Source organism: Chiloscyllium punctatum, chromosome 49, assembly GCF_047496795.1.
Source record: "Chiloscyllium punctatum isolate Juve2018m chromosome 49, sChiPun1.3, whole genome shotgun sequence".
In the NCBI taxonomy this organism is placed as follows: Eukaryota; Metazoa; Chordata; class Chondrichthyes; order Orectolobiformes; family Hemiscylliidae; genus Chiloscyllium; species Chiloscyllium punctatum.
Window position 1 is genome coordinate 5,486,241 of NC_092787.1, and position 144,179 is coordinate 5,630,419.

The following is a 144,179-nucleotide window of genomic DNA, read 5'->3' on the forward strand; positions in this document are numbered from 1 at the left end:
TCTTGGGAAGTCTTTACATAGACTAAGAAAGGGTAGGGAGTTCATATTAATGTGGAATATCTGTGACTAGAGAGGGGATAAAGGCATTCTTGATGGTATAGTTTATAACTGATTATTTCATTTATTCACATCTATATGGTGTTATCTACTCCAAAAAGTGCCTCACTAGGACCTATATGAGAAACCAGAATTTATAACTAGAGCAACGTTTTCTGTGGCAGACCTGTCTTCTGTTGCTATGTTGAGACTTGCCTCTCTATCACAGCCAAGGGTTTTCCATGGCAATAATTGCAGATAAAATAAAGAAAACATTGTAATAATGATAATTAAAGCACCTGATATTTTCTGTAAGACTTTCACATACCCCTGATCAAGGCTGAGTAAACGGTCAGGCTGCCTCGCAAGATACTGTGGAGGTACATATTCTGCATGTTGCATTATGCAAAGTTAATTCTCATTTATTTATACTTGAAAAAAATCACTATCTTTAACGCCAGCCGCAAGATGGCTGGCCTTCTTGATGGAAACAAGACACTACCCATTTGACATAGGAGGTCAAATAAGTCAATGGAAAATCTAGGTACCTACAATATAGACACAATGTCAACCGTATACGCTGATTTAATTCTGTCACATTGCTTTTCAGGAAAGCCTGCAGTTCCGGTGATGTCATCAGCATTCACTATTGAAATAAAACTGCTTAAAAATCTTCAGGAGGAAGACAGTAATTAATAAAAAGTAAAGCTTTCTTCTTAAAATGTCACTCTGACTTTTTAAATTTCTGCCAGTGACCTTTTGTGTGTTTCTCTTTTAAAAATTGTTGACGAGCCCTTTTGCTTCTTTACGCCACATATCAAATAGCTTCTGGGTGGTAACAAAAAAACAGCCTGCTCTCTTTAATGATGGACGATTAGTAATGAATGGCATACCTAATGCATGCTTCCTCGATTACTAACAAAAAGGTTGCAAAATAAATAAATTATTCAACAGGTGCAGCCCTCACTCATGAATGCCTAACCTCATATCCACGCACTCCGTCTATTCTGTATATTAGTTCTCAGTCTTGTGGCAGTGAGGAATATCAGGACTGCTATTAAATAACCTGTAATTATAGGGAAAACCTTTTATATGTAAATAGCTGGAGGCTGAAAAATGCACAAATGGGTCTGAATCTACAGCAAAGTAAATGTTACAATATGGCAACATTCAGAGACTATAGACCAGAAAACAAATTCCTTCTGAAGATTTGAAAATTATTTAATTTTATGTATCTGGCATCAAGATTGTTGCTGTTATATTCCAAGGTATATCTGGCCTGATTTTTACTGGGATTCTAGGTTCATTTGGTCTATATCTAAATAGACATCAAGAGAGGTCCATAATGATCAATTGAAAAACAAATTTGCACATAAGCAGAAACTTCAAAGACATTTATGCTAAAAGTGACCTGTTAGTTTCATTGCATGGAAAGAGAGACAGGATTACATGGAGAAGTAGATTCCACAACGCAGTTAGGCCTTTCTAGTTAAACTTTAACACAATAAAAGATTTACTGCAACTTGCAGTTCAGTCATCATTTTGCCAAAGTGAGCAAAGCAAAAGAGGATTTCCACCTACAGATGGGTGTCATGGCAGTGAATGACCACCAGAATAAAGGACTACTATAGCTCATAGAAGTGACCAATGGCCAATAGATGGACAACTTGACAGACTCCAATACAAATTTCTGTGTAGATAATTCCTGTCTGTTTTAAGATCTTTACCTCCCCAAAACTTGCTCAGTGTAGTAAAGTCACCTGCAAAATGGAATAAATGTAAATTTTGTGTTGCTTTTGAAGAAATGTTACCACTGGAAGAGAAATACTGTTTGGATATTAATGGTTCATGTATCCCAATCCATTAAAGTGTTTTAATCATAAGTCTTAGCGTAATTAATTCTAGTCCTTAATTGGGCTTTTCAATACCAGAGGGATACTTCATCTTCTGGGTTTCCTGCCACATGGAACATTGAGTTCAATAATAGCCAATATTAGGAAGAATGTCAAAGCCTTGGAAAGATGGGAGAAGAGACATATTAGAATGACACCAGTTATGTGGAGAGATCAGAGAAACTGAGGTTGGTCCCCTTGGACCAGAGCAAGTGAAAGCATGATTTGATAGAGGTAATCAAAACCATAAATAGTCAAGTAAGTAAAGAGAAAAACAGAAGGATTTGTAATCAGAGGAAACAGATTTAAGGTGATAGGCTATGGAATTGAAAGCACAATGATGAAATGTCTTCATAGTGAGTTTCAATTTGAAATGAGCTGCATGAAAAGGTGGTGGGAACAGATTTAGTGATATTTTTTAAAAGAGAACTGGATTACCATTTGAAAAGATTTAACAGTGCTTTATGGAAAAAGCACTGAATGAATTTAATTGTCTCGTGAGGCCAAAGAGTTGACACAAGCACAATCCTTCTAGGTTCTGTTTTTGTATGATTCCATGTTCTGTAGTCCACACATGTAATGCTGAGATCAGCAAGTTCCTGATATGGATAGCTGTTTCTGGGTCCAATTGGTTCCATATGTTATCAGTGGAGGTATGGAAATCTGATTTATATACTTGCCTACTTTCAGCACTTTTATGGTCCATTGGAATCTCTTGCACAAGACAAGATTTTATGGCATAATTGTGTAGTAAAAAGTATTAACCACTTTCAAGATCTAAAAGGCAAGATATTGCCTGAGGGTTATGTACATAACTGAAGCAATGTTCCTATGCCAGAAACTGCAGTTCAGTGCTTATATAACCAGAACATTGTTGGCAATATTTGTTTAATTACTTTAGCTGCAACACCCAAATTACATGCATCTAATAAATGTCTCAGCAAGCAATGCTTCTCAAGCAACCTATTTACAGGATATTGCCAACCATCAACACCAGACCCACTGCAGCGTCTACCATTTTTATGTTAAAATAGCATTGAAATTTTCTGTATTTAAAAATAAACGCCCACTCATTTATCTATAGAGTGTACTTACATTAGCATGTGGTAACAATCGATCATACAAAATTAGTTATAAAAAGTTAGTGTAGTCTGGAATTACTTGTAAGAGGTGTACTCTACAAGTCATCATTAAGATAGACAACAGCACCCTCAGCAGGACAATCCGAAAGATAGTGATGTCCTATAAATCCACATAGACTCTCCCATTTGTCAAAGTAGCAGTGAAATATATCATTTAACTAACAAAGATCAACTTTCAGGGCCTAGACATTTGAAAATCTCTCTTTATAAATGGGAACATTAGCACATTTTCATAAAGAACAAAAATATCCAGTGTTACCATCTAGTCTCCTAAATGTGATATTATAGCCCAAAGTGTTGCAGGAGGAAATTGTATTCAACAGCACTTCAACAATCTGGTAACACTTTATATTTGTTTCATTACTGTTAACTATCTGTGCATTTTCAGTCATAGAGCAGTTGATTTCCAAAAGAACACACTAAATAAATTCTCCGATCACCAATATTCAGCCCAGTGTCCTGCTTTCTTTATTCCACCCACAACCAACCCTGACGATAATTTAAAAAAAACTTTCAATACCTTCCAAAGGGAAATACAACTAATTAAAGATAACTGATAAGAAGACAAATATATTTATAAGTTAAGAAGTGCGAAAAACACACTGACAAAAATCCACAAATGGACACCTCTCTGAAAGAGGAGCATGAGGTGCTGACAACTGTGTGTACAAAAGCATGTTTTTCACAGGAACCGAGCTGTGATCCTCCCAAGAACTCTGCTGTTTGCTTTGGATCATTACCAAATCTACAAAATTCAGCAACTGACACGAGTTAAAGCTATTTGCGCCCAGACGCACGGGTTTGTGCATGCTTTTTACAATCTGTTTTCACTGCCATTAGAAGGCTTGGCCTCTATTTCAGCATTCTGATACACCTGTTGTGCCTTTCTGTATACACATTTGGCAGCATGACCTGATCTGCTATCCATCAAAAGGGGCTGTTGTAACCAAAACTGTGGTCCATGTGTTGATTTGAACTCTTTATCTCGCTGAGTAATTCCTGTAACCGAAAGTGGTCCCCATTGGAGCATTACAGTGATGGAACAAAATTTTGAAATGAAGTTTTCAGAACATGCCCTTTGATTCTGTTTGTTAACGTTAAAGTAAATATGAAATAAGCAGAGTCCAGTTGACTGGCAAAAGCCTGAATTTCTGGCAGTCCACTCTCAACAAATTAACTTCTGCCTTCTCTAATGGTGATTGATAGCACCGGTAATATCTCATTTACAGCACCAAAATTCAATTAAATTCAATCAAAACAAACACTGAGGCATGACTTTTCCAGCTCTGTATACTTTAGAGAAATATTGGCTCAAGGGTGATTTGATAAAGGTTTATAAAATAAGGCAGGAACCAGATTATATTACAGCTGGCTTGGTGAGAGAGGATGCGGATTCACGCTGCCAGGTTGTGGAAGGACAGGCTGAGGTTGAATAAAAGTTAGTTCAGTTCACAGGGAATAGTGGAACTGGGGAATAGTTTGCAGGTCTGTATAGTGACTTCAGATTCTCTTCCTTCAAAAGGGTGTTACACCTGTTTCTGGCAACTGTATGCAAGAGTGATGTGCCCCTGATGTAAATTCAGGTCAGTGGGAGACTTTAAACATAAGAGGCACCCATAGAGCAACTTTTCCAAATATTTTCCTTTGACTGACCAGAGTGACCAGACCTCGGGTTGAACTGATTGAGGATGGTTATGGAGTGCCTGTAGCCACCATGATTGGATGGACTAACTGGTTCTTTCCTGCCAAATGCTTTGTTCACTCAACTGGGTGGATGGCCAGTTTGTAATGCACCAATGCTAACAGTGTGGGTTCAATTCCTGCATGGGTTGAGGTTACTGTGAAGGACTGTACCCTCAACTGAGGCATGGTGACCCTCAGGTTAAGCCATCACTAGTAGTGTCTCTCTAACAAGGCAGCAGTCTTATGGTCTGGTAGGACTATGGTTAATTTACCTTTTTATATGTTCATGTGTTATTTCAAAAAATTCTAAAATAAAAGCAAAATTCTAGAGATGTGTCATGGTCTGACTAAAATAGAAAAGAAATACAACATTTATATAGTTCCTTTCACCACCTCAGAACAGCCCAAAGCATTTTATAGTCAGTGAAGTGTTTCTGCTGTGAAGTCAGTGTCCTAATGTCAGAGGCGCAGCAGCTAAGTTTCACAAAGCAATGTAATTTTTTTTGACTATAAACTTTGACCAAGTCATCACAGATAACTCCCCTGCCCTTCTTTAAAAACTGGCCCAGAATTCTTTATATCACCTGAGCGGGTAAACAGGGCCCTGGTTTAATGTCTGAGCCAAAAGGCAGAATCACCAACTCTGCAGCTCTCCCTCGGTACTGCACTGGAGTGTCAACATGAATTTGTATGCTCCACTTTCTCAAATGAACTCACAACCTTCTGACTCCATCCCAACAGTGTTACAGCTGACATATGAAGACAGGTTAATCATTCAACTTCCACCAGTGACACTGGAAGCACTTAATCTAGGTTGATACTTCAATTCAGTGTTGAGAGATAATTGCACTATTAAAAGGTACTATCTTTCAGAGATAACATTGAGCAGTTGCCTCTCCTCCTGTTAAGTGGGTATAAAAGATTCAATGATAGATATTGGACAAAAAGTCCTCCCAGTGCCCTAGACAACATATGGAGAGGGATTTGTTCGGGATCTAGAACAAATAATGCTCTAGATATTGTACAAAAGGGTGAACATAGCTGGGGTCCTGACATGTTTCCGTAGTGTTGCCTTTCATTTGGAAAAAGTCAGTGGAGTTATAAGAAAATGTGTTCAAGGTGGACCAAATTCAATAAGACTGAACATGTGTGGTGTGAAACTATGATAGTGGAGGAAAACTGATGTGGTTGTTGCTCAAGGTTAAAATGCAGGGGTTTGAAAAGTATTCTTGTGAAGGTGACAGGATTGAACATTCTCAAGAAAAAGAAGAAAATACGATATTTGGTTGACAAGGATATTGGACATCATGGAATACTGGAGTGTGGACAAGAGGGGGAGAAAAATAAAATAAAGCACAAGAGGTCAACTATAGTATACCAATCTACTATAACCCTGTACTGATGATAGCCTGTGCCTAGTAAGTAGTTTGTATCATATAATGCAGAAGGCATTTATTGCCTTATTCACCTCACCTGGCAACCCTATAGCAGGCTGGCTGATTTCAAAGCAGAATCCTATAGAACATTGTGGTCACACATAAGGAATTTTATTTCCAGCCATTGTCCATTTCACATCTTTTCTGAAAGGCTTTGTTTCCATTTTGACTGCTCCCAAGTAGTCTGGCACTTCTCTAATTTATTTACCAACAAATGAATTCCAGATGCCAGCTATTAGTCCGAGTGAAGAACTGCCAACCACTTTTATTAGAAAATAGGACAGGCATTTGCTACTAGCAGGTAATTTGATTGATACCCTCACCTGGAACCATTCTATCAATCCAGTCAGCAATTAGGACAAGATGCTTTCTCCTACCTTTTTAAAGGAAAGATTGATTCAGGATGAGATATGGTTCTCACTGAGAATGTTAACAAATATTGTGTAAGAGTTGTACAGCTACTCATAGATAGGGAGGTTTGCCTTTGTATAAAGAAACTGTCTATCTCTGCAGGCTTTTGTTTGGTGGTGGGAAAACTCTAGAAGGCTAAAAGGTTATGTGCTTAAATTATTATGTACATTTTTTTCTTCATTAACCATTCTCTATGATACTAAGATAGATATATTTGGTGTTTTTTTTGGAAAATTGATCCAAACTGGGCATGATTGGGTCAGTAGGGCTGCCCAATCTATCTGTGGTATTTTCCCAGTTCAGGACCTGATTACACTGTTTGGATTTTCCTTTCTCAGGCTATTTTCTTTTGGTCATTTGTGTATTAACCATTTTGAAGCCAAGGAAATGAAAATTTGCCTGAGGTGTCTCTTTGACTGCTTACGCTAATTGGGCTTTTAGCACTACACATTAGCAACTCTGGAATGCCTCTGTATACATAATCCCATTGACTGTGTGGAAGCTTTCTTAGACCAATGGACCTTGTGCACTCCATCTCACATTTAGTTATATTTTACAACATCAAATTTTCACATCTGGCTTTTGTTGATATTCTCTGTTAGACTAGTCCCAATTATTTTTTTTTTTCTCCTGTGTTTACCCTTTAAGGGAGAACACTTGTTATGGGTCAGAAGATCTGGTCAACAAACTGTCTTATTTCGGCAACCCAGTTCTAAATGGAACCAGTCTATTGGAATAAGAGGGGGAAAATGCAAATAAATCAAAGGAAGTGTCAAATTACGATGCAGAAAGGTCACCCAAATGAAAAGTTTTTTTTGACAAATACTGAATGTGCATTTCAATTTCATTTTAAAGTTTAGTCTGTGGACATTATTAAAATTAAAAAAAAATTGTATGTCTGATATCATTGTTAACATTAGTACCTAGAATTCAGTGGAGCAGCAAGTGGCATTGGGTGGGGAAAAATTATAACGTTCCCTAAATTGATTTCTCTATGATAAGGGACACAGGATTAAATACCCAGACGTGGTCTTGTTTCTCAATTAGCTGTTGATTATGTAAAATAGAAACCGATGCTGGGTTTTCCTTTTAAAGGAGCAGTCATTATTGCAAAACAACATGTCAGCAGCACTGTTATAGGATTAGTGTGACACTCAGTTATATGTTTGTGCTTTCTGTTTAACATGATTTGTCAATGAAGGAATTCCTGATTGACAATAATTGTGACTGAAACAGACTAAGTACAAACCATAAGTCTTAAAAATGGAACCTTTCTGTTTATAACATGGCTGCCTCATATGGAGCTAATAAAATTTACAAAATGGCTGCCAGAAGAATGGGAAACAATCTGTAGAAGGGTACAGCAGCATTCAATTGTGGGCCAAGCTTAAAAGTATATGCCCTGAGCTACCTAATCCACCACAAGTTCAGCCTCGCATAACCAGCCAGATTTAAAAAAAACAAGCAATTAGTTAAAATAATTCACTGATTTTGAGATTGTTTACAAGTTCAAATTTACAAACTTTATGGTTCCCAATCTAATGTTGTGTCACTTTAAGTATTATTCAGTTGCCTCTCCCTTTTACAGGTTTCAACATTCTCAAGTGTTACATTTTAATTATGACAGTCTTTTTTGTGGTTTCTTAATGTGGTATGTGCTTTGACTTGTTTTCTGTTTCGGTGACATCAATTGTGTATCCGTAGTTATTTAGGTAATAACATTTGGGATAGATGTAGTGATATTACATAATTGTGTTAATGATGGAATTTGCTTACCTCATAGGCCCCTCCATGATGTCAACAGACACTGAGTGACTTCAGTTACCACATTGATAATACAGTAAGTGGGTTTCCACCAGGTGCTCCAGTCTCCTCCCACACTCCAATCATGTGCAAGTTAGGTGGATTGGTGGCACAAAATTACTCAATGTTCAGGGATGTGTAGGTTAACTGCGTTAGCTGTGGGAGTTGCAGGGAAAGGGAAGGGGGTTGGGTCTGGTTGGGATGCTTTTCGGAGGGTCAGTGTGGATGGATTGAGCCAAATGGCCTGTTTCCACAGTGTAGGGATTTTATAATGCCACACGATACAATGCCACAATTTGGAGTTGTCAGACATCAAGTCGATCTCAATTTAATTTCATTGTAGATTATCACAGAATGTTGGCTCCTTCTGTCATTTTCCATTTACCTAAACAAAAGAACACAATCCTTCACTCAATGATAAAATGAAGTATATAGTATTGTTAGTGAGTGTTTTACTGTCTACTCAATGATTTTAAATCAGGAAACCACAAAAATAACAGCAGTGGCAATCACGTCTTTCTGATAATGTTTACGTGGTGAAGCAGTAGTCTATAGTTATAGTGGTAAATCTTTGACACCTTTGGTATGAGGTTGGATGTTATAGGGTACAAAAGCCAATTCAAATCCTGAATTCCAAAAAAACATTTCATTTGTCTTAACTTAGGAACAAGGTGCTCAATTTGCCCAACAACAATTGAATGTATCATGATTCTCCAAAACCTGTCCTCCATCTACAGGGCATGAGGAGAAAGTGAGGATTGCAGATGCTAGAGATCAGAGTCAAAAAGTGTGCTGCTGGAAAAGCACAGCAGGTCAGGAAGCATCTGAGGAGCAGGAGAGTCGACATCCCACTTGTCTGGATGAGGGCATTTCCAACCACTGTCATAAAGCTGGACACCATTCAGAACCTGATTGGCACCACATCCACAAACATCCATTCCCTCCATGGATGCTCTGTAGCAGCAGTGTGTGCTGTCAACAAGATGCACTGCAGAATTTCACCAAACTTAAGTCCTGACCATTTACATCTAGAAGGATAAAGGAAGCAAATAAATGGAAAATCTACCAGCGGCAAGTTCCCTTTCAAACTACTCACTATTCCTTCACTGGGTCAAAATCCTGGAATTCCCTCCCTAAGGGCATTGTGGATCTATCTTCAGCAAATGGACTACAGCAGTTCAGGATGGCAGCCCACCACCATCTTCTCAAGAGCAACTCGAGACTGACAATAAATGCTGGCCATCCAACGATGCACACATCTGACAGGTAAATATAAAACGTACATCAATTTTATAATTAAGGTGTACAAAAGGAGGTAAGTACTGATAATTACTAATCTGAGTTGCTGAGAGGTAACAACAGAGTTGTAAAATCAAAGATTTACCACATCCTACATTTGTGTTCTTTAATCAACTCTGTGTAATATGTAATTTATTTTTCATGGGATGCAGGCATTGCTGGTAAAATCAACATTTATTACTTTTCCTAAATTTGCCTGATTGGAGTAGTTTGTGGGTCATTGCAAAGGGTGGTTAGGAGACTATTGTTGTCTGGAGTCATTTAGGTCATTTGGTTAAGGATGGCACATTTCCATTCCCTAAAGGAATTACTGGAATTGATTGTCATGGTCCCCTTACTCAGACTAGCTTCGTATAAGCTGGATTGTTCATTAAATTCAAATTCCAAAAGTCACTATGAGATTTGAACACGTTCCCAAAGTATTAGCTAAAACATAAGAGCCAGGAGGAGGCGTTGGCAATGCAGCCCTTCAAGCCTGCTTGGTCATTTAATATGATCATGAAGCTTGACACCATCCAGGACAAAGCAACCTGCTTGATTGGCAACACATCCACAAGCATCCACTCCTCCCACTATCAACTGATCTCATCTCTGCCTCAATTCCACTTACCTGCTCACTGTCAATAACTCCTCATCCTGTTATTAATTAACAAATCTGTCTCTCCTTAAATTTATTCAGTGTCCCTGCATCCACCATAATCTGACGTAGTGAATTCTATAGTTTCATGGCCCTTTGAGATAAGTAATTTCTTCTCATCTCTGTTTTATATCTGCCACCCCTTAGCCTCTCATTCTGGATTTCCTCACAAGAAGAAACAATTGCCATTGAGCTTCTGCATTACCAGGGCAGTGAGATTCCCATTGGACCCCTGTCTCTCCAGTTAGTATTAAGAAAACTGAACTGGTTTACATTTCTAAATTAACAACAGAAAATTAATGGAAGTGTACGGCAGGTCAATCAACTTCTTATTAGTGAAATTCATCTTCTGACAGCTTGTGTGTGCCTCCTTCCTAAGTTTCTGAATGATGATGTTTTTTTCAAGGAGAACTACGAATGATCTGCGTGAACATTCAAGTCACCACTAAATTTGTGAAGCTTTTCATTTAACTCGTGCTGGTGGCCATCTGAAATCAATGCAGATCACAGCTCAGGATTGAAATAAATCTCTGATCTCAGTTCTGCCCGTATTCACAAACTGAGTTAGTCACAAGGTCCCACAGATACTGAAGGTTTAACCTGCAATTCTTACAGGAACCACAGCAGACTTCTCTCAAAGGATTCTAAACTTTCAGTGTTGTTCTACAGAGTCACTAGGAGCAGTAACACTTGTCCTTGCTCGAAAACAACTGCATATCACTGCTGAATCACTCAAAACCACTTAAATCCTGTTGGTAGTAGGCTTGTTGGGTATTGCATTTTGGATGTGAACAAATTTAGTCCCGTGTCTCTAAAGGCTGCTAGCGGTCAGTCAAAGTTAAGAATCACACAATACCAGGCTATCATTCAACAGGTTTAATTAGAAGCACTAGCTTTCGGAGCGCTGCTCCTTCATCAGATGGTCATGGAGTATATGATTGTAAGACACATAATTTATAGCAAAAGTTTAGTGTGATTAAACTTAAATTCAAACTGTAAACGTTTGCTATAAATTCTGTGTCTTACAATCTTATACTCCACAACCACCTGATGAAGGAGCAGTGCTCTGAAAACTAGTGCTTCCGAATAAACCTGTTGAACTATAACCTGATATTGTGTGATTTTTAAGTTTGTACACCCCAGTCCAACACCGGCTCCTCTAAATCATAACAGTCAGTCAGTTATTCATATATCTCACTTTCAATGCAAATTTGAAAAGGCATCATTTGGGGATCTTCTGGATTCTGTAACAGCTCAGGATAGAGTTTAGGGAGAGGAAGATAAGAATGATTAAGAATTATGATCATTTGAAATAGCTGAAACTTTTGATATAAACCAGCAAATGGAAAGTATGGATAAGCAGTTAACCAGAGAAATACACAGAGCTGTTGATCAATGAAGAAAGGTGAGAGTTTTCAACAATTCAGACAATGTCATTTGTGAAAATCAGAAAATGCAAATCTGTGTTTCTTTTCAGACTATTTATTCCTGTAGAAAATAAGTGATGGGAAAGAAAACTCCACATTCAATGTCTTGTGTCTTGTTATAATTGGTAAAGAAAGAATCAGCTGGGGAGGGTAGATACGCATATTTGTCAAAGAAATTTTCTTCACAGAAATAGTCAAATGATTGCAAATGCAACTCTAATAAGCTCACAGCAATGTGATTTAGATTAGGAGCATTGCATTTTAAAAAGTAAGTGGGATGGAGAAAAGAAGTTTGTGAGAGGGGAAAAGAATAAAGGCAAAAATAAAAGTGACAGAGGAGGGGAAACAGAGAAATTCCAGTGGAAAAGAAACAGTTGCAGAAAGAGAAAAAGTTTCTTTATTTTTGTCAATGAATGGCTGTGTGGAAGACAAATTGGTGCTTATAAAGTATATAGTAAAAGTCGTGGTGACGGATTTTATTTTACTGATTTGATTTTGCTGTTAGACTGTTGGTGATGTACACAGTTGACCACTTCCCTCCATATGGTTAATAATATGTATCTGTGATGACATTCATCCTGAAGGAATGATTGTTTTTAATAAACTTCCAGTGATTTCTTGATCAACAGTTACCAGAAGACAATGAAGTTAGTATTACAACATATATGACTTATGTATGTTATAAACTAAAATCTCTTTTTAAAAAAAAGTCTTATGACCATGATATATTTTAACAAAATAAAAATCTTTGAACGCTATAGTTTGATCTGCAGATCATTTACACAGATGAGACTTCTGGCTTAGTGTTTGAAATTCTCTCTCTGTTGTAATCCACTGAGGAAGTTTTAATTTTTTTTGTATGGAAATATCATGCATTTTATCAAGAGAGTCCTGCCTGGTGAAATGAAGCACAACTGACAAACACATATTGATATATTTTATTTTAACAAAAGCATTGTGTTCTCCAAGGAAAAGTTGAAAAGGTTTATTACAGAACTGTTGGTAGATCTGTACAAATCTATATAGTTGTGCCAGCTCCCAGAATGTGACAAGAAGCTATTACATTTCAATTTGCAATGGAGCTAGGAAACCAATTAAATACCTGGCCACATTTTCACAGATGCTTATTAATTAATTGTCAAAATGAAAAGGTTTTCCACATATGCCTTTATTAGAATAGCTTTTTTTAAATTGATAAGATCTTGGTCATAATTTTTATGCAAATGCTATATAAAAATTCCAATAAATATTTAGCATATACAAAGCATATAAAACAAATATAAAATAACTACAAACAATAATAAACATTGATGGACTTTATACTGCGATGGGATTTTAGTTTACCATAAAACATGTTTCTTAATAGTGCTAAAGTGTTCTGCGTACTTTAAATAAACAACAGTGATTTTAGCATACAGGGACATGAAAGAATGCAGAGTTGTGGTACTTGGAGCACACATGTCAGCAATTTTACTGCCTTGTGTATTTTGGCTTTTATAAAAGCATTTCAAAGTAAACGAATGAAGGAAAATCTTATCCTCCTGGCAGCTGTGTTTCCAAGCAAATTGCTTTCAGCTGATCCACAGCATTTTCAAACTTGGTTGAAAAATGTCAACAGATGCATTTGAGTACTCTGCAAAAGCAGGACAAACCCTGGAGGTTTGGATGAAAAGTTGCTCCTTTTATTACTTCTTCCAGCTTTTTGGTTTGGTTGCAATAAATTTTAGTTTGATTTGATCTCGAAAACGTGTGAGCACAGGTTGGTGAAACCCACTGAATTATAGCTCCAGGGGAAGTGGCTGTAAGTTACCTTCACTCTTTGTTGAGTCCCATGTTTGAATTGTAACGTGCTTCTGTTACAGTGAAATCTTTATATAATAAGCTCACTTGTAATAAAACTCATTTAATTCCAGGGAGGTGACTTTAATTGTTAAAGGAAGTAAGTCAATTGAGCAAAACAGCATCCGGGGTTTAAACCAGCAGTAAATGTGAGCCACATGGGTATTTAATGTGCGACATGACAATCTGCCAGGTAGCGTGTGCCATGTGACTACCCATCATATAAAATAAACTACAAAATCCTGGAGAAACTCAGCAGGTCTGTCAGCAGCCGTGGAGAGAGAACCAGAGTTAATGTTTTGAGTCCAGTGTGACTTCTACAAAACTGACCATATTCATTGACCATGTACTTCGAACCCACCATACAGGTTATGTTACAACCTGCTGTCCTTTCATGTGGATCGATAACATCAATTGCCTGATTTCTACATGGGCATTAATTTTAAAATTGATGATGTTACATACACTGACAATAAACCAAATTAAGAACAGAAACTTGGAAAATCCCAAAAAATGAGTTACATTGTCCCAAGCACTTGAGGTGAAATTGTTAACTAGTTATTGTTCCTGGTCACCATGAAGACTTCTTGTTCTGAGATGATTCCCCCGTTCATCTCCTATATACCATGAAAATATTCAGGATTCATAAAGTTGAGTAAATCAATGTAGTGCTCCAACATTGAAACTGGCAGTGAAGTCCTGAATGTACCGAAAGACAGTCAAAGTAAGTAAACTATTTACCCTGATTGAAATTCTATATCATTCAAATCAAGTCCTTTACAATTCTGTATTTATTAGTACACATTTGATTTAAATTAACCGTGCTAATTCTTATAATGCTTTGTAAACTCACTAGCAGCTGCTCACCACTCACTGTGTGCTTCTTTTGCATAAAATATTGTAAAATGAATTGTACAATTTATAGAATTCAAGCACGGAAATGAAAGTGGATCAGAAATCATTAGTAATTTTTCATAAACAACGGTCACCTTTTTTTCAATAAATACATTGACAACCATTTCGATTGAATGGTTTTTCTACAGGTGTTAACGTATATGAATAAAAAAAGGCAGAATACAGCCTTTATGTTATTGGTTTTCATTTCACTGTAATGATGACATTCCAGGTAAACACTGGCATCATTGAATGCCTTGGAATTTGGTGTGAATTAGTCACTGAGGAGTATGATTCTGACTGTTCCTATTATTAGTTTTGACAGAATAATTTCTATAAAATTTTAACTAGGCTCAATTTTTCAATTTAACATTATTTCTGTCCAGTTGGCTGCACTACTTGGTATTACTACAATCATCCAGTCATATTTTATGTATCATAAATGAAATATATTAAAATAAATATATATATTTCTGGAGAGTAGAATAGTGGTTGCATTACTGGAATAGTAATCAGAAGACATGAGTTGAAATCCCACTATGGCAACTGCGTGGAGAATTTAAATTTGGTTAAATAAGCAAAATTTGGATTGAAACACATTTGTACTGGCTTTTCCCATTTTTTGCATGTGTTATTTTTGGGGTATTTTCTGGCGGGTGTCTCATTATGACTCAAAGTGACTCTTCTCACACTATCCCCCACTCCTCACCTCATTAATTGTAATATCAGCCTCTTTACCATCTCCTTCTTGTACAGTCATGTGACTGGGAAAGCAAAATACCCACCACTGCTGGCACTTTCTGGCATTTGAGCTGCTGATGTCATGTTTAAAGGGCAGCTGCATATCCCACTGCAGATGCTACAAGTCAGGAACTACCTCTTGCATTGTCCTCGTGAAACAAAATGTCTCAGAAAGAGAAGCTGGAAGCCCTCTTTCAGATAGGAATCTGGACGTCCTGGTACATGGGGTGGTCAAGGAGAAGGCCATTCTCTATTCAATGGACCATCAGAGAAGGTCAAAGCACCAAACACAGCTGCCCTGGACACCGATAGCAGCTAGGTCAGTTTAGAGTAAAACAGAATGCTCAGGCTGGAAAAAGGCCAATGATCATCTGAACTCCTCAGGTGGAGGTGAGTACTGCAGATGCTGGAGATTAGAGTCAAGATTAGAATGGTGCTGGAAAAGCACAGCAGGTCAGGCAGCATCCAAGGAGCAGGGAAATCAAATTTGGGCAAAAGCCCTTCATCAGGAATGAGAATGAAGTCCTGCTCTTCAGATGCTGCCTGACATGCTGTGCTTTTCCAGCACCACTCTAATCTGAACTCCTCAGGCCACTAACGTCCCTCTACTACCTCACTCACTCTAACGCTACCACTGCACACAAACCTCACCAATCCTCAGACTACATGCTTCATGGGTTACCATTCTTGCTGTGACACCAACACCAACCAAACTGGCAACAAGCAAGTTGACTCCTCCCATGAATTGTTGTTTAAAATTGGTGGTTTATATCATGATATCAGTTAACCCTTTCAGGTACTAACCTTAAGGTTCTGACACCCTTCACCATCTGGACTACACGCTACTCCAGATCCACAGCGACATGCTTGACTCTCAACTATCCCCTGAAGCAAGCAATTCAGTTGTATTCAAGAAAATGGATCGTCACAATGTTTGTAAGGGCAATTAAGGATGGACAATAAATGCTGACCCTGCCAGTGATCTGTAAGAGAATTGAAACTACTTCATATTTTGAACCTTGCTGATTCACTGATTCAACAGGAGAATAGTACAGCGATAAGATTAATAAAATTATTTTTGTTTTCTGCATGTCTTTTAATCACTTCCCATCTATCTCCACTTATATCACATAAGCAGCATCAGCCTACCCTGGAAAACTGAAAAATAAACATGAGCAATATTGGAGCCAAAAAAATGTTAAGTTCCTGAAGCCAATATGCCATAAAAAAAATTTGAAGTGCAATTTCATTTTTCTGCCAACTGTTTCTTAAATTCAAACTGGATAAGAAAGTAACATCTGAGCAAATTTAAAATGCTCTTCAAACTGCATGAGCCTGGTGCATAAATTTGGGTCTGAGATTATCTCTGGATTTATGTTTGAAATCTTGGATTTGAGCTCAATTATATTGACCAATCCCCCAAGATTTGCTGTGAAAAAGTTGTGAGAACTGCTGAACTATTTCTGAGGAGCAACATGTTTGGAGTTTAATTGAGGAACTGAGGGAGCACAGCAAATATAAAAAGTAACAATGTACTTATTTTAAATAATAAGGTCCTGGATGCAAAATATTTAAGAATTCATTTTATTTTGAATAATGGAAATCTTCATGAAATCACACTGAATCTGAAAGAGCCAAGAGCAGTCATAGGGACATAGCTCCTTGGGATATATCGTGAACTCATGGAAACTGGAGGAAGTTATGTGGACGAAAATGAAAGGAATGTAGTGATTGCACCAATGTACCAAATATGGTAGTAAGCTAATGGGAAGGAAATTCTTCCCAAATAGATTTGCAACAGGTTAAATAGAAGTTGTTAAAAGTTGTTCTTTTCTTTGGAGTTAGTGATGAGCACTTTAAAACTGAGCAGACAGCTCAGTTTGTGCTAAAAATAAATTCTCCAGTCCTGAAATGTAACAGCAACACTGCAGAAGTTATAGGCAGATATCAACAGCAGTTTGCAATTTTTACTGTTGTAGTTTTAAATGCCAAGTTTTCCATGTTTTCAGCAGGTGTTCAGTAAGGTTGCTTTATTTACATTATTCATTTTCCTTTTTTTAAATAATGGTCTCAAAATCCCTTCATTGCTTGTTTATTGCATATAAATAACATAATATCCACTTTTAGTCAGTGTTCTACAAATGCTTATCACAGTGTAAATTGGAAAAGTGTCACAGATTTTTCAATCTTGTTCTTCATGTATCTGTCATCTTGCATTTAATTATTCAAAGAAGCAAGTGTAAGGTGTGCATTTGAAATACTATCCAGATATTACTAGGTATGTATTTCTGACCAAACAGAATAGTTTTCCTTTGATATCACGGTACCAACTTGCAACCTCTACCACCTAGAAGGACAAAAGTGGCAGATGCAGGGGAACATGACAGCTTGAAAATTCCCCTTCACACCAGGCACCATCCTGTTTTGGAACTCTTGTTGTTCCTTCATTGTCATGAGTCAAAATCTTGGAACTCCCTTCATAGCAGTACTATGAATGGGCCTACACTTTAAGAACTGCAGTGATCCAATAAGAGATGCTCAACAGCATCTCTCCTAGGGCAATTTCAGATAGGCAATAAATGCTGGCCTAGCCAGTGATGCCCACTTCCCATGAACTTCACACTGAACAGCACTTAATCTGGACTAGACTTTTCCCTTAGAGGCAGTTTCAAGACCAAGTTAATAAATCTGGAAATAAGTTTTTCCGGTGTTTGGGTCTTAAAAACCTGGAGACCTGTAAGGTGCCAAAAGAGTGGTTGAGGCTCTGAGAATGGATGTGGGACTCCAGGGAAGCAGGCCACATTCTCGCTCAAAGAGGTAACTATTACTTTGGCTGAAAACGTTAATACATGAATGGCAAAGTTCAAATCCCCTACATCCCAGGCAGGATTCCTAGGATCTGGAACAGACTAGGCTGATGACTTATTTTATAAACTCAATGACTGCTTATTCTTTAATGGGGTCAGACCTCTTTGCCAAGCGCAATGCATCTCTTAACTGTATCTTCCCACAAAAATGTCCAGTTAACCATGTCTTCACCTCCACTGACTTGATGGCCTAGTTGAAAATTGGAAAACTGGCTTTAGCTGAACTCTTAAAAGGTCCTTTGCCTCATTTGAAGGAGCGGGTGACTAGAAATGACAGGTTTGTCAGAGGAAGTAAACAGAGGCCTTTTTCCCATTTTATCTCTCTTTTACCCCGATTTGGGATGGGAAAATCTGACTCACCACAGCTTGCCATGTGCTCTCCATATGTATTTGAATATTGGGGATGATACATCTGAAATCACCCTTTCATAATCAGCTCTTTATCTGTTCATCAGTCTCATGTGCTGTTTGGCCCAAGCTCCTGTAATGGCAAAAATGATCAGATGTTCATTGTCGTCAATGATTTTTTCAAAGGTTACCGAGAAAATTGGGAGGATTGGATATCTAGAAAGCCGCATTTCAGCAGAATGAAAATGGTTAGTTGTTCTGATTTTATCTTTCAGTTCAGAATCTGCTTCAGATTGCTCTCTGCCAAAAGGAAGTGGCATCATATGTTACAGATTGACCCTCTGGCTGGAATCTAAGATGATGCAATTGATGGCCAATCACACAACCTTAAAATGTTATGAAATCTGGTGTAATTTCTTTTCTGAACAATGAGAAATTAAATCATTGAGTCACTAAACAAATGTTACTGTTTCTGACTAGGTTATACTTACAGATTTAAACCTGCTCTCAGCTCATTGAAAGTCAAGTATATAGCAGTCAAGGTAAAACCTTTAGCCATTTAGAATGCTGAAGGCACAATCAAACTTGTGAACAGAATGGGATCTCTTAACAAGAATTTGTAACTCAAATCGTCACCAATGGTGAATTTAGTTGATCTGATAGTATTAAAACATTCACAACATAGAAGGGTTATTTTTCCAATGGCATTCAAACTAGCTCTTCATTAAAACAAACTAAAATGAATCCTGTGTGCCTGAACTGAAAACAAATGCTGACAATCACATTGGGTCAGAGAGCATCCATGGAGAGAGAACAAACTATAGTTTCAAGCTAGATGAATTTTGAACTTGCCTATTATCATTTTACATTCTTTCACTTTAAATGTTTGTCCAGATTTCCCTTAATAAAACGTTGTTGCCTCAACCACCTTCTGTAGCAAAATACTGGAGTTATCAGCATTTAATTGAGTGGTCTTAAAGCAGTTTACTTTTGGATGGCAAAGTATTTTCCTTTAAACCTTGCCTTTAGAGAACTCTAGACCATGGAGAGACCAGAAATAGCAGCCTAAACCAGACCATTCCCATTTGCCTTGCCCTCCCATTCTTGCAGGAATTCCAGCTGGACAATTGGTGCAGATTAGTTCTCTTGAAACCAGTGGGCAATGTCTCGCCTCCCAATTGTTCCTTGTTGCTCACTGGAAATAAGTTTATGAGGACTGAGGCCCAATTTCAATCAGGGTACAAGTCTCTGGCTAATAATGTGTGACCCCAACATTCAAACCATTCTGCATTAGCAACAGAGCAAGTTCTAACCCACTGCATGGCCAGTCAAACAACTCTATATACACTGCTTTTTGTACTATCGTCTGAATTTTTCAAACACTCTCCTTACCTGATGCCTCATCAAAAGCATTCTGATTATTTATATATGCTGGATTTCGTATTTCTATCATAGATTGTTTTCTTTTTAGAATGAAAACATGACTGACTTCATCAATTCCATGTCAAATACCCAGATTTGTGGTTGGGGATTTTTGATCACTTTTTGTTACAGGAATGACCTAGCAATGAATTATGCCTGAATGTTGTATTTTAAAATTATGGAATTTACATAGGTTTGAGATCAATTCAAGCTGCAGGCCTTGACATTGTGTAGGAATGAAAGCAAGAAAATTGACCTGGAAATGTTTAGTGAACTCACTCATGGAGGGAGCTTGGCATGTTTCTTCAAATTATTTTCCTTGTTACTAAGAAAGAATTTATATTAAATTGAAATAAAATGGCATTTGATTTCATCTGTTGATTCACGCATTTACTTGTTATCAATGAATTAAACACACTTATTGATTTATATTTGGCCTTATAAAGTGTTTCAGACCACCTTGAGAAATTTGAAGATGTGCACAAGTGTGTTCGTTAAAACGATAAGGGCAAATTTTCAATTGGACTAAAATTTCAAGTTTGCAGATCAACCACCCACCTAATTTTATTTTCAATTAATTCAAATGAACTTAGGTGGTTTCTGCAATGTTGGTTTAGCACAGCAGTGGCTTTACAGCTTTGGCAGTGAGCTGAAAGTTTATCTCATGATATATAGTTCCTATCACAAGGGAATCTTCTAGCTAGGTCCTTTGCTATGATACAGATAGACATTGCGCCCTTCATAAGGGCCATAATGGAAGTGACTAGCCAGTATAGCCAGGACAGTATCAAACATAGACCTAAACCTTTTAATGCACCTGCACTTTTATCTTGAAATAGCTTACTTTGTGTTTTAATCCTGAACAAGACTGAAGCATCAGAGTGTCAGAAGAGATTGATTAAAAGTCAAGATGGTAGCCACACTGTTTTGATGTTCAAAGGTAGATACCACAAATTAATTGACTTTCCAATTCTTAACTGGATTGCCAAAATAAAATCGTTAAGTGCCAGAAGTACACAGGAGATCTAAGAGAAAGCGAGAAATAAAAAAGATGATTTAAGGTTTCATAGAAAATGAAAGATTTCACAGACTTTTTATAATGAGCCATCCCAACATTTTGTTCTTTTTCTAAGACATCTTTCCTCTTGGCGTGAATTCGAAATTAAGGTTGTAGAAAAATATTGAATGGAGTTTGAACCAAGAGAGGATGGGTATTTATGCAAGGTTTGTGAAGGTTTGTAGCTCAGGTTGAGTTTTAGGGTGTAGCTTTGCTCGCTGAGCTGTGGGTTTGATATCCAGACGTTTCATTACCTGGCTAGGTAACATCAATAGTGGCGACCTCCAAGTGAAGCAAAGCTGCTTTCTATTTATATGTTTGTCCTGGATGGGGTTCCTGGGGTTTGTGGTGATGTCATTTCCTGTTCATTTTCTGAGGGGTTGATAGATGGTATCTAGATCTATGTGTTTGTTTATGGCGCTGTGGTTGGAGTGCCAGGCCTCTAGGAATTCTCTGGCATGTCTTTGCTTAGCCAGTCCCAGGGTAGATGTGTTGTCCCAATCAACTAAGCAAAGACATGCCAGAGAATTCCTAGAGGCCTGGCACTCTAACCACAGCACCATAAACAAACACACAGATCTAGATACCATCTATCAACCCCTCAGAAAATGAACAGGAAATGACATCACCACAAACCCCAGGAACTCCATCCAGGACAAACATATAAATAGAAAGCAGGAGACGACAGCTTTGCTTCACTTGGAGGTCGCCACTGATGATGTTACTTAGCCAGGGAATGAAACGTCTGGATATCAACCCAATGGCTCAGCAAGCAAAGCTACACCCTAACTGGGTATTTATGCATTTTGTTGGCATCTCATCATTCTCCAGCAGTGTTTAACCATTCATTTCACCAAGAATGATCTTTTTCTAAAGTATGTTAGCTTTAACCTGAAGGATGATAGTATTGGGTGGAAGCTACTGTGTACCACAGGTGGTTGTGGAAAATCGTATTAAGAACATAAATAGGAGCGTACAAATTCTCAAGCCCATTTTGTCATTTATTATGATTGTAACTTGTTTCACTTAATGCTTGATTGCATCGGGAGGCGCTTCTAAAATGTGTCTGACAATTCGCATTTCACTTACAATGTGATTGTTGATTATCCAGCGTGCGGATTTCACACATTAAGGCCCTGCTGCCCAGTCTTTTCAGAAATGAAAAAAATATTGCCTTGGCCGCTCTCAATTGTGCAATCACTATTTAAGACCATTAGTCCAGGCATTGTATGTTACACCTCAGAAGAAAGTGAAGTTGAGTGGAATATGCACTGCCCAGGATAACATTGATAGGTTTAGACTGTACAGGCTGAGCCAGTTGGACTTGGCTACTATCAAGCACATATTAAATTCTGACAAATAGCTGGCTTCTAACTAAAGCACAACAGTCAAAAGTCTGAATTAATTTAAATTATAATTTTGTTATTTTGCTTTCCTTTTCTCATTCCATTGAATGACATTATGAGTAGGATGGCCAATGTAAGAGGCTAAACTGTGTCAACCTGAGACATCAGAGTGCACTTAAACTACAAAGATCAGCAGGAGAGACATAAAATGGAAGCATGTTTATTTACCATCTTAAATATCTTCAATATTGTAAAATTGAATGAAGGATGTATTATTGTCAGAATCGTGAAGATCTAGCATCTGTAATTCGGCCCTAGGATTTACTAAAGTGGGTACTTATGATCACAGTATGTATACAGAAAGCCAATGAATGCCTTATAAGGGAGTTTAACTGTGCTGTTATCAGTGAATCTGTCAGTCTAGCTAGGTAGAAAATGTTTCACAGATGTATTTTATTCAGGAAAGTTTGCAGATTGTTTTACAATTTTTATTTTAAACCATGCCAAGGCACAAAATTTTAATTAAAAACACAAAAATTCTGAATTTAAAAAAATACATCTGTTCTACTGAATTTATAAATCTTTTTATCTAACAGAAATGGGCTGATAGAAAGAAAAACAGCATGAAACACCACAGAAACTGGAAGGTGTTTGTTAAATCTCAAGTTACATAATACATTTTCTGCCCTTCCAAGATCCTGATTCCAGGGAATGCTCAATGAATGTTGTTAGTTGCAGTGAATAAAAGAAGCTAAACCAGTCTTTTTTATAACACTATTTAGAACAGATAATGTTTAGGAATTCTTTTTCATTAAGACAAAGCATTAGGCCAATTTGAGCAACTATGCCATCATTGATACAGAAGCAATATTCCAAACCAGGGAAGCTAATCAGAAATTAAAGTCGCCATCAATATGCAAGATAAAGTAGAAAGACAAAGAGAAGACAATAAACATTATGTAAGATGGTGGTGTTGTTTTTCTATCTTGAAGTCCTTGTAGATCATTGATCTTAAGTAATTTTTGTGATATCTTAAGCTTTCTGATTGACCTTTTAAGAAAAAAAAATGTATTCCCTATCCTGTATCTTTTGTTTTCAACCCACAGTCTATCCTGACCATTAATTTTGGAAGAAGTTAGTAAGGGACCAAGTTTCAAAGGGACAAGAAGTGAAATATTCTTCGTTTTTCAAAAAAAATGGTTTTATGTGCTTAAGGGAAAAATCAATTGTTTTGGACTCATTTCAACAGACTGGGAACAATTAAACAATTTGTTTTGAATTTTTTGAAATCAATCCTTTAGTGATTAAACCCACTGGATGATTTCAAAGCTTAGCATTTTGTACTCAGTAAATGAAAAAGAGTAAAACGCATATCAATGTAATATGTACTTCCATGGGAAAATCTGATCTTAAACAATCCAACTTATTAATTAAGTTCTTTTTTTAAATCAGAAAAGCTTTACCTTCATAACAAGTAAAACATTGCAGTTAAATCAATGCAGAGGTTGTCATTAACTATGACCCCAATGTAAACGTTAGATTATTTGAAATGTAAATGGTCCAAATGTCAATTGGGCCTTATTTTTAAAATAAGTAAGTGATCCATTTTCAGCCAGTTTTCTCCAGCTCCTTTTTATCTGAAGCTATTGATTCATTGCTAGGAAATGTTTCCATGGATACCAGGCACCCTATGTTTGCCTTACCCTTTACACAAATGAACTTAAATCATGAATTTCAATATACGATTTGCTGACTTATTGGAAACCTGAATCTATCCTCATGATGTCCACACAGACACGGGGCTTGCTGGAAGTGAGCACCAGGCTGGTTTTTCTCTCTCTCTCTATGTGGAGTGCAAAAGGTTAATTGTGGGATTTGTACTGCAATTCTATGATTCAGTTTTTAAGTGGTGTCTACCAGTAAAAACTGTTTGATTCAATCAGTGTGCTACTCATCTTGCAGATTGACTCTGCTCTATACCAGTTTCCTCTTTAACATTTGCCAATTGCAACGTGCAGTGATTCTGCCACAGATAGGTACCAGTTCATGATGCTGTTCATTTTGAGTGTAACGAGTTGGGGTCTATCTTGCAGCGGTGGGAATGAGCACGGGTGTCATTCGCCCTGGCCCTATTTGTTGTCTATCTCTAATTGAGCAAGGAAAAATAAACCATTGCTGTTAGACAAGGGTCACAAATTGGCCAGAACGTATCTATGTTTATCAGAATACCATTCAGTCAGCAGGTTTCTAATGACCTAGAAGTTGAAGGGCCACTTTCTCAATGAGACAAGAAAAATAGTCTGCAGTTTATGACCGTCACTGTTCCTGTCCACGTTGGGTGCCTTTAAATTTTTAGATCTGTGGAACCATTCAAAGAAACACTGTAAAATCAGGGGGGGATAGAGGTCCTATTGCTCTCAACAGTTTCTTTTGGAATACACTGACACATGAGATGCTAACTGAAGAATCACGTTTCCTTCAGCTGGCAGTGAACAGTTTTGCAAGATGCTGAAATGCATGATTGGCAGAGGTGGAAGTATGTAATTTTGGCAAACTAGAACAGTACAGCAACATTCAAATGTGTTCTACCTTCAATCTAAGGCATCAGGTGAGAAGAGTGATTGAAAGTCACCAGAGGGCGGCATGGGGGCTCAGTGGTTAGCACTGCTGCCTCACAGTGCCAAGGACCCAAGTTTGATTCCAGCCTCGGGCGACTGTCCGTGTGGAGTTTGTACATTCTCCCTATGTCTGCATGGGTTTCCTCCCACAGTCCAAAGATGTGCAGGTTAGGTGAATTGGCCATGCTAAATTAACCATGGTGTTCAGGGATGTGTAGGTTAGATGCATTAGACAGGGGAAATGTAGAGTAATAGGTTAGGGGAATGGGTCTGGGTGGAATACACTTCAGAAGATCAGTGTGTGCTTGTTGGGTCTAATGACCTCTTTCCACACTGTAGTGATTCAGTGAAAGTCCCACCATACCATAGAACTGCTCTCACATTAGAGAGAGTTGACTTGTGCTGGTTTAACCGGAGGTTCACCACACCTGAAAGTAATAGAGTGCTTTTAGTGTGAAAGAGGGATTTTGGGGCCCTCCTGTGGAGCAATAGTAGTGCCCCTAACCTTAGATCAAGCGACCCAGGTTCACATCCCACCTGCTCCAGAGGTGTGTAACATCTCAGAACAGGATGATTAGAAGAATAGTTTTTTAAAAATTAAGAGATAGATTTGGAGCTCTCGTGATGCAGGAGTAGTGTCCCTACCTGTGAGCCAGGAGGCCTGGGTTCAAATCCCACTTGTTCCAGCGTTGTGTAATAACATGTCTGAACAGGTTGCTTTAAAAAGTAAAAGAGAGATTATAAGAGCTTGACCATGAGCCAAAAGCAGATTAACTGTTTCCACATGCTGGCCCAAGATTTCACCCTGATAGTGAAAATATCAGAATCCCAAATCCTGGTCCCAAACTTGGTATTCCTCATTTTTACAAGGACAGGAATGGCTGCAGTCCATGGATTGTGCGTGTGCAGTTTCCAGTGGCAGCAGTTACTTTACATGAAATGGGGTTTGGAGATTAGAGTAGATAGGAGGAGGTCTGCTTTCAGTGCATGTCTTTTGAATAGCTTCCCTGATTATCTATAGCACATTTATTTCCATTCCAACCTATCCAAATAGAGAGGCACAGTATTCATTGCTAAGCCATCTGAATGTAAAGACATTTCTCTCTGACTCAAGCTCAACTCATGATTTTCAAATTACAGGCTTTAATTAACAGGATGCATCTCTTCTTTCATCAACTGCCTTCACTTACTTGGTCACTATCACTCTAATGAGAGCTATCCATATTTCTGATTCTAAATCATTAATATTTCTCTTTTTCCATGGGTTCTGTGGAAGTGAAGGTGTCCAGAATAAGAAACAAACATTGTAGCAGAGCTTCTTGATATGTGTGTGACATTAGTTTTACGACGTTTACGTCCATTAATGTTTCAAAGTGAACACTTGCATCTTGTTTCTTGGTTTTCCAAACCAGTTATGTTGTTAACAAGAAAACAAATGTGAACAGTAGAGTTCAGCGGTCAAGGTTCCAGGTCTGACAGGAGTTCCAGCAGCACTTCTAATTCTGGCATTCATTTCCATTACGCTCCAAATGTCAGGAAATCCTGTCATTATTAACACTGCCCCTTCCAGCCACTACCCAGCACCTTAGCCTAAGTAGGGTCCAGTTTCATGCTGCAACCACTTAGGGAGCATAAACAAACAAACACTGCACCAGTAACAGATTCCTACCATTTCATCAATTCCGGCCACAGATTTGAAACAAAAACTACACATAAGTTCATTAGAAAAGAAAACAGGCGTTACAAAAACAGTTTCCAAATGTATAAATGCTACAAAATGGTATTAAAGATATGGTTAGTTAGGTTTGAATATTATATAAACAAAATACATCAGGACAAAAAAAAAGGTAACCCCCCTATGCTGAGAATAACATAACTCAGAAAGTATGCATTATACTATGAGGAGCTATATAAAGAGCACGTGTTGTCACAGCACTTAAGTAAATAATCATTGTTGGTATTTCAATGCACGACAGAGAAAGTGCTATGTTGTTGAAGGGGCTATTTTTGTTTAGGTGAGGCATTAGACATGTTCAGTTAGACAGGTACAATCCCACAGCACTATTTGAAGAGCAGAGAGCTTTCTAACATGCTGACTAACATTTGTCTCTTTTCCAACATCAAGACAAATCATCTGGTACTAAAGTAAAAAAACCTCAGATTCTGAAAATTTGAAATTAAAACAATAAGTGCAGAAATACGCAGCCAGTTAGGCAGCACCTGAGCAAAGAGAAACATAAACAGTGTCTCAGGTCAATGACCTTTCAACAGCATGGATGACTTTTACCAATGGAAGATCATTAACCTGAAATGTTAATGCAAATTATCAGGTATTCATTTCCCGATTTATGCTTGCGATCATAAATTGCAGAGTGTGCAAGTTGGTTGCTGTAATATTGCCCACCAACAATGATCAGACCTGGAAAGCAATGTAATCTCTGTCAGATACTTTGGAATGTCCTAATGATGTGAAATATAAATGCAGTGCTTTAGTCATTGTGAGATCAATGGAATCAACTGATCACAAAGACTTTGCAGTAACACTCTAGGATATGAGCAGGGTCGAAAATTCTTCTCTTGCTGATTATTTCAGTGTGGCTATTGAACTATTTGGAGTACCACAAAGGTAAATAAGACAAGGTTGGTTATTGTAGAATCATTTTTATTAAAATTAATTATCCTCAACAGAAATTATTTACAATATTGCAGTTTTAAGCAGATGCATTTGCCAGCTGAATTCTTTCAGTTCACACAGAAGGACTGTGCCTATTTTCCACTATTGTCGAGGTGAATCAGGTGGAAGGTTTCATTGATACACAGTAACATGACTTTAAAATTATTTATACACAGGAAGATCAAAGGAGCTGAACACTTACAATATCTGTCTCAGATTCCCTGCTTTTAAGTAAAAATAACAAAATAACATTTTATTCTATATCTATGTTTATCTACATGGGACTAGTCTGTAGCATGACAACTGTTTGGGAAAGTCTCTTAACCAACATATTTTGTGAAGTGATCTGAAATAATTGTGCCATGTGCTGACATTGGCTATGATTAATGACAAACCACTTCACCCTACTGCACATGCTAGAGGCCTCGATTCCTGTGAATGGTCAGTGCACTCAGAGTCCTTTGAGACCTCTCCTTGGCAGTCTGCAACAACAGAAACACGGAATCCTCTCCCATCGAACAAAATGTCAAGTACTTTGGCTTTACTGAAGATTAATTTTATTGATGATTACAACTTCTCTGTCCCAAGAGGCAAATATCCTGCAGTATTATTGATGGTCCCTCAGCATCTGCTGCACTTGGATTTACAGTAGATTCAAGTATTTGCAAGTGTTTATTTTGTTAAAAGTATAAAAATGTCAAAAGCTCAAATAAGTTCTTAGCTATGCCATTTGTATGGATCCACATACTTACATATGTGTTTTTCAATCATAAATAGTGAACGCATCTTGCCAAGAATATGCTAGTGACTATTTTACTTCCAAGAAGCCATATGTTGCAAATAGTGAAAGCTTTCCAGAGACACAAACCCATGCACATCAAGAATCCAGACTGCATAAGTGCCTGAGACAAACATATTTACCATAACTACCGAATCATTTCTTAAATTGAGGCTTATTTCAATGACATATACATCATCAGCTGAACATATATATAAAACCAATGTGAGGGTAGGGATTGAAATATCTGAGATATCCTTTTTCTACAAGCCTCTGCCTTTTTTTGCAAGGATTAATTCCTTGTTCCTGTCCTTCACCAAATCTTGGAAGAGCAACTGACCTCAGTCTTAACTCTTTATAAGGTGTTACTTCTTTGCACCATTTGTAACTTATGTGCTTTTGCTTGAGACCCTTAAAAAAATACAGACTGCTCCTTTCATGTCAGTGCCTTCACTCAAGGCCTTCCCAGTTGCAGAGATTTGGGCTTCAATGCTTTACTCTGTCCTTGTATTAAACAGAGAAAGGGGTATAATGTAGGGAGGGGATGGGGCAGGTGTGGATGGGGGAAGGTTACCAACTTCATCACAGCACTTCTCAATTCACATCTGAAATCTTGAAAATCCAGGTGACAGAGTTCACAGAGGCACATCCAGGACCTGTAGCTCCTTAGACAATATGCACAAAAGTCACTTTGTGGTTTGTTGGAAGAAAGATACAAAGCAAGGCAAGAAACCAAAATTTAATAGATATAATAATAAACCCACTTACAGAAGGAGTCCTCATAGAGTCATAGAGATGTACAGCATGGAAGCAGACCCTTCGGTCCAACCTGTCCATGCCGACCAGATATCCCAATCCCACCTAGTCCTACCTGCCAGCACCCGGCCCATATCCCTCCAAACCCTTCCCATTCACATACCCATCCAAATGCCTCTTAAATGTTGCAACTGTACCAGCCTCCACCACATCCTCTGGAAGCTCATTCCATACACGTACCACCCTCTATGTGAAAAAGTTGCCCTGTAGGTCTCTTTTATATCTTTCCCCTCTCACCCTAAACCTATGCCCTCTAGTTCTGGACTCCCCCAACCTAGGGAAAAGACTTTGCCTATTTACCCTATCCATGCCCCTTATCATTTTGTAAACGTCCATAAGGTCACCCCTCAGCCTCCGACACTCCAGAGAAAACAGCCCCAGCCTGTTCAGCCTCTCTTTATAGCTCAAAACCTCCAACCCTGGCAACATCCTTGTAAATCTTTTCTGAACCCTTTCAAGTTTCACAACATCTTTGCGATAGGAAGGAGACCAGAATTGCACGCAATATTCCAACAGTGGCCTAACCAATGTCCTGTACAGCTGCAACATAACCTCCCAACGCCTGTACTCAATACTCTGATCAATAAAGGAAAGCATACCAAATGCCTTCTTCACTATCCTATCTACCTGCGACTCCACTTTCAAAGAACCTGCACTCCAAGGTCTCTTTGTTCAGCAACACTCCCTAGGACCTTACCATTATGTATATAAGTCCTGCTAAGATTTGCTTTCCCAAAATGCACCACCTTGCATTTATCTGAATTAAACTCCATCTGCCACTTCTCAGCCCATTGGCCCATCTGGTCAAGATCCTGTTGTAATCTGAGGTAACCCTCTTTTTGTCCAATACACCTTCAATTTTGGTGTCATCTGCAAACTTACTAACTGTACCTCTTATGCTCACATCCAAGTCATTTATGTAAATGACAAAAGGTAGAGGACCCAGCACCGATCCTTGTGGCACTCCACTGGTCAGAGGTCTTCAGTCTGAAAAACAACCTTCCACCACCACCCTCTCTGTCTTCTACCTTTGAGCCAGTTCCATATCCAAATGGCTAGTTCTCCCTCTATTCCATGAGATCTAACTTTGCTAATCAGTCTCCCGTGAGGAAACTTGTTGTTCGCCTTACTGAAGTCATATAGATCACATCTACTGCTCTGCCCTCATGAATTCTCTTTGTTACTTCTTCAAAAAAATTCAATCAAGTTTGTGAGACATGATTTTCCACGTACAAAGCCATGTTGACTATCCCTAATCAGACCTTGCCTTTCCAAATACATGTACATCCTGTCCCTCAGGATTCCCTCCAACAACTTGTCAGCCTCACCGGTCTATAGTTCCTTGGCTTGTCCTTACCACCCTTCTTAAACAGTGGCACCACGTTTGCCAACCTCCAGTCTTCTGGTACCTCACCTGTGACTATCGATGATACAAATATCTCAGCAAGAGGCCCAGCAATCACTTCTCTAGCTTCCCACAGAGTTCTCAGGTACACCTGATCAGGTCCAGTGGAATAATCCACCTTTACCCGTTTCAAGACATCCAGCACTTCCTCTTCTGTAATCTGGACATTTTGCAAGATGTCACCATCTATTTCCCTACAGTCTATATCTTCCATATCCTTTTCCACAGTAAACACTGATGCAAAATACTCATTTAGTATCTCCCCCATTTTCTGTGGCTCGACACAAAGGCCGCCTTGCTGATCTTTGAGGGACCCTATTCTCTCCCTAGTTACCCTTTTGTCCTTAATGTATTTGTAAAAACCCCTTGGATTCTCCTTAATTCTATTTGCCAAAGCTATCTCATGTCCCCTTTTTGCCCTCCTGATTTCCCTCTTAATATATTCCTGCTTTCTTTATACTCTAAGGATTCACTCTATCTATCCTGTCTATACCTTACATATGCTTCCTTCTTTTTCTTAACCAAACCATTAATTTCTTTAGTCATCCAGCATTCCCTCTACCTACCGGTCTTTCCTTTCACCCTGACTGGAATATTCTTTCTCTGGATTCTTGTTATCTCAATTCTGAAGGATTCCCATTTTCCAGTCGTCCCTTTATCTGCGAACATCTGCCTCCAATCAGCTTTCGAAACTACTTGCCTAACACCATCAAAATTGGTCTTTCTCCAATTTAGAAATTCAACTTTTAGATCAGGTCTATCCTTTTCCATCACTATTTTAAAACAAATAGAATTATGGTCGCTGGCCCCAAAGTGCTCCCCTACTGACAACTCAGTCACCTGCCCTGCCTTATTTCCCAGGAGTAGGTCAAGTTTTATGTTCGGACACTTTAGTTAGGAGAAAACAATTCCACCCCTTTGTAGAGATTTAGTTTTCATTATTTAATGCCAGATTGGGACAGTCCAATCACTCTGTGTTGAATGGGATGTCCAATAGATACCTCAACCTAGTCTCAGTATGGAAAAGAGTGTTGTTTTCTTAAGTAAGTGAGACTCAATGGAGACCTCCAAGTGCTGCTCTCATGATTCAACTTTGCCCAGCTGCCAATCACCAGCAGGACTTTGGGAACTGTAATCAGCAGCATTTTCTCTTCTTCCAAGTGATATTGTCAAGATCCACTCTGGCTCTGAGTGCTTTCAAATACATAAAGTTGGCATCCTTTAAAATGCGGGATGCTGCTGATGAGTGTAGTACTTTTAGAAAAAGAATATTGAATAGAAAGATATTTTCCCATTTTACTCAACTAATTTTGCACGAACTTTAGAACACACAAAATGCCTCCTTATTCCTGTTTGTTTTCCACTCTACTTGAATAGATGCGATGTGAACTAGGAAACCTAAGAATATTTTCAAGTTATCAACTGAATACCTATTGCGTGACTTACACTTCCACAACTCTTCAGTCCACTGCTACCTCCCATTGTATGTTTGCTGTTATACCTGGCCCATGTGGTTATATGATGAGCCATGCTATTGAAATAGGTATATTTATTTACATGGCCTCTTTTTTTAATTTAGTTCAAGTTTGTCCCATGGCCACCACTCTGATCCCCATTTATTTGTCATTTATGCCATCGGCAGTATAATGCTTGTGACACATCCCAGGTTGTTTAATTCATGACTAAGTATTAGACAAATCAACCTTTCCTTCAGTTCATTATTGGCAAGTTCAAAGTGATACTTTCCAATTTGTACAAACATCCACTATCTCCCTAGTTGCCCACTGATACTAAATGAATTTGTCCAGTTTGCCCCTAAGTCAAATTTTTCTTCCCCTTTTCAGTCTGTAATAAATGTTTCATTCTTTCTGAAACTTCGCCTCCTTACAAACTATCACTAGAATTCTAATCCACACCATCCTGTTTAGTCAGAAGGCTCCAAATTAAGTTTAGGATTCTCTGGAGGTTAACATGCACAAAAGCAAATGCAATGCTAGCATTCATTTCAAGAAGTTCTGGAATACAACAGCGGAGATATACTGCTGAGGCTGTATAAGGCTCTGGTCAGACTGCATTTGGAATATTGCAAGCAATTTTGGTCCCCATTTTCCAAGGAGGTGCTGATGTTGGAGAGGATCCTGAGGAGGTTCGCAAGAATAATTCCAGGATAAAGGTTTTATCATATGAGGAGCATTTAAGGAGTCTGGTTTGTATTTGATATTGGATGAGGGGAGGATTTAATTGAAACTTACAGAATATGGATAGGCCTGGATAGAGTGGATTTGGAGAAAATGTTTCTTCTAATAGGAGAGACTAGAACCCAAGGGCACAGCCTCAGGGTGAAGAGACAACCCTTTAAATTGAAATGAGGAGGAATTTCTTCAGTCAGAGAGTGGTGAATCTGTGGAACTCATTGCCACAGAGTGCTGTGGAAGTCAAATCATTGAGTATTTTTAGGACAGAGTTAGAAAGATTCTTGATTAGTAATGGGATCAAAGATTACAGGGAGAAGGCAGGAGAACGGGGTTGAAAAATACATCAACCATGATCGAATGCTGAAACAGACTTGAAGGGCTGAATGGCCATATTCTATCCTTGTATCTTCTGATCTTACGGTCTTATGGGTATAGCAGCGGAGATAGAGTACCTGTGAGATAGCTGAGAGATGATGGCAGAGTGAAGAATGAGCTTCTTGCAGCATTGCTGGCTGTTTCTTCAGATGGTTTGAGACCACTGTGACCACCTTGGACCAGGCTAACAGGGTCTCATGTCATGATCTCTTAAACCATTTTTTTCAAACAATACCTATCTCCTCACTTTGGTTTTTTCAAAAAGCCATTAGACATAGGAGCAGAATTAGGCCATTCAGCCCATCGGGTCTGCTTCGCCAGTCAATGAGATCAGAGCTGATCTGATAATCCTCAGCTCCACTTTCCTGCCATTTCCCTATAACCCTTGATTCCCTTCCTGATCAATCCCATAACTTAAATTATCTTCTTATGCTCAGCATCCACCTCTGCCCTTGTGAAAAGTTATACACAAGCTTAAATTGTTAACATGATCAAAAACATACAGGAGTGTATTTTATGCACGATGGGTATTTTAATGAGAAACATACTATTAGACGCAGTTGGATATGAATATGCCCTAAACGCTCGGAGACAGTGATGATTTTATTTCAGATCTTCAACATGAGCAGAACTAGAAATGAAAGAATATGTGCCAGATGGCATTCCAGCAATGTTCAAATTGAAAAAAAATGCAGTTTACTGTGATTTAGTTTTACTGATGGGACATGCCAGGATCACTAGCTCTGTTATATTTGTTTTAGCCAAATTGATTTCTGCTTTTCAAGTTGTGATTACAGGACTGCTGTCTGAGCTTTTATGCAATGGAATGCTCCTCCAAGCACTACCAGAATAGTGTGGCTCAATTCTGTCCAAATGTCCTGTACTATCCATCACACTGCCCGACGGAAGGATTGATACCATTATAGGAAATGAGAAGCAGAAGTTATAAAGATAGGAGATATATGTCATCTGTTTTGTACTTATTTCATTGGATGTGTCACATTGGCACTGTACAATGGAAAACTGAGAGATTTATAGCTCCAAAATAATGTTTTTATTTAATATATATTTTATTCAATTCTTCAAAAATAGTAAATCTTGCAAGCAGTGTCCACATTCAGCTCACAAACAAATAAAACTACAATCCTATAATACCAAGTTTACAAGAAATATCAAATTGACCACCTTCCTTGGATTCTTGTAGGTGTCAATGATTAATTAAAAAGTTGAGATTGGGAATGTAAACCTATTTTAAACCTTTAACCAACAGGTTCACAATCAGCTCCAATTAGGTACAGTTCTGGTTAACATTGTTCTGCTAATGGTTCTTTCCCTAATCTGTAAATTTGCTCTATATCATTTTGACAATTCCATTGACTCTCCTGGCTCTGAGAGCACAATAGTAAGTTCTGTGAATTATTTTGAAATCTGAGGTAGCTGTTGCTGTATCCACAGGGAACAGGACCAAAAGTACCTGACTCAGCTATCAATGGCTTGAACAGACAGGAAATCTTTAGCCTATTCATCTGCATGAACTCCAACAATGTTCAAAAGCAAGAAAGTTGGGATACTGAATAGCAGCAAAGTTGACATCTCATATGTTTCTGAAACACGTAGAATGGTTGTCAATGGGTTAAGAGTTGAATACTCAGTTGCTGATATTTAACTCAGTTGCTGAATCACACCCTTCTAATTGAACTACTCATTCCCTGTCACTGGCTGCTTTAGATAATATGTAACTTGGTATTGTTGTTTAATTTTAAACTTTATTGAATTAAAACAAATCTTGTTGCAGACATGCCAAAAGCAGGAGAACACCTGCAACTTCGGTCACTAATAGAGCTGTTGGCGTGGAGGTTCTCATGTGCTTCAGTTCTGTGCTAAGTATGAATGGCATTGTCAACCTAATGTGAGAGCAAATTAGTTAAAAAGGAAGTCCTGCCTTTATTTATTGATTTACAAGACTTCAAGATGTCGCAAAATGTGGAAACACGTTTAACGTGTAGTCACTGTTATAAGGAATCACTGCTGCCCACCTACACAACAAGCTCCCACAAACAACAATAAAACCAATGACGAGGTGATCTGTTAAAAGCAATTGGCAAGTTTTCTGAAATTTATTAGTTGAGACCTAAGGAATCCGAGCTTTTGCAATGTCTGCTGTCTCTAGAGCAGTGTGATAATGTTAATGCAGTGAAACATTACCAGGAAGCTGGTATTGGCTGCTGCAAGCTATTCTGTTTAACAGCTGTAATCCTGCTGTTATCACTCTCTTATAGACCAGATAGTGTTGCAAATACTGCAGAGAATAAACATTTGAGATTTTGTTAGTGGGTAAGATCCATTTTTAAGGCTAATTGAAGGGCTTCCAAGTTAGTATGTCCACAGGTTAGTTAGTTAGTGCTAAAGTTATACCTTAAACTTAAAAAACGACAAACCGTCAGATGATGCAGCTGCAACAATCAAGTGTAATCCCCAGTCAGACTAGTGTCACATTTACGTTATCACACACATCTGGAGGCAGTGGCCAGTTTGTGCAAGGAGAGTTTAGATCAAATGCTATATGCTTCAGAAAACCAGTGACTGTTTCTGGTCACAATTTTCACAGTTGTAGGATTGAATCTTACTGCTTTTGACTGTGTCATTTTTTGTTGAATTTCATGGAGGGTTTCTCTCCGTGAGGTGTACCGTGTTTTCTCACCATATCATAGAGTCATAGAGATGTACAGCATGGGAACAGCTGGTCCAACTCATCCATGCCATCCAGAAACCTGTCTCATTAACTACCCCCATTTGCTTTCCATGATGCCCCCTCATCCAATTCTGAACCCCCTCTATCACTCGCAGTACCTGGACCAATTTGCCACTGCTGGGGTGTCCAACCATGAACCAGCATTCTTGGCACAAGTGCCATCTTTAAAAGGCCATTATGCATTGTCAGTCCAGAGTTGCCCTGCACAGTTCCCCAATTCTCCCCAGGCATGACAGAGAATGAAAAATCACACCCTGCTTTTCGGGGAGGAACCTGGAGATCCTGCTGGACAGAATGGTGCACGAACATGATGGCTCATTGCCCAAGGACAGGCGAAGGATGCCACAAAACCAGACCATGCCAGCCTGGTCCATGGTTGCTACCCAAGTCATTGCAGTCTCAGCCATTTAGAAGAATACACAACTTTGTAGGAAGAAGATCCAAAGATCTCCATTCCACAAATGTAAGCACCACCATCTTCTCTCCGATACTTCACACTCACTCTATCTCTGATACTGTATCCACCTCCCACCAAGAATAATGTTCTACCAATAGAATAGAATAGAATAGTCATTTATTGTCACTTGTGTGTTTTACAAAAACAAAACAGGGAAAAGTGTTTAAGTTGTCATACTACAATGCCTATGTTCAGAAAAGAAGGCATAGATAAGAAAAAAATGAAGTCAAAGTCCATCATAGTTAAGTTTACAGCTTCTAAGTTCAGAGGGAAGATGTCATAAAATCCACCCAATGGATTCTGAGGCCTTGCCACCGAAGATGCCAAAGCAGACCACCATACATGCAGCCACAATGGCTATGAGAAGCAGCCATCACCCTCAATATTTTCTAAAACATCTTCCCCGCTCACTGTCACCGACCCCAACCCCCAACTTTGCATGCTATCTGTGATGCCTACTCACTTGCCCAGGACACTTTCCCACCTGCATCAACAATGACAACTATGCCATTTCTTAATAAATGTCTCACTCTTTCATTCCAGCAAGAAAACAGCCTATAATAGGGCAGAAAGAGTCAAGCCAGATGGTGGGATGCCCAACACTGGGCTCCTGAATGATTGAGGTGTGGATCCTGACTCCTCCAAATGGCTGACTGACCTTAACCAGGCCCCTGGACTGTTATCGGAGGCTGCCTTTAACTAATGGTGCCAAGAACCACTAACTATCATCTTTGACTTGACGAAGCACTGCTGACAACAGTGACAAGTTTCCCAACTTTGTGCTTGTATTAAATAGCACAGCATTATTGTGAGCCTGATATCTCTGGCTGAGGGCGAGGCTGCAAAAACACAAGTCAAGGCAGGGAAGGTGTGAGCATCCAGGTAGGTTCAGAGTGAGTGAGGACTAAGTAAAAAAAAATCAAATAGCCTGGAGATGCAACCTGATCTACTCATGAGCTGAGTGTCCCTGACAACGTTCTTGCTGCAGCATTACAATGATATTGAAGTCAGTAATTAGATTGGAGATGTGCCATGATGATTCCTTGAGACTGGTACATGTCAGGTGCCAATGTTCAAGGATGTGGAGTATGCTTGTGCATCACCAATACAATGTTCCCTGAAATGTTAATGCCTAATGACCTTTGGAGCAAGCAACAAGGTGGAGTTGCCAAGTATCCACAACTGACCTCTATGTCGAGAATTGTCAATGTCTGGTTCATGCGTGGGAGATGGCAGGATAGAAAGCTGCATATTAATGAGGTCAAGATGTGTAGTTAATGAGGTTGTTATCAAGCTATTATCCGCCTGAATGAGCAACTTGCCACCACTTAGTGGGAATCCTATCAGCGTCCAGAACTTAACTAAAATCTATGATGAGTTTCCTCCTGACATTGAGATAGACCTCACGGGATTTCTAGTGTAATTCTGCCAGTATTTTAGCCATATCCCACGCCCTTCAGGCCTCTATCAGATTCTGCCCAAAATTATTTTTAAGTAGGATAGAACTCCTCTTTTAAGAGGGAACTGAAGATTGCACATAAATAAAGAGCTATTTCTTTCCCTTTTGCAGCACATTTAGGATCATAGAGAATTAATGACTCAAATAAGACATTGTTCTGTTTTATTTTCCCCAGCACATACATATCATTGACACAATGTACAGGCAAAATGCTTCATTGAATTAAAGACTTTTACTCATTGGAGATTGGTGATAGAATGCAATTTGTCTTTTTTACATCTTCTATTATGGCCAACTGCTAAGGCCAGAAGGCTAAGTCATTCCTTATTATAATGCTGCTTAACTTTGAATCAATAACAGACCAATACTGCCATCAAACACAAATCCTAGTCCACATCTGTAACAAAGGAGAATGCACAATAACATTGAGAATCCAATAAAGGAGAGCAAGGTATGTTGATAAACAGAACAAATTGGAGGATATGTTGATACAGTGAGATGAGATATAGAGGGATAAACAGGTACTGACTATAAACACGTATAGCCTATTGTGTTGAATAGGCAAAAGAGAGAACTGCAGATGCTAGAATCCAGAGTTTAGATCAGAGTTACTCTGGAAAAGCACAGCAGGTCAGGCAGCATCCGAGGAGCAGGAAAATTGACGTTTTGGGCAAAAGCCTTTCATCAGAAATAGAGGCAGGAAGCCTCCAAGGTGGAGAGATAAATAGTGGGGCGGGGGGTGGGTGGAGGGGCTGGGGAGAGGGTAGCAAAGAATACAAAAGGTGAATGGGGGTGGGGATGGAGGTGATAGGTCAGAGGGGAGGGTGGAGTGTTTTTCCAGCACCATTCTGATCTATTATGTTGAATAGCCTGTTTCTGCACCAGATGTTCAATGGAATGAATTCTTTGCAATGTGAAAAGAAGAGCACATGTAAAAATTGTGAACATATATATATACTTTACATCTTATTGGCTTATCTCTTTCCATCAAAGGTCATAGGTTCAGGTCTACTCTAAGGATTGAATTGTGTGAACTAGGCTGACAATGGGGGGTAATATTGAAGGATTGCTATGTTTTTATACATGCTTTGTTTACAGGTGTGACATTAGATCAAAACTCTAGTCAGGCTGCCAAAACAGATAAAATGGCACTTTGTAAGAACAGCAGGCTTTCAGATGAGGGTGCATTAAGATAAAGCAAAACTGTACTGGGAGTGAAAAGCAAATAGGTTTTCCTCTACCATTCACTGGAAAATTATTTCCAAATGTGTTACAGTTCAAATACAAGAGAAGAAAATTAAATTTTCAGGAAACTACAATTATGTGCCTGTATTTTGTTTAAAATGAAGATTATTCTAACAACAGCTTTTGCTGGTTTACTAACATTGTGTTATCATTAGCAGATCTTCAAATAATCGGAATCATTTTTAAATCAGCCCCACTGGACTTTAGGCAGCAGTATTCACTGAGTAAACAATATTGGCAAGATTATATGGAGGAGCCAGGAGAATGATACTCAGTCATGATACTTATTTAGAGAGCAGGTGCAGATACGATGGACCAAATGGCTTCCTTCTGCACCGCAATACTTCTGTGATTCTGTAGTTTTCCTGCGTTTACCAAATGTCACATGGTTTGACTGCTCAGCTACTTTAACAGCGAAATGTCAATAAATCTGGCTGTATTTGGACGGTAATAGTAATAATATCAAACCTGCATAAATGAAATGCTATATCAGTAGAACAAAATAGTAAATTTCCTATTGTCCTGTCATCACCGTGTCATCACATGTTACAAACCGAAGAATAGTTCAATAACTGTCATGATATTTATGACCACAACGTTGAATGAGTTGGCAATCTATTGGTTTTGTACAGGGGAGTAAGTCACTAGGCATCACTATTGTAACTGGAGTATCCTATCTGCACAGCAACAGCAGAGTCCTCGGCAGTTCAATTCTTCCCACAGATGCTCATCAAATTATTCCACTCTACTTGGCTGAGAGAGCCTATTTTCATTTCATGCAAGAGGTTCCAGTATCAATCCTACACAGTAAATAATGCAAGGGCAGAGTGGATAGTCTACACAGTGGCTGGAAGTAACTGAGTTATGGACATTTCACCATCAACATTTAGCAAAGTGAAATGGGTCTGTTTTGTGGAAGGAGGCGGCTAGGAGGACATCTAATATAACTGTTTAAGGAGGTTTTGATGCTGTAAATAGGTTAGAAATACTTAAGTCTTTTGCTGGTGATCCTAAAACTAGAGACCATAAATCTAAAGATCGCCCCAAATATGAAAGAAATGAAAGAAAGAGGTTTCCACAGAGGGAAATTGTTCAGAATGGATTAGAATAAGATTCTGGCAACAGAATCTATGAAAGATTATAAAATTAAAATGGATAAATACCAAAAAGTAAAACAAAATGAAATGGGTGTCGTGAAAGCACAGGGGATGGAGCATAATGCTGAAGTCATTCAGGGAGCTGATACAAACATAAGGCACTACTTGGCATTGTTGCCTTTCCTGAATGTTGTTTGCTCTCCTGTAATTATATTTTTGGGCACTTAGAAACTTTGGTTTCATTCCAAGTGAAAAGAGAAGTCTCACATGCTTCCACAAAAATAGAAGACTGCAATGATTCAGAACAAAACAAACTTTGTTAACTTTGAAGATTAAAGTTGTGTGTATATTTCCATTTTATCCAGATACATCTTTAGTTCATTAATACATAATAATCTTTGTTTGATTGATTCTACATTTTGTTAAAGGAATGTATCAGGTAATTAATATTTCACTGTTGCCATGAAGGCTCCAACAAAAACAAAAAAAGATCATTTGATCTGACTCTGTCAAAAGCTCTTATTAAAATGAATGAAGACAGAACCACCACTCATTCATATATGCTTCTATATGTTGCTTGCTGTAATAAAATAATCATCAGACATCAGGATCCAATGGGAGTATTCTGTATCGGAGATATGTCGAGACTTTCATATTACAGTCTCTAATTTCACAGTTCTTCACTGTATGTGGCACATGACTGTCGAGTAGAGTTTTAGTCAGTACAAGTAATACAATTCCTCTCTACCTGAGTGTAACTCTGCAGCATTTTCTTCATTTTGTACATAAACAAATCTTATTCAAACACAGGTTTATTGATTAAAATTAAAAACAAAATTGAATGATTGATTTCACAAAGACCTTTTGCATAGAATGAAATTAAAGGAGCCTTCAGTGCCAGAACTAAATTGTGATATTAGAAATTTCTCTAAGGAGCATCTTATTAATGTCTTCTTTAAAAGAACAGAACTGTTTACAACAATCGAAACATAACTCAGTATGCTGAAGGGATTATAGGTGATGTGGAATTTGACATACTAAATGACATTTAATTTACTATTTTAAGAAAAAAGGTTGCTGGAGTAACCTACAGCCTTTGCTGCTTGAAGCATCCAGGCCAGGATCTTGAAGCATTAACTCTGTTTCTCACTCCTCAGATGCAGCCAGACCTGCGAAGTTTTTCCAGTATTCTCTGTTTTTGTTTCTGAGCTCCACACCTGCAGTGTGGAGGCGGACCTCATTTTTATTTGAGAATCTAGATTCTGGATTTTCACTTCAATGGGACCTCACATTGGTTTATTTCTCATTTGAATCAGAAAATGTGCATCACCTGGCAACAGACATTTGAGCATTAATTTTAAAATTGTTATTATTGTAGCTCATCAAAAGTAATAACTAAAAATTGTTTAAAATCACACATCAGGTTATAGACCAACAGGTTTATTTGGAAGCACTAGCTTTCTGAGCGCCGCTCCTTCATCAGGTGATTGTGGAGGATAAGATCATGATCATAGAATTTATAGCCAAAGGAGTCCGGTGTCATGGAGATGTGATACATTATGTGATAAACATGAGGGAATATACCTCTGAGGTGTGTCAACTGAGTTATTTACAAATGAAACAGGGACAGGTAAATCATGATGCCTTTTGCACAATACCTTTATATGAATGTCCAAATGAGCATCCATATGATTCTATTGATACAGCACTCCTTTCATTAATTCCCCTCTCTCTTCAACGATTCCTCCCCTCACTATCCCCAACACACACACACACACACACGAAGATTGTTCCAAAAAGCGGCTAACAACAACAAATGGACAGTAGGTCTAGAACGACCGACTTGACACTGACATTTTTTGCAAACCCACTGACTCCCACAGCTACCTGGATTACACCTCTTTTCACCCTACCTCTTGCAAAAATGCCATCCCATATTCCCAATTCCTCCGCCTCCGCCGGATCTGCTCCCAGGAGAACCAGTTCCACCACAGAACACACCAGATGGCCTCCTTCTTTAGAGACCACAATTTCCTTTCCCACGTGGTTAAAGATGCCCTCCAACGCATCTCGTCCACATCCCGCACCTCCGCCCTTAGACCACACCCCTCCAACCTTAACAAGGACAGAACGCTCCTGGTGCTCACCTTCCACCCTACCAACCTTTGTATAAACCAAATCATCCGCCGACATTTCTGCCACCTCCAAACAGACCCCACCACCAGGAATATATTTCCCTCCCCACCCCTTTCCTCCTTCCGCTCCCTCCGTGACTACCTGGTCAGGTCCACGCCCCCCCCACAACCCACCCTCCCATCCTGACACTTTCCCCTGCCACCGCAGGAACTGTAAAACCTGCGCCCACACCTCCTCCCTCACCTCTATCCAAGGCCCTAAAGGAGCCTTCCACATCCAAAGTTTTACTTGCATATCCACTAATATCATTTATTGTATCCGTTGCTCCTGATGCAGTCTCCTCTACATTGGGGAGACTGGCCGCCTCCTAGCGGAACGCTTTAGGGAACATCTCCGGAACACCCGCACCAATCAACCACACCGCCCCGTGGCCCAACATTTCAACTCCCCCTCCCACTCTGCTGAGGGCATGGAGGTCCTGGGCCTCCTTCACCGCCGCTCCCTCACCACCAGACGCCTGGAGGAAGAACGCCTCATCTTCCACCTCAGAACACTTCAACCCCAGGGCATCAATGTGGACTTCAACAGTTTCCTCATTTCCCCTTCCCCCACCTCGCCCTAGTTCCAAACCTCCAGCTCAGTAACTGTCCCCATGACTTGTCCGGACTTGTCCTACCTGCCTATCTCCTTTTCCACCTATCCACTCCACCCTCTCCTCCCTGACCTATCACCTTCATCCCCTCCCCCACTCACCCATTGTACTCTATGCTACTTTCTCCCTACCCCCACCCTCCTCTAGCTTATCTCTCCACGCTTCAGGCTCACTGCCTTTATTCCTGATGAAGGGCTTTTGCCCAAAACGTCGATTTTGAAGCTCCTTGGATGCTGCCTGAACTGCTGTGCTCTTCCAGCACCACTAATCCAGAATCTGGTTTCCAGCATCTGCAGTCATTGTTTTTACCTCGTAGGTCCAGAGTATCAGGTCAAATGCATAACAGAGGTAACTATGTTTTTCCCTTAGCTAAGTTCGGTCCCCATAGAGAGGTCCTCAACCGGGACCTTGGGTTCATGTCACATTACAGATGATCACCATTGCACTACACACATACACAGATATTCCTACACACACACACACATACTCTCACATACACACGGACACAGGTACACACAGACGCGCACACAGACACCCACACACACCCTTATAGACACACACACTCCCACATGCACCCCCTCACAGACTTAAGACACTCTGCACTCACTACACACACACACACGCACACACACACACTTTCTCACACTCACAACTCCCACCCCAGACAGACAAAGACCCACATGCACACATATATTTTGTGGGGTGAATTTGTACTTGCAGAGTTACATTGTACTTTGCTCAAAAACTGCATGCATTCATGTAGAACTCTGAGCTCAAAAAACTGCATGAATTTATGTAAAACACTGTTATCTCATCTTTTAGATTAGAATCAATCTAAACATCATGGCACAGGCAGAGAACACTGGGGGCCACCACCTTCAACATATTGTCTAACTATCACCATTGTTAACAGCTAACCTGAGAATGCAACTTTTAAAAAAAGGTTTTGTGATTTACACATGAAAGAAGTGAAACTATCACTGTATTCTAACAGATGAAAGGCTTAACAGACAATCAATTTTTCAACGTATAATTTCAGTTACATCACACTGTAAATTTTTGCTATAAATTCTGTGTTACGATTGAGCCCTCCACTATCACCTGATGAAGGAGCATTGCTCCGAAAGCTAATGTGCTTCCAATTAAACCTGTTGGACTATAAACCTGGTGTGGTGTGATTTTTAACTTTGTACACCCCAGTCCAACACCGGCAGATCCAAATTATGTTTTGAAGAACTCCATTAACTGCGAAGCACCATGAGATGTCCAGAGGATGTGAATGGCACTATATAATTGCATGGTTTTTTTTCCCCCTTTTCCTAATCATGCTACAGGAATCACAGAGACATGAGGAAGCGCTAAATGTATTGGGATTTGCCTGTTGTGCACATTAATGGGTTAATGGCTTTTCTCTATCTTTTCCTTTTCTATGTTGCAGAAAGTGGTCGTGGTGGGTTTGTAAACCAACTGATGAAAGCTATTGAGCTGAGCCACAGTTTGCAGAGAGTGTCCATACAAGAAGCAGATAAATAGAATATAGCCTCTTTTTTAAAAATAAATTAAACATTCATAAATATTCTGTCTTTGTTTGATCCTTCCCATGTCATGATAATTTTGCAGAATTTCTCTTCACTTCCCTTCAATTAAACTGGTCTTTTAAGATAAACTGGACAGATGACTATGATTGGCAGGCTGCTAATATAACAGTATAGATCCTCAGAATGCACTAAAGCTGAATTAAATGATAGGAGCAGTAATTATTACAGTAACATTATTTATTATAACCCAGGCAGGCTTTGGTCTCAGTCCAACCTCCTTCAGAAAGGATTACTCACAGGATTTCTGCCAATTGTGATCAGTTCCATTGCAAAGCACAGAATCGTCACTCACTCACTATTTTTCCACAAAAATGCTGAACACGCTGTTTTATTTCAAATATTAATAAATAGGTAAAGCTAGAATTTGACCATTGTTTTATATTATTTTAGAGGAAAATACTTTCAAAGTATTTTGCTCAAAAGATTGTTTATTTTATGATCACTGCGTTCAGAATTGCATGTGGTCAAGTAGTTTGAAAGCATTGGAATTAGCAGTGGGGCAATGTGGAATTATAGAATTTACAGGGCAGAGGAAGGTCATTGAGCCCATTCCACCTGTGCTAATTCCCTGAAAGAGCTATCCACTTACTCATGCACCCTGCGTTCAAAGAATTATCCATTTACTTATTGAATACCTCTCTAGACTCTGCTTTTGGTGTGGCATTCTATGTCTCAACAACATTCTGTGACTATAATTAGTTGGAAATTGCTTGAGAACCATTTTCACAATTACTGTTTTTAATGGGGCAAAACATTTGATGTAACTTTGAAGTGCAGCACTTTAGAATTGAGACATTACACTGTGCAAGAGCAGAAGACAGTGATGAAAAATGACATGGCAGTTGGGGACTTTCTTGCAACACTGCTGCACAAGGCCAAGAAAGCTAGGTAATTATATTTGCATTTGATTAGTATCTGTAAAGTAATAAAGCTTACTTTCCCTTTGCACACGCAGCAAAATTGATTAAACTTTAAAAATTCAATTCATTCATGGGATGAAGGCATTGCTGACTAGGCCAGCACTTATTGACCCATCCCTAATTGCCCAGAGGGCAGTTAAGAGTCAACCATGTTGCTGTGGGTCTGGAGTCACATATAGGCCAGACCAGGTAAGGGTGGCTGTTTGCTTCCCTAATGAACATTAGTGAACCAGGTGTTTTTTCCAACAAACAACAACAGACTCATGGCTATCATTAAACTCTTTAATTCCAAGTTACAGCAATGGTGATGGGTGGCACAGTGGCTCAGCGGTTAGCACTGCTGCCTCACAGCACCAGGTTCCCAGGTTCGATTCCAGCCTCAGGTGACTGTCTGTGTGGAGTTTGCACATTCTCCTTGTGTCTGCATGGGTTTCCTCCGGGTGCTCCGGTTTCCTCCCACAGTCCAAAGATGTGCAGGTCAGGTGAATTGACCATGCTAAATTGCCCATAGTGTTAGGTGCATTAGTCAGAGGGAAATGGGTCCGGGTGGGTTACTGTTTGGAGGGTCAGTGTGGACTTGTTGGGCCGAAGGGCCTGTTTCCACACTAGGGAATCTAATCTAAAAAATTAAATTAAAATTTCCCACCATCTGCAGTAGTGGGATTGAACCTGGGTCTCTGGATTAACAATCCAGCAAGAATTGCCTCCCCTATAATTGCATTTTGTTCAACTGTTTGAGAAAGAACAAAAAAAAGGACACACCAGAAAGATTATGAATCAAGAACCTAGAACCAGAAGCTCTTCATTGTAACAGGGATCAATACAGCGCGTACAGTAACTGCAATATACTTCCACAGTTCAAACAACTGATACCTCTCAGGCAACCTCACAGACAAACATCTGCTTTACCTGGGATCCCTAACTAGTGCTAAACGATGGAGAAGCTAAACCAATAAAATCCCACCTGATCTTTCAGCTGCCAAAAATATACTGTCTCTGGACTCGCATTAGCTCATTTCTGAAGGCTTCCCATTTTCCAGATGGCCCTTTACCTGCGAACATCTGCTCCCAATCACCTTTTGAATATTCTTGCCTAATACCGTCAAAATTAGCCTTCCTCCAATTTAGAACTTCAACTTTTAGCGCTGGTCTATCCTTTCACATCACTAACTTAAAACTAAGAGAATTATGGTCACTGGCCCCAAAGTGCTCCCCCACTGATACCTCAGTCCCCTGCCCTGCCTTATTTCCCAAGAGTAGATCAAGTTTTGCACCTTCTCTAGTAGGTACATCCACATACTGAATCAGAAAATTTTCTTGTACACACTTAACAAATTCCTCTCCATCTAAACCCTTAACACTATGGCAGTCCCAGTCTATGTTTGGAAAGTTAAAATCCCCTACCATAACCACCCTATTATTCTTACAGACACCTGAGATCTCCTTACAAGTTTATTTCACAATTTCCCTCTGACTATTAGGGAGTCTATAATACAATCCCAATAAGGTGATCATCCCTTCCTTATTTCTCAGTTTCACCCAAATAACTTCCCTGGATGTATTTCTGGCAAAATCCTCAGTACAGCTGTAATGCTATCCCTTATCAAAAATGCCACTCCCCCTCCTCTCTTGCCTCCCTTTCTATCCTTCCTGTAGCATATGTGTCCTGGAACATTAAGATGCTAGTCCTGTCCATCCCTGAGCCATGTTTCTGTAATCGCTTTGACAGGATTTCACTGCTCGTTGGATGCTGCCTGAACTGCTGTGCTCTTCCAGCACCACTAATCCAGTATTTGGTTTTCAGCATCTGCAGTCATTGTTTTTACCAGTGCATTCCCATGTTCCTAACCATGCCCTGAGGTCATCTGCCTTCCCTTGCATTGAAATAAATGCAGTTTCATTTATCAGTCGTATCTTGTTACCTGCTTTGTCCCTGCCTGCCCTGACTGTCAGATCGCACTTCTTTTCTCAACTGTACCAGTGTCAGATTGATCTCTTTCCCCACTACTTCCCTGGGTACCCCCCCCCCCCCCCCACCCCCACCCCAACCTTGATAGTTTAAAGCCTCCCAAGCAGCTCTAGCAAATCTCCCTGCCAGTATATCAGTCCTCTTCCAATTCAGGTGCAATCCATCTTTCTTCTACAGGTCACCTCTACCCCAGAAGAGATTCCAATGATCCAAAAATGTGAATCCTTCTTCCATAAACCAGCTCCTCAGCCATGTGTTCATCTGCTCTCTCCTCCTATTCCGACCATTACTCGCACGTAGCAGTGGGAGTAATCCAGACATTACTACTCTCAAGGATCTCCTTTTTAAATTCCTACCTAACTCTCTATATTCTCCCTTCAGAATCTCATCCTTTTGCCTTCCTAGGTTCCAATGTGTACAATGACCTCCTGCTGGTGCCTCTCCCCTTTGAGAACATTCTGCACACTCTTTGAGGAATTCTTGATCCTTGCAGCAGGGAGGCATAACACCATTTTGATTTTTGACTGCTGGCCACAGAAAGATCTAGCTGTGTCTCAGACTAGAGAGTCCCCTGACACAATTGATCTCTTGGAACCTCACGCACCCCTCATTGCATTAGAGCCAGTCTCGATGTCAGAAACATTACTGTTCTTGCTACATTCCCCTGAGAATCCATCACACCCTACATTTTCCAAAACAGCATACTTGTTCGAAATGGGATAGCCACAGAAGACTCCAGCACTACCTGCCTACCTTGCATATATTTCCTGGAGTTAACCCATCTATGTGACTATATCTGCAATGTTTCTCCCATCCTATAATTGCCATCCATCACATCCCCTTGCTCTTGTAAATTCCTCATTGCCTCTGACTGTCTCTATCTTCGGCAGTGCAGCACTCCCTTGGTACTGCATGAGGTGAGAGGGTCAGCTTTGATTTTTCTGTGCCAGTCCTGGAGTGGGATTTCCATTCCCAACATTCTGACTCAGGATTGTGCAACCAACTGAGTCATGGCTGACATACAATTGAGGGGCACAGCTGCCTCAGAATGAGATTCACTAAATGACCAAAAAAGGAGCTAGTCTGATCCCGAAAGGAGACACAATCATATTTCTGGATACAGGGCTTAGCACTATTATAAATTTGGTGGATTCTATAATACTTAATCAAACACCTCAAGATATTTGGTAAAGGCGGATTGGACAATTAAACAAATGACTGCTTTTTTAAAAGCTCTGCTCCCCCCATGTGGAAAACCTTCTTTGCATTAATTTTTTTTTCTTATTTTGACAATTTTTTGTTTCCAGGAAGTAGCTGAGGTCAAAGCAGCATCTGTTGCCAGTTAGTTAGATGATGCAGAGCTGCTTTGAGCTTGTTACCAAGGAGACTGCAGCTGCAATCAAACCGAAATCAGAAATTAACAATATACCATCACTACAGCGACTTCAGAGCAATTCCTGAAATGCACTAGGATAAAACCTGGACAATTTACCCACTCGTTATGTTTAGAAATCCAATTCTCATTGCATGGTGGAGTACTTTGTTGCTGATTTATAGAGAGACAGGCTAAGGCTAAGAGCACTTCTTTTTATTATATTAGCTATTGATTTTCTTGATTAGATTTTAAAGACATGCGTGATAGATTGAACCAGAGCTGAGCTGCTCTTGTGTAGTACTGAAGCTAAACAGTGACTAAAAAAAAAGGTAAACATGAATAAGTGGCTCAACTTGTACCATATCATGTCCTCTGAACCCTGAGACCAGCTGATGGCCTTTGCTGTAACTCATTCCTTTGTTTTGAAATAGTACTGCATCCAGGTACTCAGTGCTTCACAACCAGAGCTCAAAATAGGACAGTAATGCTCAGGTTAGTGGTGGTGATGGCCTCAATCATTGTAGTCTGGCTTCTACACGTCAGGAACAGATCATTCAGTCCATGGCTCAGTCTCATGAAAATCTAAAAATAGGACTCTTAAAAATGCATAAATATATATCTGGTGCAATACTTTATTTCAAAAATACATTGTATTCATAGATTTCCTTGTGCATACACAGGTGCTAAAGCAGTTCTGTACAGTCTTTGCATATCAAGAAAAAACAAATGTTGGAATTTGACATTCCCACAGTTGCAAACACCAAAGGCATTTCCTACTCATGCAGGACACAGTTTGCATTTATTCTGAGGGAAAGAGAGGGTTTGATAACTGAATGGACTCCCATTGAACTTCTAGTAGATGAACCATGGTTGGTGGTCTTTCCCCACTGTACATTGGTGACAGCTGCCCCAAGCTTTAGTGCTTCCCTTAGCATTTAGTCCTGGATCTTGGAATGTGCCAGTCTGCAACACTCAGTCAAGGTCAACTCTTTACACACTGAAAGACCAACAAGTTTCAGGCAGACTGAAGAGCGTCTTTCACCGAGTTGATGGTCCTTCAGGTGTAGTCAATGTTTTTCTCAGTGTTTGTTGCAAGGAGCAGACCACAGAGAACAGAGTCCTGCATCACAAAGCTGCTCTGGACAAACCTCAACAAGAACCACTACATCTCTCTCCAGACCTCCTTTAAAAAGGCACGTTGCAGCAGGAGACGATTGACAGTCTCTTCCCCACCCCAGCTGCCTCCAGTGGCACGGAGTGTCTGTGCATACATGAAGTATCTGATGGGTAGTGTCCTTCACCAGCCAAACTACATCTGCTGCAATATATTGTCAATAATTGCCACTTACATTGTAGAGAAGAACATGCAAACAAGTCGGCTACAGTATCCAGTACAGCACTACCCCCTTTTCATGCAGTCGGCCTTGAAAACTGATCAAATACAATTTGATGTTATCTGAAGCATTCAGCTGTGTCACCTGACTTGTGTTTTCCATTCCTTGCAGTATTTATTATTTAGCATCACACGAATCAGCAATGGGAATGTTTCACTGTGGCAGCATTCCTTGCTGTTTCTGGTAGAATCCCAGTCTCGTGACAAGAGCTGAATGACAATGGCAAGGTGTATCATTAATTGGTAGAGCAAGGTGAAGGGTCTCAGCTTGTAGTGAAAGATATGACATAGGTCGAATGAAGTGAAAGAAAAGATGTGTTTAATTAGCTTTAGGTAAATCCAAGCTCGGCTTTTAAAAGTCTAGCATGGTGGTAGTGCTGAAAGAAAGACCCCAGTAGTCATCTCAGGGTTAGCACCTCTACTGAGGTGGCAATGGTTACACCTCAAGCGAACCCCAATGATCGAGATTTCTTTCCTTCAGGGTTGCCAGGTAAGGTCATTAGGAATTACTGTGCACAGTATTACTACTCCATCCAGTGAGCAGACAGTTCTCACGGGCAGGTTGTCAGTGAGGTAGGTACCATCTATAAAACAAAAATGTGTGAGCCACACATCAAATTGAATGAAATTTAGTTGGTTTGGCAGCAACCAGTTGAACTGTGGATGCCACTAAGTGGCTTTCCTCAATGTACTATGCAAAAAAAATGTTGTGGCAGTACTGCAAGAGTCATAAAAACTAGCTGAAGTCACTTCCACAAAGCATTGGAGCTAAAGTAGCCCAAGTGAATAAGTTCCATGCTGTTAGCTCAATAAAATGCTTCAATAAGTGGATTGAGGTTAAATATGGAAAAGTTCTGGTGGGTATCTAAGCCAAATTAAATCACTCGTCTGTGTTGAGTTAGCTGTCCAATAAACGCGGCAATTTGTGGGTTGGCACCAGAATAAAATGACCATGAAAGCTGCCAGATTGTTGCAAAAGCACAACTGCATCACTAATGCCCTTGAGGGAATAAAATCTGGCTTATGTTTCTCTCCAGTCCCACCCTATGTGGTTGACTGTAAATGCCTTCTGTTCTAAGAAGAATCACCACACAGAATAACAATGTGGCTTTACAAGCATCACCTATTTCCCAAGAATAAATCATAAAGAAAACCATCAGGTGGGAAAAAGGACCAGTATTTAAAACAGACCAGCAAATGGTGGCACATACAATGTTAGTGAAGAGCCAGTAGGCAGTCAAATATCTGCAATGCATAATGAATAAAGAAAATTATAGGTTAGAATATCTAACAAAAGGAAAATAGCACAAACAAGTACAGGAAAAAAATGAAATAAATTTGAATAGATATACTGAGGAAAAAGATATCAATGAAACATAAGTTTCATCTGAACAGAAGTATGAAAGCTCTATGGCAGTGAAACAGGAAACAAGTGAAAAATAAATGAAAAGACTTAAATATAAAAATACTAAAAATGTAGAAACAAGATATCTAAATCTTGAAGTTACTCTCAAATGAGGGGAAAATGTTTCAAACTCTTTAAACTTTTGTTATCTGCAGGATGTTTAAACTGAGATTTGGGTAAAACAGTGGTTTTCAAAGAAATTATGTGATTCCAAGTGCTACAAGTTACCAGGGCCTTAAAAGAATTTTCTGATGCACTAAGTTCCAGTATCATAATTAAACTTTACTGATCAGAGCCTCAACACAAAGAAGTCTAAATAGAATTGGCTCAATTTATAACTACCCACTAGAGGGCACAACAGCAGCAGTTACCTTAGGGACAAAGAGACACATTGCCTGAGATTCAGGCCAATCGATTTTATTATGATAAACAAGAAAATTGTATTTGCTTGCCGTATAATGGATAAGCAACATCAGGCACTGGTTGGGCCAAATGGCCTGTTTTATTCCTGTACATACTATACAAAGTACAAATACATTATTATCACTTCATGCATAGCTCTTACTTCCTTGAACGTCACAGTTCTTAGTTAAGACCCAGTGTGTTTTACATAGCTTTCACAAAGATGTTAAGGTCCTAAAGCTTGTATAAGATAACTTCAAACTTTGAAAGAAGTTTTTTTTGTAGTCTTAAGCACTTTTTGACAAGTGAAAATGTCTCAACATTCCTCTTGAACCTTGAATTCTAACTAAAACAGCACAGCCTTCTATCTCAGTGGACGTAATTGGAGTCTACTATGCACAACCCAGAGCTTTCCAAACTCTCCCAGTGCCTCACCAAGTCCAACTGGTGAGGAGGTAGGATTCACATCAGCTGTTGGTTATTATTTGATTGAACTCCTCAAATAGGATTTGTTTCATATGTTATTTATTCGCAATAGTACCAGACAGATGGGAAATGTCACTGACTAAATAAGAAAGAAAATAACATTGTAAAACAGAACGCTGCCAGCCTCCAGCAATTGCTGCCAAATCCACAGGCAGGGCTGACTGTGCAGTAAAGGAATACCAATTCCCACCACATCCAGCAAGAACTTCACAGTATGCCATTGGTGGCTGGGCCTTCAGCTGCCTTGTTCCTAAGCTTTGGAATTCTCTTACTACACAACTCTACCTCTCTAACTCATGTTCCTTTTATTAAAGGCACTTCTTTCAGCTTTTACTAATCTACCTTTACATCATTTGATATCATATCTTGTTTTCCAATACTCCTGTTACCATGAATTTGTAATACATAAACAAGTAACTGTTAATTCCATTGACTAATACCTAAGATTTCTGTTAGATATAAAGCACATTGAAAGGAACCAGGATATAGTGTCTAAAATGGCTACAGATGTCACATGACCTACAAGTTGGCCAATCTGCACAAGGAATTGCAAAATGGATGCCTAAACAACATTGTTAAAGAACCGATTTGCATTAAGGCATTTGAAACTGAGCTTAGACCGCAGAATTCTCACCTGCAGGAAAGGCCAGAGATAAAGTTAGTCTACTGATAACTGTGTGTAAAAAGGAAGATGAAAATCCTCTTATCTGTTTCAATTGCACCTTGATAATGGGAGATTGAAACTCCTTCATTAATGTGGATTGTCTCCAAGTGTGACAATAGCTAGCTGTCACATGAAAATTACTAAAATAAAAGGGTGTGTCTCAGTTACAGAAGGAATGTTAGGAATGCTAGCAGAATAGAGTAACAGCAGCTATTTTACAGCAATTTTGTTCAGCTCAGCTTCATATTTCTGTCAAAATGTGGAATATGTCACTGGGATAGATAATTTTTAAAGGTAAAGCAAACTTCAAAGGTCATAAGCACTCACTCTAGAAATGTACAAATTGTGGTTTAACAGGAGCAGTTTCCAGAAGGAAAAATCTTGTGCTGGAAATTCCCTGTTATTTGATATGTATGGGGAATATGGATGCTGTTCATATGAATCTGTGAATGTATGTGCACTGGATCTTGCATGCCATGTTCTGGTATTTTTGAAGAAACTTTATAAAAATGATCCACTTTCTTCTGAAAGTTTTGCGAATTGCTTGAGAATTCTGGATGCTTGGGTACCAGATAATGGGGAGTTCACAGTAATAGCACAATCCCACTGCTCTTAAAATTAATGTTGAAATGTATAATTCTTTTGCTTAAATTTTAACCTTTTTAAATTCAATTTGACCTCCCCCACTTCTGTACCTATAAACCTCTACTCATTGCACACTTGTTTGTTTGTGTCTGTGTCCAAGGTTGTGGAATGGCTAGTACCTCTTAACTGTATTGATAACTGAATTTTTAAAATCCTCATTAAAGAAACACTAATTGCCAATGCAAGGCACCTGGCTGGCTTTATTTCTGGTTAAGTGCATATTGAGTTACAAAAGCACACCTTTTAAAAAATTTTAAACTCTATTGTACTGACATGAGTGATAGGAGGAACGTACTTACCCCTTCACTTGGTTTTATCACTTCTAAGTGGACACTTTGTTGCGTAAACACACTGATTAAATGTGTAAGTTGTTGGTGCGTTATGTTACAATGCACTTCTGTCTAATGTAGTTGATTTAACATCGATGTGAGCTAAAGAAGAAAAGTATTGTATTTGCATATGTAGCATTTTTGGATCCTCATAATGTCCCACTTTATATTGAGCCAATAATTTTACTTTTGAATTGTTGGTTAATGGGAAACATAGAATTCACAAGACCCATAAATCAGAAGTTAATCTATTTAGGTTGTGGTTTTAATAGAGGTTGCAAAACCAAGCAAGATGACCACATCTCTTCCAATAGTACCACCTACTTGTGCATCAGTTCAATGTTACATCCAAAAGGTGGAAGCTCTGATAGTGTAGTCCCTTGGTAATTCACTGAATGCCATCCTTAAAATTCCTTGGATCTTGATCCTTGACCATTTTGGGGTGATTGAAGGAAAACACATTCGCACAATAAGTTAAATTTTCAGTAAAAGAATTATACACTTCGAAGTTCCTTTAATTGTCCGTAAGGGTAGTGGGATTGTGCTGTTAGTGAACTCTTCATTATCTGGTGCCCAAGCATCCAAAATTCTCAGGCAATCAGCAAACATTTTCAAAAGAAAATGTATAATTTTATAAAGTTTCTTCAAAAGCATCCACGGCATGCTAATTTCTGATGTAGCTGTCATGAAAATGGCACCTGCAGTTAAGCTAGAAACAGTGCGCCTGCAATAGACCCCAAATGCTCCATCCCATCGGAAATTTCAGAAGTGACTCTGCCCTGTGGATTATTGGCTCCCAGCCCATATTGCGATCTGTTCTACCGAACTGAGAAACCCTTGTCCTGCATTCCTTGAGCTTATATCTTTTATACAAAAAAAATGCTCGGACAATTCAGACTGCTTCCCTGCCTTAGTTGCCTTTCTAGAGACCAGACACGTCCTTGTGGATGTTGAAAAGCCTCCCTTCATTGGACAATCTAATCCTGCTGTAATGCCAGGGCCCCAGCCAACCTGAGAACCTTGGAGGTTCCAGAGTCTTCATTCCAGTCCCTTCTCTAATCAATAAGCTCTCTGAAAGGTTGTGGCAAACCGTTAATAGCCAGGTCTACATCATTGCTTGTGGCAAACTGCCAACCTCCTGCTGGAGGCATTCAACACTGAGTCCCTGTGGAATTTCAGCTCCTGATTGGTAGATTTTGGGCATGTGAACAGAGACAGAGGGAAAGTCATGAGGGAGACTTTTCTCAACCATATAGAGTCCGTGGACTAATTCTCATGATCAAAAAATCAGACAAATATTTATTACTTGGGATGCTCCTCTCCAGATTTTTCTTCCTGGGTTTAGCTAAGACAATGTTTCAGGCCCTGACAGTAAAAATGGAAGTTTACCTTTGTGACTTCAAGAAGAACCGTAAGAACAATTCCAAGTTAAATAATGCTCGGTCCACAACTTGCAATTGTAGGTGACAACAATGTATGTAACCTGATTCTAGCTTGCTTCTTGATAGACTGCAGATGGTAGTTGCCTATGTAGTTTGTGTGTTGGTTCTTGACTCATTATTACATCAAACTCAATGCAACACAGCTCTTACATCACTATCACTTTATTTCAAACTACTTCTGATCCAATGTATGTACTGTTGGTATGTCAAGCATTTTAGCATGAAAAATAGGGGAAAATGGACTACTCATTCTTTAAATGTTATTGACCATTGGCTATAAGACAACCCATTAATCTCAGGAATCAGTCTCGTGAATGTTGCATGAACTACCCGCAGTGCACATATATCCTTCCTCACATAAGAAGGCCATAACTGGACACAGCACTGTCAGGTTGGAATATTACATCTCATTGGAGTTCAACGTAGCTAAGTGTGAGGTGATTCACTTTGGTAAGAGTAACAAAAAGATGGGATACTGGGCTAATGGTCGGATACTTGGTAGTGTGGATGAGCAGAGGGATCTTGGTGTCCATGTACACAGATCTTTGAAAGTTGCCACCCAGGTAAATAGTGCGGTGAAGAAGGCATATGGCATACTGGCTTTTATTGGTAGAGGAATTGAGTTCTGGAGTCCTGAGGTCATGTTACAGTTGTATAAGACTCTGGTGCGGCCGCATCTGGAGTATTGTGTGCAGTTTTGGTCGCCATACTATAGGAAGGATGTGGAGGCACTGGAACGGGTGCAGAGGAGGTTTACCAGGATGTTGCCTGGTATGGTAGGAAGATCGTATGAGGAAAGGCTGAGGCACTTGGGGCTGTTTTCATTGGAGAAAAGAAGGTTTAGGGGTGACTTGATAAAGGTGTACAAGATGATTAGGGGTTTAGATAGGGTTAACCATGAGAACCCTTTTCCACGTATGGAGTCAGCTATTACGAGGGGGCATAGCTTTAAATTAAGGGGTGGTAGGTATAGGACAGATGTTAGGGGTAGATTCTTTACTCAGTGAGTCGTGAGTTCATGGAATGCCCTGCCAGTAGCAGTGGTGGACTCTCCCTCTTTATACGCATTTAAACGGGCATTGGATAGGCATATGGAGGATAGTGGGCTAGTGTAGGTTAGGTGGGCTTGGATCGGTGCAACATCGAGGGCCAAAGGGCCTGTACTGTGCTGTATTGTTCTATGTTCTATGTTCTATGTTCTATCCCAGGATGACAGACAGAGGGCTGTAGAGTTTGGTGTCATGCTAGCTGCACTGTTTCTGGCACCTATCCACCAATACCCACACACACTGCGAATATACCATGGCTAGGGAAGTTTCAGGTGCCTCTCCCTCCTCCAGTGAACATTGACTTAAGGGTAGCCTCCTGCAAATAATAGAACTTGTGGCTGGTTAAGCACTTGGTAGGCCTGGTCACCAGGCTGCCAGGGACAACTTGGTAACCTGTAATGCTGAGCGCATTGGAGGAGAGGCGCAGGGAGGGACGGGATTAGCTCATTGATGGGCCTTGCTTTGCATTTCTGCATTCTTCCTTGCCTTGCCCTTTTCAGGCATGGAGTGCACCCCTCTCTCAGGATCCTTGCGAGCCTGGTGCAGGTCAGATTCCTGGGTCACCTTCAATCTCAGCTGGAATGCTGGAAGCCAGCCTGTCAGCCTCAGCAGTGGTCACCACTCCAGGTGGTGCTGCTGGGCCATTGTCCTGCTGGATCTCCAAGTTGCTGGAAGCTCTCTGAAGGGACTCCACTTGATAAGGGATGGAAGTTCTTCCTCAAGACAATTAGCAGCTGTATGGTGAGCTAACAAAATGGAGGCAGGCTCGTCCTTGACCGTAAGTTGAGAGGGGATTGTCCTCAGATAAAATTCAGTCCCCACAAAATGTGCTCTCAGCAATGCCTGTAATGACTGTAGCAATATAGCAATTCTACTTTTATGCTCCAATCCTCCTTGCAATACAAGCCAACATTTCGTTTTCATTCCTAGTTACTTGGTTAATCTATACACTAGTTTTTTTTGTGTTTCCTTCCGCTTAAATAAAATTTACCTTACTTTTCCTCCTGCTAAAAGCCACTATATTTCCTTAGTTGAACTTTTCCACAGCCGCGTAAGTTATCTAAATCCATTTGCAGACTCTTTGACCTGAATTTTCAACTGGAGAGTTGAAGACCAAAAAAAAGTTTTTTCAGCTAACTGGGAAGAAAATTGGAAAATAAAATTCTCCCTCTTCACCTGAAAATGCTCAATCAGATTCTGTAATCCTCTAAATAAATCTACAAATGCTGTTTTAAAAAAAATCAAGCAATTGGAATTATATGGAAATACAGACATCAGCAGACTGAGTTCAGACTGTACCATAACACAATGCAGCTGTAAACTATTACTACAGAATTTAAAATTACTAACTTAGGGCAGGCTGATGATACAGTGTAGGAGTGTGTGTGAAGCTAGGGCCTGGGAGAGTGTTATGGGGACCAGTGTGTGGAGTTCAGGTTGTAAGAGCTTCACAGGGACATGAATGTAGAGGAAGGTTCGTGTTGAGCTTCACATGGACCTGTGAGAGTCTGGAGTAGATTCCATGAGACCCTCACAGAAGGGGGAGTGGAAGGGGTGTGTGCATATGTGTATTGGAAAATGCGCATCATATAAACAGTTGAATACTGTTTAAGTTCAGCAATGACTCATTCATGTCATTCTGTTTTCTTAATGTCGATCCAAAAGTGAAAAATAGCCAGGTGCAGATTTATCCACAACGTCAGGGCCAAGGTAGTGAAAAGGACAAAATGGTGTGTGTAGAAATTTTGACTGGTCGCTACACTTTAGCTGAGTCAGTACATGAATGCAGAGGGCCACAGACAGCTTTGAGTTTATTGACCTCATGCTTTTCCTTCTTTACAGCATCCTGACAGGTAGGGACTGTTGGCAGGTGTTATAGCCACAACCCCTAGAAAGCACCACAAGTATAAAAATGGAGCTTAAGCATCCATTCGAAATCTATTAGTAAATTGCTGATGAAACCCTATGTGTATTTCAGATTCTCTTCATAGGTTATATTGTAAACTGCAAAAAATATTAAGCAATCTTCAAAGTATTTATAACATAGAGTAAAAGGCTTCTACAGCAATGTAGGAAAAATAGCAAATATTATGTTTTTTTTTATTTTTCAATGATTCTTTGCACACAAATGTCTTTTATTTCCCTCGATTTTTATTTGAATCTATAGCCAAAATCTGTCCATCAGAGTTGTACAGTCAGTTCATTTTACAGCAGCATTTCCTGGGTGTAAAAGATTTAACCTTCTCACAGGTGGAAGTGCCGGACTGACTCCCCATTAAATGCACAGTCTCTTGTGGCCTGCCTTGCAAATTTCTATGTGCACTTCATACGAAGCTGGCCAGATCTGTTGGCCCCTCCTGGCTGTGTGATAAAATCATTACTAATAAAATACAATCCAAAAGGATGATGGCTAACTGGCTGCACACAACTGTCATGCAAGAGCAGTGTCAGACTCTCCCCTTCGGGATTTTTGTTTCCATTAGGCATGCACAAAGCAGCTTGGGACACAGCCTGTTTCAACATTGCCTGGAATTTATATTATTACTCTGTTGAAAATACCTGAGGTTTCTTAGGAAATGTTCAAGCACAACTCTTGCATCTTTCCACAGAAGCAGAAGAAAATAATTAAGATCCTGCATCAGTGCAGATGTTGGGTGAACTGGAGAACTTTATGAATGTAGAACATCTGTCCGTCAGGCAGCTGTGTATATTCTGGAATGGAGTAGTGACTCCAGAATGTTCAGTTTGTGGGCAGGGCTAGGTCTTACAGATGCTATCACATCTCATTTTAACAAAGTGAGTTGATATAGACCTCCTATTGCAGCACACATTTCACTTTACTTCAACTGAAGGCTTATTTAATTCATTTAAAGTTCAGCCTTTTCATTAACAATCATCTTTGAGATGCTGGGTATATGGAAAATGATAAATTTTCAAACTAACTACCTTAAAATGAGAATTGTGGCTTTTTGTAGTGTTTTTTAAATCTCGCCCTCAGAATATAGCATCGCCAACAAACCTGCAATGTATCAGCCATCCCTATCTGGCCTTGAGAAAGTGGTGCTGGGCCTTGTTCTTGGACCATTGCATTCTGCATAGTAGGATGCTCCCATCATGCTGTTAAGTAAGACACTGAAGGGTTTTGATCCAGTTAGGATAGAGAAAGGATTAGATATATCCAAATCAAGATGGTGTGTGACTTGGTTGGGAAATTGAAGGTGCTGTCCTTGTCACTCTATCTGGTGGGAGTTGTGAATTTGGGAAGAGCTGATAAGGATATTTTGGCAAGTTGCCAAGTGTGTATCTTGCAGATATTGAGTCAAAATGTCTGGTGCTGGAAAAGCACAGCCAGTCGGGCAGCATCCAAGGAGCAGGAGAGTCGACATTTCAAGCATAAGCTCTTCATCAGGAATGTGGAAGGGCCCAAAGGGGCTGAGAGATAAATGGGAGAGAGGGGTGGGGCTTGGGGGGAGGTGGGGAGGGAGGAAGATAGCTGGGAATGCGATGGGTAGATGAAGGTGGAGGTGAAGGTGATAGGTTGGAGTGAAGGGTGGAGCGGATAGGTTGGAAGGAAGATAGACAAGTAGGAGACAGCAGCGTGGCAGGGTCCTCACTAAGTACTGATTATCTGATTATTTGGAAGTAACTGCCAGTAGATAATGAGTCCTTAACAACAGTGACTCCTTTTGATGGTATGAGAGTTGGCTGATGGACAATCATTTAATCAATATTTTAATCCTGTAAAATCATGTGAGATTTATTTCATCAATTGTAGTACAATGGAATTCTCTGAGTGCTAACATAAGACAGATATTCCAAAAGTGTTTATTCTCTCTCTGTGACTTTGTGGATAAAAGTTATCCTAGATGTAGTGTAAGACTCATGTAGACTAGAGTTTTGGTTTCACCTTGAAATTTTCATTTAATGACTGGTTCTAGCCAAAGAGATGAACGGTAATGTCCCAGAGTAGGATGTGGATAACTTATCTAGGGGCTCCACTTCTAGCTGTTCACTGCAAAATGTTCACTCCAGCTGCAACATGGCTGTGTGATATAACAACAGTATCGCATTGGGTTGTATAGTGTTTGAATAGCAATGCTAAGAGTTTGGCACAACTGGGGAAGTGGAAGGTTCAGTTGATAGCATTTTGCTATGTAATATGTCTGCTGAGGCAGTAAGGAAACAGCAGCAAGCTCTTCATGGTCTTTACTTGTTCCTCAGTTCTCCACCAAAGGCAAGCTTTTGGCGATTCTATCTTGTCCTTGATTTTTTACTCTGATTAGAACAAGGAGGTAGGCTCTACATCCACTTCAGACAGAACTGGTTGAACTCTGTGCAGTTGTGTTATTTACAGTGCCCTCGAGCCAATTGAGCTAACTGGTTGTCAATCTACATTTATGGTTATATAACGAATATATTGAATGCTGTACATCCATTGAGAGACTGCTTAAGAAGACATGTCATGCAGTACATAAAGATACAGACTAATAAAAATCATCCACTTTAGCAGAAAGAAGTTTTAATATATCTTGTGAATTCTGTGAGTTTCCAGAGATCAAGGTCCTCAGTCCAACTTAATTCATCTGGTGGGAATCAGATGGGTTCAGAACTAATAACCAGTTTACACTCCATCTAATGTAGTCTTCATTAAAATCAACTGAGAGCAAAATAGAGTCTAACCCATTCCCATCCCATTTGAGTTAAGTCATGACTGTACAATGGTTTTAATTTGTGATAATTTTTTAATTGAAACAGGAGGTAGAAAGGGAGGGATAGATAATACTGCAGAGTTAGCGCTTGAAGTATATCTGAATGTTTTTGTCAGTGTGATAGTTACCTGTGTTACATTGTGTCCCATTGTGCACAATATTGCAAAAAAAAACAAACAAGATGTTCCTATGTAGTAAAGATACGATAACAGTCAAACTTGTTAATACACGATATGGAGGTGCCGATATTGGACAGGAACGGATAAGGTTAAAAATTGCACAACACCAGGTTATAGTACAACAAGTTTATTTAGAAGTATAAGCTTTCGGAGCGCAACTCCTTCCTCAGGTAGCTTGTGACCTGACAAAGAAGTAGCATTTCGAAAGCTTGTACTTCCAGATAGACCTGATGGACTATAACCTGGTGTTGTGTGATTTTTTAACTATTAAAACACAGTAATATAAGTGAAAGAATAATTAAAGAGCTGCATAATTTGTGTTTGGCAATTTTCTTAGAAAAGTGATGTTTTGAGATGTAGATGATCCAACAAAATGAATGGTATTGGCTCCCTGTTCACTGAGTAGAGTCATAGAGCCACAGAGATGTACAGCTTGGAAACAGACCCTTCGGTCCAACCCGTCCATGCCGACCAGATATCCCAACCCAATCTAGTCCCACTTGCCAGCACCCGGCCCATATCCCTCCAAACCCTTCCTATTCATATACCCATCCAAATGCCTCTTAAATGTTGCTATTGTTCCAGCCTCCACCACTTCCTCTGGCAGCTCATTCCATACATGTACCACCCTCTGCGTGAAAAGGTTGCCCCTTAGGTCTCTTTTATATCTTTCCCCTCTCACCCTAAACCTATGCCCTCTAGTTCTGGACTCCCCGATTCCAGGGAAGAGACTTTGTCTATTTATCCCTCAGCCTCTGAAGCTCCAGGGAAAACAGCCCCAGCCTGTTCAGCCTCTCCCTATAGCTCAAATCCTCTAACCCTGGCAACATCCTTGTAAATCTTTTCTGAACCCTTTCAAGTTTCACAACATCTTTCCGATGTTGCACGCAATATTCCAACAGTGGCCTTAGCAGAGGGCCTACTGCATCAGTCTGTAAATAGACCAGCTTTGTGTGTCAAGGACAAGGTATGCCATGAGCTATGAATCACCACAAATAGCTGAACAATTTATATCATTTCATTAACCTCACTGAAAACAGAGCTCACCACTAACCTACCTGTGAGCTCCAGGATGTTACTGTTTTTGTACAGAAAATACAAGAAATATGTTGCAGAGACTTCAAGTTGGCATTCAACAGGCATTATACTTTGTTCATATGATTTACTTTCTGGCAATATTAGCCAGGTTCTCCAGCTCAGAAAAGAATTGAAAATTCTCACCCCTGAAGGTCTCACATAATTCCTACAGCATTCATGAATGTGGAATAGTTTTCCAGCTTTTCCTTTCTGTCTCTTATGCTCTCTTTTCCTCTTTTAATCCAAACTTTTCTTTCTCTCTGTTTCTCTTTCTGTACTTATTTTGACTCTATTTGTACCAAGTTACATTTATGCTGTTCCTCTGTTCATTTCTCCATTCTTCAGTCTCATTGATGAAGAAGATAGGCTGTTGGTCACATTCTCAGCTGTAGTTCTGGAAAGTCCCACTGCTGTCACTGCAGCATTAGCACACCCTGCAATTTTCCGAAAAATAAAGTTGAAGCTGAAGAGAGGGATGAAAAATCTAACAAATGGGACATTCCCCAGTAAGTTCTGGGCTATTGTGTTGGAATCTATTACTAATATCACATACAAAGCTCAGCGCTAACAAAAGGCAATTGCCACATCTTGACTGCTTAATCAGAGCTGGGAGAGTTGCCAAATTCTGGGTCTTCCTCCCACTCAGCCACATTAACCCCCCATCACTAAGATCAGTTAGCAGACCTCAGCTGGATAAGCAGTTGGAAATCTACAACTGGTCACAGTGTCTTTGAGTGCAACGTCTGCCTGAAGGTCCTGCTTCTGAGCACTGTACAGTAACCTCTCCTAAAAGAGATATGGGTAAAACTGACCTCAGCTGTGCTATTCTTTACACAGACCTGTACTAATATGGAATGTGAAGCCAAATGGAACAGTTAAAGAAGATAATGTTGACACAGTTAAAGGCAAACTTAATGGGTGAATAAGTGAGAGGAGAACAGAAAAACAATGTGGATGGTAGGAAGAGGGAATTAAAGTGGGATGTATAAACAGTAGTCTGTACCAGTTGGGCTGTTTCCATGCTGTAATTTCTGAGTAATAATCTGTGTTTCCTTGCATTGAACATCTGGTCAGATTAATATTTGCCCTTTCATCTCTGAGAACTGGAACAGATCCAATCTAACTTAATAGATCAAAGAAACTTTATTTTGATCTACATAAAATAGGTTAATTTGGGCAAACTCAGTCCAGTTCTTAATTAGCATAACCTTTGGCACAAAATATTACATAATCACACAACATTAATTATTAGAATAGCCAAGAACATCTCTGTGTGCTGTCTCTGAACCAGTAAAGAAAACTGAAAATAAGAAATCCTCTGATATCCCCATTGATCATTGCAATTGCTGTTAAATGTCAGCCTCTTCGTTTTGTGATCTTTCAAAATTCTTTTGGCAAGAATTGAGCTTTGGTTCCCTTTAGGGACTAGTGGAATTAGACTTTTTGTCGCTTACATCTTTTGTTTACTAGCTAATGTTTAACATTGTATGGATAGCAGGAATCAGATTACCTGAAACCTGGAGGCCCCGCCCCCACCCCAACCCAAGCATCAATCACATACTGCAACGTGCCACACAATGAGTTTGCAGTCAACTCTTCCCAGCTGTGGAATGTGGAACCGAAGGTGAAAAAGACTTTACCTGAAGACAAATGTTTTATAGAATGCAGCATTCTGGAGCACAGCTTTTACTGAGAATTCCAAAGCTTACCATACTACAATTCTTCAAGCAGCTTCACTTGAGAATAGAAGCCAGCATGATTGATTCATTTTCATGTCCAGTCCACTCAATTTAACAGAATAGGCTGAGACATTACAGGAAAATGCTCAATTGTCTATTTTGTCCAAATATGAAAGATGCTGCATCCATTCTTTAAATCAACTAGCCTATCAAATTTCAGCAGATTTAAAATAATATTATTCAAAATTCTGAAAAATCTGCATTTTTATCATAGATAGTCATAAATAACCAGTCGGAAATTTGTCTACTGCAGTGGTGTCCAAACTTTTTAATCAAAAGATCACTTAATGAATTTAAGACCAAATGGATCTAACCGTAAATAAAGAAGAAAATGTTTATTTTTAGTGTTATATCAATCTAATGCTTCGTTTATATAATAGTTCATTTTGTTATCTACTCACTGTGACACCTGTGACCAAACATTATCTGCTAGTACCTTGAAGTCTGGGTTGTAATTTGAAACTGCTAGTTGTACAGAGTCTATTAAATAGGTGTCTGTGAGGCTGTTGTGATATCTGAACTTGATCATCTTCATTTGGGAGAAATCTATCTCTGCTAACTTCCTCAGGTGTGCACAAAAGTTTTCTAATGGAAACCTTATTGTCTGTTATATTCTGGTCTTTCCTCCAGACCAGGGAAGTGTAGCATCATTTTTTTTAATTGGGAGGACCACAGAGCCAGTGTGAATTTAAATGCATTCACGGCATTGATCATATATGCTATGTCTCTGTTCTTTCCCTGTAGTTGACAGTTCAGCTTGTGCACTGAAATTGAGCACATTGTCTGACAGCTCACAATTCATTCCTCGATTTGAGAGAAGTGACAACTTTGGCCATCAGCTCTAAAAATCTTTGGAGGATTTTCTCTCAAATCATACCCTAAGGTCTAGGCAACTAAAAATAGACAAAGTCCTTGAAGCATATAGGGAAAGTTGAAAGGAGCTCCAACAGGGCCATGAAATGTCCTTGGCCACCAAGGTTAAGGAGAATCCGAAGGCATTTTATACGTATATTAGGAGGAAGAGGCTAGCTAGGGAAAGAGTAGGCCCACTCAAGGATAAAGGAGAGAAAGTGAGGACTACAGATGCTGGAGAGTCAGAGTCGAAAAGGGTGGCACTGGAAAAGCACAGCAGGTCAGGCAGCATCCGAGGAGCAGGAGGTCAATGTTTCAGGCATTGGCCCTTCATCAGGAATGTGGGAGAGGGGAAGGGGGCGAAGAGATAAATAGGAGGGTGGGAGTTGGGTTGGGGCAAGGTAGCTGTGAAGGCAGTAAGAAGGGCTTATGCTTGAAATGTTGACTCTCCTGCTCCTCAGATGCTGTCTAATCTGCTGTGCTTTTCCAGCGTCATACTTTTTGACAATGATAAAAGAGGTATGTTATGTGTAGAGACAGAGGAAATGGGTGAGATCCTTAATGAGTACTTTACATCGGTATTCACCAAAGAGAGGGAAATGAAGGATGTTGAGATTAGGGAAAGGTCAAAACAATGAAGGAGGAAATATTGGGTGTCTTGAAATAATTAAGGTCGACAAGTCCCCACGGTCAGATGGGATCTACCTCAGGATATTGTGGGAGACCGGGGAGGAAATGTCTGGGGCCTTAACGGGTATCTTTGTATCCTCTTTGGCCTCAGGGGAGGTTCCAGAGGACCGGAGAATGGCCAGTGCTGTTCCTTTGTTTACGTAGGAAAACAGGTAATCCAGGTAAATACAGGCCAGTGAGCCTGGCATCAATAGTTGGAGAAGATACTGAGAGACAGGAATTATTAACATCTGGAGCGAATGGACTTGTTAGTGATAGGCAACGTGGGTTTGTGCGGGGAAGGTCATGTTTCACCAAACTGAATGAGTTTTCTGAGGAGGTGATAGGAATGATTGAAGGAAGGGAGTGGATATTGTCTACATGGACTTCAGTAAGGCATTTGATAAGGCATCTCATGGCAGGCTGGTACAAAAGGTAGTGTGTCATGGGATCTAGGGTGTGCTGACCAGATGGGTACAAAACTGGTTTGATCAGAGAAGACAGAGAGTCGTGGTGGAAAGGTGTTCTTTCGAATGGAGAACAGTAACTGGTGGTGTTCCGCATTGATCAGTGCTGGGACCTTTGTTATTTGTAATATATATAAATGATCTGGAGGAAAATGTAGGTGGTCTGATAAGTAAGTTTGTGGATGAACTAAAATTCGCAGAGTTGCAGAAAGTGAGCAGGATATAAATAGATTACAGATTTGGGCAGAGAAATGCCAGAGGAAGCTTAATCCAGACAAATGCAAGGTGATGAATTTTGGAAGATCAAATTCAGGTGAGAATTGTGCAATAAATGGCAGGAGCACTGATGTACAGAGGGATCTGATTGTACAGGTCCACAGATCCCTGAAAGTAGCAACACAGGTGGATAAAGTGGTGTCAAGAAGGCATACAGCACACTTGCCTTCATCAGCTGGGGCATCAAATATAAAAGTTGGCAAGTTATTTTACAGCTGTATAATCTTTAATTAGGCCACATTTGGAATATTGCTTGCAGTTCTGATAGCACACTACCAGAAGGATCCAAATGCTTTGGAGAGGGTGCAGAGAAGGTTTACCAGGATGTTGTGTGGTCCAAAGGGGTTTAGGTATGAGGAGAGATTGGTTAATCTGGGATTGTTTTCAATGGAAAGATGAAGGCTGAGGGGCAACCTGATAGAGGTTTACAAAATATTGAGAGGCACAGATAAAATGGATAGTCCAAGGCTTTTTCCCCAGGGTGGAAAGGTCAAGAACAAGAGGGCACAGGTTCAAGATGGACAGGGGGGCAAGTTTAGTGGAGGAAGAAAAGGAAATTTTTTCACACTGAGGGTGGTGAGTGCCTGGGATGTACTGCCAGTAGAGGTGGTGCGATCAAACACATTAGCAATGTTCAAGGCATATCTTGGTAGACACATGAACAGGAAGCGAACAGTGGGATAAAAACAGCATATGAACAATAAGTCACGGGCCTAAATAAGAATAAGGAGTCAGTGCAGGTTTAGTGGGCCAAAAGGCCTGTTCTTGTGCTGTATTGTTCTTTGTTCTTGTCATTTATTACATAAGAAAGGTCTATAACTTTACTTATTCTTGCGGGTCGATTTTACAATAGGAATTGATTAAAAAGAGGAATTAGAATAATTCCTCCACAATGCAACAAAGCCCCTGTTTTCACTAAGTATTTTTTAATTTACTGTTGGGTGTGGGTGTCACTGCCTGGGCCAGCACTTATTGTGTGTCCCTAGTTGCCCTTGAGTCGGTGGTGATGAGCTGCCTTCATGAAGCACTGCAGCCCATGTGCTGTGGGTTGAACCACAATGCCCTTGGAGATGAAATTCCAGGATTTTGACCGAGGAATTGTGAAAAAAATGCTGATGTATTTCCAAGTCAGGATGGTGAGTGGCTTGGAGAGGAACTGGCAGTTGATGGTGTTCTCCTATATCTGTTGCCCATGTCCTTCTAGATGGAAGTGGTTCTGGGTTTGGAAGGTGCTATCTTAGGATTTTTGATGAATTTCTGCAATGCATCTTGCAGAAAGTACATAATGCTGCCACTGAGCATTGGCGGTGGAGGGAGTGGACGCTTGTGGATATGGTACCAATCGCACAGCCTGCTTTGTCCTGAATGGGTGTCAAGCTTCTTGAGTCTTGTTGGAGCTGCATCCATCCAGATAAGTGGAGGGTATTCCATCACACTCTTGACTTGTAGATGGTGGACAGGCTCTGGGGAGTCAGGAGTGAGTTACTTGCTGCAGTATTCCTAGCCTCTGACTTGAACTTGTAGCCACTGTGTTTGTGCAGTGAGTCCAGTTAAGTTCTAGTCAGTGGTAACCTCCAAGGTGTTGACAGCGGGGATTCAATGACAGTAGCACCATTGAATGTCAAGGGGCAGTGATTAGATTGTCTCTTATTGGTGATGGTAATTACCTGACATCTGTGGTTGGTGCATAGTTGTGAGGGAAACCAATAATGTTTTTCTCAAGACCTACCTTTTGAACTGTTTATCAATATCCCCATGCTTCCTCTGTCTTTGAGGGAAAAAGGGCGAGAAGATCTTCTTTAGTAGTTATGCTTTTAAAAACCACGTGCACAGAAACAATCAGCTAGACATCCACAGTTTCATCAAACTGCAGTGAGAAACATTCAAAGTCCTTCAGGTTGTGCTGCAGGGTTGCGGAAAGACACCTTTTGATAAAGATTTCATTGTCTTGCTCCTGTGGAAGCACAAGGTAACATGTTGTGGATTGCTATTGTTATTTCTTCATTGTTTTTAAATTTGTGAATAAAGAGTCAGACGTCACAATCATTGCTTCTTTAATCATTTCACCATCTGTGGATGATTTCAATTGTTTTGCAAACAATGACAAATGTGTAATAATACTTCAGTACAGGACTGACCTTTTGTGGTTGATTTAGGGGAAAACAATGATGGTTGAACTTTCTAACAGCCCTTATCTCATAAGCCGACTGTGTCCAAAGCTTGCTGTTCACGGGAAAACTATCCTTGAATTTACCATGCTTTGTTGTGTGATGTCATTATTGGCTGTACAAGGTACAGGTGAGACCACATCTGAGCAGCTTTGGTCCCATTATTTAAGGAAAGATATTATTTGATTGGAGGCGATCCAGGGAAAGTTAAAGAATATAAAGGTTGGGACTCTACTCACTGGAGTTTTGAAGAATGAGAGAAGATCTCATTGAGATGTATTAGATTCTTAAGGGACTTGACAGGGTAAAAGCTGAGAGGATGTTTCCCCACATGGGAGAATCTAGGACCAGAGGCTATGGTCTCAGAATTAAGGGGAACCAATTTATGACTAGGATGAGGAAGGAATTCTTCTCTCAGAGAATTATGAGTCTTTGGAACTCATTGCTACAGACAGCTGTGAGGGTAGTGTCCTTTGTATATTTAAGGCTGAGATAGATTTTTGATTAGTTGTGGAATCAAGGGTTATGGAGACAAGGCAGGAGACTGGACGTGAGGAGTGTCAAAACAGCCATGATTCTATTGCATGATGAAACAGGCTTGAGGGGCTGAATGGACTACTTCTGTTCCTATTTCTTATGGTCTTAATTTACCATGGTGACAGAGGATAAATGCTACTTGTTATCTTTTACAATTGCAAACAAAACTTCATTTCCTGTTCCACATTGTACATAGTACAATTCTGGCATCTTTTTGGATGGTCCAGGTTCATCACTCATCATTATTGCTTTGCTGTGTCACTCATGACTTCACTCTGTTGCTCATCATTCTGCAGTTCGGCTGCTGCATCTGCTTCTCCCCTGGAACATCCACATTGCTGTAGGCACCGGAAGTCACTTCTGAGCTCACAAATTGTTCCTGGGCCCCTGATTGGTTTGCATTTTTAAAAGTATTGGATATGGATGCAGCTGGGGTCCCCATAGCTTTTTTTCATCCTGCATGGATTGCTCAGAGAAGCAGCTGGAAAAAAGGAGCTGCAGATGTACAGAGAATAGGCAGATGTGCGGGACTAGCTAAGCTGCTTTATCAGAGACGTCCCATGCACATGATGGACTGAATAGCCTCCTGTGTTTGTAGTACTGGAAACTAGCTTCACACATCAGTTCTGAGTACATTTCCACATCATAAATTTGCATGGTCACCACAAAACACCTTTTACTCTGCAATACTAATCCATCAGGAAAAACTGCGACATAATGTAACAAGCTGTACCTTCTCTCGCTGTGCAGCATCTGGATGTGGAAATCAAGCAGGGGCATGACAATTGAAGTGCTCACGGATGGTGAGATAACTGTCCGATGTACACACAGTGAGGAAACATTGTGAGGGTGTGTGTTGTATTGTGTGTGTAGGGGTGTGTGTGGAGGTGTGTTTGTGTGTGTGGGTGTGGGTGTGGGTGTGTGCGTGTGGAGGGGTGTGGGTGTGGAAGGGTGTGAGTGTGGGTGTGGAAGGGTGTGAGTGTGTGTGTGGAGGGGGGGGTGTGTGTGAGTGGAGGGATGTGTGTGTGGAGGGGTGTGTGTGTGGAGGTGTGTTTGTGTGTGTAGGGGTGTGTGGGTGTGGGTGTGTGTGTGTGGAGGGGTGTGGGTGTAGAAGGGTGTGAGTGCGTGTGTGGAAGGGTGTGAGTGTGTGTGAGTGGAGGGATGTGTGTGTGGAGGGGTGTGTGTGTGGAGGTGTGTTTGTGTGTGTAGGGGTGTGTGGGTGTGGGTGTGTGTGTGTGGAGGGGTGTGGGTGTGGAAGGGTGTGAGTGTGTGTGTGGAAGGGTGTGAGTGTGTGTGTGGAAGGGTGTGAGTGTGTGTGTGGAAGGGTGTGAGTGTGTGTGTGGAGGGGTGTATGTGTGTGTGGAGGGGGGATGTGTGTGTGTGGAGGGGTGTGAGTGTGTGTGTGGAGGGGTGTATGTGTGTGTGGAGGGGTGTATGTGTGTGTGGAGGGGGGATGTGTGTGTGTGGAGGGGTGTGGTGGTGGCAGTGGTGGTGAAATCAACTGTCAGAGACTCTGCGATCAACCAGTCAATCATCATCTACAAGTCAGAGACAACAGATCAATTACAAATTTGATTAGTAAATACTGACAATATTTTTTGATTTGGAGGTGCCGGTGTTGAACTAGGGTGTACAAAGTTATAAAATCACACAACTTAAATTGCTTACAAAAACAGAATGGCTTATCCCTATTCCTGTTTCTATTGCTTGTCTCCCAGGGAACTCAGTCACATGATTAGTTTCAAAGGCTGGTGTTTTACCAGAAGACCTCTCTCAGAGGAACCTGGTTCTTAAAGAGACAGTCAACATAAAATAAAATTTAGGTTTATCTTCTAAACCACACAGACCATCACAATATCAAAAGGATGTCCAATGTAGAGAATTCAAGTGGTACTATAAAAGCCAGTTGTGATATAGAACATGCCTAATGATGAACATTTGACATGAAACAGTCCAAATGTCTGTCTAGTATCTTGATAAACACAAATATTCTCTCATTCTGAACAAAGTTCCTAAACTGGAAAAACCAACTGACATACTTTTGGCTTTCCACAGATACTGCCTGACTTTGTTGGCTATTCCGTTTTTGTTTGTAACATTTAATTACTTCTGTCATAGTAAAGGACCCAGTTGAACTTGGAGATTGGAGATGTGAATTCCTGTGTATGAAATAGTCAATTTTTCCTTCAGATTTTTCCAAGGAGTGAAAAATTCACAAAGACAGCTAATGGTCTGTAGTAGCAAAGTTCATCCTTAATCCTTACAGACTCCCAAACAGCAAAGATCGGGGAAAGAAGCTGTTTTGTCTGGAGTATTCAAGAGAGTCCATGAATTAATGGAAAAAGCAGGCAGAGATTATGTCAATGCTTTCATGTAACCATGGAAATCTGTTAATTCATAAAATAAATAATCAGAAAGGTCCTGCCAATAAAAACCAGAAAGTTTAAAAAAAAAGTATTGTACCACTAAAAATAATCTGGAATAATTTTCTTGAAATCCATTTAAGTATTTCATTACGGAGTCAAAGGAAAAGGAGGGGAAATCAGTGGGAGAATTGTCACTGGGCTGTTCTCAGGCACTTTTTACTTGCTTATTGCTAAAGGACTGGCAGTAGGTCATCATCTTTGGCACACTTGGTATGTGGCCAGGGGAGACCGGGAGAAAGGACGGAATAGGAATAATCTTAAATAAAACATTCACAAACTTGAGGTAAAACCAGAACCATTTCTGTCATCTGTTGCATAATATTATAGGCAATATCTCTAATTGAGTAAAATTTGCTTCCATTGCCATTGGAGTGAAATTAGTTTATTTTACAGTGACATAAAACAGACCTTTTCTGAAAACAAATGTTCAAAAATAATAAAACAGAATCCTTTGGTTGATGTATCGTGCACCTGTGAAGAATGGTATTCATTAAACAGCTGTCAGGACCTGGCTATTCATTGGTACTCACCTACTCAGTACATTCATTAACCATAGCATTGCTGACTGCTCCATCAAGCACACTTATTATATGGGAACATCAGAAGAGTAAGGACACAAGACCACTCTATAGGGAATAACACTCAAGAGGCTGAAAACATCAAGCCGCGCAGCATTTAGACTGTACATCTGCCAGCCATGTGTATTTGTCGGAATGGAATCCTAAAAAGCAACAGTAAAGCAGGAAGTGGGAATAACTGGAGTTTCCGATTGCAAAGTAGTTTACCTCAGAAAAACAATCTCAACAGGAAGATACCCACAAAAAAGTTAGTGGCTTTTGGCAGTTCACAATATTAAAAGATTTTTCTCTGAAATCTTGATTACTTTCTTTATTATAAAGCTACCAAAAACATTTACTTCATCAATAAACTATTGACAATAGTTTTTGTGATTCAGTGAGACTAAGCAGAAGTTGTTGTAAGAGGATAGTTTTCATTGCCTTATACTGGATAAGGGAATTATTATGCTTTGCCATGCACTGGCAACATCAGTTTTTTTTTCTTATCAATTCTCAATGTGCTAAGTTTCCAATCTCAGACAGAAAGATTTGGTACTGTGCTCATTGGAGGTGCATCATTTCCTTTAGGTTTAAAGAAGAGAGGCAATCAACTTGGATTGCACAATGAGTGTTTAGTCTTTAGGAGCTAATGCTCTGATAACTTGTTATTGCACTTCATTTCAGCGATGACATGGGAACATTTTAAACAGAAGTAAAAGGGTGCCATGGTTGCTCAGTGGTCAGTACTGCTGCCTCACAGCACCAGGGTCCCAAGTTTGATTCCAGCCACGGGTGACTGTCTGTGAGGAGTTTGCATATTCTCCCTGTGTCTGCGTGGGTTTCCTTCCACACTCCAAAGATGGGCAGGTTAGGTGAATTGGCCATGCTAAGTTGCCCATAGTGCTAGGTGCATTAGTCAGAGGGAAATGGGTCCGGGTGGGTTACTCTTTAGAGGGTCGGTGTGGACTTGTTGGGCCGAAGGGCCTGTTCCCACACTGAAGGTAATCTAATCTAAAAATGTAAGGAAAATAAAGGGCAAAGACTGGAGCATACATTGGATTCAGGATATTGCATTTTCACCTCTATGATCTGAGATTGCATTGGCCTGAGCTGAAATTAATGAAGATATCTCTATTATTTTCAATCGCCTTAACAGAATAGCTTGAGATAGTTTTATAACTAGCCTACTCGTGAGAATCTGTAAAACTAGATATAGTAAATCCAGCAGCACCATTCAATTGATGGTTAATAGAAGAAATTGAGTTGATGTGCTGCTTTGGTAAAAGGTGGGCTTCTGATCTTGATGCTAAAGAAGGTTGTAGTGGGAGGATGGAAGATGCTTTACTGAATAATATATCAGCTTGAATTGTTGCATGGTAAAATAGCCTCACAACTAACGTGTATCAACTTGTTAGACGAAAGTTTCTCCCAAATATAATTAATTATATTTAATAATAAACAGGAAAATGACATCGTCATAGCATCCTTTCTATGTGGAAGTAGGCCATTTAGCCCATACAGGCTACACTGAGATCTGAAGAGTATCCCACCTAGATTCACCCCTGACCTTTTCTCTGTAACCCTGCGTTTCCTGTGGCTAATTTACCTAGCCTGCACATCCCTGGGCACTATGGGCAATTTAGCATGGCCAATCCACCTCTTTGGACTGAGAGGAAACCCACACAGACACTGGGAGAATGTGCAAACTCCACACAGACATCACCCTAGGATGGAATCAAACCAGGATCCCTGGTGATGAGAGATAGCAATGCTAAGCACTGAACCAAAGTACTCCCCATTAGTGATATTCTGGCAGTTTGTGAAAAGAAGCACAGTAAGTGGGAGCTCTCTGTTGCAAGGGACTCAAACGTTGAATTGCTGAGGACAAGGAAGTGCTTCTCTGGAAAAAATGGGAAACCTGACGGACAAATAAAGTGGGCAATTCCCACATACTCCCAGTAAGTGACTAAAGAACCTTGGGAACATCTTAGTTGTCATCCTTTAGTTTCATATCTCATAATGTCCATCAAGAGAATCAATAACAGCAGTGGAAATAACATAGAATGTAGAACATTACAGCGCAGTACAGGCCCCTTGGTCCTTGATGTTGCGTCGATCTGTGAAATTAATCTGACGACCATGTAACCTACACTGTTTCATTATTATCCATATGGATGTCCAATGCCCATTTAAATGCCCTTAACGTTGGCGAGACTACTACGATTGCAGGCAGGCAGTTCCATGCCCCTACTACTCTGAGAAAAGAAACTACCCCAGATATCTGTCCTAAATTTATCATTCCTCAATTTAAAGTTATGTCCCCTCGTGTTAGCCTTCAGCATCTGAGGAAACAGGCTCTCACTGTCCACTATATCTAACCCTCTCATCTTATATGTCTCGATTAAGTCATCTCTCAACCTTCTTCTGTCCAAAGAAAACAGCCTCAGTTCCTTCAGCCTTTCCTCATAAGACCTTTCTTCCATACCAGGCAACACCCTAGTAAATCTCCTCTGAACCCTTTCCAAAGCGTCCACATCCTTCCGATAATACGGTGACCAGAACTGCATTCAATACTCCAAGTGTGGCCTTACCAGTGTCTTGTACAGCTGAAGCATGACCTCATGGCTCTGAAACTCAATCCCCTACCAATAAATGCCAACACACCATATGCCTTTTTAACAACTCTATCAATCTGGGTGGCAACTTTCAGGGGTTTCTGCACCTGGACGCCGAGATCTCTCTGTTCATCTACACTGCCAAGAATTTTACCATTAGCCCAGTACTCTGCATTCCTGTTACATCTTCTAAAGTGAACTACCTCACAGTTTTTTGCATTAAACTCCATTTGCCACTTCTCAGCCTGGCTCTGCATCTTGTCTATGTGCCTCTGTAACCCACAACATCCTTCGGCACTATCCACAACTTTGCCTTCGTGTCATCTGCGTCCTTCTACGCCCACCTCCAGATCATTTATAAAAATGACAAACAGCAGTGGCACCAAAACAGTTCCTTGCAGCACACCACTGGTAACATTCAGCTCTAGGATGAACATTTCCCATCAACCACCACCCTCTGACTTCTTTCAGCAAGCCAATTTCTGATCCAAACCATTAAATCACCTTCAATCCCAAAACTTCTTATTTTGTGCAATAGCCTACCATGTGGAATCTTATCAAACGACTTACTGAAGTCCATATACACCACATCAACTGCCTTATCTTCTCGAAGAACTCAATAAGGTTAGTGAGGCACGACCTACCCTTCACAAAACCACGCTGACTATCCCTAAACAAACTATTCTTTTCTAGATGATTATAAATCCTATCTCTTAGAAACTTTTCCAACACCTTACCCACAACCGAAGTAAGGTTCAGTGGCCTATAATTATGAGGGTTGTCCTGACTCCCCTTCTTAAACTGGGGAACAACATTTGATATTCTCTAGTCTTCTGGCACTACTCCTGTCAACAATGATGACATAAAGATTGAAGCCAAAGGCTCTGCGATCTCCTCCCTGGCTTCCCAGAGGATCCAATGATAAATCCCATCTGGACCCAGGGTCTTATCTATTTTCAGATCTTCTAAAATTGCTAAAACCTCCTCTTTGACAACCTCAATCCCTTCTAATCTTGTGGCCTGGATCTCCATATTCTCACTAACATTGTCCTTTTCCAATGTGAATACTGACAAAAAGTATTCATTAAGCCTTTCCCCTATGTCTTCAGACTCCACACACAACTTTCCATTACTTTCTTTGATTGGCCCTAATCTTACTCTAGTCATTCTTTTATTTGTGATATACCTATGCAAGGCCTTAGGGTTTTCTTTGATCCTATCCGCCAACTACTTCTTATCCCTTCCTGGCTCTTCTCAGCCCTCTCTTCAGATCTTTTCTGGCTAACCTATAACTCTCAGGACCTCTAACTGAGCCTTTATGCCTCATCCTCACATAAGTCTTCTTCTTCCTCTTGACAAGAGCTTCAACATTTTTAGTAAACCATGGCTCCCTCTCTCGATAACTACCTCCCTGCCTGATAAGTATATGCTTATCAAGGACCCGCAGTAGCTGTTCCTTGAATAAGCTCCACATTTCAAGAATGTCCAGCCCCTACAGTTTCCTTCCCCATCCTATGCATCCTAAATCTTGCCTAATTGAATCATAATTGCCTTTCCCCCAGCTATACCTCTTTCCCTGCGGTATATACCTAACCCTACCCATTGCTACTGTAAACATAAGCAAATTATGGTCACTATCACCAAAGTGCTCACCTACCACCAAATCCAACACCTGGCCGGGTTCATTCCATGCTACCAAATCCAATATGACATCGCCCCTTGTTGGCCTGTCTACATACTGTGTCAGAAAACCCTCTTGCACACATTGAACAAAAACTGACCCATCTAAACTATTGAACTATAGTATTCCCAGTCAATATTAGGGAAGTTAAAGTTCCCCACAACAACTACCCTGTTACTCTTGCTCCTATCAAGAATCATTTTTACTCCCAACAGGGTGACCTCTCCTTTCCTGTTTCTAATCTCAGCCCAAATACCTTAGTGGATGAGTCCTCAAACATTATCTCAGCTGTTGTAATACTACCCTTGATTAACAATGCCACACCCCCGCCTCTTTTACCATCTTCTCTGTTCTTGCTGAAAGATCTAAATCCCGGAATCTGTAACAACCATTCCTGCTCCTCCTCTAGCCATGTCCTCTGAAATGTCCAAAAGATCAAAATCCCAGATATCAACCGATGCTGCACCTCATTCCAGATGCTCCTGGCATTGAAGTATACACATTTCATACCAACAATCCCGATTGCCAGTGTCCTCTCGCAACCTTATAAACCTATCCCTGACCTCACTACCCTCAACCTCCTGCACACTGGAACTACAATTCAGGTTCCCATCACCCTGCTGCATTACTTTAAACCCCCTGAAGTGCATTAGCAAATTTCCTCCCCAGGATATTGGTACCCCTCTGGTTCAGGTGAAGATCATCCTGTTTGTAGAAGTCCCACCTTCCCTAAAAAGAGCTCCAGGTATCCAAGAATCCAAAGCCCTCCCTCCTGCACCATCCCTGCAGTCACATGTTCAGCTCTGTGCTCTCCCTGTCCTCACTTCACTAGCACGTGGCAGGGGCAACAAACTGGAGATAACAACTCTGTTTGTTCTAGCTCTAAGCTTCCACCCTAACTGCCTGAATTTCTATTTTAGATCCCCACTGTTCTTCCTACCTATATCATTGGTGCCTGTGTGGACCATGACTTGGGGCTGCTCTCCCTCCCCCACAAAGATCCCCAAAACACAATCAGAGACATCACGAACCCTGGCACTTGGGACGCACACACCAATCGTGAGTCCCTCTCATTCCCACAAAACATCCTATCCGTCCCCCTAACTATGGAGTCCCCAATTAATAAAGCTCTGCTCCTTTTCCCCCTTCCCCTCTGAGCAACCGGGACAGACACTGTGCCCCACTGCTTACCCCTGGTAAGTCACCCCCCCCAACAACCTTTCTTTCAGAAGTGCAGTAACATTTAGCAGCTGCCCAATGAGTACAACTTTGTTCCCTGTTCACATTTGTTGTAGTGTCTCTACAGTCTGATCCCCTGTCCATCCCATTACAGTTTCTCAATCACAATCATGCCTTTATTCACATAACATCTGCATTTGGGTTAGGGTTAGCATTTTCTGTGCAAAGTATGGATGTCTGAATGACAACTAGTTTCAAAATTATCTCCTTAGATCACTTTTTCCATAACAGATTTTGTAATTCCATTAGTTATATTTGCACTAAATGCATAACCCTATATTGAAAGAGATTTCTTCTGTTCAGCTACTTTTAAAGTCTGGATCATTTATTCCACACTGAAAATCTTCTCTATTTTCTTCTCCACATTACTGCTAATGTTCCAAGTCTTCACTCATGTTTACTGCCTGTGTCTGATACTCAAGATATTCTCAGTAGTTTGTGTTTTTCATCAATAAGCTCACCCTGCCTGCATCAAAGTTTATATTGCACAGCCATTCATTTTCCATTAAGTGCTCATGGTTAGCAACAAGCCTTTAAGATATGGCCCCAGTAATTGTGAGATATTTGGCAAAATTATCATAATCAAGTGACTGCTGCAACCCAGTCTATTGTTGTCAAATCATTACCCAACATAAAATCTATTCCTTTAATAGGTAAACTCAAAAAACTTCCAAGAGTAACATCTCTGCTCACTAAATCACACCTAACTTTGTACAAGAGAACAGGTTAATGAATCCCATGAATCCCACACTATAATACATTTTCTTTCTTCAAATTAACTGGAACAGAAGTTTTATCACCACACGCCATCAACAACTGAACTGCTCCTGTTTATTTCAAATTATTAATCTGTTTATTTGTTTTGTTGATGGAAGAAAGGAATACTTCATCCTGAGAGACAAAATCTCTACAACCTCCAGTAAACTGACTCTTTTTAGCCATATGCAAGGAAAAGTCTCCTTGATCTTTGGGTCAATGGACTAAGGAATGGCAGATGGAGTTTAAATTTGGATAAATGGGTGACGTATTTTGGTTAAACAAACAAGGGCAGAACTTATACAATTAATGGTAGGACTTGGTAGTGTTGCAGAACAGAGAGATCAAAAGGTTCAGGTAAATAATTCTTTTAAATTTGCATCATACGTAGACATCTTCTGGATTAGTGGTGCTGGAAAAGCACAGCACTTCAGGCAGCATCTGAGGAGCAGTAAAATGCTGCCTGAAGTGCTGTGCTTTTCCAGCACCACTAATCCAGAATCTGATTTCCAGCATCTGCAGTCATTGTTTTTACCATCATAGGTAGACAGGTTGGTTAAGAAGGCACTTAATGTGCTTATCTTCATTGCTCAGACCTTTGAGTATAAGAGTTCAGATATCATGTTAAGGTTGTACAAGATGTTGGTGAGGCCTCTTCTAGAGGTTTGCAGGTCTACTGTGTGCAGTTCTGGTCACCCTGTTATAGGAAGGATATTATTAAACTGGAGAGGGTTCAGATATGATTTACCAGGATGTTGCTGGGAATGAAGGTTTGAGATATAAAAATAGTCTGGAAAGGCTGGAACTTTTCCACTGGAGTATAGTAAGTTGAGGGGTGACCTTCTGAAGATTTATAAACTCATGAAGGGCGTAGATAAGGCGAATAGCAAAAGTCCTTTACCCCTAGAGTGGAGGATTTCAAAACTGGGGGCATGTCTTTAAGGTGAGACGGGAAAGATTTAACAAGGTACTGCGGGCCAACTTTCTTTACACAGAGCTGGAATGCCAGAGAAAGTGGTGGATGCAGATACAGTTACAATGTTTAAAATACATTTGAAGAAGTTCTTGAACAGGAAATGTTTGGAGGGATATGGGCCAAATACTGGCAGGTAGGACGAGTTTAGTTTGGGAAAATGACTGGTGTGAACCAGTTGGACTGAAAGATCTGTTTCCATGCTGGATGACTCTATGACTCTATAAACACTTACATGAATTTCTAGTTCATTGTGTTGTAAACAATGAAAAATGACAATTTTTAAAAATTAAAGCTACCAACCAATAACATAGAAATGTGGTTTAAATAAACCTATAAGTTTGAGACTTGTCAAATAATGAGTGGAATAGATAGAGTCAATAGCCAGAGACTTTTCCCCAGGGCAGGATTGGTTGGTACCAGGAGTCATAGTTTGAAGATATTAGGAGGAAGGTATAAAGGAGACGTCAGAGGTAGGTTCTTTACGCAGAGAGTTGTGAATGCATGGAATGCATTGCCAGCTGTGGTGGTGGAAGCAGAGTCATTGGGGACAGTTCAGCGACTGCTGGACATACACATGGATAGCAGTGAGTTGAGGGGTGCGTAGGTTCAGTTATTATATTTTACATTAGGATTAAACCTCGGCACAACATTGTGGGCCAAAGGGCCTATTCTGAGCTGTACTTTTCTATGTTCTATATTCTATGTTCTAAATATTGCTGTGAATTACACACAATGAAGAATGCTCAGCTGTGAGATGTGGGTCTGGGATTCGCACACATTGAATACAGCTGTACTACTGACTACAGTTCTGAAAGATTTTGGTGTCATCACAATTGTTTCCCTATTTGCATCAACTGAAAATGTTCTTGCAAGAATTAATTATCATGTGGTTTAAGAATATTAACTGCAAAAAATGCAGTTATCTCTGAATAAACCATATGTTCTTTTCCTAGTCAGCCCCATAGCGTTCAGATTCTTAACGTGATTTGACCTTTTAACATGTAACCCTAATCGAAGAAGAATATAATCCTAATTATTCATATACATTATCATGCCAGCACATGTTATATGCAATGAATTACTTTAATGCAAATGGTGCTAGAAGCCTGGATATATTATGTGGATTGCGATTTTTTTTAGAAATAGATAAGCAACAGAAATATTGATCCAAACATTAAAAAAATTATGTTTTTTAATGGGTCAGAGAACAAACCCAATTTTCCAAACACAGATAGATTGATATTGTGTAATGTCTTAAAAAGAAATGTTATTTTTGGAACAGAGCTTCCACACTATGGGAATAGTTAAGAATGGGATATTACATATTGAATAATGGTTGAATTGAAGATTAATCCACATGAATATAGAACGAACACAGCTCAAGCAGCTCACAGTCACCTCAGCTGTTGAGACTGTGCTCAGCCTTGTAATATGATAGAGACTGGACGTTAATGCATGTAAATGTCATCAATTTGCTCAGCACTTGGAGCATGAGACTACAATGAAGCTTTCAGTCAGTTCCTGGAGCCAGAAGTTGTCACACTGACATCTAGTGGTAACAATGACGTTGGGGAAACCTTGATATAAGTGCAACAGGAATACAAAGTAACAAAGAGACATGTATTTTAGTTTTCTTGAACTCACAATCTCAGCGCTTCTAAAGTGCTATAAAGCCAAATATTTTGAAAATGTAATCAGTGGGAGAGAACATGGCAGCCAAATTGTTCGCCAATAGTAATGTATAAAGACCAGCTAATCTGTTTCAGTGGTGGTGGCTTGGTGATGAATATTAGCCAGCACACTAAGGAGAGTCATAGAGTCATACAGCACGGAAACAGACCCTTTTGTCCAACCAGTCCATACTAACCATAATCCCAAACTAAACTAGTTCCAACTTCCTGCGCTTGGCCCATCTCCATCCAAACATTTCTTATTCACGTACTTGCCTAAATGCTTTTTCAACACTGTAACTGCACCCACATCCACCATGTTTTCTAGAAGTTCATTCCACACATGAACCACTCTCTGTTAAAAAAAAATGCGCCTTATCTTTTTTTTAAATCTTCCACCTCTCACTTTAAAAATGTGCCCTCTAGTCTTGAAATTCTCCACTCTGGGGAAAAGACACCTGCTATTCACCTTGTCTCTACCTCTCATTATTTCATCAACCTCTGTAAGGTCATCTCTCAACCTTCTATGCTCCAGTAAAAAAAAAGTCCCAGCCTATCTCCTAAAAACTCAAACCCTCTATTCCTGACAACATCCAAATAAATCTCTTCTGAATTCTGTCCAGGGTGCCCAGAACTGGTTAGAGTATTCTAGAAGAGGCCTTACCAATATCCTGTACAACCTCAAAATGCCTGCTCTTCTCAAAAGTAGAGCCATGGAATCTTTTACACTCGCCTGAAGGGGATGATGGGATTCTGAAATACCTATCACCCAAAAGATAACACTTCTGACAGTGCAGCACTCCAATGCAGTTGAATGTGAGTATAGAGTTTATGCCCATATCTTTGGAGTAGAATTTGAATGCAAAAAGCTCTGACTCTGAGACAAAAAGCATTGTCACTGACCCATAACTAGTACCTTGTTGTTACTTATTAATTCAAGGCTTATCATTTAGTCAAGTGTTTCAGTTCATAATGAAAATGTAGCAATTGATAAATGTTGATCAGACCCTGAGATTTCGTTTCTGTATTAGCATTCACTGTTTTCACTTTTGGGAAGCTGTAGCCCACATTCAATCGCTGTTGCTTTGATGTTGTATGTGAGCACATTGTAAACGCCATGTGGATTGTCTGGCAAAGTTGAGGCATTCCAGATGCTATTTTGAAAGTGTGCATACAGTGAGATGAAGCTTATCCACTAAATTTTGAATTTAGTGTTGAAAATAATTCTTTCGTAAGTAAAACAATTTGCAGGTAATTGATGATATAATTGTGTCACCAATTAAGTCATCATGTCTTTTTCTGTCTATATTTAAAAATTTAGAAATGTTTGTGTCTTGTAGTTCATGATTCCAGGGTGACACGAAGTATTAGCAGCAATTTAGCAGTATTTACAGTGTGATCTCTATTTAACAGCATAATGGCTATTTCTGGCTTTCCTACCATTAGATGGCAGACATAATGCATAGCAGAGAGGTGTTACATCTTGATAGTACATCTTAATACACTCCCGTATTACCACTCAATTTCCTCCTTCAAACCAAAATAATAATGTTTGATGTCGGTACCATGCTTTATCTCATCAAACTCCATTGATCCACTGTTGAAGTACACAGACCGTTGTTATGTATGACTTCTTTTGCTGCAGATAGGCCATTGTGAAATGTGCTATGCATTGGCCTGTGTATCAGATATACAAATTTTGAAGGGGGAAGAGGAGACTTAATTTCTGACGTGTTCCTACTGAGTTATGTTATGTAGTGAAGATGTCATGTAGCTGAAGCATTTAAGTACAGCATTATGCTCAGAAATTATTGACATTTTTTGAGAAAAGTGATCAGCTGGACAAGTGAGTAGTGCAGATTTTGTCTTAAAGGTAAATGGATTACCATTTCTGGGGAACCAATGGCCTAGAAGTTCTATTGAAAGACTATTAATTTAGAAACTGAGGTAATGTTTGGGAGAAACTGATTCAAATCCTACCATAGAGTCATATAGCATGGAAACAGACCTCTCGGCCCAACCAGTCACAGTATATGGTAGAATTTGAATTCAATAAAAATCTGGAATTGAGTGCCTAATGGTGACCATGACAGCATTACTGGGTGGGACAAAAAAGCTATGGGTTCATTATATGAATTTCTAAAGTAAAGTTAAAGTATAACCACAGCTGCTGAACAGAACAGCTAAGAGACAAACTGTTCCAAAATTAATAGAAGTAACAATTGGCTGCTAAATGGATACCTGAGTTTTGGTTGCCTTAAATTCACTTCATGCCCAGGATACTAGAACCCAATTGAGTTTGAATTGACAGGCATTCCAGATGTTGGACCAATGACAGGGTATGATGTTAGGGGGTATAAAACCAGGACATTTTGAAAATTTGGTCAGAGCAACTACAATAGAGCCGGAGAGCTAACTGCTCATCTAATGTCTTACTCTCAAAGAAATAAGAAGGCACTCTGTATTAAAAAGTACCTTTTCTTGTAAAACTCTCACAGTAAAATGGAAGGAGAAGACACATGGAGATCAGCAGATGAAAGATTGAAGACAGTGGAAAAGACTGTGTGGACTTGAGATTATGTTAATGTAATGTTTAATAATTGAGTTATTAGAGCAGCATTTTTATAGAGTTGGGGGTCAGACAGTAATTAGTTAAGAAAAAGTGTTCATTTTGTTAACAGTTTTGTCTAGTGTTCACTATTAGAGTTCGGAAAATACATTGTTATTTTTCTTTAAGTAGTGGAAATTCAGAGTTCTCTTTCACTCACTCACTCACACTTTAACAGATTACAAGGCAAGCTTTTCTGGGTGTTTGGTTTTGATTTGACCTCCGTGTCATAATAGTTAATGTTCTTACCTGGTCTGACCTATATGTGACTCCAGACCCACAGCAATATGGTTGACTCTCTATCATCCAATGAACAAGTGATGGCAAATAAATGCTGGCCTAGCCAGCAGTACCCACATTCTGTGAATAAATAAATAATTTCAGATAAATACAATTCTGATCCAACAAGTGAACTCCAATGTGGCAAATGCCTTTCCATTTATGTGCTATTTAAAACAAGCAATAACATACTAAAAACATCTCACCAATCCAAGTGTAACATCATATTCCAGTTGTGCATCATTTCTTGTGCAGTAATGAATCATGTCAATCTGTTGGCTAATTCATCCTCCAGGTATTTATTGAAATCTGTTTCAGCCTTTTATTCATTCTGAAAATTCACTTGGGGCAAGTTGAGTTGTATGACTATTGTGTCATGACCACAGTTTGTTGGCTTCAGAAGCTATGACGTAGCACGGAAGCCCTGCAAATGCGTTACAACACTCTCTTATTGAGGTGTAGCAGTGTCACCTCAATTACTGAGTAATGAACTAATCAGGGTTTCACAGTGCTCTAATCTTACTTAGAGTCATAGAGTCATAGAGATGTATAGCATGGAAACAGACCCTTCGGTCCAATCCATCCATGCTGATCAGGTATCCCAACCCAATCTAGTCCCACCTGCCAGCACCCGGTCCATATCCCTCCAAACCCTTCCTATTCATATGCCCATCCAAATGCCTCTTAAATGTTGCAATTGTACCAGCCTCCACCACGTCCTCTGGCAGCTCATTCCATACACATACAACACTCTGTGTGAAAAAAGTTGCCCCTTATGTCTCTTTTATATCTTTCCCCTCTCACCCTAAACCTATGCCCTCTAGTTCTGGACTTCCTGACCCCAGGGAAAAGACTTTGTCTATTTATCCTATCCATTCCCCTCATAATTTTGTAAACCTCTATAAAGTCATCCCTCAGCTTCCTATACTCCAGGGAAAACAGCCCCAGCCTGTTCAGCCTCTCCTGATAGCTCAAATCCTCTAACCCTGGCAACTTCCTTGTAAATCTTTTCTGAACCCTTTAAGGTTTCACAACATCTTTCCAGAATTGCACGCAATATTCCAACAGTGGTCTAACCAATGTCCGTGCAGCCACAACATGACCTCCCAACACCTGTAGTCAATACTCTGACCAATAAAAGAAAGCATATCAAACGCCTTCTTCACTATCCTGTCTACCTGTGACGCCACTTTCAAGGAGCAATGAACCTGCACTCCAAGGTCTCTTTGTTCAGCAACACTCCCTAGGATCTTACCATTAAGTGTATAAGTCCTGTTAAGACTTGCTTTCCCAAAATGCAGCACCTCGCATTTATTTGAATTAAACTCTATCTGCCACTTCTTAGCCCATTGGTCAAGATCCTGTTGTAATCTGAGGTAACCTTCTTTGTTGTCCACTACACCTCCAATTTCAGTGTCTCTGCAAACTTACTAACTATAACCTCTTATGCTCACATCCAAATCACTTATGCAAATGACAAAAAGTAGAAGCTTACTTCCTCAAAGGTAGTGTGCAATGTTGCTACCAACTACGTTGCAGCCTCTACTACAGCAATATCTGGGAAGCAAATTACCTGTGTCAAAAACGTAAGAATTTGTCTCTCAACAAATGGATCTTTGAGTGCTCTATGCCTCATTAAGCAGTTTGCTTAGCTGGATAGTAGGTTTGCAATGCAGAGTGATGCCAACAGCACGGGTTCAATTCCTACTCGAGCTGAGGTTGCCATGAAGTACTCTCATTCACAACCTGTACCCTCACCTGAGGCATGGTGACCCAGAAGTTAAACCACCATCAGTCATGTCTCTCTAACAAGAACACAGCTGAATGGTCCAGTAGGACTATCTTTACCTTAACTTCATTGTCAAGGTTCTTCACACTAAGGATAATGGAAAAATGGAAACTGTTCTCCCAATTGTAGATCATTTTGGGTTGCAAGAGATATGTTGCCAAGTTGAAGGTGAAATAGTTAAGGTATGGATCAACCATTTTCTGAATGGTGGAGTAGGTTTGAGGCACTGAGTGATCTTTTCCTGTTCCTATAATCCCATGTTTGCACCTGTGTATTGCACCCAGCTGAAAGAGCTAATAATGTTATTGGACTAGGTAATCCTGAGATCCAGGCTAATGTTCTGGGGAGCTGAGTTCAAATCCCCCCAAGGCAGATGATGAAATTTGAATTCAATAAAAATCTTGTTTTCAAAGATAGCTCTAATGGTGACCATTAACCACTGTTGATTGTCTCAAAAAACATTTGGTTCACGAATGTTCTTTTAGGAAGGAAATCTGCTAGAGGCACAGCAAGATGTTTCATTTTCACTGGGATTAACAATGTACAATACATACTACCTTAACCAGTGACATCCATATCCCTTGAACAATATTAATTAATGTTGCTTTTTCAAATGCTATTTTTAAATTAACAAGTTTTGATTTGTTAACCGTCTTTCTTCAGAGAGCCTATTTCATTTGCTTAACATAATTTGATTTTTCACTAACTGTCCCATTTCATTTTGCTTCTTTAGGTCATTGCATTTCATTTATTTACAGATATTTAACAGTTAGGTGATTTGTTAACACAGATTGAGTGGACCCTCAGTCTAGCCAGCTGATACATTATTTTTAAAAAACATACAGAATCAGAAGATTTTTCAGCATATCTTTGCCGTTCTTAGATTGGATGATAGGTGGATGGAAGGCACAGCACTTCGTGAAATGATTTAAAAAGAAAAATGCCATAGCTGAGAGTCCAAGGAAGAGTTAGCAATTGGAAAATACATCCATGTCCTGAACATCAGGAATCAGTACAAAATTAGCAACTACAAAATTACTGAACATTTAAAGGCAGGAGAACACAAATTCAACAGATTATCTCAAAGATTTTGAATAGATGTCTTCCTTGTTTGAAGAAATAAATGGATAAATAAGCTAAAAGAAATCTTAGTTATCATGCTATAAAGTAATTGTTGAGTGCATGCTTCGAGTTAGTCAGCTCCAAGAACACACTATAGTCTGAAACATTAATATCGAAAAAGAACTATATTTTTGTGTAACAAGTGGGAATCACATATAACACACCTTGCAACTCATGGGTGAATTATCTTAAGAAATATTTTAAGCCTGTATTTAGTATGGGAGGAAAAGTTACTAATCTGGCAGAGGATATTTGGAGTGGAGGACGACTAATTGCTATTTAGACTTGTTGATTATGACACAGATGGTCTTTATGATATAGATGAAATTGTGTCCTTTTATGTACTCAGACACTATGATTATATTCATTACAGAGGCAGCAAAATAAAGAACAGTTAATAGTTTCATTCCTGAAAGGGAGAAGAGCATAGCTGTTGCCTTTGGAAAATCCAAGGGTCTTCTCCAAAAGCTTACATTGCAATAATATTGATAGCCAACTGTGAAGAGGAAGAATTGAACCAAAGGAACAATCTTTCTTTCTTTCTAAAATTCATAATGGTACAACTGGACTGTGGGTAACAATGTTGCTATCCACAGATGGAATAAAGGGTCAAAAGGAGGAGAAAACAAAGTTGCACCTGAGCAAATTATAGACAGGCCTTTGCATAGGTCAATGCTCCATCAATGACCTAGATTGGGGCTTTTGAGTCTGGTACTATTCAGATACTATAATACTACAAACAGTGCTGGTCAGAAAACTGCACAAGCTTTTAATAGGCTGAACAACCTTAAATTTTAAATTATATCTTCCATTTGGTCAACATTTAATTTGGCACTTAACTTGATATTAAATAGCTGTAAATTAGAAGTGGATATGTTTTACTCGTATTATTCTAGTCCTAAATCCTGTAGGCATTATTACAATTTTCTACCAGCTATTGCATATAATGGTGCACACATCATCTGCATGACATTTTTGTTCCCAAGTATTGAGCATTTTATACAACAGTGTTGCTTTAGTATGGTGTGGCATACACATGTCTAAGCAGCATGGACAGTTAAAGTTATATTGAATAATATTTTCATCATTTAGACTTGCAATTATTCATACATTTTGGTTTCTGATTTCTTAATAATTGACTAATTTACCTATCAATTATTCTCACTGTATAGAGGTGGTGCGATGCAGTTCAATTAAAGAGAATGAGAATTACTTTCATTTTACTAATTAGTGTTATGACATAGAAACATATTAAAAGATAGTTTTCAAAATGGAAATTTCCAATCTTGTTTCATTAGTTATCACCAAAACCACTTCCAGAGTAATTAAGAAAGATTGCTGTATTCTGTTACCTCCTGTCACTTCAATTCACAGGAGTATAAGATTGCTACATCTAAGGGTCATCTTGACAGAGCAAGGCTATAAAGTTAGAAATCTACTGTAAAGTTGTAGAGATGTAACAGCATGGAAACAGACCCTTCGGTCCAACTCGTCCATGCCAACCAGATATCCTAACCCCATCTAGTCCCTCCTGCCAGCCATTACAACATTAATGTTTGTTGGATAAAAACTGATTAATATTGTTCATCTCATTTCTGGGAAAAAGCTACAGCAATTAAGCTGACTTTTCTTCCTCTTTCAGATGCTGACAGATTTGTTGTTACTTTCCAGAGTTTTGTACAGAAATATCATCAAAAATTAGCATCTTATAATTTGAAATCATTCTTTGGGAGAAAGTAAAGATTGATATTCAAGAGAAATATTCTCTCCATGCAGTTAAATGTAAAATGAATTTAAGAAACATATTGATGCAGGTAGAGATGAGTTTAATGGGACAAGAATAGAAAAAATGGAGTGGCATTTTCCCAGTACTTGTATGACAGGTCAGTTAGGAATATTTGATGACAATGGCAGAAATGGTATTCTCAATATCGAGAAAGAAAAGTCTGATAGAGCAAGCAAGGTTTGAACTATGGGTTGAGAATCTCACTAGTGTGTGAAGAGAGGTCTGTTTGCATGCATGTCACTAATCTTGCTTCATTAACATGAATTTCCTGATTCTCCCATGTGCCAGAAAGAAACTATTTTTACAATTCCCAACAATTTTTGACTTTAGGAAAGTCAGAGTAACTGGCTACTGGAGCTCACTGTTTTTTGTACTGTGATTCCTTAGTTAAAATGTTGTTTATTTCCTGTATTGCCTTAATTTTAATGTAAGCTCATCCAGTGAGAGAATCGTATGAGCATTGAAGTTAGATGAGGCAATGGTGAAATGCTTTTTGTTCTGATGCTTTTGGAACAGGTAGAAGTACATAAGAGGATGATGAGAGAGGAATCAAATGATCGCAGACCTTTTGCAAAATGTCTCAAGGTCTAGATCAATCAGTGGATTGACACCTCAGGGTATATGCTCCATCGGTAGCAAATGCCAGAAACTGCATCCGCTCACCCCCCTCCCTCCCCCCTATCCATGGAGGTTGGCATCAGGCACACACCAGCCTCTCTGCAACTGAATAGTGCATTTCCAATTACAGTCTCCACTTTAATGCTGCAGTTTGGAGCACACTGGCATCTTTCATTGTGATGCTGCTGCCAGGATATTTTATGTGCAGGGCCATGCATCCATCATAGGATAACATAATCCTTACAGTGTGGAAGCATGTCATTTGTCCATTGAGTCCACACTGACCCTCCGAAGAGCATTTGACTGAGACCCAACCCACTACCCAACCCTGTAACCCTCCATTTCCCATGGCCAATCCACCTAACTAGGCCAGTCAGCAGCTTGGGATGGTTAGGGTCAGGAGATCTGTACCTCCAATGTCCTGACTGTGGACCACAGTGAGTCATGCAGGTCCAATGCAACCATTCTGAAGATTTATGATATGTCGGAGATGCAGAGATCTGTCAGGAGTCTCCTCCCCCATTGGATAGGACAAGCTTTCCAAGGTAGATGGGCCACAAGCAGAGTAGTGGGTCTCTTCATTGAAAGTCAAAGGGTGCATTATCATGATCTAGTGCTGTAGTGGGGTTTGGAGGCATTATGCTGGGATCCGGGTTGAGGGGCAATAGTTCTGAAGGCAGGCAATACAAACTCGTGTAAGGGGTGCTGTGGGTGCTCATTGATAGTCACTACCATTGTGGGGAAACCTGCTCATTCGTGTTTGGTGTGACTAAGCTGTCTACTTGGGACTCAGGCAGTAAAGTGGGAGAAATAGCAGTTAGATAAAAGAGTTTGGTGGGAATTTGGGTAAGATAAAGCCAATGGGGTTGATGAAGAGCATGAGGCAGGTAGGAATATGAAGGACCGAGTAGATATTTAGATTGACATGTTGAGCCTGTGACTCATCATGTGAAGCTGTACCTGTGCTGCCTTCCACCCTCATCCAAGTGCCAAGTGCACAATCAAGATGAAAAATTGCTGCCAGCACTCCTGGAGTAGACAGAGTAAATGTTTCTCCTTCTTTGAGAGAGTGGACTCCACGTGTGTGCAATGTGAGACTTGCAATAACATTAAACAGGCACTCACATATTAAATGTTAAAGATATCCTTTATCACGGATGTAGCTGTATGTGGAACTCATACGTTGACCACTGTCTCGATTAAAAGTCTCAGCCACTCAACCTTGACCACATCATTCAACATTGTAGATTAACTTAAATGATGACTGTGAAACACAAATGATGCCAGTTGAACTGTAAGGATTCACCTCCGTTCCAAAAGTTGCAATCACCTTCCAAAGCTTTGTAACCTACACAAGGTGCAGGAGCAGCTCACTTCACACCTCGGTCTATAAAATGCCTGCACCATTAACCTGTGTGTAATGCTGCCTTCCTTGGGTATTGTGGAGATTGTGGCTGAGGGGAGAATTTCTCATTGTTGCTACTACATTTACAATGTCCTGATGCTGCTGGACTAAATGGTTGGAGCAGCATTCAGCAGCAATGTGCAAGTTCCATGTAAAGCATCCCGTTGGCCCTCCTATCAGAGACTGGGGGGTTCCCAATGTTTAGAGGATGCCGTTTAAAAATGACTGTGGATTGATCATATTACTCAGGGGCTACTTTGTTTCTGATACTGCTGACATAGGCTCATTGGAACCGTCAACAACAGATCCAGGCACAAAGTCTGATGTCTCTGTGGTCGCTGTACTAACAGCATCAATGGGAGTAGATGGGGAGCACAGGTGCCTGGAAGGTCAGAAGCAGAATCGATCTGCAGGTGATGTGGTGCAGCCTCCTAATATGGAGTTTCCAAAGGCATTCCCCTGGTGCACAAATATACAGGAGACCCAGAGTGGCTTATCTTCCCTGGATACCTTCCAGCCAAGTGAGGGATAGTGGTGCTAGACTCTGTTTAGAGCTGGTGATTACACCACCATATCATGATGCTATATAATCATATCATGGCTGCAACATTACACCCTCTTCCACGGGGGCCAACAAAGGCCATAAGATATTGTTACGTCTGAGGGTTTGTTACAATTGAGACAGGAAATGCCATTAATCCTTGGATTCTTTGCTCTGGACAGCTGGAGGAGGAACTGTGGCCATGGGGTGGATGATGGAGATGCCTGAAAGTTGTAGGATTGTGCTGAGTAAGAATGTTCTACAGGAGGATCCAAGATGGTGGTGATCTAAGAAGATCTTACTGCAGAGCTCCACATCGCAGCACAAGCAGGATGAACCTTCAACCCACCCAACCTGGACCATCACGATACTTGGGACACTGGAAAGATTGTGGAGTCCCAAGAAACATCTAAAAATTAGCTTACCTGCATTTCCAGCCATCCAGAGATCCTGAAAAAGGGAGGAGGAACATACAAGGCCAGGCCTGGGCCCAGCCTGCAGGGTCTTCAGAGTCAATTGCTTTCCAAGTCCTGGTGAATGAGCTCACTAAATCTCACGAGATGTTGGGGAAACAGATTGAAGAGAAGCTGGCTCCGATCTCTCTCATACTGCAGAAGGGTAAGCAGCAGTTGGGAGACCTGGAGAAGAGGACGGCTGAGGTGGAGCACAGGGTCACAGTAGTGGAAACTGATGCCAAGTCATCCAAGGATAGGATCCAAGCCCTGGAGACGCAGGTCCATAATTTCCGTGACCAAGTGGATGATCTTGACAACAAAGGCAGGAGAAAAACATTCGGATCATCGGTCTGCCTGAGGGTAAGGAAGGTGAGCTGCTTACGGAATTTGAGGATTGGCTGCCAAAATTCCTTGACTTGGAGGCCGGCACAAGAGGATTGAAGATAGAGAGGGCTCACTGCGTCATGGCGTGGAGATCGGGTTTGGGTCAACGTCCTCGTCCTCTCCTGTTGCGATTCCATCATTACCGGGATAAGTAGAGAGTCATGGAGGCGTCCAGAGTCCAGGGGAAAGATCTGAAGGCCCTGATTTATGAGGGCTGTAAGATTGTATTCAGCGGTGGTGATCCAGAAACGAAAATCTTACAACGGTGTCAAGAGAAGACTGAGGGAGCTTGGGATTCAGTACTCCCTGAGGTATCCAGCGGTTCTTTGGTACACCTTAGATGGATCCATACATCTCTTTGACAGGTTGGAGAAGGCAAGAGACTTTGTGGACAAATTAACCTAATTTGAACAATTTTAGTATATAAATAGTGTTGTTTAGGTATGTCTTTATTGTTTTGTAAAAGAAACGGAGGAAATCCAGTTGGAGCTTTATTTTTCTTTTTTTTCCTCTATTGATAATAATTTGGTTTAAACTATGTTTGGCAGCAGTTGAGATGTACATTTTCAATTTCTAAATTAGGATATATCAAAGGATGGGTGGGGTATTGATTCCTTTATTAAAATTTTTTCTTTATTCATATTGATATTTTACGGTGTGTTTACTCTTTACTGCTTGTGTTTGTGGTGCGGCTCTAGCTGGGAGAAGTAAAGGTGGCTGGGATGGTTAGATGCCTACTTATGGGCAGTTTGGGATGGATAGTTGTCCCCTCTGGGCAGGGTGAGTTCCCCTACTAAGCGCTGTTGGTGCTTTATATGTTGGATTTTTTTGGTTTTCGTTGTTTTTAATTTTTAATAGTTTTGTAGGTTTGTTAAATGTAGTGGTTTTAGTTTATGTGGTTCTTATACTTGGTGGATCATATGACACTAAGGCTCAGTGATTTGTGGTTCGGGTTCCTCCTATGTGGAATTTAAATGTTTTTGCAGAAGGTTATGGCTAATGACTTGATTAAATGGTGTACCTGGAACATCAAGGCAGGTCAATTAAGACGAAGAAGTTACTCTTGAGTCTTAGAAAGGAGAAGGTGGATATTGCTTTGTTACAGAACACGCACTTGGAAAACAAGGAGCATCTGAAATTATAGCAGACTGGCTTTGACCGAGTTTATTTTTCATTTAATATCAGATGTAGGGGAGTTGTTATACTGGTTAGGAAGAATCTCCCATTTAAGTTAGTAGAGTGTGTTAAAGACACACATGAGGTTTGTAATTCTTAAAACCTTGATAAAAGAGGAAGAATACTGTGTTTTAAATGTTTATTGTCCCCCAGCTCATCCCCTTAAATCTTTGGTGGATGCTTTTTCTAAACTGATAAGTCTCGAGTCCCAGCACATCATTACAGGGGGAGATTTTAACTGTCTCATGGATCCCACAGTAGACAGGTTGCCCAAAGATCCCTCGATACCCTCTGTACACATTAAACAGTTAGTGAGTCTGTGTGGGAAGTTAGGGTTGGTGGATGTCTGGAGGCGTCTCCACCCTACAGTAGGGATTTTACACTTTTCTCCAATCCGCACAGGTGTCACACACGGATTGATTTTTTTCTGACCCCTATGGTAACCCTGGATTTGGTGGCATCTTGTACGATTGGTAATATTACCATCTCTGATCATGCTCCAGTGTACCTTATGGTTAAGATTAAGGACATTACAGTGAGTTCGAGGCGAATGGATCCCTTTATCCTCAAGGATAATAAGTTTGTGGAGTATTTCTCGAGGGAACTTCGGGCATTCCTAGACATCAACTTAGGTTCAGTTGGTAGTTCATCCGTTCTCTGGGAAACTGCCAAAGCCTATGCTAGGGGGATAGTTATTTTCTATTCCACCAGTAGGAAGTGGCAGAAGGGTGAGCAGCAATGTCTCCTTGAAGCACAGTTGAAGGCAGCTGAGGAGGCCTATTTTGACAGACTCTCATTGGTCAAACTAGAGGATTACGGCGCTGTGGTCTGCATTAAATTCTGTGCTCACGCAGATGGCAAAGAAGGAGCTGGCTTTTGCAAAGCAAAGATTATACGAGCATGGTGACAAGCCAGGCAAATACTTATCATACCTTGCCAGAAAGAGGAGTGCCCACAAACCATTACAGTGATTAGAGAAGGGTCTGGGAACCTAACATGTGATTCTAAAAAGATTAATGTGGCGTTCCAGAGATTTTACCCTAAGTTATACCAATCTAATGGATTGTGAGGAGGGGCAGGCCAAAATGGAATTTTTTTTAAGGGTCTGAAGCTCCCAGGTGTGATTCCCGAACAAGAGTCCTTTCTCAATGCCCCCTTATCAGAGTAAGAAGTGCAGGAAGCTGTGAGGCAGCTTCAAAGTGGAAAGGCGTCTGGTCCTGATGGACTACCCTGTGAATTCTATGAGGCATTTATAAGTATACTGTCAGGCCCGATGCTGAATATGTTTAATGATTCATACAGTCATGACTGTCTCCCACCACCTCTGAGAGAGGCCAATATTTCACTTTTTCTTAAAAAAGAGAAGGACTCAGAAGACTGTGCTTCATACAGGCACATCTCGCGCTTAAATGTGGTCTTTAGAATCCTCTCTAAGATGCTCATATTAAGACTAGAGATTGTGTTACCTTCTATTATTAAAGAGGATCAGATGGGCTTCACAAAGGGCTGCAGATCCTCCAATAATGTTTGGAGGCGGCTTAATGTAATTCAAGCATATCAACAACAGTCAATACAGGGATTGGTGATTTCTCCAGATGCAGAGAAGGTATTTGACTGAGTTTAGTGTGGAGGTGTAGTGGACAGCAAAGAAGGTTACCTCAGATTACAACAAGATCTTGACCAGATGGGCTAATGGGCCGAGAAGTGGCAGATGGAGATTAATTTAGATAACTGTGAGGTGCTGCATTTTGGGAAAGCAAATCTTAGCAGGATTTATACACATAAATGGTAAGGTCCTGGGGAATATTGCTGAACAAAGATACCTTGGAGTGAAGATTCATAGCTCCTTGAAAGTAGAGTTGCAGGTAGATAGGATAGTGAAGGTGTTTGGTATGCTTTCCTTTATTGGACAGAATATTTAGTACAGGAGTTGGGAGATCATGTTGCGGCTGTACAGGACATTGGTTAGGCCACTGTTAGAATATTGCATGCAATTCTGGTCTCCTTCCAATCGGAAAGATGTTGTGAAACTTGAAAGGGTTCAGAAAAGATTTACAAGCATGTTGCCAGGGTTGGAGGAATTGAGCTATAGAGAGAGGCTAAACAGGCTGGGGCTGTTTTCCCTGGAGTTTCGGAGGCTGAGGGGTGACCTCATAGAGGTTTACAAAATTATAAGGGGCATAGATAGGATAAATAGACAAAGTCTTTTCCCTAGGTTCGGGGAGTCCAGAACTAGAGGGCATAGGTTTAGGGTGAGGGGCAAAGATATAAAAGAGACTTAAAGGGCAACTTTTTTCACACAGAGAGTGATACATGTATGGAATGAGCTGCCAGAGGAAGTGGTGGAGGCTGGTACAATTGCAACATTTATAAGACATTTGGATGGGTATATGAGTAGGAAGGGTTTGGAGGAATATGGACCGGGTGCTGACAGGTGGGACTAGATTGGGTTGGGATATCTGGTTGGCATGGACGGGTTGGACCGAAGGGTCTGTTTCCATGTTGTACATCTTTATGACTATGACTCTATGAGTGGCTGTACCTTTTCTATACTGGAGCAGTTTGGTTTGAGCGAAGTCTTTACAAGATGGGTAAAGGTTTTCTACGGCTGCCCACTCACAGTAGTCATCACCAACGGGATATGATCAAGCAATTTTAATATATTTAGGGACAGCCCTGCCAGCTGCTTTTTAATAAATGTTGGTGACTGAGCCATTGGCGGAGGCCATTCGTGGGGATCCCCAATATACCAGCTCCAGAAGTGGGGTCAAAATTACATAAGATTTCATTGTATGCAGACGATGTCCTAATTTTTTTGACAAATCCAGCAGTTTCCGTGTCCCGCCTGATACAGTGCATTCACGCGTTAGGCTCTTTTTCAGGTTACAAGATTAATTTTGCGAAATCAGAGTTTATGTCTATGGGTGGTCTTATGAAGGAGCTACGTCTTGAGGGTGACTGTAGATACCCATTTAGGTGGTCACATGGGAGTTTCCTGTATTTGGGCATATTCATTACTCCAGTTCTGGATCAGCTGTTCTAAGCCAATTTTATCCAATTATTTGATAAAAGTAAACAAGACCTTCAAAGATGGGAGGCACTTCCGGTCTCATGGTTGGGTCGGATAGTGCTTATTAAGATGAATATTCTCCTTCATTTGCTATAACCTATATGGATGTTCCCCCTGATTTTCAATAAACAAACACTCAGGAGACTGAATGGCTGGTTCAGCCCCTTTATTTGGCAATGTAAGTGGCCCCTCATTAAATTAGCTAAACTGCAACTGCCTCACAGATTGGGAGGAGTAGACCTTCCGGACATTAAAAATTACCAATTAAGCTTGCTTTTGACCTACATGAGTGATTGGGTTTGTGGAGATCCTCTTTCACTATGGCTAGATATCGAAGCCTCCCAGGCAAGGTGCCCTCTTACCAGTTTGCCGTTTTTGGACAAAATGAGGACAGTTAGGGAATATTACCATAACCCAAGAATTTTCAATACTGTTAAAGCATGGAGGGCAATTCAGCAGAGGGAAGGCAATATTGGCAAAACATCTTCATTTACACTTTTAGTGAGTATGCCGGGATTCCAACTGGGGATGATAGATTCAGGATTTAAACGTTGGGCAGTTAGGGGTGTATCTTGCATGGGCGATTTATTTGAGACATAATGATGTCCTTCAATCAGTTGGTACAGAAGTACGAGTTATCTAATAGAGACCTCATTCGATTTTTTTCAAGTTAGGGATTTTATTCAAAAAAAGACTACACTTTTGACTGATCCCTACAAATCTGACATAGAGAGGAGGGTGCGAAGTGCTCAGAGTACACTTTCTGTCAGTATTTATATCGTCAACTGGGGGGTGCCCACTCAGATAAGTTTGATCAACTCTGCGGAGTGTGGGAGAGAGAGCTGGATGTTGAAGTCTCCTCAGAGGCATGGGAGGATATTTGGGAGAATGCAAAGAAGAGAGCAATTTGCAATAGGACCCATGCTTTACAGTTGAAGATTCTCCACAGGGTCCACTTGGCTCCAGACCATTTGTCAAAATTTAAACCAGGGGTATCTTCAGCATGTCCCAAGGGTAAGGCCTGTACGGACACTCTTACCCATTGTCTTTGGTCTTACGATAAGCTTCAAACATATAGGAGCGCTATGGCAGGCGCAATGGAGAGGATTTTGGGTGTAAGGGTGGAGAAGGACCCAATCGCTCTCCTTTAGGACCTGCCCACTGTATTCCCTGCAGGCGCACCAAAGAAAAATCTTTTCAATATTCTCAAGCTCTGTGCAAGAAAGTATATCTTGCTAGGTTGGATATCCAAAAAAAATCCCCCAGGCCTGTCGAATTGGCGGAAGAGTGTTATGGAGCATATTCCCTTGGATTTTCTCACAAATATGGTAAACCACAAAACTGAGAATTTTTATAAATCATGGCAGCCCTTTTTGAAATACTTGGACACAGATTTATCTGCCACACTCACAAGGGCTTTGATATAGCCGTAACGATTGTGTTTTACGAGGCCAATATCCAGGGAGGAGGAATTGTGAACGTATGAGCATTTTGTTTGGCTGGGCTGAGTTATTACTGTTTATCAGTTTGTTGTTGGTTATCATTTATTTTGTTAGTTAAATCACCAGTTTGGGATTTTTTATTCTATACTGTTCTATATATGTTTATATATTTGTACATGAGGGTGGGTTGGGTTTTTTTTAACTTGTGTTGGTTTTTTTTGTATTGTTTTGTACTTGTAATACAGTGCTGACCCCGGAATCCAAACGCCCTATTGTTCAAACAAATTGGAATCTGAACAATTATTTCGAGAAAATTTTATCCTAAAATCCGAACACATTTTCAGAATCCGAACACCACGTATCGTTCAGGTCGCACATTGTTTGTTCAGTTTGTCCCGGGAAGTAGTCGTGAACGCATCTCTCGTGTGTCCATCACTGGTTCACCTCGTGTTTTCACCTTGATTTGTGCTTTTTTTTAATTATCACCCTTGTGCATTCACCATGGCCCCCTCCTTCCTTCCTCCTCTCCAGCTTCCACATGCACCATTAGCACTCCTCACTAAGGTAAATGAAGTTATTTTCATGTTAGTACATTTATTTCTTGTTTTTATTATTATTATTACTAGATATTTAGGTCATTTACTCACCTTATTTTACCTTAACCATATGCATTTGCGGTTAAAAATGTCTTGAAATTTTTTTTTGCTGGGTCCAGAAACGGATTAAGTCACTTTCCATTATTTCCTATGGGGAAAATAATTTCAGAATCCAACCTTTTTGCAATCGGAACAGCCTCCTGGAACGAATTAAAGTCGGATTCCGAGGCACCACTGTATTAAGAGATCTATTTTTCCAGCAAAAATATATTTTTTAAAAAATGTTGTTCTACAGACAGAATAGTGTCTTCAAAATCCTGCAGCACAGCACCATCAATCGGAGTAACATAGGCGGGATTAAAGCAGAGAACTGCAGAAGCTGGAAATCCGAAATAGAAACAGAAATTGCTGGAGAAATTCAGCAAGTCTGGCAGCATCTGTGGAGACAGAAACAGAGTTAATGTTTCAAATCCAGTCACCTTTCTTCAGAGAAGGAGCTGAAGAAGGGTGACTAGACTCGAAACATTAACTCTGTTTCTTTCTCTACAGATGCTGCCAGCAGGCAGGATTTCTCAGTGAACCTCATTCACTGAGTCGCTTAGCATCATCTTTCCCTGACTATAAATGGTTTGATGCTGTTGAGGTCAGCATTCTCTGTATAAGCCCAACTGCAAGGGCAGCCGAATGGTTTGATCTGTCAGTGCAATTCATGCTGTTTAACAACAGTTAAAGTTACAAATGAACTGAAACCTTTGCAACATGCAGTGCTCCCTTGTTCAATCCTGAAAAGGTTTCATGTTGGCATGGGTGCTATGGAAAGGATACTTATCATTCAGACAGTGTTAGGACACTCTGTGGCATGAAGCAGGGCTAATCTCTGTACCTTCGTTCTTGTACCTTACACCTAACAGACATTCACTCACACAGTTAATGATGCAAGGTGAACAGATGCTTACAAATGCGAGAATGTATTTACAATGATGTTTCACCTGTGCCATTTAGGTGAAAGCTTTGCATTCCTTTTTCCTCCCACTCTACCAAGTCCAGTCCCATGATCTGCAGCTGGGCTGGAGGGAGCCTGCCCTATCCTGGAGCCTGTTGACACTGGGGTTTTAGGCAGGTATTCCCAGACGACATGCTATCTGTATCCAGATGTAAGCTTGACCTCCTTGGCTTGAACTTCACAAAGTTGAGGGTGGCAGGCAGGCTGAAAATGGTGGGACTGTGCACCTCTGGGATGTCTTGAGAGGCGACTTTTGGCTGACCTGTAGGTGACTCCTCCTCTGGTTAGGAGCCTACTTGCATTGTGCTAGCTCCTTATGAGGAAGGGACAGCTGAATGAGGTCCAGGTCCCTTGCCCTCGTAGTGCCATGCTGGAGGGGCTGAGTTTCAATTCAGCTTCCTGAATGCCTTCAACAAACCTGTCTGTTGCTCCTGTGTCTGTTCATGAGAATGAAGTTATGAATGGCCAACACATGGAATCCTCTCCTGTCTGGGGCTGAAGAGGTCTTTGTCCGTGGCAGTCCTCTCTCAGCCACTGTTAAATGAGATGAAGAAACTTAGAGAACGACAGCATGAATTTTATACCATCAAGGCAAACTCTACAAGTGTAGGATCCAATGTGAAATCCTAAGGTCCAACAAAAAATGTAATAAAGTTGAGACCCAATCTCACACATAATTGAAATGGATACTGGAAAGCAAACGAGAAAAAAATAGAGTCCATATTTGACTTATACCTGACCTGGAAAACTAGAAAAACATAATAACAAATCCATGAGAAATATCAAATCGAACAAGATAAGTTAACAATAAAAAGCACAACAACTGAAACACCAGAAGCAACAGGTACAACATCTCCTGAGTATGGTGTCAACTCATTACTGAAAACAAAGAATGCCTAATCTACACAATGGAGGAACAATATCTTACCATCCAAACAATACCATGAATGCTATTTCTCTTTTGGAAAAAAATTGAGCCTATTTCAACCTTTCATAGTGTATATTTAGAATGGAAGTATAACAAATAGTGTCACCGTGAAGTCAAAGATTGAAGACAGTTTTGACTTTATTTTCTCCTCAGTCACAGAGTCATAGAATCATACAGCATGTAAACAGGGCGTTCGGCCCAACTCATCCATGCCACCATGTTTCCTAAACTGGATTAGTCCCATTTATCTGTGTTTGGCCCATATTCCTCCAAATTTTTCTGAATCATGTACCTATCCAAAAGTCTTTTAAATGTTGTAATTGTACTCGCTTCTACTACTTCCTCTGGTGGCTCATTCCATTCATGCACCATGCTCTGTGTGAAAGGTCTCTTTTAAATCTTTCCCCTCTCATCTTAAACCTATGCCCTCTAGCTTTGTACTCCCCTACCCTGGGGAAAGACTTTGTCTATTCACTCTATTGATGCCCCTCATGATTTTACAAACCTTTATAAGGTCACCCCTCAGCGTCTGATACTCCAGAGAAGAAAGTCCCAGCCTATTCAGCTTCTCCCTAAAACCCAAACCTCCAATCTCAGTAATATAAACTTTTTTGCACCATTTCCAGTTTAACACATCCTACCAGTTTGTCTTGAACCTAACCTCTCACAGAAACATCATACCACACTATAGTTGAAATTGGACTATGGAGGGACTCATTGACAGTTTCACCATTATGCTTAAAAATTGTAATTTTAAAAAATTACACATATTTAAACATAGGACATATTTGTTTATTTTTGATTTTTTAAAGAATTAATCTGCTGAAATACAGCTCAATTTTCCAAGGGATGATGTTCTGCAATCATAATTACTGTGCCATTACCTCATATCATTTCATTACTGGGAGGGTGTATGAAAGACAGCAGCTCACATCTTCGTGACACTAAATCTTTCATCTGATGCAGACATTCTCCAGTGACTAGTTTCTCATGAATCCTGTTTTACAGTTCTCAATACATCATTACTTGTCATCATTTATCCCCTACATGTCTAGTCACTTGCTTTATTGAACCAGTTTACCAGTGTAAATTTGTTATAGTTTCAACACGATGACTCAGGGATAAAAATATGTTAAAACGGCTTTGTACAGCTTTAACTATTAATGAAAAAGGTTCAGTTGTACTTCTGGGTGGTATCCAATTTTGAGTGAAATCTCTTACATATCAGATAAAAAATAACTGTCAGCTTTAACTTTGATGCAAAACCAATTTACTTATGTCTTTCCACGCTATCCCCTTCTCATTTCCTAAATTTGATTTATATTGCTGACATTGTTATCCATTGTAGTTATTCCACAGAATAAATTGTTGAAAGAATCTTTGGAAGTTACTTAAACGCAGACAGTGATCAAAGGGGAATGAATAGAAGGAGAAAAACAAAAAGCAGAAAATGATTCTAATGCTGAGTCAATTAACTTTATTCTTCCTCAAGATAAATGCAATAAATGCTTGTTTAAGAAAGCAGTTAAGGGTCTTGGATATAGTCACAGATAGTGCTGGGACCTTTTAATGACTATGAAGACACTGGGAATGTTATTCATGTATGGATGAATGGGTATTTTGGTTTGCAAGGTTGCGCTGGGGTGCAACAATATATGTCATTAATTGCAAGGTTATGAATTAGCAGTATAACAGAGAAGTGCATTTGCAGTAGCAGTGATTCTGCAATTCCATTTTACAGTGGGATTTCCAGGGATCACATCTCATGTGTCTCTAGGCACCAATCCATCCTTTGCAGTTCATTCTGTAGTTTTAATGGATAGAAATTCATAGCTGTGTGCTCATCATTCCCCAAGGAACTAAAGTCAGTTCTACTATAACGTGGTAGTTTCATTCTCATACAATCCTGTGTCATAAGAAAATCGCGTAACAGCAGCACCATTTAAATGATAACCACTACATGCTTTAAAAGTTCATGCTATCGAAATATTGTCCCCAGTGTGTCAATCGCGTTATAGTGAGTTTGTGTGAACAAAATGCACGTTATTGGAGAATGACCTGTATTGCCTCCAAGTTCCCCTCCAAGCCTCACACTATTTTGACTTTGGACATTCCTTAATCATTGCTGGGTCATAAACCAAGAATGTATGAGGCACAAAGATGTCAGTCATTTAAAAGCCACAACTATTAAATGGAAAATAGGGATGGTTGATAAATGAGGCCTTGACACCAAAGTCCACGTCCTATCTACAAAAGCAATTTAAAAAATAGTCCATTAGTATGTACCCTTCGAATCAATCCTAGCATTGGAAGGAACATTGGCAAAGGGAGAATTAAAGACTGATTGGTGATTATTTACAAAAACTACTACTGACTATTCATTAAAGCGATTCCGTCAATGCTGACACTATCAACTGCTTGCACATCAGAAGTATTTTATTGAGATCAAGCATGATCTGTGACTCTAAACTTGGTGGGATCAAAAGATAAAAAGACAATATCTGATTTAATGTGTGCAGGTCAGGATAGTCATAGTTGTCTATTTGAAGGTTCAGGGAAGAATGATGATCATAAATCTGTAACTGTGAGGCTGCCACTTGCAGCGTTTGTGACCATACACAAGATCAAAGTGATCTAGCCAGCCCTGCAATTGCAAATTTGTAGCATCAGTCAAGCAGGAATACTTCATTCATATCTGCTATCTGTCATTTCTGCTCCTGCTAAAAGCAAGGACACTGCTGCTATTTGACCTGACTTAACATGAAGAAATTGTGTAGAATATTTCCTCAGTGGTTAAGGTAGTTGGGCTGAATCTATGATGAGCAGAAGACACTTGGTCCATAAAAGGAACAGACTAGAGGAGCCAAATAATCCTTTCTTGCTGTTGGATGTTTTATGCAAAGTTTTCATATTTAGGTGTTGTCACCAGTACAAGCATATCACTCCCTTCAGGCCAATCAATATACTGGTTTGCAGACTTTCCAGATACCTATGTGCTTGAGGTCAGTCTAGATTATATGCAAAACACTGATACTCCAAAAGGCCACACAAACTGACAGCCTTGTCTATTAGCAACTGAACCAAACCTCTGATTTCAATGTAGTTCAGCTCATACAGCAACTGTAGGAACTGCAGATTGTACTGAAATCCTGCAAGGAATCTATAACAGTATCAAATCTTCCTCAAACTTTGAAATCTTGCATTGCCTGATTGAACCCAACCCACGCATTATATCCGCCAGTGTGTATAATTCATTGCATATATTGTATTGATTTTCTTGGTGTCTAATCCTCGCTTTCACATTTTGCTGATGCAATGATGCACTTTCCCTTTAGCAGGGGCAAGAAGATTGTCTCATGCTTCCTGTCACTCTGACCTTTATTTCCTTCAGATTCTGAAAGATGCACCAACATTTGCTTCCTCCCCTGACAGTTCCGTTTCCTTGATACTTTGACCAAGGGCTCATTTGCGCATGAAGATGTCATGGATTATGTAATGATGGAGACTGATCCCCTTTGCTGGCATTAATGTTGGTTCTTTCTGAGGATGCCTCAGGTTTAGTTGATACCCTTAGAAGCCCTGATTGTCAGGGCTGTACTAGCTCCAATGTTTCACTGTCAGCCCTCACACTTAGGTTGGACTTTTTAAAATAATATAATATTGTACACTGGCTTCCTACCTTATACCTGTTTTCAAATTTGTGTTTCTTTTGAATGTTTTGACTCGTTTTGAATGTTTTTCAGCTTTATGTTGAGATATAGCAAGAAGTGATTTTGTTTCAAAAATCACAAAACATTATAGAATTCCTGTATGATAATGTAATTTCTTCAATGATTCCTTTCACAGTCAAAAGTGCTTTTAGTTTTTGATTCTACATAACACTGTTTCATTTATGTATCTATGACTGCAATGATAAAGCTAACACATTTACTGATAAAGTTTGTATAAAGAGAGAATACATTTTCACAGAAAGCTCTTTCAAGATACTTGGAAATCTAAGTCCAGTCAAAATTCTTTAAATATTATAGTTTTATTATTTTTAACATAAGCTAATAAATTCAAACTACTGACCACCCCACCCGTTACATTTGTCATTTCTCATTTCAAAAGGATTTTAATTTTTTTCATCGCCTGCTAAACAATTTTGTAAAGTTTTGATACAGAATAAAATGATAAAATTACAAAGAACCTCTGAAAGATTTCAGAATTGTGGAATTTGTTAAATGAAATAAAATGGCAGAAGAATATTCCCAATTGATAAAATTTAAAAATTGCAATGAAGCTAAGTGATATTTGCCCAATTCCTAATGCTGTTCGAGGGCATATTCAATTCAAAGCATGAGTGTTTCATTGATTTGTAAAAATACTGTGCCACAGAATACTGCATGTCCCTGAGCAAAGTTCCACAAAGTCCCTCTTACTAGTCTGAATTATTTACTCGAGAATGAAGTTACAATCTGGTCACTGTTAAATACCTTTCTATTGAAACAAAACTAAGATCAGCAACTCAGTTTACAGGGACTATACATCAAACTCATATCTGATTAATATGGGCAGGAGTACTTTTGCTCCAAAATAATGCATAGTTTATGTCCCAAAATACTGCTGCAAGTTTCAACTGGTTAACATATCCTTGAAGACATATATTAAGTCTAAATGGATGATGGCAGAAATACTGTTCCATTCTGCCTTCCTTTGAAAAGGGTAACACCTAGTCTCATTGGGAAGAAAATGAAGGGACAGCCCAAGATTTATTGCAAAGGAAACACTTTCTACACTGAAGCTTAACAGTTGAAGTATTAACAATAGGGATGCACAGCATGAACTGTCTCTATGACAAAAAGCAAAAAATTTTTTATTTTTATTGATCCTCTCCATTTCCTTACGTTAACTCCCTTCCTGTAAGTTTTGAGATATTATTTCCCTCAAAGATCATGTTGATGTATAATCAGCAGGAATAAGAAGGTGCACTGTATCCTGACTACAAATATAGCTGTGAAAACGGTGTCATCCTGGAGGATTTATGACTTAGATTAACAGAAACAATGACCACTGAAACTCTGCAGCTTTGGATCCCAGTCAAAATGTATGTATTTTATATAACTTGACATAAAAGACAGTACAACGCTTTTTGAAAGGAAGCCAGTCCTCTAACGTGCCCAACATTCTTATTCATTAACACTGGCAGACAGATGTGAAGTTGCCATTTGGTATATTATAAATACATGGTCACAGTGTTTATAACTAATTTAATTGAAAATCCATATTTGGGCTATTTAGTCAATACGGTTCATTTCAAACCAAGAAAGCTATTGCAAAAATCAAACTGTATAATTCATTCTAACAAGTGAAGTTTAGAAACAGATTGTTTGTGAAGATCCAGTGAACCTTTTGTCACTCTGAAGCACCTTTAGTCAGGTACAGCATGGTTGAATGGAAGAAAACTTTCCGTATTCTGCCCCAGATTATAATCCTTGTAAGTGGGACTGCCAATTTATCGAATCCATAGTGTGTGGAAACAGGCCATTTGGCCCAAAACATTCACACTGATCATCTGAACAGCATCCCACTTAGACCCATTCCCCTATATTTTCCCTACAGTTCCCATGGCTAACCACCTAACCTACACATCCCTGAACATTATGGGAAGCTTACCATGGCCAATCCTCCAAACTTGTACATCTTTGGACAATTTAGTAGGCAAAAATGAGGACTGCAGATGCTGGAGATCGGAGTCCAGATTAGAGTGGTGCTGGAAAAGCACAGTAGGTCAGGCAGCATCCGAGGAACAGGAAAATCATTTTCCTGCTCTTTGGATGCTGCCTGACCTACTGTGCTTTTCCAGCACCACTCTAATCTGGACTTTGGACAATTTAGTGACAAACCATGCATTGACATCCACTAAAACACGCCTTCGCTTGAGACCATTGGATCTCGCCAAGATAAAGATAGCTTTTAGTTTTGACCAGATTCAGACCCAAGTTCCAGAAACAAAAAAAATAATTTGGGTAATTTGCTAATTTCCCACCAATTTTTAAAATAATTTACATAGACATGACTGAATAGAAATTATTCATAGGTGAGTTCATTGGTGAAACGTATTTATGTATAATAAACTCAAAATCAATCAGTAGATACATCTGTTTCTCTTGTAATGAACTATACCTTAAAGTAATTGTACAATAGCCTAAAGTAAGACCACATTGCTACAGTGATCAGACCACACAATCTCTATTTTCAACTACTCTATGCAACAGATACTGTCCAGATAAAGGGGGAATGAAAATCTGATTTTTTGAGTTAATGCTATTTATATAGACAATATGGTTTGACCTCTACACCCATATGCCTCAATTGACTCTGTAAAGTGTGCTCTTTCTATTTGTATCTTAAATGTGTGCTTACGTATTCACTTAATGGGGAGTGGAATTGTTGCAGCTAGTTGAGATATAATGGCACAATAGCCTTGAAAATCTGGAAGCAATGATCCTCAGACAGCTGGAACTAAATCTAACAGCATAGTGGCTGGCAGCATCTGTTTATATTCATATATTTCTAAAATTCCTGGCTGCAGTGGGAAGGCATGTGTCCATCATGAAAGAAAGCTATTAAGTCAGACCCTTCTCCAGTCACACACCAGGGTTTGAACACAGCAGGCTACCAGAGAGTAATGCACAGAGCACGAGTAAAACTAGTTGTCACTATTTCTCCCAGTCTCCCTATACATTCAATTCAGACAATGATAACAGTTACAATTGAAGAGGATTGCCAAAGAGGCACTGGTTATAGTATTCATAGAGAGTTTTGTCCAATGCTTGTTTCCTCAAAACCTTTAGGGTGACCATACAGATAAACCTTGCCCAGTGGCATACTGCATTTCTGAAAAGATAACTGGATTCTATGATTTTACACAAGTTTGCAACTTGCATAATTATGAGCAACTTGCATAATTATAACAGTTTCGATGGAGGGTGGGCTGAACATTACAACAATGAAACAATTGATTAAGATTGAATTTTAAATGCAGAGTTTTTGCCTTAGAATACACAAATGTAGGAGCATTTTCTCTAAGCACAAAGGGAAATGTAGCTAATGCTGTAGGCTTGATGGGATATGAAGTCAATTCTTTGGGAACCTAACTAAGAATGTAGTCGTAAAACTGAATGACCTTCACAGCTGGAATCAACAGTGTCAGGGGCAGAAGATAATTGAAAAATGAAAGGGATATCTGCTGAGCCTATTTATTCAAAAGAATATGTGACGGAAGTGCTAAGATAGTCAATGACAAGTGAACTTGCAGTAAAATGTGAGAATTAGACTTAATGAGAATTAAATTGTCAGGCTGACTGTATTTTGAAGAGAAACTTTGGTGGACATTTATTAGGTGTGTCTCCAGTGTACGCTTAAGAGTAAAGTCTGTAATTGCTGAGCCCAAACTCAATGAATTTTTACATCAACATAATGGAGACAAAGTACGTCTACACACTGGCATATTTTGTAAAAGCAAAATCAGGAACACAATGTAGTTTTCACAATGATATTCGATCAATTGTTTTTACTACATATACTAAGAAAAATCAAAGTACATGACTGCTATTAGACTCACGTAGAAGTCAGCTGTCACTAGTGAAACTTAACGTCCTGAGTTAGGGGCTGCATTTGTCCATATCTGGTTATGGAATCTTTCTATTTCTGTTACTGAAAGACCAAAAGGGAATTTTTTTTTGAGTCTTTGAGTACCTCAAATTAACTTTCTAGTGAGAGAAAGAAAGAAGCATATATTATCATCTGCACACCAATTCTGGGTGTCTGTGATGGGTCTGCTGTGCTGTTAAAGTTAAATAAACAAAGTTACTTCCTTTGCATGAAACCTTGTGGTAACCAATTTTTTTGTTCAACTGTGCCCCACTTCCAAATACAATGAATGAGAACCATATGCAAACTGCTATGTGATGAACACAATGACTTCAGTTCTTAATTAGTACCCCAAATTACTCTCAATTTTAAGTTAAAAACTATTGTACTTCTGGGAGTTAACCTTTTTTGTAACCTTATAGCAATATCATATCATTGCTCATAATTATCTCTGTCTGTACTACCATTTGTCCGAGGTCAGCTATTGTTTCAGTAGATATTGGACCATCACTAAATACATTATTTATGGTGGCTGTGCAATCATTTTACTCTTGAAATATTTAATTTGTTTTAAATAAACTTTCAGGAATTAATCCTGTTCTCCATAATAAAAATTATAGTCTGCAATGCAACTAAATGAATATAATTGTTGGCAACAGTTTTGATTATATGAACATTCTGTTATCCCATTACTATTGGGAATGATCCTGTTTCTGAAGGCTTTGGAATCTTCTGATGGTGTGTTAAAAGTTCAGGGGCCTTTTTGAATACAAAGACATTTGTTCCTAACCTCAAACAGTTTTATTATATATAAAGAAACTATAATATATGAAAAATATCTGCAGAACTATGTCTAAACCAGAATTAATCACAGGATGTAGCAGATTTAGAGTGATGAAGGTAAACTTTCACCAAGAGGATATATATTCAAGAAGTTGAAGTCATTTTGAAGCTTCTGTCCTTGAGCAGACTGATTCCTCCACTGAGATGGTAGATGCTTGTTCATATCTAGGTATGGACTCTCACAATGTTTCACTTTCTCTTCACATCTAGACAGCAATATTTCTTTCTGTCTTCGACCAACTTTCCAGAGGGACAGAGAGGTATTTATGATCGCTTGCTTTTTCAACTTAAATTTCATACAATGAAATAATAGGTTGCTTGAAATAGCAATAACCATTGGAAAATTGGAAAATTAATTTTAAACATTAAGAGAAAAGTTATGTACCATAAGAAACATTGTGTGCTCAAATCTTTAAAATAGCCCGTATTTTACTTCTGTACACATTGGTTAATAAACCTGCAGGCCATGCTGCACTTTTGACATTTATTAGCATCAGTTTCATAAAGTACAGTTGTTAATGCATGACATATGAACTGCACTGTTTGAAATGAGTGTGGTGCTGTGTCATGATTGACGCATTTGAGAGTCCAGAGATGCAAAGATAATTATGAGCCATACACTAATGAATGGAAGCTTGATTGCAGCACCATCCATCAGAAATTATGGTTCTGTACTCATTGTTATGCAATTATATTCAAAAGGCTGCATACTAATATCGTGTCATTTTGCAAAGATCAAATTCTTTCAGAAATGGTGAAGCTGGTAGATGTTACTAGACTTTTCACAGATTGAAAATATTCACGGTACACAAAAGAAGCTATTATCAGTTCTCATTTATCCAGCAGATCTTTGCCTAGGACTTTTCAAATCAGATGAAGTATAAATTTAAAGGAACTGGCCAATTTTGCTATCCATAAATTCAAATTGTAGTTTAGCATGGCAGCTCAGTGCAAAATAAGTATACATTTAACACATGTGTCTTTGTTTATTCATTTTAATTCTAAATTGTGACTGCTCCGGATCTTAATGTATTCATTAATATTAAAGTAAAAAGCAAGTAGAATGTGTATTTTTGTATGTAATAATCAAAGATTTGAGTGCTACAAGAAGAAAAATTGTTGAAGCTTTTTATCTTGCCCTCATAAGGACAATTTGCAAGAAATACCAAAGTAAAGGTAAAATAATGTTGATGCTATATGAGAGGAAACTGCTGAATGGTTGGCAGGTGGACTCTGATTGAGTTAGGCATTGCCATGGGGAATACACCTGTTCATGATTACTTATTTATTGTGACCAGCCAAAGGAATATCAACGCAGTTGTCTAGTTAGGGATGTATGGCTACATATCTGGCATCATACAGGTATTGAAATTCATACATCACATTACTCATTCCCATTTATATTATCGGCAAAACTTCTTTATAGCTTGATGACAGTAATCTGTTAACAGAGAACACCCTGGGATGGTAGCAATATGACGCAGCCAGCTTTATTTGTTGTTCAAACTTCAGAGGTACCTTTACCTTCCAGGGTAAACTGAAGTAGACTGGGTACTTTTCAAGGCCATATGCATGCCCATGAGCCCATTCATTTGTTTCAACTTAATAAATAGGTGATTGCCACTTTCTGGTTCAATTCTCAGGGTCATGACAGAATAAACTTGCCTTGTTTAAAATTTAAACAAAGCTTGGCAGTTAATTGCCAGTCAACATTAACTGGTGCATGCACCTATCACAAACTATCTACCAATCTTTGTCCAGTTGCCAATGAATCAAAACTGTCCTACAGTGTAATTTTTTTCCCTTTTACATTGGTATTTCTTGTGAATATCTTGTGAATGAATGCAATATGAAAAATTGACAAATGTGTCTTTTCTTAGCAATACTCAAGTTCTGTATCACCAAATGATTGAGTCCATATTGAGACAACCAAACTATGTTTTTTGGAGCAAATATTACAATGGGAAACAAAATTAAAAGCATGTGCTTCATCCTTGCTTTTGAATCAATGATTCCTCAAACAAATACATACAGGGCATTTGGGTTCTTCTTGACAAGGATTGCTGAGGTTTCATCATGATCATGATCTTAGAATTCCATCTCTTCTATTTACTAATACAGTACAGCTGGGCACAGAATCAGAATGAAATTGTTTGAAAGTATAATAGCTAAGAAAGCTATAAATGTTGCCTTATCTCTTATAATTTACACACTGTGACTTGACCCCATCCAGCCCAGTAAATACTTTCATAAGCACCAGTGACTTCTAAGGATTTTGGATTAAATGCCATTTTTAAGATGTAACAAAACATTTAATATTTATCAATTTGTCTTTAGAGGATCATAGAGTCCTAAACCAGTCCATGTTGAACATAATTCTAAGCTAAACTAGTCCCACCTGCGTACTCCTGGCCCACATCCCTTCACTTCAATCCTCTTTGGCTTTAAAGTACTATTTTAAATACATGGACAATTTTTACCAGCATGACTTCTTTTACTGGAGAAATGCTGTCTTCTAATGCTTTCTGTCTCATCTACCATTAATTTCACCTTATCATCCTTCCTGATCCTTTCCTTCCTTTCTCCTACCATCTCCACATTTTCTTCTTTGAACATGTAAGCATAATGAGACAACTTTATTTTTGGGTGCATTTTCTGAGGCAGCTGATGCGGGAGTGTGAATTCTGTGTGGAAAATTTCACTTTGTAGACCTTTCCTGTCTATTGTGGTCAATATTATTACTCAACAATGCACACCTCATTTGAACATACTTCACAGTGGAATTGACAGAGGCCAAATTGCTAGCTGCCTGCCTGATTTGGTGGGGAGTAATATTTAGTGAAGGGGGAACACATGATGAGTGGAAAAATATTTGAGCATTGGGGAAATAATGAAATATATAATGTTTATGATACTACATTAGAATGGATTAAGTCAGAATGAGCAAAATGAGACCTTAGGAAATGTAGGATGTGCAGTGAAAAGATTATATCAAAGGTCAAGGTAAATTGAGTCATCCGTGGACAATGACCCTGATAAATCTATTCATAGATTTAATTAATGTAATCAGGATGGTTAGTTAATGTTCTATAAATATGATAATGTAATCAGAGACCAATTCATTACATTCCTTATGATGGTATTGACACAAACGGTGGGTGGGAAAATATTGAAATGTGTTTTGCTGGTTGAATTCAGGTAAATTGACGATAACTAAGGAGTTTTAACCTAGGAAAAATTAGGATAAAAGAGCAATATTGCATTTTCAAAACAGTTTTATTGAATTAATATGGAATAAAGGTTTGGTTTATGTTAGCAACAAATATAATATTGATTTGGCACAACTATCCTATTCTGTCATGCATTTGAATGTAAAAACGCATTAAAACAGTGTTATACTCATCAAATTAGAAAGTGAAACATTGATACATTCTCAGCAAGTGTTCACTGGGAATTTGAGGAGATTCAGTACCCTCAAAGTGATTTACACACCTTGAACCGAATGACTAGCTGATTCTGACCCTATTAGTGTCCATTTACAGTCAATGGGCAGAAAACCTAATTTGTGATAGCAGGCTAATCAGTGAATTAAATACTGACTAGTGTCAAATATTGAACATCGCAGGAAAGAAATAAGTGCTTAAGAGATCCACAAATGGTATTAAAATGGCCAAGGATGAAGTCAGGGGAATTGATGCAGCCCCTGCAAAGCAACAACCAACAAAACAACAGGAAGACGTAACTGTTTGGATATAATGATAGCATGCAAGTCTACTATTGTTTGGAATAGTACTGTGTTCTGTTCAGACCATATCTTGACAACTGTGTACAGAATACCATGGAGGTATTCAAGCACATGGAAGTGACTCAGGGAAGGGCAAGTGTTCAAGGCTAAGTTTTGAGAAACGAATTCTAAAAAATGGATTTTCAGCTTTTAAAGCAATGGCTGAAAGGTGATCATTGAGACCTTTGAAATATAGGAAAGTAGATGATAAATGTTATATGTAAAACACTGCTTGGTGTCGCTGTAATCTTACCAGACCAAGGGCTGCTCTCTCATTACAGAGACAACTGATAGTGATTTAACCTGAGACCAGCCATGACAGGAGGGCAAAGAGAATCACGGGAAGATTAAAATCAGCAGAGATCATTCAGCCTCTCCAAAATTGCACCATTGATTTACCACCTTTGCTCTATATCTCCAATTCAAATCAATTAAAGATAATTAAAAATTGATGTTGGGAAATTCTTCATCAGAAAAAAGAAATCTTTACTTGTATTCCCAATTAGTTCCTGATCCCTCCTCCCTTCCCTCACACCCCACACCACCCAAATCACACTATGATTTTAATCAGTAGCATATTCTCAAGAGCCTGAATGTGCTCCCTAGCAGCTCACCAAAAAAATGATGCAAGTTTCCAGCTGGTTTGTGTAACAATTTCTAATACAACCGGCACACGCTCACCTCACTAGCACTGTTTAAAATTAGAGTCTGAATCCACGTGCCAGGAAGCAGTGCATGTGCCAACTTTCTGAGCATCTGTTATAGTCTTTGACTGGAAACGTTCACGCTTTGGCAGGTTGAGGAAGGCAGAACACCAACACTCTTAACCTCTCTGTTGATTAAAATGCTAGTCAGCAGAGAAAGTAGCAAGACTTGTTATGCTGTTGACTGAAATTAGCAGGATTGTTCACAAAGTATTTGTGCCAGGACCACTCTTAGCCTATACTGTCGCACTGTAAAGTGCAAGTACTCACAGTGTCTACAGCAATACATGGTATCTATTGTGAATGCAAAGGAAACCCCAGAGATCTTGATTAAAGGCCTGTGCTGTTTCAGAGTACAGGTGTTAGGCCCATACATTGGTAAACCAACAATGTATCTGTTTGCAATTTATTACTGATTGCATCATTAGGTTGTAGCAATTTGTTACAAATATTGAGAAATTCTCTTGAAACGCAATTTGGAAACAAATCAAGCAAATTCAGACAAGTCTGCTGTGAGCAACTCTGTGCGCACTCCTATATCTATTAACATCTGTACTGTACATTTGACTTCGTATAGCAATTATTTTAACCTCAAACATATGGTAGGAACAGCACCACACATGCAAAACTGACACTTGAAGAATGTTGTTCCTATTTCAAGTGAACTTTGTTTAAACATCAGCAGTTTGAATTATACAAACTGATTAATATGAAAATTGAAGACTAAAGGTAAACTTCAGCAAGCATAATTGGTTGATTTAATCCTTTAATTGATAGTCACACATTTCATGTACAGATTGTTTGATGCCCATCAAAATTCCCTTATTATTTTCATCCATAACTTGTTTCCTGATGCTAGCTTTCTCTTTGATGGATAGAACTGTTTTGTTTTGAACAATGATCCTTGAAGCTCAATTACTGCAAGGCGTGTGTCCGTCGTGGTTTGCTGGCAAAGAGCTAAAGTTTAGTTGGTTTTAGTAAAGGTAAATCTGAGCATAGCCTCAAAGAAGCAAAATGAATTTATGCTCAGCAAAACATAAATTAGCAAATAAACTGGCAGTTGATTAATTAGAATATAAAGTGGCAGGGGATCTTATCTATTTTTGAATTGCATTCTTCAAAATATTTATTCTTTTTGCTTTTCTTGGTTCATAAAATTGAAATTTGACTAATGCAAATAATTAACATTTTCCTATCAATGGAGTTCAGCAGCGTTTCAATCAGATTCAGGGAAGTTTATTTAATTTCAGTTCTCTACTTAATTCAACTTTTAAAATATTTGCTTTCTCTTTCTGCTTTCTCATCTTTATTTTTTCATTTTCATCGCTTTGTTTGAGGACAGAATATATTGCAGAGTCTATTGTATCTCTGTATACTGTAAACTATATTTTATTGTTGTTCAGTCAGCCAATGTGGGTGTCCTAGCATAGTTTTTTTTTACTTATTCATATAACCTTAATTAAGCACATCCTTAATTTCCCTGGAGAAGGTGGCATTGAGATTGAACCACTGCAATCCTCAGGTGTAGGCTCAGCTACAGTGAAAGGAGTTCCAGGATTTTGATCCAATGACACTGAAAAAGCTGCAATGTCGTTCCAAGCCCAGATAGTATGTGACTTGGAGAGGAACTTTACCTGCTGTCCTACTCCTTTCAGACGGCAAAGCTTATAGGTTTGGAAGGTGCTGTCAAAACGAACCTTGGTGAGTTACAGCAGTGTGCCTTATAGATCGTACACTCTGCTGCAACTGTACATTGGCGTTAGAGGGAGTGAGCAACAGGACATAACCAGGGACGGTGTAGGTGGTGTCTGAGACATTGTTTGTAAGCTCAGAATTTTGGGCGATCCCAAATTGCCCTTGAGAAGGAGGTAAAGTCACTTTCTTGAATTGCTGATGTCTAGGTTTTAGAAGCACAACTGCAATGCTGTTGAGGATGAAGTTCCCGGAAATTGACCAAGAAACAATGAAGATTAGATTCCCTATAGTGTGAAAACAGGCCCTTCGGCCCAACTAGTCCACACCGACCCTCCAAAGAGTAACCCACCCAGACCCATTCCCCCTAACTAATGCACCTAACTCTACAGGCAATTTAGTATGACCAATTCACCTAACCTGCACATCTTTGGACTGTGGGAGGAAACCGGAGCACCCAGAGGAAACCCACGCAGACACGGGGAGGCTGTGCAAACTCCACACAGACAGTTGCCCAAGGCTGGAATAGAACCCGGGCCCCTGACGCTGTGAGGCAGCAGTGCTAACCACTGAGCCACCGTGCCGCCCCCAACAATAAACAACAATATAGTTCCAAATCCGGTGGTGTGTGATTTCAAAAGGAGTTAGGTGGTTTCCTTTACTTTTCTGATGGACAGTCCATGGTTGGAAGGTGCTGCTGAAGAACCCGTGGCAAGTTGCCTTAGTACATCTTTTAGACAGTGCAAACAACAGCCTTGATGTATGAGTAATTGAGCCAAATGTTTATGATGGTAGTAGATCAATCATGTGAGCTTTTTTGTTATTGATAGTGTTCTGAATTCCATCACTGCACATTGCAATCTATTCAGTGGTTGCACAGCAAAAAAAAATAATCCCTCAACTCTTTTCCAACACTGTATACTACAAGCTTTATTTATATTATAAGCTATTAACTGTTCTCAGTTGCTGAACATCTCCAGTTCCATTACAGTACATCGCTAATCACGAATACTCTTGTCCCATGTTAACTCAAACTTCATTTGTAGCTTTACAGTTTCTGCTGACTGTAATTTTATAATGTATTCTGTCAACAAAAATTAATTTAAAGGAATAAAGTGCATTTTAATTGAGAACAGGCAGCTTGGTTGAAAGAAGAACAAGTAGAAGTAAAAAAAATGCAATAAGTTATTTCAGTAATATGCATTGTATTAATACCCAGTGTCAAGCAGAGAAGTTTTTCATAATTTATTAGATTTTAGTTTTTTCAAAAAGATTTTATTTTAATATTCAAAAATACAATTATGCTTATTATTGTCATTTGGTAGTACAAAATTTGCTGAATGGCTGAAAATTTTGTCAAAGCATTTCATCCTGTACTGGTCTCAATAATTTGCTAGAAATATCAATGTTATAAGAAAACAGCATTTTATATTGTATGAGAAGAGAGTGTTCATTGGTTCGCTAGAAAGAAGCAATGCCATGGAGAATTCATCAGTTGACAATGATTGACAGTTAATTGCCAATTTTTGTTTAAATTTAAACCGGACAGTTTGACACTGATTGGCACAGTGTTGCCCTGAGAAATAAACAGTAAAATGGCTATCACCTGTTTCATTGATTTGATACGAGTACACTGTGCATACATGTTTTCTGTCTGTAAAAAAACACGACCCTGTATATTAAGATATATAGTTTCCAATATGCACAAGCATGATACACTATGAGCTCAACTGACAATCTTAAATTAGCTGTCATTGCAATTCTTAACACACTTGGCATTATTTAGTAAATGCTGTCCAATCATGGAACCACACCTAATATTGGTAACTGTGTTTTGAACTTTGTAAGCATGGACTGGTTGATTATGATCAATACTTTTCTTGTTGAAAACTTCTAAATGATATCCTCTTTGATAAGATTCACCAGTTTTTGAGATATGTAGCCTATATACTGGCACTGAAATTTACACACCACATTACTCATTTGTGTGATGTTGCTTTTGCTTGATGCCAGCATCCCGATGGTGGTGGACACTGCTCATATTGCTCGAGCTAGTTTCACCTGTTGCTCAAACCTTTGAGACATCTTACTCTACCAAGGTACTCTTAGCTTGACTCGGCACCATCCAGGATCTTGGGCCCTGCGTGATGTACAATACAAAATTATCTGATCAGAGTAGTCAGTAACCCTCTGGATGGTCTTTACGTGACTTTCTGAGATTAGCAATTTAGAGCACTTTGTATTCATGTCCATTAGCAATGCCAGCCTGTTACTTGCGAGTATAAATTGGGCTACAGGCTGGAGCAATGTAAGGTCATAATTGCATACACATGAAACATTGACTGTAGATGGAATAAGTGATTTGTTTCAGCGAGTAATTCTTTTATCCTTTCAATCTGTTTAGAAGCCAACATTTTCATTGCCTCTGGGGTTGTATAGGCCAAGCTGAGACATTTGTGTAACAAATCACACCACATGCTGGAAGTGTCAAAAACTCTGGGATCTGTCATGAAATGATATACTGCATTAAGTCACTTATTATATTGAAAAATACTAAATGTTAGTTAAACATGTTGAAGTAGCTATAGAGCCATGGATCTTGAATTTTAGCAAATGATCAAAAATCAAATTAAAAACAAATGGGAGCTTTGTTTCTTTAATACTCTTCGAGGCCATGAATATGAAGATATGTCATACAGCTACATTGTTAAATAAAATTTTATGAAATTCTGATTTGAAATGAGAGTCAAAAATGCCACTACAGCATGTCTATATCTTTGTTTGTTAAAGGTTTTGTTGAAAGCCATGGGAACTTGCTTTCCTTTATTCTTTAACAACCCAGCTTCTTCCATCTTGGAGCTTGTGTTGGAGTAAAAACCAATCTACTGCCCATTCCAATCAGTGCATCTGACACAACCGCTGACCTACAAAATGTAAAGCTGCTGGGAGTCCCTGTGGTGTTGAAGAACCAACATGCTAGAAGCTGAATCTCATTCATTCATGGCTGTTGTTCTCCCTATGTGGACATAGCTTGTACATGTGTTTTGTGTATCCACAACTGTGTATGGTGTTTTTCTTTAGACTGATATAACTCAAGTTGAAACAGTTAAAAAAAATTGAATTAATGAGTTTCTGATAAAATTAACAATGTAAAATTGGCAGCAAATCTGCATTCTTGGTCCTTTAAATCCTTTGTACTGAGTATTAAACATTGCCCAGAGGGACTGTGCAGCTTTTCAGACCTGTTACATGATACTAACTTTGAACAGTCAAGTGTTTCAATGCACGCCACCTTATACAGAATTTTCAGAATCTAGATTTCATACGGCATTTCAGGAACCTGCAAATTTTAAAGTTCCTGTTTTAATTGAATGTGGAAGGGTGATAGCTTTTCTCCAAAATTAATGACCAAAAATGAAATGATAGCCCTGTTTTTGCAATAATAACCATGGGAAGAATATCAGCACTCACCGTTATAAAAGGGCAGATTGGAAAGCAACTTGTAGCACCTGCACAAGCATATTTCAGTTTAGAATTTGGGAGATTGCTGTCTGAATTGCTCTGCTGATTCAGAACTCTCACTGTACTGGAAGCTCACTTGATAGCTTTATGATTTGGAGATGCCGGTGTTGGACTGGGGTGTACAAAATTAAAAATCACACAACAACCAGGTTATATTTCAAAGGTTTATTTGGAAGCACTAGCTTTTTGAGCACTCCTCATTCATCAGCCACAACCACCTGATGAATTTGTGTGATTTCTAACTTTGATAGATTTAGCATTCAAATTGATGAAGGTCATGAAATTGATTGCTTACCTGTTAACCACGAAATACATCAGAAAAGTTAAGGCTTGTCTATTCAGGTGCAAGTGAATTTTTAATAGTGTGATAAGTCATTAATACTGCTGTACAACCTTTTTAAAACTGAAGATGTGTTCTTATTTCACAAGTCTGGAGTCACATTCTTTGAGACTTCTGGAGATTTCAGTTACTTATGAAGATTTCAGCTGTGGCTCAATTTCACAAGGTTCCATGTTCAAAACCAACTCTATGACTTAAAGACAAAAACTGAGGCTGACATCCTGTAGTTCTAAGGACACATATTCCAACAACGTCATGAGCAGGTATTTAATTAGGAAGAAAAACACGCAATTGCCTGTTTTCTAATCAGTGAGAATCAATAAAATATTTCAATTATTTTCCAGAGAAATATTTTATATATTAGACCTTCATTCATTCATCAGGTATCCTAATTACCACTCATTGTTACCCAATATTTTTCAAATTATTTTGCTGGATTGAAAGTCAATTAAAGAAATGAAGACAGGTCTGAAGATATTGATAAAGCAGAGCAGTATTCCCCAAAATACATTTTCCTTTTGTGCATTTCAACAAACTATTCAATAAGACAATCCCAGCTTCAGCTGATACACATTCACTTGCTTTCTAGCAGAGAAAACGGAATAATAATGACGAGTTAATATTTGTATATCAGTTGGTGGTTGATTGTATTCACATGGTAGGTATTAAATGGGGACTCACCTATATTCATATATATGGGAACAGGCTGAAAGAGTGAGTTTTGTGTTGGGAGTGCATGTTACACAGTGTGCCTTTTCATAAATAACAGCTTGTAAGTGAATAACAATTAGATTCTAGTATTCTATCCATCTGACTGTCTGAGCTTCGACAGTGAGAACCCTGACTAATTTTTGTTTCTCTCCATGTCAAGCAAAGGCCACTGAGGCCAATTTGAGTGATTTATTTGCTTCCTACCTATAAACCAATGACAAAATTTTGACTGACATCCAAAAGAAATATCTCTTAATTGTTATAATTAACATATATCTTTAGGAAATCGAAAACCTGAGAACAGCAAGCTTTATTGATTTATGATTTATGGAATATGATTTTTGAGGCATACAAGATAATCAGAGGGTTAGATAGGGTGGACAGTGAGAGCCTTTTTCCTCAAATGGTAATGGCTAGCACAAGGGGACATAGCGTTAAATTGAAGGGTGATGAATATAGGATCGATGTCAGAGGTAGTTTCTTTACTCAGAGAGTAGTAGCGAAGTGGAACACACTGCCTGCAATAGTAGTAGACTCACCAACTTTAAGGGCATTTAAATGATCATTGGATAAACATATGGATGAAAATGGAATAGTGTAGGTTTGATAGGCTTCAGATTGGTTCTACAGGTCGGCACAACATCGAGGGCCGAAGGGCCTGTACTGCGCTGTAATGTTCTATTTATTTTAGAACAGAAGGGCAATTTAATGTGTAGAAGCTACGGCATTTTCATACATCTTGGAGCATTATGAATTGCAATATTGCTAAACTATCTGCCACTAATTGGCATTACATCGACCAGCAACATCAAATGTAAAAACAATTAAGCTACAGAAATAAGTTTCTATTTCTATTTCTATTTCTATAACATATAGGTTAGTGATTCCAGGATTAGGACCAGATTAGTTCTGTACTCTCCAGAAGAAGATGGGCTGACAGGGAATTGTTGTGATTTTGATTCTCAACCTCACTACCTTTGAGTGCTGCTTGACCACTAGGATTGTTAGATCATGAGATTATCACAAAAATGACTTGAGTTTTGCCTTCTTGATTTGTGCTGCTGACTCAACTTCATGGTATTGACATGGTAAGCCTCTCAGAACTTAATGCCAGCCTGTATACTAGGGGACAGAAAACATAAGCTCTGCCTCTTCCAATAGTCCAACTAGCATTTTCACATTTTATCCTTCGCTTGCAGCACACCATATGGAAAGGATATTAAGACGATACATTTGGAAGCCAGCTGTACAATGTTTGTCCAGATTGATCGAAATCTACTGCAGCAAAGTGAAGAAAGTACATTACAAATATTGAGGTGCAATTAATGTAGGAAATACTTAGAATGGGGTGAGCTTAAAATCTTTAGAAATAATACTTAATGACCTAAATATCTTCCTTCCCGTGAAAACTGAATACTTGTTGCTTGTAAAAATTCACATCACTTACACAGTTTTTTAAAAACAAAATTTTTAATTTTCATGCATTCCTTTTTTTTTGGTGTTGCTTTTCCCATCTGGTTTTCATCTGGTTCAAGTTTCCATTGATGCAAGAAATAAATTGTTTTGACAATTCTTAACTGGGGCCAGTTTTGGAGCCCTATATTCATTTTGTCACTCATTAAAAATTACAATGAAGGCTTGGTACTTTCACAAATGTAACTTTTAATAGATAACATCCACCAATATCATGCTGCGTCCAGCACTAGCAATAAAGACTTTTCTTATTACTTTTGTCAAATCTATATCATAGGGATATAAGAAATAGGAGCTGGTATAGACCACAAGACTCTTGAACCTGCTTTGTCTGATCATGCCTGATCTAATTTAGACCTTATAGCATTTTTTGTCTCCTCCATAATCTTTAACTCCCTTTTCAATCAAATGTTTGTCTAACTCAGCCTTGAATATATTTAATACTTCAACCCGTATTGCTCCCTGTGAAAATGAATTCCAATGGCTGATGATCCTTTGAGAGAAGAAATTCCTCCTCATCTCTGTATTAGGTTGGAGATCCTTTAACTTTGCATCCCCTCGATCTAGATTTCCCCACAAGATGAAACAACCTCTCAGCACCTACCCTTGTCAAGCCCCATCAGAATCTTCTGCATTTCAATAAGATTGCTTCACCTTCTTCTAAACTCCAATGAGTACTGGCCCAACTTGTTCATCCTCTCTTCACCTCGTGGTTTCAGGGTTAAGTGTAGTGAGACTGCTCCGAACTGCTTTCAATTCAAGTACATCTTTCTTTAAATAAGGAGACCAAAACTGCATGTAGTAGCTCAGGTGAAGACTGACCAAATCCTGCACAACTGGAGAAAGACTTCGCTGCTTTTATAGTCCCTCTTGCAAGAAAGGCCAACAGTCAATTTGCCTTTAACTTGCTGTACCTACACGGTAACCTTTCATTATTCATATACAAGGATGCCCGGATCCCATTTTAATAGACGGGACACTTTAACAGAAAAATATTGGGCAGAGCCCAATCAGGGATGAGCTATGAGGGTTCTTAGGGCTGGCATATGTTGTTTGCCAATGTCCATGTGTGGCTAGTGCCCATGGAATGTACCCTGAGATATTGGTGCCTGAGGTCCTTCATAAGAAGCAGTGAGCTGAAAATGCCAAATCCCTGCTCTGATTTCCATGTTGAGATTTCTCGATGCCAAGCTTATTTGCTGCATTCGGGAGGATAGAAAGCTGAATATTATTGAGGACAAGGGTCACCAACAGGATGTTTAACAAGTAATAATTCCTGTAATTTGCGGCTCACTAGTGCCTAATGAGGAATCAGTCACTCAGCTTGTGAAAAATATAAAGGATGGAGTGAGATGGTCCCAATATCAAGATCCTGTCACAAATGTAGCTCACACGTCCATAAGATTCCATTCATTGTATCAGTTATTGAAGGTGTAATTAACTCTAAATTCATGTGTTTCTGGAAATGTCAATGGATAGATTTATTCAAGTTCATTCCATTGTATGAAAATTAAGAAAGCAGGTATTACATTACAATAATGATCCAACCAAAGAAAAGGTCTTCACTCCGATTATTCATGATAGTGCTTCTCTGTTTACTGATCATGGTCAGCACATTTTACTGTACTTTACACCAGGATAACATCTTATAATTGTTTAATTAGTATTAGTTTGTTGATTAGAATAGTCAGTAGAAGTTTATGTTTTAGCATTATAAATTGAACCGTGTTTTTCATGTGGGCTGGGAGATCCTGACTCCAGCATGTGATTTCCTAGAAAATTGCCTACACATTAATCAGGATTCAGTTGCATTCTGCCACCCACCTGATGTCACAAAACTGCTGTTCACAGGTCCATGCCTGTAGTGAATTCAGTTTTCAGTATTTAAAGGGGGACATTCGCCATTAGCATTCGTTTTAGGATCAAAGTGTTAGAAATGATTCTTAGAAAAGAAGTGTAGAGGACTGTACAGTGCTACTTTTTCTTAACAATAACATTTCATGATATTTAATCTTGTGATATGCCTCAATTTTCTTGGAAGTGTTCCTCAGAGTGAATGAATATTTAAAAGGGGCTTGTTTCCACATAGAAAACTCGACTTGGCAACACTCTTTCCTTTTTACTTCAAAGCTATATTTGACTTTTCAAAAGTAGAAATTGCTGGAGAAACTCAGCAGTTCTGACAGCGTCTTTGAAGAAGAAAACAGAGTGAATATTTTGGGTCCAACACTTCTGAAGAAGAGTCACTGGACTCGAAATGTTAACTCTGCTTTTTCTCTTCAGATGTTGCCAGACCCGTTGAGTTTCTCCAGAAATTTCTATTAGTTTCAGATTTCTAGCATCCACACTTCTTTGTTTCATATTGTGTGTCACTTTATAGAATGGAACAGACCTTCTTAGCAAATATTTCAGAGCTGATGAATTAAATTACAAACATTTATTGTCGTTTGACAGAAATAAACGTTGTTTCCTGTTGTTGTCTGTAACAGAATTTTGTAATTTAGAATGGGTTAAAGATGTAGTAGTGTCCAGTTTTTCCTCGAATGTATGTCTTCAATGAGAACTTTTACTCAAAATAAACAAGCAATTCAACTGATGAAATTTCTTTTATGAAGGCCAAGAATGATTACACGATGTCCTGCAAAAACACAAGTACTGTATAATGTAGTGACCTTCAGATAAACATGTAAAATGCCAGTCAGTCAGCATCTGAAAGAGAAAAGACAGATTAATTTTTCAGATTTGCCTTTTTCAGAATACCAAGGTTTTGTTATTTTTCCGCTATTTGCTATGTATGCACAAATATTTGGGTAACATAATATGTAAGTAGAGTTATTTCTTGGCGAGCTAATGTTGCATGTGTTTAATAGTTTCTGAGTTTCCAATCATTCATGTTCAATTCAAAACTTGCAACAATGCACAAATTTCACAACTGAAATATTGGTTTATGAAAATTACAGTTTCACTATTCAAGGAGTTTTTAAAAAAATTTCCTCTTGTTTTCTTCATATCCCTTCTTTCAATGAATATGTTCTGTCAAATGCAAATTGGCCTCATATGGTTGCTCTGAAGAGTTAGTAAAGTAGTTTCGATAGAACTGTTACTCATTACCATTCACAAGTAAACTTTACTTTTTACATGGCAAGTGACAATTTTGAGTTTTCCCTATAAAATATTCTTTCCACACTGTTCACTTCAGAGATCACAGCAACTGTTGCAAGAAGGAAATCAAAACTAAGAAACACTTTAAAGTTCACAATGTCCTTTTTAAACACAGATTGGTAAAGATACAGAGTTAGAATAGTTTGTTCATGTTCAGCCAGAAAGAGGCTTTGCATTTCTTTGTCACAAAAATTTAGGTTGGGATGGACCAAAGATAATCAACATCCATTTTAAACTTTTAATTGACCTGACGTGTTGAAGGACAGAGTTCTAGTATCCTATTGCCTGGAGTGCATTTTGATGTCAGCTCTGACTAACCTCACCCAGGTTTAGATGTTACAATCCTTTGTTCTGGATTTTCTGTCTAGAAGAACTAAGTAGTTTCATTCTGTTAAACACTTTTCTCACAGATTAGAAAAACACCACAGTCACCAATTGACTCTTGTAGTGCTTTATTTTAAAATATAATTGAGTTTTCCCCCCTTTTTAACAGCAACCTCTATTAGCACTGGCAGCGGAAAAGCTACCCGATAAATACTTTATGTAATTATGGTGTGGACAGACAGTTGATTCCTGTCAGAGAGTTTCGTCAAGAAGATGTAAACTGCAGGGTTGCCATCCATCGGTGAATAAATGTATTCCTGGGGGTTTCATCACATGACTTGTCCCTAATTTCCAGCCATTGGACAGTCAACACCTTCATCCTTGTAATGAGCTATCTTCCTTTGTCAATTGGAAAATAAAACTGATAGGATGTTGTTTGACTGTTCACCAAACAACCTTTTCTCCCTCATGTTTAACTGTATTTTAAATAAAGAGAGTTATTTTTAAAAATGTTTTTATAATCTCTACATGATTTTTCTCCAGGATTGTGTACTGCAATGCCCCAGAGATTGATCGTCAATTCCTGGTGAAAACAGACCAGGACTGGAAGCTTAGCAGCTCTAATGAACATCCCTCATTTGCAGTAATTGTACTGCCTGCTAACCTCACCCTCTACTCCCTTCATTCCTATAGGATATCCGAAAGCCTTGTTACACTCTGATACAAATCAGTCTGGTAACTGAAACAAAAACAGAAATTGCTGGTAAAACTCAACAGGTCTGTCAGCATCTGTGGAAAGGAAGCAGAATTAACTTTTTGAGCCGTCACTGGTAACAGTTGCATTAGTCGGGAGAATAAAAGATATTTGAACTTTGCTTCAGCAGTGTGATACTATGCCAGATGCTGCACAACAATTTCAACCTCAATGCTCTACTCTGTACAGGAGGGGAAAAATCAAATTAACCGAAAGGACACAAGAATGACACTCTGCTGCCAGAGGTAGTAGATAAATAGATTTATGTTTTGTACAGAAGTGAGTAACTAGATTGTCATTTGCTGTTAACTGCAGTTTTAAACATGAAAAGTTCCACGGTTACAGAAACTTGGGCCATGATCTAGCTTTGGCTTTTATGGATCAAACATGAACTTTATGCTTTAAGTTCCTTTCTTTCCTTAGCTCCAGGGAATGAGGAACTAATGGTGGATGTGTATGTGCTGTGAATAGTGAAGCACAACAGATACAAAACCTCTCAAGTGAAACACAGCTGCTACTGGAATGGAGAAAGTGAGGACTGCAGATGCTGGAGATCAGAGTTGAAAAGTGTGCTGCTGGAAAAGCACAGCCGATCAGGCAGCATCCGGGGAGCAGGAAATTTAACATTCGAGCATAAGCTCTTTGTCAGAAGTCAACATTTCAGGGGGAATTAGGGATTGGTAGATGTTTGTGGGGTGACCGTATAGAGATTCATAAAATCATGAGAAGTATAGATAAGGTGAAAGGCAGGTGGGATTTCAAGGCTAGACAGTATGTTTTTAAGGCAAGAGGAGAAAGGTTTTAAAAAGAGATTGGGGCAACTTTTTTTACACAGAGAGTGACTGGTGTGTGAAATGAACTTCCAGAGGGAGTGGTGGATGAAGGTACAGTTACAATGTTGAGAAGTCATCTGGATAAGTACATGGATCTGAAATGTTTGGAGGGATATAGACCAAGTGGGACCACCTTAATACTGTCCCATCCCCCTTAGTCCAGGAACTCCCCATCTATGTTCGGGACACCACTCTTCACCTTCTCCAAGATTTTCATTTCCATGGCTCCCAGCGCCTCATCTTCACCATGGATATCCAGTCACTGCACACATCAAACCACCACGATGAATGCCTCCAAGCCCTCCGTTTCTTCCTCTCATGCCGTCCCAACCAGTACCCTTCCACTGACACTCTCATCCTCCTTGTTGAACCGGTCCTCACCCTTAACAACTTCTCCTTCCAATTCTCCCACTTCCTTCAAACCAAAGGTGTAGGCGTGGGCACCCGCATGGGCCCCCACTATGCCTGTCTCTTTGTCAGGTACGTGGAACAGTCCATCTTCCGCAGTTATACCAGCACCACTCGCCCCACCTGTTCCTCCGCTACATTGATGACTGTGCTCCTCATGCTCCCATGAGGAGGTTGAACAGTTCATCAACTTCACCAACACCTTTCACCCTGACCTCAAATTCACCTGGACCATCTCGGACACCTCCGTCCCCTTCCTGAACCTCTCCATCACCATCTCTGGTAACCAACTAACCATGGACATTTACTACAAACCCACCAACTTCCACAGCTCCTTAGACTACAACTCCTCCCACCCTACCTCCTGCAAAAATGCTATTCCTTATTCACAAGTCCTCCATCTCCACTGCATCTGTTCCCAGGATGACCAATTCCACCTTAGAAAATTCCAGATGGCCTCCTTCTTCCAAGATCGCAATTTCCCTTCCCACATGGTCAACAATGCCCTCCAACACATCACCTCCACTTTACACACCACTGGCTTGAACCCTACCCCTGCAACCGCAACAAGGGTAGAACTCCCTGGTCCTCACCTTCCACCCCACCAACCTCTGCATTCATCACATCATCCTCTGCTACTTCAGCCTCTTGCAAATGGACCTACCACTGGATATATCTTTCCCTCCTCAGCCCTATCAGTGTTCTGGAGAGACCATTCCTTCTGTAACTCCCTCATCAGATCCACGACACTCCCACCAGCCCACACCTGACTCCCGGCACTTTCCCCTGCCACGGCAGAAAATGCAAAACCTGCACCCACATCACTTCTCTCACCTCCATCCAAGGCCCCAAAGGATCCTTCCAGAAATTTACCTGCACCTCCACCAATATCATCTACTGTATCTGTTGCACCCAATGTGACCTCCTCTACATCGGGAAGACAGGACGCCAGCTTGTGGATCGTTTCAGAGAACATCGTGGGCGGCACGGTGGCACAGTGGTTAGCACTGCTGCCTCACAGCGCCTGAGACCCGGGTTCAATTCCCGCCTCAGGCGACTGACTGTGTGGAGTTTGCACGTTCTCCCCGTGTCTGCGTGGGTTTCCTCCGGGTGCTCCGGTTTCCTCCCACAGTCCAAAGATGTGCAGGCCAGGTGAATTGGCCATGCTAAATTGCCCATAGTGTTAGGTAAGGGGTAGATGTAGATGTAGGGGTATGGGTGGGTTACGCTTCGGCGGGGCGGTGTGGACTTGTTGGGCCGAAGGGCCTGTTTCCACACTGTAAGTAATCTAATCTAATCTAATCTCTGGGACACCCACACCAACCAACTCTACCATCCTATGGCTGTATATTTCAACTCCCCCTCCCGCTGTCAAGGACATGCAGGTCCTGGGCCTCCTCCATCACCAAACCCTAACTTCCCGACATCTGGAGGAAGAACGCCTCATATTCCACCTTAGGACCCTGCAACCACAGAGGATCAATGTGGATTTCAACAGTTTCCTCATCTCCCCTGCCCCCACATTATCACAGTCCCAAGCCTCCCACTCGGCATCGCCCTCCTGACTTGTCCATCACCTTTCCCATCTATCCACTCCATTCTCCTCTCCAACCTATCACCATCACTCCCATCTTCATCTACCTATTGCATTTTTAGCTACCTTTCCCCCAACCCCACCCCCCTCCCATTTATCTCTCAGTCCCTCGACCCACAAGCCTCACTCCTGATGAACGGCTTATGCCTTAAACATCAATTCTCCTGCTTCTCGGATGCTGCCTGACCAGCTGTGCTTTTCCAGCACCACATCCTCACTCTGATCTCCAGCATCTGCAATCCTCACTTTCTCCTTGGTGGGACTGTTCAGTTTGGGATTATAGGCAGCATGGACTTGTTGGACTGAAGGGACTGTTTCCATGCTGTATGACTCTATAAAGTTGGTTTGAAGGTGTATTTCGGTAGTGTCACTCCTTACATGCCAACAATCACTTCTGCATAAAGACTGGAACCCTGTTCTCTTATCTGACCAGTGCATTCTATACAAGCCACTATTCCCCACTCACTATCTCTTCCCTCATACTTATAGTCTACTCTTGACCACCGATCTTTTGGCCTTTGTTTTCAGGTCAAGTTAAATTTTTGTTAGATGGACAGTGTCTTATGGACATTAGTTTCATCTTGGTCCCAAATTGTTGCCATATTTATATTTTAACAGCAGGAATAACCGATTCTTCCTCTTGGCAATTGAGGGCCCTCCTCCAGCAGCCAATAAAATTGTTCTTCTGAAAATTTGGCCTTGGAGAAGTTTCCTTAGCCACATTGGAATATGGATTTAAGCTGAGCTGCTGAAACATTTTCTCAAATGTTTAATATTTGTCATTAGTATGCACAGTGCTGAGAGAAAGCGCCTTTTGCATTAAATTATATTCTCTCAAGTTTTCTGCAAGTTGTTTAAAAATAGTAAATGAGATGAACAACTTTTATTCCATCACAACTCAAGCTGAGAGGAAGTTTTGAAAATCACAGTCTTGTTTTTCTAAACTGGATAAGTTTGTGTTTATGCCACATGCTTATTGCATTGATAGCCACACAGCTTATTCCAGATTTGAAGATTTGCACTTGTACAGTGCATCCTGATGCATCTTATTTGTATTAAAGATTAGGTTGTATTTTCCCATCTGGAGCCAATATTATGCTCTTCTGTCACAGATGTAGAAACTGGAGCAACACCAGGAGTAGGTTAGCCTGGGAGGGATTAAATGAACTTTACAAATATCAGGCATCAGCACGGTTGATTTTAAAAGAAGTGAAGATCAGGAGAGATGTAAAACAGTCTGCCAGGTTGCTATCACCCATGTTAGGCCATTGCTCTGAGTCAAAATTTACTCCTTTAAATCATATTACAGAGGAGGAAGTGCTAGATGTCTTGAAATGCATAAAGATGGATAAATCCACAGGAGGTGTACCCTAGAACTCTGTGGGAAGCTAGGGAAGTGATTGCTGGGCCTCTTGCTGAGATATTTGTATCATCGATAGTCACAGGTGAGGTGCTGGAAGACTGGAGGTTGGCTAACGTGATGCCACTGTTTAAGAGGGTTGGTTAGGACAAGCCAAGGAACTACAGACCTGTGAATCTGGCGTCGGTGGTGGGCAAGTTGTTGAAGGAATCCTGAGAGATAGGATGTACATGTATTTGGAAAGGCAAGGACTGATTAGGGATAGACAACATGGCTTTGTGGATGGGAAATCATGTCTCACAAACTTGATTGAGTTTTTTGAAGAAGTAACAAAGAGGATTGATGAGGGCAGAGCAGTGGACCTGATCTATGTGGACTTCAGTAAGGTGTTCGACAAGGTTCCCCATGGGAAACTGATTAGCAAGGTTAGATCTCATGGAATACAGGGAGAACTAGCCATTTGGATACAGAACTGCTCAAAGGTAGAAGACAGAGGGTGGTGGTGGAGGGTTGTTTTTCAGAATGGAGGTCTGTGAGCAGTGGAATGCCAGGTGGATACTCTACTTTTTGTCATTTACATAAATGATTTGGATGTGAGCATAAGAGGTACAGTTAGTGAGTTTGCAGATGACATCAAAATTGGAGGTGCAGTGGACAGCAAAGAAAGTTACCTCAGATTACAACAGGATCTGGACCAGATGGGCCAATGGGCTGCGAAGTGGCAGATGGAGTTTAATTTAGATAAATGCAAGGTGCTGCATTTTGGGAAAGCAAATCTTAGCAGGACTTATACACTTAATGGTAAGGTCCTCGGGAATATTGCTGAACAAAGAGACCTTGGAGTGCAGGTTTATAGCTCCTTGAAAGTCGAGTCGCAGGTAGATGTAATAGTGAAGAAGTTGTTTGGTATGCTTTCCTTTACTGGTCAGAGTATTGAGTACAGGAGTTGGGAGGTTGTGTTCCGGCTGTACAGGGCATTGGTTAGGCCACTGTTGGAATATTGCGCGCAATTCTGGTCTTCTTCCTATCGGAAAGATATTGTGAAACTTGAAAGGGTTCAGAAAACATTTACAAGGATGTTGCCAGGGTTGGAGGATCTGAGCTACAGGGAGAGGCTGAACAGGTTGGGGCTGTTTTCCCTGGAGCGTCGGAGGCTGAGGGGTGACCTTATAGAGGTTTACAAAATTATGAGGAGCATGGATAGGATAAATAGACAAAGTATTTTCCTTGGAGTTGGGGAGTCCAGAACTAGAGGGTATAGGTTTAGGGTGAGAGGGGAAAGATATAAAAGAGACCTAAGGAGCAACTTTTTCACGCAGAGGGTGGTATGTGTCTGGAATAAGCTGCCAGAGGATGTGGTGGAGGCTGGTACAATTGCAACATTTAAAAGGCATTTGGATGGGTATATGAATAGGAAGGGTTTGGAGGGATAGTGGCTGAGTGCTGGCAGGTGGGACTAGATTGGGTTGGGATATCTGGTCGGCATGGACGGGTTGGATCGGTGTCTGTTTCCATGCTGTATGTCTCTATGACTCAATGATAACTAGGCTGCAACTTTAATTATGGTGTTAAAATCGGAACATGACTTCAAAAACTATTGTGATCTGGTTTGTGAGACACTTTTTTTCTAAATTCAACTATGTTACTGTCCACTTTTCAGCTTCAGTATTGGTGTCATGATATTCTGCAACAACAACAACAACAACATTTGTATAGCATCTTTAATGTGGAGAAATATCCCAAGGTGCTTTACAGAGAATCATTAAATCAAGTGAGCCATGTTCATTTCCGTTCAAAGAGTAATGTTCCAACTCCACAATTAGGCCAGATGTTCTGTCCTTCTTGTTGTGCAAGAGAATTTTCCAGCTCCTTACTGGGTGTAGTGCAGGTCCCTCAGTGGGACATTGGGGATGCACAGTCATCACGGTCATCAACGGGAGAGAAAATGAAAGGAAAATGGGCAAGCTCAATCCATCAATAGTAATAATCAGCAGTGTGTCCTTAGTCTGTCAACTCAAATAAACATGGGGCCATCAGACAAAGAAAAGGGATGGTGTAATTTGATGATCTCATGGGAATGATAATTGATCTTTGACTCTCGATTGCTTTAGAAAAAGTAAGTCTGCACCTCTGCCCCTCCTCCCTACCCCAATACACATTGTAATGATGTTCTGACATTGCCTGTGTTTTACAAAAAAAATTATTCCACTCACAACATTACACCTATTATACTTCAGCTAGAAAAGTTGGAGTATAACCCATCGGCTATATATTAAATAAATTTACGTTAATTTGATTTGGTTTGATTATTATTCTAAATAGGGTCATTTATAATTATAACAATATATTTGATTGCAGAAGCCTGTCTTAGCTCATGGCTAATTGTCATTACAGCTCAATGTCCTGTACAAAATGCCAAATTATAAATAAATTAAACATATCAGATGATTATACACATTTTATAGTTGGTATTTTCAACTTTTATATGCCCCCTTTTTGTCCAACTACTTTTGGCTTTAAATAGGTATTTCAGACCATCAACCCCATTCTTCCATGCATCATTCACCTCTGCTTGTTCTTTATGCTTTGAATCCAATGTTGTGAAAAGTCTTTGCCTTGATATCTGCAACTTTCCCAAAACCTGTTGCCTTTTGGGGAGAGGGCTCCAGATTTCCTCCTTGTTATGCATAAGTCTGCTTCATAGTTTCATTCCCAATTGGCCCAGATCCAATTTTAAGACTACTTTTCTTATTCTGGATTTCCCCATTTGAAAGAATAAATTCTCTGTGTCTGCCTATGAAAGCAAATCTCATTTCATCATTATCATTATAGTTCTTAATTCATCCACCTTATTGGGCCCTTACCTTCTTTATCACTTTCTCTTAATGTTTTAATAACTATTGCCCACGTTTTGCTGGTACATTTCAGGGCATCTTACGACTTTCTATTTAATCCATTGCTTTTCACTGTTCTCACCTGATTTCCAATTTTCCTAGCACTTTACAGTTAGCGAGATAATGCCTCTTACCCTGTTGCTTGCTGAACAACACAAATGGAGCCTTTGCCTTTTCAAGGTTTACATACTGGTTTTGCATTGTGCCAGACTGGGATCTTTAAATACTTCCCAGTGTTTGTGTGTAGATTTAGGAGTCCAGTCCAGCTTATTGCAGTTAAAGCATTTCTCATGACTTCCAAATTGGTCTTACTTATATTCAAAAGCTTGGGTTATGATTCAGATGCTCAAGTTTAATATCATGTTATAAACCCAAAAGGTGCTGATAAAGCTCAGCAGTTTTGGCAGCATCTCTCTCATGTTTTGAGTCTGCTATGCCTCTTCTTCAGAATCTTTGATTTAATATCTAGTCAGATCTCCAGCCTGTGCAGTCTCGCTCCCTTTCCCACAAAGGCTGGATGGGAGTCACACTCCCCAAATCATCTTTCCTTGCTCTGAAGGATGATGTTTAACCTCCACTGGTCACATCCTTGTAGCAGTTCATGGTGACCACAAACTCAATGCAATGTCACATCAAACAAGTATCCATGACATCAAGGTGCTTTTGTTGGACACTACTTTCTGTATACTCTAATAGAGAAAGTCTTGAATTTATATAGTGTCTTTCACAACCTTAAGACTTCCCAAAGTACCTAACTCCCAATGAATAATGTTTGTTGAGTAATGGCTCATGGAAAATTAATAGTGACATTGAAGCTATCCTTGAAGGACAGCAGGATTAATGTGAACAACTGGGAAGAGTTTACTGCCAATTATTCAAAAAGCCAACAACTTGTCCATCAAACTTAGAATTACGCATCTTCATGATGAGGTAGAGAAAGAAAGCAGAGGATTCCTCATCGGACATCCTGCGCCCGCTACCCAAAGGTCTGTGCTTCAAAAACCAACCTGTTCAGTTACACCAAGATCTCCTGTTGAAACTCACAACCCTGAGTAAAGGTTAACCGAGGCACAGCCAATTACGATAACAATAATTAATGGTAGCACTTACACTGAAATAGTCTTCAGTTAGCAGTAATCATCAAAAAACATTCAACTGTGTTGAAATACTTTGCTTTATATTAGACTAGTATCAGATTGAGAAAATCTATCTCAACTTCAGGATTAAGAGAAAGCAAGTGCCAAATTTGGTAGTTCTTTCACAGGGCCAGTATAGGCTCAGTGGAGTGAATGGATTTCTACATCTGGAGATTCTATATTTCTATCTAAACTTGGCTCAACAATTAAATGTGACATGTCACACATTTTTCTCTCTTTGAATGTCACATAGATTGTTAGTAAAACCAAAAGCATTGATTCACCTCCAGGTAAGATAATGTTTAATGAAACAGACTCTTATGGCCATAAGGGAACAGGACAACATAATCTATTCCAAAATAATTATTGAAGTAAAATACGTGATGTTATATGTGAAATGAAATGTCTATTTATTTAGGTTTTGCAACATCAGATATATGATCCTCATAAATCATTTTAAGATTTTCCATATAGATCAAAAAACTCAGAATTATTTACTGTCCATTGATAGAATTCAAGACATAAAATGTATTTCTAAAGTGCAGTATATCAACTATTGCTCAATAGCGTGCTCACTTCTGAACTGCAGGTTCTAGATCCAACTCACACCCTAGAGTTTGAGCACCAAATACAAAGCTGACACTGCACTGCAGCACAAAGGAGTTCTGTGCTGTCAGGAGTTAAATTGAGGCCCTGTCTGTTTACCTGGATGGCTGTAAAGTCCCACAGCAGCTTATGAGAGAAGAGGAGAGCAGTTACCACCATGTCCAACATTCATCCAAAACTTATTCAATATTATCCAACTTGATTTATGCCAATATTTACCCCTCAGTCAGTGAAAATAAAAACAATAGCTGGCTATTATCACATTGTTTTGTAGGACTTCGCAATTTAATTGCTCCATTTCCTACGATAGTGACAACACCTCGAAAAAAGTCTCTTATTGACTCTAAAGCACATTGAGATATCTCAAGGTCCTGAAGAGTGTTATATATAAATACAAGTTTTTTTATCACTTTCTTTTTATATTGCCCTATAACTTAATGCCTCACGGTGACATATTATGTAAACCTCTGTATGCTGAACTCAGTGGTGCTCACGTCAGTCATTTTACCACAATGATACTTGCAAGATATAAGGTGAAGCTGATGAATACTCAGTGAATGTCACAGTAACCTCTCCTACTGCACACACAAGCTGACTGCTGTATTACTCTTCCAAAATCTATTTGCTCTGTATCTAAAAGTCAACTGATATTTAAACTGTAGAAGTTCTAAAAACAATATCTGAACCTCTAACTAAAGAGTTAAACAATGATAATGTTAGAGTGGGGTCTGACTAATGCAGAGATTATAATGAAAGAAGATGTTTACTGCAGGAACAAAGCACATCTGTAAGAGACCTTGTAAACAACAATTGTGCATCTTTCCATTCAGGGCTGTCCCTACTTTTCGGGCATGTCACTTTGCATCAGGTGGAGAGATAGACTTCCATGACGCAGATAAAACAAAATCAGCAAGTGGTTATCCTGACAGATCAGTATATTTTACTCCTTTGCCTCAATAATGTATCCTTTGCTCCTCTTGTTGAGATTCTGTCTTGTACTGATCTGCTATCTTACCCATGGGGCTGTCTTCACAAAAGGGAAACAGGTAATAACTGCTGGCTAAATGCTCAGAAAGCAAAGATGGATGGATAGTAATAATCTGTGTGAGGCTTTGCTATTTCTTTGGCCCAATAGCATCAACAATCAACAACATAACTTCACCTGCCGATTCTGACCTTTTATAGAGTTTTGATCATAAACATTAATCCACAAGTTATTTCTAAATACATTCTACTCAAATATTTGTGTATGCTTAACTAAAGAAAACCATTAAACTGAATTTTATAGTCTGTCAGTCCAAATAGCACATCAACCAATACAAACCATCATCATGTTGTAAAACAATTACCTTAGTTGCCTGTTCAAGAGTATTCAAGATGACTATTATAATTCATTAGTCTGCTTCATGTGGAAACATGCATTTAACGTAACAATAATATTTTGTTCTATACAATTTAATTATATTTATGGAGCAAAATAACGTACAATCAATGCAACATTCAGACAAATCTTTCTCTTTAACAAGGATTTTTAACCTTCCTAATCTGAAACAATGACATCAATTTTGGTACCATCTTTAATAATGATTTTTCTGCAACAATGTTGGTGCTACAGTGCCCCCTAAAGGCAAATACCAGTGCTCAATGTAGTCCAAATGTGCCTTAACTGGGGACATTCTTGCCTCTGAATCAAAAAGTTGTAGGTTCAAGTCCCAGGTCTGGGAATTAAAATGCATTTTTTAATGCTCATCGCCCTCTGGTGGCTACAGGTTGCATTAGCAACCACGAACGCCACTGTAGGCAGGTGCTCACATGGGTTTATATGAAAGTTGAACTGTTTCCATTCAGATATTGCACAGCTGTACCAATTTTTTAAAATCAACTTGGAACAGGTGAGACTTGAACCCAGGCCTCCTGACTCAGATGCAGGGATACTACCACAGTATCAAAGAATACACAGGCAGAAAGGGAATGAATGACTGCCAGACACAGAAAAAGCAGGAGTCAGGTAATGCAACAGTACTCAGGGTCCATCTCGCACTCGAACAGATTTTCCATTTTGGATGTTGCTGTGGGATTTGCTTTCCCGGGGAATTGAAGCAAGTATCAAGTCTGTGGTTCCAGGAGTGTGAGAGCGATGGTGAAAGGGAATGCTACTGTGAGAGGAACCAATTGGCATTTTCACAGCTGCAGAGGTGGCTCCAGGATGATTTGTTGCCTCGCTTGTGCTAATATCAGGAATGTCACTGAGTGACTGCAGGAACTCTGAAGAGGGAAAGGAGAAAAGCCAGAATTCATCACTTGTGTTAGTACCAATAACATCAGTAAAATGGGATGGGGTACTACAAGCAGAATACAAGGAGCCAGGGAGTAAGTTAACAAACAAGACCCCAAAGTTAGCAATCTCAGCATTACTCCCAGTGTCAGTGAAATGACTACACAGAGGCCTGTATCTCGTCGCCAAGTCACCCTTCATTTGTACATGGATAGTCCTTGACTTTAGTACTGCCTCTTCAAAGCCAAGTGTCAGAGTGCCAGAATCTCTGTCAGCCAGGGCTCCCTGATCGCCCCAAAAGGGAACTCATGTTCTATGATGTCCAGCTGGCTGACCTTGTTATAATCACTACATTCCACCCTCTCTGAGCCCAAGGACATAGGCTGGTCCTTTATCTTGGAGAGCCTCCTGGGGTATGTTAGAAACAGATCAGGTCCCAATGGCTCGGTGTCCAATACAGGCAGTGCCTAACACACAGTAACCTTGCCTCTTGCACCAGGAGCACATCAGTAGGATTTCTTCTTCTGGCAGCACAGGTGTCCAGGTGGCTATATCCACCATGTCCATCTCTGGTCCTGAGGATTTGTAAATGCTTGACAGAGAAGGTGAACCCATGGGTACCACAGCCTTTCCGACTGTTACGAGGGGTAGGGCATGTTTGGCTCTGTTTATGGATTTATGGCTTTCATATGGTCCATGTGCCTGTTCAGGACCATCACGCCTACCTGAACCTCATACCTCACTGGTCTTAACCTCATTTTGACCTCTTACACATGCAGGACTATTTCTATGATTCTTACACCAAACTTTGTCCCCTGAAGAAAATTGTCTCTCTCGCTTGGTGGAGTCTTGTGTCGAGCACAGGTGCTCCATCTGCTGGTTCACTCCCTGCCCCAGGTCCAGGAACATCAAACTTAACCTGGAGTGGAGTGTTCGCCCATTAGCAACTCTGAGCCTCAGTGTGCCTGTATGAGCCCATTCTGAAAAGGATAGTATGTATTGTTCTGAGGAAGGGTCATCAGACCTGAAACGTTAACTTTGATTTCTCTGCACAGATGCTGCCAGACCTGCTGAGCTTTTCCAGCAACCTCTGGTTTTGTTTCTGATTTACAGTATCCACGGTTCTTCTTATAGAGTATGTATTGTGTTCTGAGGGGGATCCCAATATAAACTGTGGAGGTGGGGACACTTGGATTAAAATAGCTTTGTCTTCCTAAACAGCAATGTCATCCTTTTCCTTGTCAATATTTAAAGTATGTCAAGAATGTGAAATATATAATGATTAACCAGGATAGTTATGGTGAGCAGTCACAGAATGTGTAGATGGCGAGCAGCAAATATAGATTCCTAAATTCCATTATTAAAAGGAATTTGACTAATGTACATTAGCGACAGACTAAGATACAAATAAAGATCACGAGACAGCGATGTTGATTTCTATAACATGAGATGCTGCAACTGAGAATCACTTTGCCACACAGAGGAAACACAGCCTAAAGGGTGTGGTGAATGAATGTTCTGATAAGAAGTGATATGTCTGGCAGTTAAAGTTCAGGTCTGGAGGAAAACTGTGAACCCTGAAAAATATCTCCGAAAACAAGTGCTGTGACATACCAGAAAAGATTAGCTCTAACTTAAAATGTAGATCATCATCGGATTGAAAGGAATGTACCTGGTATGACTGCTATGAGTGATTCCAAAGACAATGGTAATAAGGTAATGGTGACAGAGAATGGCAAGACAACAAGTAGACTGAATAAAATCGAGATGTTATTACAGCTCATCGGAATCCATTAAAATGTTCTGCATACCTGAAGGATTATGTGATTTATGCAATAAAACTTCAGTGCAGAATACAATGAGTTGAATATTTTGATAAATTCTAAGCTACATATCAGTACCTTCTTTATATGAGTGTGCATTGTTGTTGTGAAGCATCATCTGTACACATGTATTCGCTCACTGAAATAGCCTCCGATAATAATCAGGTTATTACTATCATTAGAAATGCAATTAACTTCAATAAATCTATGAACATGTTCTAGAGTTAATCTAATATCAGCATTAAAAAGCTCATGGTTGCAGTTTCTTCTCAACGTTTACTATTCAGACCATGGAAACACAGGGCTTTACTTTCTTTTCCTTGGAAAAGATGATGACAGAGGTTGTGAGAAGGATAGAAAATGGGGCACGTTAGGCCTGGAGAGAAGTTCACCCCTTCTCACCACCTCAGTAATGAAGGGCTAGGAAAGAAGGTCATTGGGCAACTTCCTCAAGTCACCAGCAATTGAGGAAAGCACTTAAGTGGTCAATTAATGGCCACGTAAGGGCTTCAACTTGCCCCTTCTCGATCACTCGTTTTCCTGGCGGCTGGGAAAGGTGACTGGTTTCTCTGTTGGGAAAGCGTGACATCCTGCTTGATAAGTTGGGGTTGCCAGTGAGGTGCCGTTAAGGATTACCTCTTAATGGCACCTCGCTGTTCTTGCATCGGACGCCATGACCCCAGTCTCTCCATGAGCCCCTCACTCAAGAAGAAGAGAAAATAACTTACCCTCAGCTGTTAGATCCCCCAAGGAGTAGGCCTCAACCAGAGGACTTTAGGAGCAGAAGCTGCCGGCCTTTGATTAGGTTAGCAGTGCTGAGACCTCTGATAGGATGTGATACTTGGTCCAGTCAGTGACACCTACATCCCAAGAATAATTTTTAGAAAGAATGTGCTATTGGATAACATATGTATGATGTGAAATAATAACTCTGTATATTCAGGTGAAGAAGAATGTAAGAGTGTAAGAAATTGGAGCAGGATACCATTTGAGCTTGATCCAAATATTCAGTAATATCCTCATTCATCTCTTTCCATGGCTATAAATTCCCACAGTATTTCCAAGTCTCTAAATTTCCTCAATATCCACAACTTTAGTGACCTCCATTTCCTTAATGAACTGCTGCCCCTCTCTGGGACAGCAAATTCCAAAGATTTTCAACCCATTGGATGAAGAAATGTTTCCTCTTTTTCAGCTGAGCCCTCGTTATGAGCTCGAGATTTTACAGCAGGGAAAAAAAATTCTCTTGCCAATTGCCCTGCAGAACCACTTAAGAATTTTATACATTTGCAGAAAAACAGCTTTAAATCTTCCAAAGAGTAGGAGCTATGAAGTTAGTCTACTCGATTACAGGTCAATCCTCTCATCCCAGAATCATCACTCCACTCTCAGACAAACTTATCCTTTGTTTCATTACGCATCATGTTTTATGAACTGAAGTCACAAATTAAGTTTTCAAAAGAATGATGGTGTCTTGAATTAACTTAAACAGCAGTTATTAATATAGCTGAACATTTACACAACCTCACTTTGCAAAAGACAAAACTATCAGAAAGGAACACTGTCTAGAAGGGGACAATCAGAAACATCAGTTTAAATGAGTTTGAACAGCCCACCTCCTGAACAACTCATAGACATCCAGGCATAGGCTGTTTATTCAGTAGGGTACATATCAATCAGATCAACTCATCACATTAAATATTGGACCTCAGCTGGTAAGGGTCTCCACCCTGACATCACTCAGACAATTCCCTGATGAAGGGCTTATGCCTGAGACGTCCACTGTCCGCGGATGCTGCCTGACCTGCTGTGATTTTCCAGCGCCACACTTTCTGACTCCATTTCTCTACAACAGGCAAGCATGGACCTGTAATTAGGGTTTGCCAGCTTACTGTGACCATACTTAGCTTTTCGTTCTGTATAATTGGAGCTGGTGTACTTGGTAACCATCTTGGTCCCTCCAACATGGTGTGCTTGGCCACGTCCCTAGGCAGCAGAAGGCACACAGCAGTCTGGATTGGCCGGGAGCTGATGGTGCTGTGCTTCTTGTAATAGGCCTCCCTGGCAATGTGCTCGCAAATATTGTTGTCGAAAGAGTTCATGCTGCTCATGGCCTTGGAGGACATGCTGGTATAGGTGTGAATCAGATTCATCATTTTGTCAATGTAGGTGGAGTAATTTTCTTTTTTGTCTTTCTCCTCTTCTAGCCGCTCTTCACTGATGCCCTCTTCATTGCTGTCTTGGCGCCATTCTTGACAACTTGTCCTTTCATTTGCACAACAATGGTGACAATCAACTTCAGACACAGAATAACTGGCTAGATTGTGAACAGATGTCATGTGGGAGCAAGCTAACTCTTCGTTTTAAAAGGAAACTGTTTTTCCAGAATGAGTGAGTAGGTAAGTACCACAATCATGATAAAATATGGACGACTAATTTTCAATATCCATCATTGTATCATACCTGACACCTTTCAGGAGCTCAAAATAATTTTTAAAAAACTGAAACCACTGCCATAAGACAATCACAGTCATTGTCTATCCAGGTTGAAACAAGCTCATGAAACACAGGTGAGATAAGCAAACTCTGAACTAAAGTTGATATTTCATCAAAAGACACTGAAACTCCATCAGGCATAACAATTCCCCCCCCTCCACTCCGATTTTAATGTAGACATTTTTGAAGTTTCACTTTCTGGGGTGGAAATTGTTTGCAGATTATTCAGCTTGGAGAACATAGCTCCTGACATGGGAATACACAGGTAAACTATATTTAAGGTGCAAGTAACAGCAAGAACGAGAAGACTCTTTCTACTTTTCTTCTCTCTCCCTGTTCTTTTCAAAAGCCAATGCTGGAGATAAAACATCAGAGGATATAAATATTAATTTACCGAGACGTCAAAGATTCTACAAATTCTGCTATTCTTGAGGGCTTCAGACATCAAATTAACAGCCATGGTTCAGCTTCAACTATAATAACTCCAGGACTTTAAGAACTTCTTAAACTGCATATTCTTCATATTTTTGTTGTAGTGAACACTCCCCTTTACCCATGTTTGTGTGAATGTGTGTGTGTGTGTGTGTGTTTGATATGTTTTGTTATTTTGGGATGATAGTAAGTAATCAAATTCTTCTTCTTTCACTTAAAAAAGCTTTGTAATTAGTTTCTTAACTTTAACTAATACTATGTTTAATTGCAGTGTGATACAACTGCACGTTAAAAATAACATTTCTTTGTTGCAATGAAACTGACCAAGGACAGGTTGAAAAGGGTGGACCAATTACACTCTTGCTCACCCGTTTGAAGGAATAAAGAGAGAAGAACTCATTGTCTCTACCCCTTGTACCATATCTGTATCAGTTAAACAGGGTAGGCAGCCTCTTCAACCTCAACAAATCAACTGCTGGCTTCGGAAGAAAGATCAGCGATTGTCCATCAAGCCTCTAACTTGTCCCACACAGAATCCAGGACAATCATGGAACAAGTCCTGGAATCATTCAACACACCAACTCACAGGATCCGTAACCACTGGCTTTATTTTGGACTCTCTTAATCTGTTGAAACTACTCTCCTTTCCTCTAATGTACTCTTCTGTGTGTGTGAGGGAGTAGGTACATTTTTGAATGTGAGCTGGAGTTATATTTTTTGAGTTATTGTCTCTTATTATTCTATTATTTTTGTCTATTGGGTATTACAGAAATTAAACACAATTCCCTTTTCTTTGAAAATTTACCAGAAAACCTACCTGGTGCAACTTTTACAGTCACAACAGTTAAAAGACACATTTCAGGGACAAGCAAATTCCTTTTTCAAAAAACAGTCAACCAAGAGATGGACAGAGAGGGGAGCCATTGTACTATTTCTCACCTGGTCATATCAGTGTGTTCTCACCAAAGTCTGACACAATTATCATAGGTTTTTTTTACACTGTTATACTCCAATCCCTTTAATAAATGCTAACATATAATTTGCTTTCCTAATTACTCACTGCTCCTGCATGATAACTTGTAATTTCTGTTGGAAGAAGATGATGTAAGTAAGAATTTATTGAAGGCTCAGATTAGCTCATTGAAAGCGGGAGACCACAGATATTTTATAAATGCAAATGAAATTAGGAAAATGGAATATTTTACATCAAGTGAACATTTAGCATGCTTTGCTAGTGAGCCTCTGATAAATATGAGCCCATGGACTTTCTTTGTCAGTGTTATACGCTGCAAAAAGCAAAAACGGTTTGATTATTTCAACCAAGGGACACTAGAGGGTGCCTACTATTCATGTAAAGAATATTAACTAGATTTTGAACCTTAGGCAGTTACATCAGCACAAATGGAGGTGGGTGCTCTAGCTCTGAATGTAACCTCCAGCTGGATACCTATACCTGATGGGGATGCTGGCCTCACTCATTGTCTGTGTTATGGGGGCCCATTAAATCTTCCAATTGTATTGAATTTACCCCTCCATCAGATAAAAAAATGCGAATTGTTATGGAAGGAAAGCTCATATCTGACTCCTTCCACTCAAACACACTGTTTGCCAACATACAGTGTGAAGATACAAAATCAACCACCTTAATTCTTAGTCGTAGTAAGTGATGCTGATGCTACTGTTATATCTTTACTCAAGCAAAACCCTCCTCTATAATGATATAGACAGCAGTCTGAAGTCTGGTGTGTTGATAAGCTCAGTTCGCTAGACTGTATGATGTAGAATGATGTCCCAGCACAGGTTCAATCCTTCATATTGACTGTCATTGTTCATGAAGACCAGCTTCTTTACTTTGCCCCATACTTGTGGAGTTATGTTCCTCAAGATATTTCATGATCAATTGCCTTGCTCTAGTGAGGAGAGATGCTTACTGTCCATTTGTGGACAATAGGAGATTAGTGTAACTTCCCACAGTCTCCCATAGCTGATGATAAGATGAAATAAGACCATCACATTCTGTTTACCTGGCATGCAGAAAAGGTTGCTTTTTCACTGAGTCTTTGTTTCTGCTGTGGGTCTGATTCTAGCCAGTCAAAGCACTGCACCAGTACCAGCAGAATTTGTTTTCACCCTATCAGGCATAGACATATGCATCATATTGTCATGCTGGCATCAGTACAGAACACGTTTTATGCCATTAGGTATTTTGTGTGCCATGGTACACAAAATTTGACATTGCTAAGCCAAAAGCATTGCATACGAAAGAACAAACTTGCATTTGAATAATATCTTTTGGTACTAGTCAATGTATCAAAGCACTTTACAGTCATGAAATACTTCTAAATATAATTATTCCTGTATTGTTGGAAATCCAGCAACCAATCTGTGCACAGCAAGCTCCCAAAATAGCAATGTAACAATAACCAGTTAATTTGTTTACGTGGTGCTGATTGAGGAATTAACATTGGCTGGGATCCCAGGGCAAACTGTACAGTATTTCTTCAAATTATTCCTGTGGGATCTTTTATGCCCACCTGCCAGGGCAGTCTGGGCTTTGCTTTAACATTCAAAAGATGGCATTTTACTTCATTTCAATGGCACCTCACTGATGTCGGCCTAGATGTCATTTGTCCCCAGTCTGTTGAGTATGAATTGCATCCACAACTTTCTGACTCAGGGATGAGAGACTAACTGAGCTAAGCTTACACGACTTGCCGAGCATGACCTTATCATACCTATGCTATGTTGAGGAATGAAAAGGACACTGTGTTACCAATGGGACAATCTGCCAACCTATCAATAAGAGCTTGATCACATGCAGCCAGTCTAGGATTAATAGGAAAATTAACATTTGGTGATTGATTTAGTTTAGTCATGAACTAACAATTAAAGTAAATTCCTTGATTAATCTAATGTCATATTATTTTAGTACTTATATATCATGTGATTTTGCTTAGTCTCATCTGA